Source organism: Staurois parvus, unplaced genomic scaffold (genome assembly GCF_062004578.1).
Source record: "Staurois parvus isolate SC_StPar_1 unplaced genomic scaffold, SC_StPar_1.0 ptg001221l, whole genome shotgun sequence".
Lineage (NCBI taxonomy): Eukaryota > Metazoa > Chordata > Amphibia > Anura > Ranidae > Staurois > Staurois parvus.
Window position 1 is genome coordinate 893,654 of NW_028319017.1, and position 127,184 is coordinate 1,020,837.

General features: G+C 45.6%; 4 protein-coding genes across 4 annotated transcripts in view; 3 read left to right on the forward strand and 1 right to left on the reverse strand.

Annotated features, from left to right (window-relative positions):
- LOC149438069 (uncharacterized) overlaps positions 1 to 2,296 on the forward strand; it is a 17,811-nt gene extending 15,515 nt beyond the window's left edge. The window contains exons 4-5 of the mRNA XM_089660289.1: positions 172 to 692; positions 2,276 to 2,296. Of these exons, the coding sequence (XP_089516415.1) occupies positions 172 to 692; positions 2,276 to 2,296 (542 nt within the window). The remainder of the gene's footprint in view (positions 1 to 171; positions 693 to 2,275) is intronic.
- Positions 2,297 to 7,246: 4,950 nt separating this feature from the next.
- On the forward strand, positions 7,247 to 41,643 carry LOC149438070 (uncharacterized). Its single transcript, XM_089660284.1, has 6 exons — positions 7,247 to 7,302; positions 8,661 to 8,809; positions 25,929 to 29,573; positions 36,176 to 36,291; positions 37,157 to 37,270; positions 39,841 to 41,643. The coding sequence occupies exons 1-6, from the start codon at positions 7,277 to 7,279 to the stop codon at positions 39,865 to 39,867; spliced, it is 4,077 nt and encodes a 1,358-aa protein (XP_089516410.1). The 5' UTR covers positions 7,247 to 7,276; the 3' UTR covers positions 39,868 to 41,643.
- Positions 14,088 to 20,964, forward strand: LOC149438071 (uncharacterized). Its single transcript, XM_089660297.1, has 2 exons — positions 14,088 to 15,297; positions 20,904 to 20,964. Exon 1 carries the CDS (start codon positions 14,088 to 14,090, stop codon positions 15,183 to 15,185), a length of 1,098 nt encoding a protein of 365 aa, XP_089516423.1. The 3' UTR covers positions 15,186 to 15,297; positions 20,904 to 20,964.
- Positions 41,644 to 54,010: 12,367 nt separating the features above from the next.
- Positions 54,011 to 112,545, reverse strand: LOC149438072 (uncharacterized). Its single transcript, XM_089660291.1, has 14 exons — positions 112,398 to 112,545; positions 108,095 to 108,561; positions 101,802 to 101,863; positions 95,477 to 95,625; positions 84,667 to 85,505; positions 82,063 to 82,124; positions 80,603 to 80,751; positions 76,143 to 78,442; positions 72,576 to 72,637; positions 71,299 to 71,447; positions 65,201 to 67,864; positions 59,258 to 59,373; positions 57,050 to 57,163; positions 54,011 to 55,319 (listed from the first exon to the last, which is right to left on the reverse strand). The coding sequence occupies exons 1-14, from the start codon at positions 112,543 to 112,545 to the stop codon at positions 55,293 to 55,295; spliced, it is 7,308 nt and encodes a 2,435-aa protein (XP_089516417.1). The 3' UTR covers positions 54,011 to 55,292.
- Between the last annotated feature and the right edge of the window lie 14,639 nt (positions 112,546 to 127,184).

Sequence of the window (127,184 nt, forward strand, 5' to 3'; positions counted from 1 at the left end):
ATGCAGGGTCCGGGGGGACCGGATATAGTGAATGCGGTGTCCGGGGTTTGGTAACACCTTAATCAATGTTCAATAATCAAAGAGAAGGAGGATAAAATTGCACTGGCAATATTTTTTTTTAACCAGGTTAATATATAACACAAAAAAAATGTTCCTTACATGTCATTGCAGTACCAACAACAACTGTGGAGACAACTACAACTGCCCCACCTACAACTACAACAGCACCAACTACAACTGCCCCACCTACAACTACAACAGCACCAACTACAACTGCCCCACCTACAACTACAACAGCACCAACTACAACTGCCCCACCTACAACTACAACAGCACCAACTACAACTGCCCCACCTACAACTACAACAGCGCCAACTACAACTGCCCCACCTACAACTACAACAGCACCAACTACAACTGTCCCACCTACAACTACAGAAGTACCAACTACAACTGCCCCACCTACAACTACAGCGGTACCAACTACAACTGCCCCACCTACAACTACAGAGGTACCAACTACAACTGCCCCACGTACAACTACCGCAGTACCAACTACAACTGCCCCACCTACAACTACAGAAGTACCAACTACAACTGCCCCACCTACAACTACAGAAGTACCAACTACAACTGCCCCACCTACAACTACAGCGGTACCAACTACAACTGCGCCACCTACAACTACAGCAGTACCAACTACAACTGCCCCACCTACAACTACAGAAGTACCAACTACAACTGCCCCACCTACAACTACAGCGGTACCAACTACAACTGCCCCACCTACAACTACAGCGGTACCAACTACAACTGCCCCACCTACAACTACAGAGGTACCAACTACAACTGCCCCACCTACAACTACAGCGGTACCAACTACAACTGCCCCACCTACAACTACAGCGGTACCAACTACAACTGCCCCACCTACAACTACAGCAGTACCAACTACAACTGCCCCACCTACAACTACAGCGGTACCAACTACAACTGTCCCACCTACAACTACAGAAGTACCAACTACAACTGCCCCACCTACAACTACAGAAGTACCAACTACAACTGCCTCACCTACAACTACAGCGGTACCAACTACAACTGCCCCACCTACAACTACAGAAGTACCAACTACAACTGCCTCACCTACAACTACAGCGGTACCAACTACAACTGTCCCACCTACAACTACAACTATGCCCCAAACTGAGAAAACCTATTTTTACTTTTTCACTATACATATGGATCTGGACTTCATACCACAATATAGAAATCCTTCATCTCAGGAATTCCAGAAACTTACAGAAAGAGTTCAGTTATATGTAAGTATAAGAACATCTGTTATTGGCCTAAAAATTATCGGGAATTTCTCGCCATTCATGAATTTAATCTTGTAGACAGTTTACAGGGAACCTATAATGGTATCGGGTCATGACTGATGGACATGCAGAATATGGAGGCTAATACTTACCCCTAATCCATAAAAACCACCACCACCCTTCAACCTCCCCCACCTAAATAACCACGCGACTCTCTTTTTGGTGTAAAACCGGCCATAGCAGCCATTTATTTAACATAACACTTCTTACAGTACACTCAAATAATAACTGACAGTAATGACCCCAATCGGGTCCAAGGTCTTCGAAGGCACCGTTACATCAAAAACTCGGCTGTATCTGACACCCAATGAAAAGGCCCCAGCCGCTACTACACTGCCTCAGGGACAATACTACAGTTACGTAGTCCCAGATACAGCCAATGAACTCCCACATTACCAACGTGACCTTATAATTGGGAAGGAACACCCATACCACCCATACAGAGTCCACAGCGCCTCCCTACATCAGAGTCTGCAGAGCCACCCCCTTTCATCAGAGTCAACAGAGCGCCCCCTTTATATCAGTATCTGCAGAGCCCCCCTTATATCAAAGTCAGCAGAACTCCCTTATATCAGAGTCTGCAGAGCACCCCCCTTACATCAGAGTCCACGGAGCACCCTTACATCGGAGTCCACAGAATTTCACTGCAAGGGGGAGATCTGTGCACTCTAATGTAAAGGGTAACTCTGTCTCTGCTCACCAAAGCCCCCCTTCCTTTTATCAGAGTTCACAAAGCAGTGCTTACATCTTAGACCCCCTTGGGGGGGGGGATTTGGGTTGTGGTCACAGACTTCTGAAAATGCCAATTCTTTGGCTGTCATGTTATGTATTTGCTTCACAAGTTTAAATGACTTAAAATGCAGAGATAGTTTTCTGACTTCACTTTGCTGTTTTAGGTCAGTCACTCAAAATATTGAAGTCAAAGACAACCAATCACCTAGGTCAGTGGTGGGCAACCTTTTTTTTCAACTGAGCCAAATCTCGCCAAAACCACGATTGAAATTTATTTTGAGAGCCACATTTTTAAAACTGAAAATACATAGGATGGTACACTGTTTTTAGTTTCAATAAGTTTTTATAGTAATTCATCCCCCATAGTAATTCATCCCCCATATAGTAATTCATCCCCCATATAGTAATTCATCCCCCATAGTAATTCATCCCCCATATAGTAATTCATCCCCCATATAGTAATTCATCCCCCATAGTAATTCATCCCCCATATAGTAATTCATCCCCCATATAGTAATTCATCCCCCATATAGTAATTCCTCCCCCATATAGTAATTCATCCCTCATATAGTAATTCATCCCCATATAGTAATTCCTCCCCCATATAGTAATTCATCCCCCATATAGTAATTCATCCCCCCTATAGTAATTCATCCCCCATATAGTAATTCATCCCCCATATAGTAATTCATCCCCCATAGTAATTCATCCCCCATAAAAATTCATCCCCCATATAGTAATTCATCCCCCATAGTAATTCATCCCCCATAGTAATTAATCCCCATATAGTAATTCATCCCCCATAGTAATTCATCCCCCATATAGTAATTCATCCCCCATATAGTAATTCATCCCCCATAGTAATTCATCCCCCATATAGTAATTCATCCCCCATAGTAATTCATCCCCCATAGTAATTCATCCCCCATAGTAATTCATCCCTCATATAGTAATTCATCCCCATAGTAATTCATCCCCCATAGTAATTAATCCCCCATATAGTAATTCATCCCCCATAGTAATTCATCCCCCATATAGTAATTCATCCCCCATATAGTAATTCATCCCCCATATAGTAATTCATCCCCCATAGTAATTCATCCCTCATATAGTAATTCATCCCCATAGTAATTCATCCCCCATATAGTAATTCATCCCCCATATTAATTCATCCCCCATATAGTAATTCATTCCCATAGTAATTCATCCCCCATATAGTAATTCATCCCCCATATAGTAATTCATCCCCCATATTAATTCATCCCCCATATAGTAATTCATTCCCATAGTAATTCATCCCCCATATAGTAATTCATCCCTCATATAGTAATTCATCCCCATAGTAATTCATCCCCCATATAGTAATTCATTCCCCATAGTAATTCATCCCTCATATAGTAATTCATCCCCCATATAGTAATTCATCCCCCATATAGTAATTCATCCCCCATATAGTAATTCATCCACCATAGTAATTCATCCCCCATATAGTAATTCATACCCCATAGTACTTCATCCCCCATATAGTAATTCATCCCCCATAGTAATTCATCCCCCATATAGTAATTCATTCCCCATATAGTAATTCATCCTCCATAGTAATTCATCCCCCATATAGTAATTCATCCCCCATAGTAATTCATCCCCCATATAGTAATTCATCCCCATAGTAATTCATCCCCCATATAGTAATTCATCCCCCATATTAATTCATCCCCCATATTAAGTCCCCAAGTCCCCCCTGTGTCAATTCACTTACCTTTGCTCCGCGCGTTCCTCTCGCCGTGTTCCCCGCGCCGTTCCGGTCTTCAGGGCGGACTGTGAGAGGAGCCTAGCTCCCCTCACGTTCGTCACGCTGCCCCGCCTACACACATCCTGACAGCCAATCACTAGCTATCAGGATGTGAGTGGCAGCGAGACTGGCCAATCATTGCTGGGCTAGCTGCAGAGTCCTCGGCCGCCCGAGAGGAGGGAGGGGAGCGGGCACCCAGCACACAGAAGAGCCGCATTAAAATGTGTAAAGAGCCGCATGTGGCTCGCGAGCCGCGGCTTGCCGACCCCTGACCTAGGAGGATAGCAATAGAAGCCATATTTGTACCTTCAAAGTGGATGACTAGTCAAAAATGTTAGCTTTTTTGCATGGAGTGAAGGAGGTTTGGACCCCCCGCCAGTTTATTTTAGCTTCGGCAGAGACATTTCGCCTCATTTCCTGGTGACAATGGTTCTCACAAATGGGAAGTGAGGGAAAATCTACAAAAGGGACATAGACAGATGTAACAATCTGACACGGGTTCTAGCCTCCCCAAACTTTTATTCCTGATCAGGGGCGGACTGACCATTTGGGAACTCAGGCACCGCCCGAGGGCCCAGGGTCAGTAGGGGGCCCCATGAGATGCCCCTGGTACCTTTTTCATAGGCTTTTTTGAGTTTCGGCAAGGACACAGGGGCCCCATGATCCCCTATTGCCCGGGGGCCCCATGATTTGTCAGTCCGCCCCGTTCCTGATTTTGTGGATTTTGCAGACTTTCCCTCACTGTCACAGGAAGCGAGAAGAAATCTCCTTATTACTTTGGGTCAGGGATTTTTTTCTCAGAGAATAGGTGCAGGAACGCCCCTTCTGAGTCACTTCTTGACTCCGCCCCTTTCCAACTTCCGAGCACTGTCCTTTGTCTCCACCCCATTCCCACCTCCCAGTACCGCCCCTTTTAGAGAATACAGAGCCAGGTATCATTTTGTGGTGCTGTCATTTCTATGGAATTTGTTAATGATAACAAGAAAAGCAATAAAGTAGATCCCCCTGCATACAGCAGCAATAGATCCTCCTCCAACAACAATGGACCCCCACAGCAAAATACCACCCCAGCAACAATAGATCTCCCCAGCAACAATGGACCCCTGCAAAAAAATACCACCCCCAGCAACAATAGATCTCCCCAGCAACAATGCACCCCCACAGCAAAATACCACCCCAGCAACAATAGACCCCAGAAACAACAGCAGCAGCCAGCATCAATAGACTCACCATCAGTTAACAACAATAGACACCTCCCTCAGCAGTAGATTTCTTCCAGAAACAATTGACCCCTTCCCAGAAACAATAGACCACCATGCAAAAAATAGATCCTCTCCAGTGACAATAGATCCTCTAGGACCAAGCAATAATAGATCCTCTCTCAGCAGTAGATCCCTTCCAGCAACGATAGATCTTCCCAGCAGCAATAGACCCCAGAAACAGCAACATATCCCCCTGCAGCCAGCATCAATAGACGCACCAGCAGCCAGCAACAACAGACCCCTCCCTCAGCAGTACATTCCATCCAGAAACAACTGACCTCTTCCCAGAAACAATAGACCATCATACAAAAAATACATCCACTCCAGTGACAATAGATCCCCCAGGACCAAGAAATAATAGATCCCTCCCTCAGCAGTAGATCCCTTCCAGCAACAATAGATCTCCCCAGCAACATGGGACCCCCACAACAAAATACCACCCCAGCAACAATAAACCCCAGAAACAACAACACATCCCCCAGCAGCCAGCATAAATAGACTCAAAAGCAGCCAGCAACAATAGACCCCTCCCTCAGCAGTAGATCCCTCCAGAAACAATTGACCCCTTTCCAGAAACAATAGACAGCCATGCAGAAAATAGATTCACTTCAATGACAATATATGCCCCAGGACTAAGCAATAATAGATCCTTCCCTCAGCAGTAGATCCCTTCCAGAAACAATAGATCTCCCCAGCAACAGTGGACCCCTGCAACAAAACACCTCCCCAGCAACAATAGAACCCAGAAACCTCCAGATCTCTTCCAGAAACAATTGACCCCTTCCCAGAAACAACAGACAGCCATGCAAAAAAATAGATCCTCTCCAGTGACAATAAATCCCCCAGTAGCCAGCAATAATAGATCCATCCCTCAGCAGTAGATCATTTCCAGCAACAATAGATCTCCATCAACAAAATACCACCCTAGCAACAATAGACCCCAGAAACAACAACAGATACCCCAGCAGCCAGCATCAATAGACTCACCATGAACCAGTAACAATAGACCCCTCACTCAGCAGTAGATCCCTTCCAGCAACAATTGACCCCTTCCCAGAAACAATAGACAGCCATGCAAAAAATAGATCCTCTCTAGCAACAATAGATCCCCCAGTAGCCATTGATAAAAGATCCCTCCCTCAGCAGTAGATCCCTTCCAGCAGCAATAGTTCTCCCTAGAGACAATAGACTGCCATACAAAAATATACCCCCCCCCCCCTGTGATAACAGATCCTCTAGCAGCCAGCAACAGTAGATCCTCCAGTACACTCCGGCACCCCTTGCCAGTACATACATTTAGTGCTGGAGGTGCCAAAATTACATTCCCCCTCGTTCCCGCTGAACCCCCCCCCCCCCCCTTCCGCACTGTATAATGATAACAATGTAACAGAGGTTCTACTCCTCCCACATTCTTCAAGAAAAAAAAACTATGTTGACTTATAATTGCAATTAAATTTTCATTAGTGAAATCCTCAAACTGAATACGAGACTTTTAAATGTTTACATGATAAATGAAGTGTAATTCTAGCTATGAAGAGTAGTTCTAGATATGAAGTGTAATTCTAGATATGAAGTGTAATTCTAGATCTGAAGAGTAGTTCTAGATATGAAGTGTAATTCTAGATATGAAGTGTAATTCCAGATCTGAAGAGTAGTTCTAGATATGAAGTGTAATTCTAGATATGAAGTGCAATTCTAGATATGAAGTGTAATTCTAGACATGAAGAGTAGTTCTAGATATGAAGAGTAATTCTAGATATGAAGAGTAGTTCTAGATATGAAGAGTAATTCTAGATATGAAGTGTAATTCTAGACATGAAGAGTAGTTCTATTTATGAAGTGTAATTCTAGATATGAAGAGTAATTCTAGATATTAAACGTAGTTCTAGATATGAAGCGTAGTTCTAGATATGAAGTGTAATTCTAGATATGAAGAGTAGTTCTAGACATGAAGAGTAGTTCTAGATATGAAGAGTAGTTCTAGACATGGAGTGTAATTCTAGATGTGAAGAGTAGTTCTAGATATGAAGTGTAATTCTAGCTATGAAGAGTAATTCTATATATTCTCCTTGCAGGCGCTCGAATTCATTCGGATAACCCTCCGTGACTGTATGAGAGTCATTGTGTATAGTTACAGGTAAGTTAACCCAATGTTATTACATGAGGGAGGGGGTGGTGTACAGGGGTCTGGGTAAGGTTCCCCCCCTAACTTTCACAGGACAACAATCAAAGCACCAATTGGAGAGTGGCCGTCACTGGGGAATGTCTACTGAGAGAAAAAAAATAAAAAAAATCATACTTCTGTGTAATGGTTTTCTACAGAGCAGCCCCAATTCTCCTCTTCTGGGGTCCCCCGCTAGTGCTTCTTGCTCCTCCTCACTTTCGAGTGCTCCCATAGCATGAGTGCCCCCAGAGCAAGTCGCTTGCTCTGGGGGCACTCATGGGGGCTCAATCCTGAAATCGGTTCTGTATGCCCTTTGACACACATAGCACGGGTGGGTGGGCTGACCCATCCCTGATCTCTCCTCACAGGCTCTGACAGCAGCAGGAACTAATAGCTACCACTGCTGCCTTCATGTCCAGTGAGGAGAGAGAGAGTAGAGAGAGTCACTGCTCTCAGGCTAGATTGAGATTGGGCTCAGGTAAGTATAAGGGGGGAGGGGTTGGGGGCGGGAGCAAACACAAGTTTTTCACCTTAACCTCTTGACAAATATGCGGCCTCACTGAACTGGGCTTTATGCCATGGGGGGGGGGGGCACATATTTGCGTACCTCCCTTTGCGCTGACCTTTAAAAACATCTGCATCACTCACTGCCACACCCAGAGAGGAATGCAGCAGATTTTAGGACCCAATCACATTACTAAAATTGCGCCTGCAGTCAGTTGCGCTTCCGTGCATTTTTATGCATGTGTGCAAATCCAATATCAATTGCATTTTATAGAGATGGAGATCCATGTCAATCACAATGAGCGTCACCCTTCGACTTACGGGAAAAAAATATTCAACATGATGCAATCTCAGCGACTGTTCGCCCGCAAATGACAACTCCGATGGATGACAGCTGGGTATAAAAAAAGGGTCACAGCCAGGGGCGGACTGACCAGTTGGAAACTCGGGCACTGCCCGAGGGTCCGGGGTCAGTAGGGGGCCCCATGAGATAACCCTGGTACCTTTTTCATAGGCTTTTTTGAGTTTGGGCAAGGACACAGGGGCCCCATGATCCCCTATTGCCCGGGGGCCCCATGAGTTGTCAGTCCGCCCCTGGTCACAGCTTTGGCCAAATACAGACATGATCATATTTGGTCAATGACGTCTCGGGGATGTGAAGTGGAAGAGAGTTTAGCTGACTTTGAAGAAGATCGATGTACACGGTATTCGTTCAGCCATTGTACATAGTACTGGGTTTATAGAGAGAGGAGTATGTCTGTGTGAGCGGCAGATCTGACCAGGAAGAAGGCAGCAAAATTTTATATATTTTTGTGTTTCCTCTACAGGCCAGGTTCCACCATCACCAACACTTCAGCAGAATTCCCGGCTGCCAATCATAGTGACACAATAGTACAAAGGGTTTTTGACATGGAGGCGCGAGAGAATGGCACCATGGGGGACATCCCCCTCATTTCTGATAACACAACTGCTCCAGGTAGGTGAAACCATAAAGGAATTTTCATTGAATAAAAGTTTATGAGCAGCAGGGAATAAAGACCATGATACAAAATACCCAGAATTCCACATGTCTCAATGGCAAAGTCCCTCCAAGTCAAGATTCTTCCCTATGTGTTGCAGTAACGTACAGTAAGAGGCATGTTTTACATGTAACTCCACAATACATTGTAATGCATGATCAATGGTGTAGTGCTATGGCCTCCAAACTACGGCATGGGGCCCGAATGTGGCCCTTTGCTTTCCTTTTGTCAGGTCCTTCAGGCACTATTTGTTCCAGTGACACCAACGATGGGACACGATTCCTCCCACTGACACCAATAACGAGGCACTATTCCTCCCACTAACACCAGTGATGGGGCACTATTCCTCCCACTGACACCAGTGATGGGGCACTATTCCTCCCACTGACACCAATGATAAGGCACGATTCCTTCCACTGACACCAATGATGAGGCACTATTCCTCCCACTGACACCAATAACAAGGCACTATTCCTCCCACTGACACCAGTGATGGGGCACTATTCCTCCCACTGACACCAATAACGAGGCACTATTCCTCCCACTGATACCAGTGATGGGGCACTATTCCTCCCACTGACACCAATGATAAGGCACGATTCCTTCCACTGACACCAATGATGAGGCACTATTCCTCCCACTGACACCAATAACAAGGCACTATTCCTCCCACTGACACCAGTGATGGGGCACTATTCCTCCCACTGACACCAATAACGAGGCACTATTCCTCCCACTGATACCAGTGATGGGGCACTATTCCTCCCACTGACACCAGTGATAAGGCACGATTCCTTCCACTGACACCAATGATGAGGCACTATTCCTCCCACTGACACCAATAACGAGGCACTATTCCTCCCACTAACACCAGTGATGGGGCACTATTCCTCCCACTGACACCAATGATAAGGCACTATTCCTCCCACTGACACCAATGATAAGGCACTATTCCTCCCACTGACACTAATAACGAGGCACTATTCCTCCCACTAACACCAGTGATGGGGCACTATTCCTCCCACTGACACCAGTGATGGGGCACTATTCCTCCCACTGACACCAATGATAAGGCACGATTCCTTCCACTGACACCAATGATGAGGCACTATTCCTCCCACTGACACCAATAACAAGGCACTATTCCTCCCACTGACACCAGTGATGGGGCACTATTCCTCCCACTGACACCAATAACGAGGCACTATTCCTCCCACTGACACCAATGATAAGGCACGATTCCTTCCACTGACACCAATGATGAGGCACTATTCCTCCCACTGACACCAATAACGAGGCACTATTCCTCCCACTAACACCAGTGATGGGGCACTATTCCTCCCACTGACACCAGTGATGGGGCACTATTCCTCCCACTGACACCAATGATAAGGCACGATTCCTTCCACTGACACCAATGATGAGGCACTATTCCTCCCACTGACACCAATAACGAGGCACTATTCCTCCCACTGACACCAGTGATGGGGCACGATTCCATGTGATACAAGCTCCCTAAAAGCTGTAACCAGGGGCGGACTGACCATTTGGAAACTCGGGCACTGCCTGAGGGCCCGGGGTCAGTAGGGGGCCCCATGAGATGCCCCTGGTACCTTTTTCATAGGCTTTTTTGAGTTTGGGCAAGGACACAGGGGCCCCATGATCCCCTATTGCCCGGGGGCCCCCTGAGTTGTCAGTCCGCCCCTGGCTGTAACTATAAAACATGACTACTTGTTAATGAAGGCCTCGAGTAAAATGAGACAAATCATTCAAACGTCCCAAATGGGGTTCAGATGCTGAAGCTGCACGGCCACAAGAATATCCCCCTATTTGTATGAGCAGAAAACTTGTCGCAGTTCATTTTATATGTCTTAGTAATGTGATCTAAACAAAGAAGAACACGCTAATGTAGGGAAGGCAAATCTCTTCACCCTCTCTTATTGTAACTGAAATTCCTGAATATTGTACATTCATGCTAAAAGACACCGACTGATCCCTCGGGGGAAACTCATATTGGTAGGATACTTAAAGTGTTACTAAACCCACAACAGTACAGGGTCCGGGGAGAGCGGATATAGTGAATGCAGGGTCCGGGGAGACTAGATATAGTGAATGCGGGGTCCGGGGAGACTAGATATAGTGAATGCGGGGTCCGGGGAGACTAGATATAGTGAATGCGGGGTCCGGGGAGACTAGATATAGTGAATGCAGGGTCCGGGGAGAGCGGATATAGTGAATGCAGGGACCAGGGAGACTAGATATAGTGAATGCGGGGTCCGGGGAGACTAGATATAGTGAATGCGGGGTCCGGGGAGACTAGATATAGTGAATGCAGGGTCCGGGGAGAGCGGATATAGTGAATGCAGGGTCCGGGGAGAGCGGATATAGTGAATGCAGGGTCTGGGGAGAGCGGATATAGTGAATGCAGGGTCCGGGGAGACTAGATATAGTGAATGCAGGGTCCGGGGAGAGCGGATATAGTGAATGCAGGGTCCGGGGAGACTAGATATAGTGAATGCAGGGTCCGGGGAGAGCGGATATAGTGAATGCAGGGTCCGGGGAGACTAGATATAGTGAATGCAGGGTCCGGGGAGAGCGGATATAGTGAATGCAGGGTACGGGGAGACTAGATATAGTGAATGCAGGGTCTGGGGAGAGCGGATATAGTGAATGCGGGGTCCGGGGAGAGCGGATATAGTGAATGCAGGGTCCGGGGAGAGCGGATATAGTGAATGCGGGGTCCGGGGAGAGCGGATATAGTGAATGCAGGGTCCAGGGAGAGCTGATATAGTGAATGCAGGGTCTGGGGAGAGCAGATATAGTGAATGCGGGGTCCGGGGAGAGCAGATATAGTGAATGCTGGGTCCGGGGAGAGCGGATATAGTGAATGCGGGGTCCGGGGAGAGCAGATATAGAGAATGCAGGGTCCGGGGAGACTAGATATAGTGAATGCAGGGTCCGGGGAGACCAGATATAGTGAATGCGGGGTCCGGGGAGAGCGGATATAGTGAATGCAGGGTCCGGGGAGAGCGGATATAGTGAATGCAGGGTCCGGGGAGACCAGATATAGTGAATGCAGAGTCTGGGGAGAGCGGATATAGTGAATGCAGGGTCTGGGGAGAGCGGATATAGTGAATGCAGGGTCCGGGGAGAGCGGATATAGTGAATGCAGGGTCCGGGGAGAGCGGATATAGTGAATGCAGAGTCTGGGGAGAGCGGATATAGTGAATGCAGGGTCCCGGGAGACTAGATATAGTGAATGCAGGGTCTGGGGAGAGCGGATATAGTGAATGCAGGGTCCGGGGAGAGCGGATATAGTGAATGCGGGGTCCGGGGAGAGCGGATATAGTGAATGCAGGGTCCGGGGAGACTAGATATAGTGAATGCAGGGTCCGGGGAGAGCGGATATAGTGAATGCGGGGTCCGGGGAGAGCGGATATAGTGAATGCAGGGTCCGGGGAGAGCGGATATAGTGAATGCGGGGTCCGGGGAGACCAGATATAGTGAATGTGGGGTCCGGGGAGAGCGGATATAGTGAATGCAGGGTCCAGGGAGAGCGGATATAGTGAATGCAGGGTCCAGGGAGAGCGGATATAGTGAATGCAGGGTCCGGGGAGACCAGATATAGTGAATGCAGGGTCCGGGGAGACCAGATATAGTGAATGCAGGGTCCGGGGAGACCAGATATAGTGAATGCAGGGTCCGGGGAGAGCGGATATAGTGAATGCAGGGTCCGGGGAGAGCAGATATAGTGAATGCGGGGTCTGGGGAGAGCAGATATAGTGAATGCGGGGTCCGGGGAGAGCAGATATAGTGAATGCAGGGTCCGGGGAGAGCGGATATAGTGAATGCAGGGTCCGGGGAGAGCGGATATAGTGAATGCGGGGTCCGGGGAGAGCAGATATAGTGAATGCAGGATCCGGGGAGACTAGATATAGTGAATGCCGGGTCCGGGGAGACCAGATATAGTGAATGCGGGGTCTGGGGAGAGCGGATATAGTGAATGCAGGGTCCGGGGAGAGCGGATATAGTGAATGCAGGGTCTGGGGAGAGCGGATATAGTGAATGCAGGGTCCGGGGAGACCAGATATAGTGAATGCAGGGTCCGGGGAGAGCGGATATAGTGAATGCAGGGTCCGTGTAGACCGGATATAGTGAATGCAGGGTCCGGGAGAACAGATATAGTGAATGCAGGGTCCGGGGAGACTAGATATAGTGAATGCAGGGTCCGGGGAGACCGGATATAGTGAATGCAGGGTCCGGGGAGAGCAGATATAGTGAATGCAGGGTCCGGGGAGAGCGGATATAGTGAATGCAGGGTTCGGGGAGACCAGATATAGTGAATGCAGGGTCCAAGGAGACCAGATATAGTGAATGCAGGGTCCGGGGAGAGCGGATATAGTGAATGCAGGGTCCGGGGAGAGCAGATATAGTGAATGCAGTGTCCGGGGAGAGCGGATATAGTGAATACAGGGTTCGGGGAGAGCGGATATAGTGAATGCAGGGCCCGGGGAGACCAGATATAGTGAATGCAGGGTCCAGGGAGACCAGATATAGTGAATGCAGGGTCCGGGGAGAGCGGATATAGTGAATGCAGGGTCCGGGGAGAGCGGATATAGTGAATGCGGGGTCCGGGGAGACCAGATAAAGTGAATGCAGGGTCTGGGAAAGCGGATATAGTGAATGCAGGATCTGGGGAAAGCGGATATAGTGAATGCAGGGTCCGGGGAGACCAGATATAGTGAATGCAGGGTCTGGGGAGACCAGATATAGTGAATGCAGGGTCTAGGGAGAGCGGATATAGTGAATGCAGGGTCTGGGGAGACCAGATATAGTGAATGCAGGGTCCAGGGAAAGCGGATATAGTGAATGCAGGGTCTGGGGAGACCAGATATAGTGAATGCAGGGTCCAGGGAGAGCAGATATAGTGAATGCAGGGTCCAGGGAGAGCGGATATAGTGAATGCAGGGTCCAGGGAAAGCGGATATAGTGAATGCAGGGTCCGGGGGGACCGGATATAGTAAATGCAGGGTCCGGGGGGACCGGATATAGTGAATACAGGGTCCGGGGGGACCGGATATAGTGAATGCAGGGTCCGGGGGGACCGGATATAGTGAATGCGGGGTCCGGGGTTTGGTAACACCTTAATCAATGTTCAATAACCAAAAAGAAGGAGGATAAAATTGCACTGGCAATATTGTTTTTTTAACCAGGTTAATATACAACACAAAAAAAATGTTCCTTACATGTCATTGCAGTACCAACTACAACTGTGGAGACAACTACAACTGCCCCACCTACAACTACAACAGCACCAACTACAACTGTCCCACCTACAACTACAACAGCACCAACTACAACTGCCCCACCTACAACTACAACAGCACCAACTACAACTGCCCCACCTACAACTACAGCGGTACCAACTACAACTGCCCCATATACAACTACAGAGGTACCAACTACAACTGCCCCACCTACAACTACAGAAGTACCAACTACAACTGTCCCACCTACAACTACAGCGGTACCAACTACAACTGCCCCACCTACAACTACAGCGGTACCAACTACAACTGCCCCACCTACAACTACAGCGGTACCAACTACAACTGCCCCATCTACAACTACAGAAGTACCAACTACAACTGCCCCACCTACAACTACAGCGGTACCAACTACAACTGCCCCACCTACAACTACAGCGGTACCAACTACAACTGCCCCACCTACAACTACAGCGGTACCAACTACAACTGCCCCACCTACAACTACAGAGGTACCAACTACAACTGCCCCACCTACAACTACAGCGGTACCAACTACAACTGCCCCACTTACAACTACAGCGGTACCAACTACAACTGCCCCACCTACAACTACAGCAGTACCAACTACAACTGCCCCACCTACAACTACAGCGGTACCAACTACAACTGCCCCACCTACAACTACAGAAGTACCAACTACAACTGCCTCACCTACAACTACAGCGGTACCAACTACAACTGCCCCACCTACAACTACAGCGGTACCTACTACAACTGCCCCACCTACAACTACAGCAGTACCAACTACAACTGCCCCACCTACAACTACAGCGGTACCAACTACAACTGCCCCACCTACAACTACAGAGGTACCAACTACAACTGCCCCACCTACAACTACAGAAGTACCAACTACAACTGCCTCACCTACAACTACAGCGGTACCAACTACAACTGCCCCACCTACAACTACAGAGGTACCAACTACAACTGCCCCACCTACAACTACAGAAGTACCAACTACAACTGTCCCACCTACAACTACAACTATGCCCCAAACTGAGAAAACCTATTTTTACTTTTTCACTATACATATGGATCTGGACTTCATACCACAATATAGAAATCCTTCATCTCAGGAATTCCAGAAACTTACAGAAAGAGTTCAGTTATATGTAAGTATAAGAACATCTGTTATTGGCCTAAAAATTATCGGGAATTTCTCGCCATTCATGAATTTAATCTTGTAGACAGTTTACAGGGAACCTATAATGGTATCGGGTCATGACTGATGGACATGCAGAATATGGAGGCTAATACTTACCCCTATTCCATAAAAACCACCACCACCCTTCAACCTCCCCCACCTAAATAACCACGTGACTCTCTTTTTGGTGTAAAACCGGCCATAGCAGCCATTTATTTAACATAACACTTCTTACAGTACACTCAAATAATAACTGACAGTAATGACCCCAACCGGGTCCAAGGTCTTCGAAGGCACCGTTACATCAAAAACTCGGCTGTATCTGACACCCAATGAAAAGGCCCCCAGCCGCTACTACACTGCCTCAGGGACAATACTACAGTTACGTAGTCCCAGATACAGCCAATGAACTCCCACATTACCAACGTGACCTTATAATTGGGAAGGAACACCCATACCACCCATACAGAGTCCACAGCGCCTCCCTACATCAGAGTCTGCAGAGCCACCCCCTTTCATCAGAGTCAACAGAGCGCCCCCTTTATATCAGTATCTGCAGAGCCCCCCTTATATCAGAGTCCACAGAGCCCCCCTTACATCGGAGTCCACAGAATTTCACTGCAAGGGGGAGATCGGTGCACTCTAATGTAAAGGGTAACTCTGTCTCTGCTCACCAAAGCCCCCCCTTCCTTTCATCAGAGTTCACAAAGCACTGCTTACATCTTAGACCCCCTTGGGGGGGGGATTTGGGTTGTGGTCACAGACTTCTGAAAATGCCAGTTCTTTGGCTGTCATGTTATGTATTTGCTTCACAAGTTTAAATGACTCAAAATGCAGAGATAGTTTTCTGACTTCACTTTGCTGTTTTAGGTCAGTCACTCAAAATATTGAAGTCAAAGACAACCAATCACCTAGGTCAGTGGTGGGCAACCTTTTTTTTCAACTGAGCCAATTCTCGCCAAAACCACGATTGAAATTTATTTTGAGAGCCACATTTTTAAAACTGAAAATACATAGGATGGTACACTGTTTTTAGTTTCAATAAGTTTTTATAGTAATTCATCCCCCATAGTAATTCATCCCCCATACAGTAATTCATCCCCCAAATAGTAATTCATCCCCCATATAGTAATTCATCCCCCATATAGTAATTCATCCCCCATAGTAATTCATCCCCCATATAGTAATTCATCCCCCATAGTAATTCATCCCCCATATAGTAATTCATCCCCCATATAGTAATTCATCCCCCATAGTAATTCCTCCCCCATATAGTAATTCATCCCCCATATAGTAATTCATTTCCCATATTAATTCATCCCCCATATAGTAATTCATCCCCCATAGTAATTCATCCCCCATAGTAATTCATCCCCCATATAGTAATTCATCCCCCAAATAGTAATTCATCCCCCATATAGTAATTCATCCCCCATATAGTAATTCATCCCCCATAGTAATTCATCCCCCATATAGTAATTCATCCCCCATAGTAATTCATCCCCCATATAGTAATTCATCCCCCATATAGTAATTCATCCCCCATAGTAATTCCTCCCCCATATAGTAATTCATCCCCCATATAGTAATTCATTTCCCATATTAATTCATCCCCCCTATAGTAATTCATCCCCCATAGTAATTCATCCCCCATAGTAATTCATCCCCCATATAGTAATTCATCCCCCATAGTAATTCATCCCCCATATAGTAATTCATCCCCCATATAGTAATTCATCCCCCATAGTAATTCATCCCCCATATAGTAATTCATCCCCCATAGTAATTCATCCCCCATATAGTAATTCATCCCCCATAGTAATTCATCCCCCATAGTAATTCATCCCCCATATAGTAATTCATCCCCCATATAGTAATTCATCCCCCATAGTAATTCATCCCCCATATAGTAATTCATCCCCCATATTAATTCATCCCCCATATTAAGTCCCCAAGTCCCCCCTGTGTCAATTCACTTACCTTTGCTCCGCGCGTTCCTCTCGCTGTGTTCCCGCGCCGTTCCGGTCTTCAGGGCGGACTGTGAGAGGAGCCTAGCTCCCCTCACGTTCGTCACGCTGCCCCGCCTACACACATCCTGACAGCCAATCACTAGCTATAAGGATGTGAGTGGCAGCGAGACTGGCCAATCATTGCTGGGCTAGCTGCAGAGTCCTCGGCCGCCCGAGAGGAGGGAGGGGAGCGGGCACCCAGCACACAGAAGAGCCGAATTAAAATGTGTAAAGAGCCGCATGTGGCTCGCGAGCCGCGGCTTGCCGACCACTGACCTAGGAGGATAGCAATAGAAGCCATATTTGTACCTTCAAAGTGGATGACTAGTCAAAAATGTTAGCTTTTTTGCATGGAGTGAAGGAGGTTTGGACCCCCCGCCAGTTTATTTTAGCTTCGGCAGAGACATTTCGCCTCATTTCCTGGTGACAATGGTTCTCACAAATGGGAAGTGAGGGAAAATCTACAAAAGGGACATAGACAGATGTAACAATCTGACACGGGTTCTAGCCTCCCCCAACTTTTATTCCTGATCAGGGGCGGACTGACCATTTGGAAACTCAGGCACCGCCCGAGGGCCCAGGGTCAGTAGGGGGCCCCATGAGATGCCCCTGGTACCTTTTTCATAGGCTTTTTTGAGTTTTGGCAAGGACACAGGGGCCCCATGATCCCCTATTGCCCGGGGGCCCCATGATTTGTCAGTCCGCCCCGTTCCTGATTTTGTGGATTTTGCAGACTTTCCCTCACTGTCACAGGAAGCGAGAAGAAATCTCCTTATTACTTTGGGTCAGGGATTTTTTTCTCAGAGAATAGGTGCAGGAACGCCCCCTTCTGAGTCACTTCTTGACTCCGCCCCTTGCCAACTTCCGAGCACTGTCCTTTGTCTCCACCCCATTCCCACCTCCCAGTACCGCCCCTTTTAGAGAATACAGAGCCAGGTATCATTTTGTGGTGCTGTCATTTCTATGGAATTTGTTAATGATAACAAGAAAAGCAATAAAGTAGATCCCCCTGCATACAGCAGCAATAGATCCTCCTCCAACAACAATGGACCCCCACAGCAAAATACCACCCCAGCAACAATAGAACTCCCCAGCAACAATGGACCCCTGCAAAAAAATACCACCCCCGCAACAATAGATCCTCCTCCAACAACAATGCACCCCCACAGCAAAATACCACCCCAGCAGCAATAGACCCCAGAAACAACAGCAGCAGCCAGCATCAATAGACTCACCATCAGTTAACAACAATAGACACCTCCCTCAGCAGTAGATTTCTTCCAGAAACAATTGACCCCTTCCCAGAAACAATAGACCACCATGCAAAAAATAGATCCTCTCCAGTGACAATAGATCCTCTAGGACCAAGCAATAATAGATCCTCTCTCAGCAGTAGATCCCTTCCAGCAACGATAGATCTTCCCAGCAGCAATAGACCCCAGAAACAGCAACATATCCCCCTGCAGCCAGCATCAATAGACGCACCAGCAGCCAGCAACAACAGACCCCTCCCTCAGCAGTACATTCCATCCAGAAACAACTGACCTCTTCCCAGAAACAATAGACCATCATACAAAAAATACATCCACTCCAGTGACAATAGATCCCCCAGGACCAAGAAATAATAGATCCCTCCCTCAGCAGTAGATCCCTTCCAGCAACAATAGATCTCCCCAGCAACATGGGACCCCCACAACAAAATACCACCCCAGCAACAATAAACCCCAGAAACAACAACACATCCCCCAGCAGCCAGCATAAATAGACTCAAAAGCAGCCAGCAACAATAGACCCCTCCCTCAGCAGTAGATCCCTCCAGAAACAATTGACCCCTTTCCAGAAACAATAGACAGCCATGCAGAAAATAGATTCACTTCAATGACAATATATGCCCCAGGACTAAGCAATAATAGATCCTTCCCTCAGCAGTAGATCCCTTCCAGAAACAATAGATCTCCCCAGCAACAGTGGACCCCTGCAACAAAACACCTCCCCAGCAACAATAGAACCCAGAAACCTCCAGATCTCTTCCAGAAACAATTGACCCCTTCCCAGAAACAACAGACAGCCATGCAAAAAAATAGATCCTCTCCAGTGACAATAAATCCCCCAGTAGCCAGCAATAATAGATCCATCCCTCAGCAGTAGATCATTTCCAGCAACAATAGATCTCCATCAACAAAATACCACCCTAGCAACAATAGACCCCAGAAACAACAACAGATACCCCAGCAGCCAGCATCAATAGACTCACCATGAACCAGTAACAATAGACCCCTCACTCAGCAGTAGATCCCTTCCAGCAACAATTGACCCCTTCCCAGAAACAATAGACAGCCATGCAAAAAATAGATCCTCTCTAGCAACAATAGATCCCCCAGTAGCCATTGATAAAATATCCCTCCCTCAGCAGTAGATCCCTTCCAGCAGCAATAGTTCTCCCTAGAGACAATAGACTGCCATACAAAAATATATCCCCCCCCAGTGATAACAGATCCCCTAGCAGCCAGCAACAGTAGATCCTCCAGTACACTCCGGCACCCCTTGCCAGTACATACATTCAGTGCTGGAGGTGCCAAAATTACATTCCCCCTCGTTCCCGCTGAACCCCCCCCCCCCCTTCCGCACTGTATAATGATAACAATGTAACAGAGGGTCTACTCCTCCCACACTCTTCAAGAAAAAAAAACTATGTTGACTTATAATTGCAATTAAATTCTCATTAATGAAATCCTCAAACTAAATACGAGACTTTTAAATGTTTACATGACAAATGAAGAGTAATTCTAAATATGAAGAGTAGTTCTAGATATGAAGTGTAATTCTAGATATGAAGTGTAATTCTAGACATGAAGAGTAGTTCTAGATATGAAGTGTAATTCTAGATATGAAGTGTAATTCTAGACATGAAGAGTAGTTCTAGATATGAAGAGTAATTCTAGATATGAAGTGTAATTCTAGACATGAAGTGTAATTCTAGCTATGAAGAGTAATTCTAGATATGAAGTGTAATTCTAGATATGAAGAGTAGTTCTAGATATGAAGAGTAATTCTAGATATGAAGTGTAATTCTAGACATGAAGAGTAGTTCTAGATATGAAGAGTAATTCTAGATATGAAGTGTAATTCTAGATCTGAAGAGTAGTTCTAGATATGAAGTGTAATTCTAGATCTGAAGAGTAGTTCTAGATATGAAGTGTAATTCTAGACATGAAGAATAATTCTAGACATGAAGAGTAGTTCTAGATATGAAGTGTAATTCTAGATATGAAGAGTAATTCTAGACATGAAGAGTAGTTCTAGATATGAAGAGTAATTCTAGATATGAAGCGTAATTCTAGATATGAAGTGTAATTCTAGACATGAAGAGTAGTTCTAGATATGAAGTGTAATTCTAGATATGAAGAGTAGTTCTAGATATGAAGAGTAGTTCTAGACATGGAGTGTAATTCTAGATGTGAAGAGTAGTACTAGATATGAAGTGTAATTCTAGACATGAAGAGTAATTCTAGATGTGAAGAGTAATTCTAGATATGAAGTGTAATTCTAGATATTCTCCTTGCAGGCGCTCGAATTCATTCGGATAACCCTCCGTGACTGTATGAGAGTCATTGTGTATAGCTACAGGTAAGTTAACCCAATGTTATTACATGAGGGAGGGGGTGGTGTACAGGGGTCTGGGTAAGGTCCCCCCTAACTTTCACAGGGCAACAATCAAAGCACCAATTGGAGAGTGGCCGTCACCGGGGAATGTCTACTGAGAGACTCCTCACTTTCGAGTGCTCCCATAGCATGAGTGCCCCCAGAGCAAGTCGCTTGCTCTGGGGGCACTCATGGGGGCTCAATCCTGAACCGGGCTCTGTATGCCCATTGACACACATAGCACGGGTGGGTGGGCTGACCCATCCCTGATCTCTCCTCACAGGCTCTGACAGCAGCAGTAACCAATAGCTACCACTGCTGCCTTCATGTCCAGTGAGGAGAGAGAGAGTAGAGAGAGTCACTGCTCTCAGGCTAGATTGAGATTGGGCTCAGGTAAGTATAAGGGGGGAGGGGTTGGGGGCGGGAGCAAACACAAGTTTTTCACCCTAACGCCTTGACACGTACACAAATATGCGGCCTCACTGCACTGGGCTTTATGCCATGGGGGGGGGGGGCATATTTGCGTACCTCCCTTTGTGCTGACCTTTAAAAACATCTGCATCACTCACTGCCACACCCAGAGAGGAATGCAGCAGATTTTAGGAACCAATCACATTACAACGCACTAAAATTGCGCCTGCAGTCAGTTGCGCTTCCGTGCATTTTTATGCATGTGTGCAAATCCAATATCAATTGCATTTTATAGAGATGGAGATCCATGTCAATCACAATGAGCGTCACCCTTCGACTTACGGGAAATAAATATTCAACATGATGCAATCAGCGACTGTTCGCCCGCAAATGACAACTCTGATGGATGACAGCTGGGTATAAAAAAAGGGTCACAGCTTTGGCCAAATACGGACATGATCATATTTGGTCAATGACGTCTCGGGGATGTGAAGTGGAAGAGAGTTTAGCTGACTTTGAAGAAGATCGATGTACACGGTATTCGTTCAGCCATTGTACATAGTACTGGGTTTATAGAGAGAGGAGTATGTCTGTGTGAGCGGCAGATCTGACCAGGAAGAAGGCAGCAAAATTTTATATATTTTTGTGTTTCCTCTACAGGCCAGGTTCCACCATCACCAACACTTCAGCAGAATTCCCGGCTGCCAATCATAGTGACGCAATAGTACAAAGGGTTTTTGACATGGAGGCGCGAGAGAATGGCACCATGGGGGACATCCCCCTCATTTCTGATAACACAACTACTCAGGTAGGTGAAACCATAAAGGAATTTTCATTGAATAAAAGTTTATGAGCAGCAGGGAATAAAGACCATGATACAAAATACCCAGAATTCCACATGTCTCAATGGCAAAGTCCCTCCAAGTCGAGATTCTTCCCTATGTGTTGCAGTACGTACAGTAAGAGGCATGTTTTACATGTAACTCCACAATACATTGTAATGCATGATCAATGGTGTAGTGCTATGGCCTCCAAACTGCGGCATGGGGGCCGAATGTGGCCCTTTGCTTTCCTTTTGTCAGGTCCTTCAGGCACTATTCCTTCCACTGACACCAATGATGAGGCACTATTCCTCCCACTGACACCAATAACAAGGCACTATTCCACCCACTGACACCAGTGATGGGGCACTATTCCTCCCACTGACACCAGTGATGGGGCACTATTCCTCCCACTGACATCAATGATAAGGCACTATTCCTCCCACTGACACCAATAACGAGGCACTATTCCTCCCGCTGACACCAGCGATGGGGCACTATTCCTCCACTGACACCAGCATTGGGGCACTATTCCTCCCACTGACACCAAAGACAGGGCACTAATAATTCTCCTATTATCAAAGATGGAACATTGTATACTTCCACTGATACCAGTACATTTCCACTCCCAATGGCCACGTCTGCCCCCCCCCCCTCCTTAAAGTCTGGACCACAATATACTGGCCCTATGTTTAGAAAGTATGGAGACCCTGGTGTAGTAGATGAGGGGGCCATTCATTTAAATAACAACCCAATGCACCTTGCACACTGACCCCCAACTCGTATATTGAAAAAACAAATGTTTTTTCTTAAGGTGGGCTGCTCATTACAGGCTCCTTTACTAAATCCTCAGGACCTTGTCTGGCTCGGAAAAGGAAATGAAAATGTCCCTCCTGGATACATCAACTTTTTTGGTTGTAGAATAGTAGCAGGGGTCACCTCATGTATGTTGCAGTACACCACAAAATACAGAGGGGAAAAATTTTGTGCATTTAAAAAAAGAGACATGTCCAGTTTTAGTTGAGTTGGCACCCCAAGGCTGAAAATCAGCTCAGTCCCAATGACAACCAGCCCTATGACTATGAGAACCAACCTCGGGAATCCTCTTTATTACAAACCCATAGGAACAAAAATGATCCAATACACAAAAAGACACTTGACGAGTTTCTGCCCTTTTGGGCCTTAGTTGTAGCAGACTACAAAAGATAACAGCACTCTAAATAACCTCTCACTGGATTTACTTGGAGGACGGGGTCAAGAGTTATCCCTTTCATTGGAAACATAAATCTTCAATTGAAAGGTTTAACTCTTGACCCTAGAGTGCTGTTATCCTTTTGTAGTTTGCTACGACTAAGGCCAGTAATGGCAGAAACACGTCAGCATCTTTGTACAAATGGGATCCTTTTTGTCCCTATGGTTTTGTAATAAAGAAGATTTTATAGGCACTGAATGCCTGGGTGCTGACTTTCTTCTATTTGGATATATGTTTCAACAGCGAGTCCGGCTGTAGTCTCGGCACAGATGCAACCCCTATATTTTATATAAAGTCTATAGGTTGTAGAACCATGCCTTTGTATAATGGCCAACATCAATAACCACCAGACTACAAGACCTGCTACAACAGATGGGTCTTCCAATACAAAGACTAAACCAGACACAACCAGAACAAGTCCAATGGCCAAATCTGGCAGAAACCAATACAGGACCACCTTAATGACGGGCACTTTAAAACATATTAAAAACATATTTAAATTGAAAATCAGATATGTAATACTGTATATTGCAGCTTTCTAGTCTGTAGATGTAGTGGCTGCATTCATTTTGTTTTAGGCTTTCAACTCAATACCCTCAAAGGGTCCAATATCTGGAGGACTACGGATTAAGCAAATTGCCCGCCTCTAGACTCATTGGTCACCAATACAGAAAGTGTACTGCCTCTTCTTTACAAGTGATCCTTTGGTGGAATTGCCATCGTAAGAATCCAGAGATACATCTTCTCATTATTGCATTAAACATCAGACCCCCTAAGAAGAAGCAGTTTTTACCCAGAATGCACACAATTTTGGTGCATGTGATAGGAGCTCCTCAAGGATTTAACCCTAAAAAATGTCCACTTGTTAACAAAGAACTAAAATAATGAGACCACCAAAATAAGGTTTAGATGCTGAAGCTGCACTGCCACAGGTTTATCCACCTGATTTACAAGAGAATATAAATGATTGCAGTTTATTTTATACATAATTTTTTAGGTTATATAAACAAAAGAACATGAACATTTCTGGTAATTTTTTTTCTTGGGGCAAATTATTATTATTATTATACAGTATTTATATAGCGCCAACAGTTTGCTCAGCGCTGTACATTACAATGGGAGACAATACATGAGACAGTACAGTAACAATACATGTGATACACGAGGGGATCAAGGGCCCTGCTCCTTGGAGCTTACAATCTAGGAGGGAGGGGATGGTGGTACAGGAGGAGATAGCTGTGGGGGATGGAGTGGTAGGAAGAGTGGAGGAGGTCAGCAATTAGCAGAGGGCGTAGTAGGCTTCCCTGAAGAGGTGGGTTTTCAGGTTGCGCCTGAAGGAGAGGAGAGTAGGTGATAGTCTGATGGATTGGGGTAGGGAGTTCCAGAGGATGGGTGACGCCCTGGAGAAGTCCTGGAGGCGGGCATGGGAGGAGGAGACCAGGGAACTAGAGAGAAGGAGGTCTTGTGAGGAGCGGAGAGTGCATGTTGGGTGGTATTTGGATATTAGGTCAGTGATGTAGTTTGGGGCTGTATGATGGACGGCTTTGTACGTCAGTGTTAGGATTTTGAATTTGATCCGTTGGGCAATCGGAAGCCAGTGGAGGGATTGGCAGAGGGGGATGGCGGAAACGGAGCGGTTGGAAAGGTGAATGAGTCTGGCTGCCGTATTCAGGATGGACTGAAGTGGGGATAGTCTGTGGCGCTGCAGGCCAGTGAGGAGGGAGTTGCAGTATGATGAGGGAGTGGATGAGTTGCTTAGTGGTTTCTGAGGTTAGGAACGTGCGGATTTTGGCGATGTTGCGGAGGTGGAGTCTACACGAGTTTGTTAAAGATTGGACTTGGGGCAGGAAGGATAGATTGGAATCAAGTATGACCCCAAGTACTCTTGCTTGTGGGGCGGGCCTGATGGTGGCATTGTTGGACATGATGGAGAAGTCATTGGGGGGTGGTGTGCGGGCTGGGGGGAAGACGAGGAGCTCGGTTTTGGAGAGGTTCAGTTTAAGGAAGTGGAGTGACATCCAGTCTGATATGTCGTTCAGTAGGCTTGTAATTCGGGCAGACACTGAGGGGGTGAGGCGAGGGGTGGAGATATAGATTTGCGTGTAGTCGGCATAGAGGTGATAGTTGAAGCCATGAGAGTGTATGAGTTGGCCAAGGGAGGAGGTGTAGATGGAGAAGAGAAGGGGCCCGAGGACAGAGCCTTGAGGGACCTCAACAGAGAGGGGAAGTGAGGGGTCTTCACCTTCTCTCTTTTTTGTAAGCTGTTTTCTTCAAACATGTCTAAAAAAATCATGATTCATTATACCTTTAAAGATGAAAAGGTTACATAACTCAAAGATGTTACAAGACGCTGATCCCTTGGGAAACCTACAGTATATCGGTAGGATGTTTAATCAATGTTCAATAACCAAAGAGGCTGGTAAAACAGTAACATTACAAAAATGTTAATTTCATGTCATTGCAGAACCAACTACAACTACACCAGGTACAACTCCAGAAGCCACTACAACACCTGGATCCAGTACAACTCCAGGAACCAGAACAACACCTGGATCCAGTAACACTCCAGGAGCCAGTACAACACCTGAATCCAGTACAACCACAGGAGCCAGTACAACACCTGAATCCAGTACAACTCCAGGAGCCAGTACAACACCTGAATCCAGTACAACTCCAGGAGCCAGTACAACACCTGAATCCAGTACAACTCCAGGAACCAGTACAACACCTCGATCCAGTACCACTCCAGGAGCCAGTACAACACCTGGATCCAGTACAATTCCAGAAGCCAGTACAACGCCAGGAACCAGTACAACACCTGAATCCAGTACCACTCCAGGAGCCAGTACAACACCTGGATCCAGTGCCACTCCAGAAGCCATCACAACACCTGGATCAAGCACAACTCCAGGAGCCAGCACAACACCTGGATCAAGCACAACTCCAGGCATGAGTACAACACCTGGATCCAGTACCACCCCAGGATCCAGCACAACACCTGAATCAAGCACAATTCCAGGCATGAGTACAACACCTGGATCCAGTACCACTCCAGGAGCAAGCACAACACCTGGATCCAAAACCACTCCAGAAGCCATCACTTCACCTGAATCAAGCACAACTCCAGGCATGAGTACAACACCAGGATCCAGCACAACACCTGGATCAAGCACAACTCCAGGTATGAGTACAACACCTGGATCCAGTACCACTCCAGGAGCAAGCACAACACCTGGATCCAAAACCACTCCAGAAGCCATCACATCACCTGAATCAAGCACAACTCCAGGCAAGAGTACAACACCTGGACCAAGCACAACTCCAGGCGTGAGTACAACACCTGGATCCAGTACCACCCCAGGAGCTAGCACAACACCTGGATCAAGCACAACTCCAGGAATGAGTACAACACCTGGATCCAGTACCACTCCAGGAGCTAGTACAACACCTGGATCAAGCACAACTCCCGGCATGAGTACAACACCTGGATCCATTACCACCCCAGGAGCCAGCACAACACCTGGATCAAGCACAACTCCAGGAATGAGTACAACACCTGGATCCAGTACCACTCCAGGAGCTAGTACAACACCTGGATCAAGCACAACTCCAGGCATGAGTACAACACCTGGATCCAGTACAACACCTGGATCAAGCACAACTCCAGGCATGAGTACAACACCTGGATCCAGTACCACTCCAGGAGCAAGCACAACACCTGGATCCAGAACCACTCCAGAAGCCATCACATCACCTGAATCAAGCACAACTCCAGGCATGAGTACAACACCTGGATCCATTACCACCCCAGGAGCCAGCACAACACCTGGATCCAGTACAACACCTGGACCAAGCATGACTCCAGGCATGAGTACAACGCCTGGATCCATTACCACCCCAGGAGCCAGCACAACACCTGGATCCAGTACCACCCCAGGAGCCAGTACAACACCTGAATCAAGCACAACTCCAGGCATGACTACAACACCTGGATCCAGTACCACTCCAGGAGCCAGTACAACACCTGGATCCAGTGCCACTCCAGAAGCCATCACATGCATGAGTTCCACACCTGGATGCATGCGTACAACACCTGGATCCAGTACCACTCCAGAAGCCATCACAACACCTGAATCAAGCACAACTCCAGGCATGACTACAACACCTGGATCCAGTACCACTCCAGGAGCCAGCACAACACCTGAATCAAGCACAACTCCAGGAATGAGTACAACACCTGAATCCAGTACAACTCCAGGAGCTAGTACAACACCTGGATCAAGCACAACTCCAGGCATGAGTACAACACCTGGATCCAGTACAACACCTGGATCAAGCACAACTCCAGGCATGAGTACAACACCTGGATCCATTACCACCCCAGGAGCCAGCACAACACCTGGATCCAGTACAACACCTGGACCAAGCATGACTCCAGGCATGAGTACAACACCTGGATCCATTACCACCCCAGGAACCAGCACAACACCTGGATCCAGTACCACCCCAGGAGCCAGTACAACACCTGAATCAAGCACAACTCCAGGCATGACTACAACACCTGGATCCAGTACCACTCCAGGAGCCAGTACAACACCTGGATCCAGTGCCACTCCAGAAGCCATCACATGCATGAGTTCAACACCTGGATGCATGCGTACAACACCTGGATCCAGTACCACTCCAGAAGCCATCACAACACCTGAATCAAGCACAACTCCAGGCATGAGTACAACACCTGGATCCAGTACCACTCCAGGAGCAAGCACAACACCTGGATCCAGAACCACTCCAGAAGTCATCACATCACCTGAATCAAGCACAACTCCAGGCATGAGTACAATACCTGGATCCAGTACAACACCTGGACCAAGCACAGCTCCAGGCATGAGTACAGCACCTGGATCCAGTACAACACCTGGACCAAGCACAACTCCAGGCATGAGTACAGCACCTGGATCCAGTACCACTCCAGGAGCCAGTACAACACCTAGATCCAGTGCCACTCCAGAAGCCATCACAACACCTGAATCAAGCACAACTCCAGGCATGAGTACAACACCTGGATCCAATACAACACCTAGATCAAGCACAACTCCAGGCATGAGTACAACACCTGGATCCAGTACCACCCCAGGAACCAGCACAACACCTGGATCAAGCACAACTCCAGGCATGAGTACAATACCTGGATCCAGTACAACACCTGGACCAAGCACAGCTCCAGGCATGGGTACAGCACCTGGATCCAGTACAACACCTGGACCAAGCACAACTCCAGGCATGAGTACAGCACCTGGATCCAGTACCACCCCAGGAGCCAGCACAAAACCTGGATCAAGCACAACTCCAGGAATGAGTACAACACCTGGATCCAGTACCACTCCAGGAGCCAGTACAACACCTAGATCCAGTGCCACTCCAGAAGCCATCACAACACCTGAATCAAGCACAACTCCAGGCATGAGTACAACACCTGGATCCAGTACAACACCTGGATCAAGCACAACTCCAGGCATGAGTACAATACCTGGATCCAGTACCACCCCAGGAACCAGCACAACACCTGGATCAAGCACAACTCCAGGCATGAGTACAACACCTGGATCCAGTACCACTCCAGGAGCAAGCACAACACCTGGATCGAGCACAATTCCAGGAGCCAATACAACACCTGGATCCAGTACCACTCCAGGAGCCAGTACAACACCTGGACCAAGCACAACTCCAGGAGCCAGTACAACACCTGGATTCAGTGCCACTCCAGGAGCCAGCACAACACCTGGATCAAGCACATCTCCAGGAGCCAGCACAACACCTGGATCAAGCACATCTCCAGGAGCCAGCAGAACACCTGGATCAAGCACATCTCCAGGAGCCAGTACAGCACCTGGATTAAGTACCAGTTCACCATCCAGTACACCACCTGGATCCCGCACAACTCCAATAGGCACTACACCCCCAGAAGGAAGCAAAACAACTGCACCTAGCACATCTCCTGGAAGCACTAAAACACCACTTTTAGCAAGCACAACATCTGTACCTCAAAGAACTACAGGAGCCGGTTCAAATGTAGCCAGTACAACATCTGCAATCAGTGCTGCACAAGGTACTTCATGGTTTCCCTACACCTTCAATTACAACATGAAGGGTGATAGAATTTGTAGTCAGCATTGCACTGTATTATGTCACAGAGAAAGGCATAGTAAGTTATAACCAAATGCAGACCTTGGATTTGCCCCTTCCCTTCATTGGAGCACCTCCCCTCCCCCGCCCCCCCAACAGTGAAAAAAACTGCATATACACCTTCCTCTGGCAAGAAAAACCTAAATGCTGCAGCAGCGCCACCTAATGACGTGTTTCTACTCTCTGCAGTATTTTCCTGTGAGCCCAGGGCAAGGGGCGGAGCTTTGACACCCTGAGCTCAAAGGAAGTGGGTTGAATTAGTTAAAAAGGAAGGAATGGATTGGTGAGTCTGCAGTGGACAGCAGTAGATGAAAGGAAACAGCACCAAGCTGGTGTAGCTGCCAGAGTCGCTTTTTCATTTTTATCTCATGCTAGAAGATTAAGGCCCCATGTACACGGGACACTTCTGAACCACGGAAAACGTAGATTAAAAAACGTCTGTTTAGCCGAGTTTGCATACCGCATTTATGTGCGTTTATGAGCGTTTGCATTTAGAAGCGTTTTTTTAAGATAACCTCAGGAGACCTTCCAAAATGCCAAGAAAGCACTGAAAAACAGTAAATAATTAACTATTTTAGACATTTTGTGAAGCAGAAGCAGAGAGAGCAGAAGCAGAGAGAGCAGTATGTGTTGAGATTAGCTGTCTTTTTTTTTTGTGGCGTTTGGATGTTCTGGCTCATTTCTGTGCAGAAATTATTGCAGCATTGTCTAACATACTTTTTTTCTTCATGCAAAGCCTCAAAGTGTGGTGTACCGGGTCCATTTGAGTACCGGGAAAACGCTTTACATGCATTTTTCATGATGATAAAAGGCTCTGGACAGCATCTGGAAATTCAAGAGTTAAATAAAAATTAAAAACCGCAAATGCCTATAAACGCGGTTAGCCACGTTTAGCTGCGTTTACAAGCGTTTTGCGTTTGAAACGCTGATGAAATCTACTCTGAATGCAAGTTTGGTGCATTCAAAAAAGACTGTAAACTCAACTGACTGTAAATGACGATGTGTACACGGACATAGGAAAACATTAGGGGGAGTTCAGGGGCTGCTGAAAAAAACGCTGAACAGCTCCTCAACGTCGGTTTATCAGCTGCAGTGTACAATGGGGCCTAAATGTTTTTTGTCTTTGCTCAATTAGGAATTGGGCTTTAACCACCTCCCTCCGGCCCATGTTTATAAACGGCCTCCCCGCTCCCTGCGTGTGTGCGCTCCCTGGGAGCGCGTAGCACCAAGATCCGGTGCCTGCCGTGTCTCTGGACACAATGGAACACCAGTCATTGTATGGGACCTCTGTGTGAGGTAAGCAAGATGTCACTTCTGACATCATTGCTTACTACGTGTGAAATCTGTGAATGATCACAGAGGTCACATGGTACAGGGCTATTGACAACAGCCTTGTACCATGTGACAAGCTGTGACCAATCACAGCTCACTCAGTATTTCTCAATGGCTGCAAGAATGCAGCCAGAAAGAGGCAGAAATGATTGCTTTTACAGCTTTTATGGGTGTAAAAGCAATCAGTGTAAAAAAAAAAAAAATCTCCATCACCCCCCACAAGTAGTAACAGGTGTCACCATGGTGACTCTGTACTGCTAGGGTGACAGTATGTACAAAAAAAACAGAAATAATAATCTAAAAAAATAAAATAAAAAATGTAAAAAAAAAATTGAAAAAATTATAATTTTTGGTCATAAACTAATTTGGGCTATTTTTTTTTTTTACGAAAAAGATAACTGAATACATTTTGGCCAAGATTTATAAAGAAAGGTTATTTATTTGCAAAATTTTATAAGAAAAACACTTTTTTTTCAAAATTTTTGGACTTTTTCATTTATATAGCAAAAAAAATTAAAATCCCAGTGGTGAATAAATACCACCAAAATAAAGTTTTATCTGTCTCAAAAAAACTGCATATGGGTACAGTGTTGCATGACCGCGCACTTGTCATTCAAAGTGTGGTAGCGCTGAAAGCTGAAAATTGGCCTGGACTGGAAGGGGGGAAAGTGTCCGGACTGGAAGGGGGGAAAGTGTCCGGACTGGAAGGGTGGAAAGTGTCCGGACTGGAAGGGGGGGAAAGTGTCCGGACTGGAAGGGGGGAAAGTGTCCGGACTGGAAGGGGGGGAAAGTGTCCGGACTGGAAGGGGGGAAAGTGTCCGGACTGGAAGGGGGGGAAAGTGTCCGGACTGGAAGGGGGGGAAAGTGTCCGGCCTGGAAGGGGGGGAAAGTGTCCGGACTGGAAGGGGGTGAAAGTGTCCGGACTGGAAGGGGGGGAAAGTGTCCGGACTGGAAGGGGGGAAAGTGTCCGGACTGGAAGGGGGGGAAAGTGTCCGGACTGGAAGGGGGGGGAAAGTGTCCGGACTGGAAGGGGGGAAAGTGTCTGGACTGGAAGGGGGGGAAAGTGTCCGGACTGGAAGGGGGTGAAAGTGTCCGGACTGGAAGGGGGGAAAGTGTCCGGACTGGAAGGGGGGGAAAGTGTCCGGACTGGAAGGGGGGAATGTGTCCGGACTGGAAGGGGGGGAAAGTGTCCGGACTGGAAGGGGGTGAAAGTGTCCGGACTGGAAGGGGGGGAAAGTGTCCGGACTGGAAGGGGGTGAAAGTGTCCGGACTGGATGGGGGTGAAAGTGTCCAGACTGGAAGGGGGGGAAAGTGTCCGGACTGGAAGGGGGTGAAAGTGTCCGGACTGGAAGGGGGGGAAAGTGTCCGGACTGGAAGGGGGGGAAAGTGTCCGGACTGGAAGGGGGTGAAAGTGTCCAGACTGGAAGGGGTTAATATACTGTTCCACCTTAAAGTGACCCATGCTATTCTTTTTTTGCTCTCCCATCTATTAGTATCTATATACAATAATATATATAGGGGCTGGTTGTAAGCGCTTTAGCGATCCGCCCCCCCCCCCCCCCACGTCGCAGCTCTCTAACAAACCCCGGCTGTGAAAAATTCTGTGTAAAAATCAATCATTTAGGACAAAATCAACAAGAAATAGGATCTATTTAGTGAGAAACGAAGCGCCTTCTCTTTACATACAAAGAAGTGATATATATATATACTGCGTCACACAAACAGCGAATCTTCAATGCAATACAATATAAAGAATTACTCAACCATGTAGCGTGCCAACAAAAATAAAACATAAAATGTGAGCTGCCCCTTGGATGGACAATCACTTGTGACCATATAATAAAATACGGTATGGCGCTAAACATACATATCAGGTGAACAATATTCCAACTGTCAGAGAAACATGTAAAAACCTAAAAAGTGATATAAATTAACCCCTCGCCCTCCTGAGGATTCCCCCCCCCCCCCCCCTTGATCAGGCCATGTTTTTGTGTTATGGCGCTGCGTAAAGTAACTAAAGTAAGCTGACAATTGCGTGGTCATGCAACGCTGCACCCAAATGAAATTTACTTTCCTTCTTCCCCATGAATTGAGCTTTCTTTTGGTGGTATTTGATTGCCTGCGCTATAAAAAAAACCCGACAATTTTGAGAAAAAAAAAACAATATTTGTTTTTACTTTTTGCTATTAAACATGTCCAGTAAAAAACTTTAAAAATCAAATTTCGTCATAAATTTAGGCCAAAATGTATTCTGCTCTGTGTCTGCTAAAAAAAAAAAAACAATTTGTGTAAATCAATTGGTTTACATGAAAGTAATATTGGTATATATACTAGGATTTTTTTAAATTTTTACTAGTAAAAATTAGCGACTTATGGCGGGACTGCGGTGGTGGACATTCTAAGGGGGGGGACTGACTCGGTGTCACTGACATCCCCAGTGACACCAATACAGTGATCAATGCTAATAAAAAGCACTGGCACTGTACTAATGGCACTGGGCAGGAAGGGGTTTTTAACATCTGGGGCGATCAAAGGGTTAACTGTGTGCTGTTTTACTATGAGGCTGTGTCTGTGTGCTTCACTGTAAGCACACTGCTTTGCATGGCTGTGCTGTGCAGGGCCATGCAAAGCAGTGTACGCAAACTGAAATGGATGAGAATTGTTTTATTTACAAACAGTTCTCCTCCCCGTCGGAGATGCTCAGCAATCACCAGGCGCCAGCGAGTAATTACCAGCCGGGACCCTGTGATTGACAACTGAGCCGCGAATGGTGGCATGGGTAGGACGCCCTCTACCCTCTATGGAAATGCAAAATCATGTATATATATATATATGTGATTTTGCGCACCCCTGCCACCCTGTAGCAGTATATCTGCTGTAGGGCGGCACGAATGTGGTTAATGAGTCAAGAACAAAAACAAAAAAACAAAAGTCCCACACCAGATTGTAGATCGAAAAACAATGGTGCATAATCTTCTGGTGCCAAATAAATTGCTCCATGCAGATCCTTTGTGCTCCATCACCATGAGACAATATATTGCGCTCACCAACCATCCATGACCAATGAAATTCGATGTCTTTTTTTAATTTAATTTGAATTTCGGCCATGATTTCGTTTCGTTATTTTGGATTCGTTTAAACTCGTGACTATTGTAGTTTGGAAATTTGAATACATAATAATCTCCGAATAATGAAAAATTCATCTGTGTTTCAATTTGAAATGAAACACACCGCACATGTCTAGTGTAGTGTATGGTCAGCTTTATATGTACACAGGCTGCAGATTGGATATCCGAATGTAAGGCCATTTTTTTTTTTACACAGAACTTCACAGCTGCTATGTCAGGGTTGGTAGAAAACTGGGACGAGAGAGAGAGAGAGAGAGAGGGGGGGGGGAGAGAGATGGGGGGGTGGAGATGGAAGAGAGAGGGGGGGAGGGGGGAGAGATAGAGAGAGAGCGATAGAGGGGGGGGGAGATAGAGAAGAGAGATAGAGAGAGAAGAGAGAGAGAGAGAGAGAGAGAGAGAGATAGAAGAGGGAGAGAGAGAAGAGAGATAGAGGAGAGAAGGAAGAGAGAGAGAAGAGAGAGGGGGTAGATAGAGGAGAGAGAGGGGGAGATAGATAGAGAGGGGAAGAGAGAGAGAGAAAGAGGGGGGGTAGATAGAGGAGAGAAGGGGGGGTAGATAGAGAGAGAGCGATAGAAAGGGGGGGGGAGAGGGGGAGATAGAGAAGAGAGACAGAGAGAAGAGAGATAGAGGAGAGAAGGAAGAGAGGGGGGGGGGTAGATAGAGGAGAGAGGGGGTAGATAGAGAGGGAGAGAGGGAGATGAGGGGGGGGGAGATAGAGAGAGAGAGAGAGGGGGGGGTAGAGAAGAGAGATATATAGAGAGAATAGAGAGATATATAGAAGAGGGAGAGAGAGAAGAGAGATAGAGGAGAGAAGGAAGAGAGAGAGAGGGAGGAGAGAGAGGGGGGTAGATAGAGGAGAGAGGGGGGAGATAGATAGAGAGGGGAAGAGAGAGAGAGGGGGGAGAGTGGGGGGGAGAGAGAGAGATGGATAGAGTAGGGGGGAAGAGAGAGAGGAGGAGAGAGAGGGAGAGGGGGGGGGAGAGGGAGAAAGAGGGAGAAAGGGAGGGCGAGAGAAGAGGGGGGAGAGAGGGGGGGCGAGTGAGAGGGGGGAGGGGGGCGAGTGAGAGGGGGGGAGAGAGAGAGAAGAGAGAGGCGGGGGAGAGAGGGGGGGGGAAGAGATAGAGAGAGATATGGGAGAGAGAGAGAAAGAGAGACAGAGAGGGGGGTAGATAGAGGAGAGAGAGGGGAGATAGATAGAGAGGGAGAGGGAGGGGGGTGGTAGAGAAGAGAGAGAGGGGGGGAGATAGAAGAGGGGGAGAGAGAAGAGAGATAGAGAAGCGAAGGAAGAGAGGGAGAGGAGAGGGGGGGGGGTAGATAGAGGAGAGAGGGGGGAGATAGATAGAGAGGGGAAGAGAGAGGGGGGGGGGAGAGGGGGAAGAGAGAGAGAGATGGATAGAGAGAGAGGGGGGGAAGAGAGATGAGAAAGGGAGAGAGGAGGAGAGAGAGGGAGAGGGGGGGGGGAGAGGGAAGAGAGAGAGGGAGAAAGAGGGAGAAAGGGAGGGAGAGAGAAGAGGGGGGAGCGAGTGAGAGGGGGGGAGAGAGGGGGGCGAGTGAGAGGGGGGAGAGGGGGGGAGAGAGAAGAGAGAGGCGGAGGAGAGAGGGGGGGAAGATATAGAGAGAGATATGGGAGAGAGAGGGGGGGAGAAGAGAGAGAGAGACTCTAGGGACTCTAAGGGACTCTTAGACGAGATAGCAAGAGAAGCGGCATGGGTCACTTTAGAAAACAAAGGGTATGTTTGTAAAGGAATGGATAGGCTTTTGTCAGCCTGTTGACTTGGGCAGAAATTGAGGTCCCTCAGACCTTGAAATCCAGAGGCGTTGATCTAAAGACTATCACAGGGACGTCCAGGCACCACGCGGTTCCCGTACTTCAGAACATTCCAGTGCTGGATTTCCATCACTGGGTCTTGTATGCACCCAACTATTGGCATCCCAAGTAACCCCCTTTGTTAGGATCACCCCCTGCCCTTACCTTAGAGAGGTTTTAGACTTGGTTAGGTTCAAAATATCTCTGTTCAACTCTTTACACAACTTTTTTGTTTTTTATATTTTTTTTTCCATCCAGCTCAAAATGTTGGAAGTGACACCTCTGGCGTCTCCGGACAGATCCCTGGATATGGCATTGCTCTCATTGTGTTGGCGGCTGTTGCGGTGGTTGCTATTCTAGCGGGCGGATTCCTGGTAAGTGTCAATATTCTGGTAGGACATATTCATACAGTGCGTAGTTATGTACTCTGATGGGCCGAACATCCCCCTGTTTCACTAAGTTCTGTGTCCGTGTGCTTCACTATAATCACACTGCTTTGGATGGCTGTGCTGTGCAGGGTGTAGGAGCTGACAGGGAGGCGAACTGTTTTGTTTACAAACAGTTCTCCTCCTCGTCGGAGATGCTCGACAATAATCGGGCGCCAGCGAGTAATCACCGGCCGGGATCCAGTGATTGACAGCCGCAGCCATGAACGGCGGTGTGATTTTGCGCACCTGCGCCGCCCTGTAGCAGTATTTCTGCTATAGGGTGGTGGAGAAGCCGTTAAAAAAGTCCCTGATCCTTTTAAAAAAAACTCACCAGCAGGGGCGGACTGACAACTCATGGGGCCCCTGGGCAATAGGGGATCATGGGGCCCCTGTGTCCTTGCCCAAACTCAAAAAAGCCTATGAAAAAGGTACCAGGGGCATCTCATGGGGCCCTCTACTGACCCCGGGCCCTCGGGCAGTGCTCGAGTTTCCATATGGTCAGTCCGCCCGTACTCACCGGGTGAACCTGTGAACCTGTCCCTTAGCAAACCATGTTAAATGGACTGCTGTGCGTTTCCGCAAAACACTGCAGAAAACGCTTGGGTGTGAACCTGGGGTAACTGAACAAGCTGAAGGTAGAAGCTGATTGGCTCCCATGCTCAGCTGCACCAGATTTTGCCCTCTCCAGTGTTAGTAAATCAACCCCATAATGTCTTTTATAGGATTATGTTGCCACTTTTTATTAGTTTGTTGTTTATCGCTCCATACCATTCGTTTTGTGTGCTCACCCTCTTCCCTTCGTATTCCACAGGTGGCCAGATTTGGAACTTTTAATAACATGATTTCAAGAGGGATCCCGTCCTATAGCTTTCCGGAGAGTGGAATGAGGGTGCGAAGTTACGAAATGACAGTACCAACATCCAGGGTAAGACTCATTTGATCCTGAAATTGAAAATGTGCCCTTCCTGGGCGGGCAATGAAATGACAGGTCAAGGTGTATGGACTGTGATTGGTCCAGTCCATGTGTGGGGGGCGCTGTCTGAGGACACAGGAATTCTATAGAAACATTTCCAGTGAAGGATGCTGCTAATACTACAGCATACAAAGACATTGTAGACTCTTCCATCCATGTGGTGACTATGGAAAGAAGCAGGGATTTATTTTCTCAAAAAATAGGTGCAGGACCCCCCATCTGACTTCCTTGTCTCCGCCCCCTTACCCACCTCCGAGCACTTTCACTTGGTTCCACCCCCTACCCAGCTCCCAGTCCCGCCTCTTTTAAAGAAGTACCATTTTGTGGTGCTAAATAATTTGTATGGAATTTGTTAATGATAACAAGAAAAGCAGAAAAATAGATCTCTGCAGATGGCAACATTAGACCCCACCAGCAACAATAGATTCCTCCAGCCACAAAAATACCACCCCAGCAACAATAGACCCCCCAGCAGCTACAACAGATCTCAAAGCAGCCAGCATCAATAGACCCCCCAGCAGCTACAACAGATCTCCCAGCAGCCATAATCAATAGACCCCCCAGCAGCTACAACAGATCTCCAAGAAGCCAGAAACAATAGACCCCCCGGCAGCTACAACAGATCTCCAAGAAGCCAGCAACAATAGACCCCCCGGCAGCTACAACAGATCTCCCAGCATCCATCATCAATAGCCCCCCCCAGCAGCTACAACAGATCTCCAAGAAGCCAGCAACAATAGACCCCACGGCAGCTACAAAAGATCTCCCAGCAGTCAGAATAAATAGTCCCCCAGCAGCTACAACATATCTCCCAGCAGCCAGCATCAATAGACCCCCTAGCAGCTTCAAAAGATCTCCCAGCAGCCAGCATCAATAGATACCCAGCAGCTACAACAGATCTCCCAGAAGCCAGCAACAATAGACCCCCCGGCAGCTTAAACAGATCTCCCAGCAGCCAGCATCAATAGACCCCCCAGCAGCTACAACAGAGCTCCCAGCAGCCAGAATCAATAGACCCCCCAGCAGCTACAACAGATCTCCAAGAAGCCAGCAACAATAGACCCCCCGGCAGCTACAACAGATCTCCCAGCAGCCAGCATCAATAGACCCCCCAGCAGCTACAACAGAGCTCCCAGCAGCCAGAATCAATAGACCCCCCAGCAGCTACAACAGAGCTCCCAGCAGCCAGAATCAATAGACCCCCCAGCAGCTACAACAGATCTCCAAGAAGCCAGCAACAATAGACCCCCCGGCAGCTACAACAGATCTCCAAGAAGCCAGCAACAATATACCCCCCCGGCAGCTACAACAGATCTCCCAGCAGGTGGCATCAATAGACTCTTCAGCAGCTACAACAGATCTCCCAGCAGCCAGAATCAATAGACCCCCCAGCTGCTACAACAGATCTCCCAACAGCCAGAATAAATAGACCCCAGCAGCTACAACAGATCTACCAGCAGCCAGCATCAATAGACCCCCCAGCTGCTACAACAGATCTCCCAGCAGCCAGAATAAATAGACCCCAGCAGCTACAACAGATCTCCCAGCAGACAGCATCAATAGACCCCCCAGCTGCTACAACAGATCTCCCAGCAGCCAGCATCAATAGACCCCCCAGCAGCTACAACAGATCTCCTAGCAGCCAGCATCAGTAGACCCCCCAGCAGCTACAACAGATCTCCCAGAAGCCAACATCAATAGACTATCCAGCAGCCAGCAACAACAGCTGGAGGGCTGCCAGTTTGACACCCCTGCTCTAAGGGCCGGTTCACACTCCATGCGTTTCAGTTGCTTTTTTTTCTGCATCCAAAACGCACAGAAAGTAGGTGATACGGTTGTCAGTGTCATAGTTCACATCAGTGCTTGCAGTTCCAGTGCATTACAGTTGCAGAAAAAAAAGTAGAACAGGCTGCATTTTTTCTGAACAGAACTGGTAAAAAGCATCAACGCACTGGAATGCACCAAAACACACTGGAATGCACCAAAACACACTGGAATGCACCAAAACGTGCTGGAATGCACATGTCCCTATTTACATTGAAAAAAAAGAGGGGAAAACTGAACTGGAATGCATCAAAAAAGCACCAGAATGCACCAAAACGCATCACAAAACCCACTGTCCCAATTTAAATTGAAGAAAAAGCATCAAAAATGCATCAAAAAGCATCAGAAACGCGCATGCGGAAACGCATCCGGAACTCATCTGAACTAGGTTTCTATAGTGTGAAACGGCCCTTAGACTTTTATTTTCATTTGATGCCGATCTGTTTTTGCAGGTGACCTCTGTGCTGGTATCAGGGGCGCACTGACCATTTGCAAACTCGGGCACTGCCCGAGGGCCCGGGGTCAGTAGGGGGCCCCATGAGATGCCCCTGGTACCTTTTTCATAGGATTTTTTGAGTTTGGGCAAGGGCACAGGGGCCCCATGATCCCCTATTGCCCGGGGGGCCCCATGAGTTGTCAGTCCGCCCCTGGTTGGTATTTATTTCCTCGTATTTATTAATATTTTCCTCTTTTCGCAGACTGGAAGATACACTCTTAGGTCTTAGACCGATCCGCTGGCCACGTCTGAATTCTCCGGAGAAATCTGAATGTTTGATCTGTATCCAGGGACACGTGCAATAAGAAACGATGATACTGTCATGCCCCGCCTCTGCGGGGATCGCTGATCATGATGTCACGTTGCGGATCTGTTTCCAATACTCGATCCCCGGATCTGGAACCTTGGACACGCAGTATTTATTAGGCAGAAAAATGCATCGAATTTCACTTCTCAGGTCATATTATTGTATATTAGTATTGGCCACGAAACCCACGCATGCGCAGTCGGCTCTCTTTCACTCTCACAGCACGCCGAGATGCGAGCGAGAGCAGACTGCGCATGCGTGGGTAAGGCTCCGTTCACACCTACGCAGTTTGCTTTTTGCAAGTACCTTTCGCAGTTAATTTTACGCTTTTTTAATGCGTTTTGCCCTTTTTATAGCAGACAGCAAAAAAAAAAAAAAAAAATGTTTTTTCAAAATTATCGAGTACATAATAAAAATTTTAAAAAAACAGCGGTGATCAAATAACACCCAAAAAACAAAAATGCTTAAAAAAATGATAGAAATGTCATTTGGGTGCACCGTTGCACGACCGCTCAATTGCAAGTTCGAGTAACGCAGCGCTATTTAGCAAAACATGGCCTGGTCAGGACGGGGGTAAAAAATTTTTTTTTCAAAATTATCGGGTACATAATAAAAAAAAAAAAAAACAACAGTGATCAAATACCACCAAAAAAACAAAAATGCTTAAAAAATGATAGAAATCTGATTTGGGTGCACCGTTGCACGACCGCTCAATTGCAAATTTGAGTAACGCAGCACTATTTAGCAAAAAATAGCCTGGTCAGGACGGGGGTAAAAAATTTTTTTTTTTAAAAATTAAAAAAAAACAGGTGATCAAATACCACCAAAAAAACAAAAATGCTTAAAAAAAAGATAGAAATCTGATTTGGGTGCACCATTGCACGACCGCTCAATTGCCAATTTGAGTAATGCAGCACTAATTAGCAAAAAATGGTCAGGACGGGGGTAAAAATTTTTTTTCAAAATTATCGGGTACATAATAAAAATTTAAAAAACAGCGGTGATCAAATACCACACAAAAAAAAATGCTTAAAAAAAAAAAGAAATCTGATTTGGGTGCAGCGTTGCACGACCGCTCAATTGCCAGTTCGAGTAACGCAGCGCTATTTAGCAAAAAGTGGTCTGGTCAGGAAGGGGGGTAAAGTCTTCCGGAGCTCAAGTGGTTCATGTACTGAGGACACTGTATTACATACAATGTTGCAACTGCTATACTTTTCAGGGGCGGACTGACCACTTGGAAACTCGGGCAGTGCCCGAGGGCCCGGGGTCAGTAGGGGGCCCCATGAGATGCCCCTGGTACCTTTTTCATAGGCTTTTTTGAGTTTGGGCAAGGACACAGGGGCCCCATGATCCCCTATTGCCCGGGGGCCCCATGAGTTCTCAGTCCGCCCCTGCCTGGGGGCCCCATGAGTTGTCAGTCCGCCCCTGGCTGACCCTTCAAGGAACCGAATTTACTGTACCCAGCTATACCGACCAATGCAATCTAATGGGACGCGCTGCAGTTATAGGCACAATACTCACTGCAAAGCTCCTTAATGAACCTGCTAATTAACAAATGTGTTCTAATTTATTTTTTACAAGATGATTTGTATTTATTTATGATTCCTACTCTCTCTTTAATAAATGTGTTACACGTCAGGTCGCGGCATCTGATATTTATTCTGATTCATCTTATTTATAGCGATCTTAATAAACGAATGTCATGGCAGGTCTGCTGTTGTCGTTATTAACCCCTTCACGCCTATGAGTAAAACAAATGTTAACGCCTAAGCACAATTTGGCAACTTTGACATGTGTTAGTAAAACCCTCCAGATCATCACAACTACTTCGTACATCCATGTGGATTACACCACGTTTTTTTTTTCAGGACACATTTTTAATTTGGTGGTAAATGGTAATGGATATCTCCTGATTAAAGACTGGCCCAAAATAATAAAAAAAAAATAAAACTTACCTTTTCGTGGAGCGGGTCCGGTGTCACCCTGTATAGGTTGCATGATCCCCGCAGGATGGATCGGATCTGCGGATTGAGCATATTGGATCGGAGTCCGATCCATTATGTTCCAGATCCATAAATTCTCCAGCTCCTGACGATCGCAGCGATACCATAGATGTCTGTTATTTGTTGTTTGTCCCCGTAGTGTAGCCCAGAAACAATAGCGCACATTATACCGCAGTTTTTTCAGGACAAATTGGGCTTTCATTTGGTGGTAAATGGTAATGGATATCTCCTGATTTTTTTTTTTATTATCAAAGGAAAACTGGCCCAAAATAATAAAAAAAATCATTTTTTTCATTATCAAAGGAAAACGGGCCCAAAATAATAAAAAAAATCATTTTTTTTATTATTAAAGGAAAACAGGCCCAAAATAAAAAACATTTTTTTTATTATCAAAGGAAAACTGGCCCAAAATAAAAAAAAAATAATAATAATTTTTTTCTAATTAGCTGTGTGTTTCTTGTTACTACCACCACCTACCACCAAAGAACAACCCAAAATAAAAAAAATAATAAATTTTCCAGCACTTGACGATTGCAACGATACCATATATGTGGATGTTATTTGTTGTTTGTCCCCGTAGTGCAGCCCAGAAACAATAGCGCACATTATACCGCAGTTTTTTCAGGACAAATGTGGCTTTCATTTGGTGATAAATGGTGATGGATATCTCCAGATCTTTTTTTATTATCAAAGGAAAACTGGCCCAAAATATAAAAAAAAAAAATGATAATAATTTTTATTTATTTGTGTGTTTCTTGTTACTACCACCACCTACCACCAAAGAACAACCCAAAATAAATTCTCCAGCTTTTGACGATCGCAGCGATACCATATATGTCTGTTATTTGTCCCCGTAGTTCAGCCCAGAAACAATAGCGCACATTATACCGCGTTTTTTTCAGGACAAATTGGGCTTTCATTTGGTGGTAAATGATAATGGATATCTCCAGATTTTTTTTATTATCAAAGGAAAACTGGCTCAAAATAATAAATAAAAAACATTTTTTTAATTTATTTGTGTTTCTTGTTGCTACCACCACCTACCACCAAAAAACAACCCAAAATAAATTTTCCAGCTCTTGACGATCGCAGCGATACCATTGATGTGTATGTTGTTTGTTGTTTGCAGCCCAGAAACAATAGCGCACATTATACCGCATTTTTTTTTCAGGACAAATTGGGCTTTCATTTGGTGATAAATGGTAATGGATATCTCCTGATCTTTTTTTATTATCAAAGGAAAACTGGCCCAAAATATTAAAAAAAAAAAAAAATTATATTTTTTTTTATTTGTGTGTTTCTTGTTACTACCATAACCTACCACCCAAGAACAACCCAAAATAAACTCTCCAGCTCTTGTCGATCGCAGCGATACCATATATGTGGATGTTATTTGTTGTTTGTCCCCGTAGTGCAGCCCAGAAACAATAGCGCACATTATACCGCAGTTTTTTCAGGACAAATTGGGCTTTAATTTGGTGGTAAATGGTAATGGATATCTGCTGATTTTTTTTTTCTTATCAAAGGAAAACTGGCCCAAAATATAAAAAAAAAATAAAAAAAATAATATATTTTTTTTTTATTTGTATGTTTCTTGTTACTACCATAACCTACCACCAAAGAACAACCCAAAATAAATTCTCCAGCTCTTGAAAACCGCAGCGATACCATATATGTGTATGTTATTTGTTGTTTGTACCCGGAGTACAGCCCAGAAACAATAGCGCACATTATACCGCATTTTTTTTGGCTTTCATTTGGTGGTAAATGGTGATGGATATCTCCTGATTTTCTTTTATCAAAGGAAAACTGGCCCGAAATCTAAAAAAAAAAATGATAATAATTTTTATTTATTTGTGTGTTTCTTGTTACTACCACCACCTACCACCAAAGAACAACCCAAAATAAATTTTCCAGCTCTTGACGATCGTAGCGATACCATTGATGTGTATGTTGTTTGCAGCCCAGAAACAATAGCGCACATTATACCGCGTTTTTTTCAGGACAAATTGGGCTTTCATTTGGTGGTAAATGGTAATGGATATCTCCAGATTTTTTTTATTATCAAAGGAAAACTGTCCCAAAATAATAAATAAAAAACATTTTTTTTATTTAGCTGTGTGTTTCTTGTTACTACCATAACCGACCACTAAAGAACAACCCAAAATAAATTCTCCAGCTCTTGAGGATCGCAAGGATACCATCTATGTGTATGTTATTTGTTGTTTGTACCCGTAGTACAGCCCAGAAACAATAGCGCGCATTTTGGTAAATAAAGTGCAGCGCTGAAAAAGGATAAATGAATAAATAAATAAATAAATTTATTATTACTATACATTAATAGTGCGCATTTTGCTTTTGTCTTTTTTTTTAAATCCTAACCCTTGACCTTTGACCTTGACCTTAACCCACACACTAACCCTGGCACTGAACTACATCAAACCTTGATCTAGGTATTTTTTCTTTATTTTTTATTTTATTTTTAAATATTTATCTTTTTTTTTTACAAACTTTTTTTTTTCTCTTTATGCCACGAGTTAGAGGGATACAATGTATCTCTCTCCTCCGTTCACAGAGAGAGAAAAAAAACAAGGGGGCCGGGCAGTACAGTGACTGATCACCATGATAGCCAGTCAGAGGCGATCACAACGATCATGTGTCAGTGGGGAACCCCGCTGACAGCTGAAACATTAATGCAGGCCATAGACTGGGTGAAAACTGGCCTTTTTTTTTTTTTTAAACAAAAAATCGGTCGTTCAATAGGCCGACGTTACCACCATTGGTAACAAAAAATCGGCTGATTTTCGTCCCGTCTACGGTCGGCAAATATAATAGCGGAGTAATTACTTCTGTCCCGGCAGAGAGCTCCACTATTATATTTGACATGAAAAAGTCTTGTGGTTGCAACATTGTATCTATTTGTATCCGAATAAAACATCTGTATCAGAAATGGATACAAATAGATACAATGTTGCAACTGCTATACTTTTCAGGGGCGGACTGACCATTTGGAAACTCGGGCACTGCCCGAGGGCCCGGGGTCAGTAGGGGGCCCCATGAGATGCCCCTGGTACCTTTTTCATAGGCTTTTTTGAGTTTGGGCAAGGACCTAGGGGCCCCATGACCCCCATGAGTTGTCAGTCCGCCCCTGATACTTTTTTATGTCAAATATAATAGCGGAGCTCTCTGCAGGGACAGAAGTAATTACTCTGCAATTATATTTGCCGGCCGTAGACGGGAAAAAAATTGGCCGATTTTTTTTACCGTTGGTGGTAACGTCGGCTGATTGAACGAGCGATTTTTCAGGGTTTTTTTTAAACGTTTTTGATCCGTTTATTGCCTGCATTAATGTTTCAGCTGTCAGCGGGGTTCCCCACTGACAGCTGAATGTAAAATAATTCCCGTAAATTAAATATATAATTAAAAAAACGGCGTGGGGTCCCCCCTCCCATCCATACCAAGCCCTTCAAATCTGGTATGGATTAAGGGGTCACTCCATGCCCAAATTATTCTGATAAGCCCCCCTGCCCCAAAGCACCCCCCCCCATGTTGAGGGCATGTTACCTGGTATGGTTCAGGAGGGGGGGTGCTCGCTCTTCACCCCCCCTTTCCTGACCTGCCGGGCTGCATGCTCGGATAAGGATCTGGTATGGATTTTGGGGGGACCCCATGCTGTTTTTTTTTATTTCGGCATGGTGTTACCCCTTAATATCCATGCCAGACCCGAAGGGCTTGGTGTGGATGGGAGGGGGAACCCCACACTGTTTTTTTTTTTTACATTTTGGCATGGAGTTACCCCTTAAGATATATACCAGACCCGAAGGGCTTGGTGTGGATGGGAGGGGGGATCCCATGCTGTTTTTTTTTTAATTTCGGCATGGAGTTACCCTTTAATATCCATGCCAGACCTGAAGGGCTTGGTGTGGATGGGAGGGGGAACCCGACACTGTTTTTGTTTTTACATTTTGGCATGGAGTTACCCCTTAAGATATATACCAGACCCGAAGGGCTTGGTGTGGATGGGAGGGGGAACCCCACACTGGTTTTTTTTTTTACATTTTGGCATGGAGTTACCCCTTAAGATATATACCAGACCCGAAGGGCTTGGTGTGGATGGGAGGGGGGACCCCATGCTGTTTTTTATTTATTATGGTGCCGGTTTTTAAATGTAATTCTCCCTTTTTTTTCTTCACTATAGCTCAGAAATTCAGCTGTCGTTTTCTTGGCATTTATATATCCCTAAAGGAAACAATGTTTACTTTGATTTTATTAAAAGATACAAAGTTTTCTGTAACTTCGGGGAAAGTGACTTCTAAGCTTGTGAACTATAGTGAAGAAAAAAAAAAGGCTGGCATTTGCATTTGAAAATCAACGCCGACATACACTTTGTATTGCGAAAAACATTATTACCAATTGTGTAAACCGAGGCATTATTTTCCATGGATTTTCATTCGTAAACCGAAAATTACGTTAGCCGAGGCGTTGGTAAACCGAGGTACGCCTGTACTAGTATTGTAATCCTTTGTATTGGGATACATAGAACCAACATACATCTGAATTGGCAACATAGCACAACATTTGTGTCACATTGGAGATATCTGGCTGGTTACACTGACCTTGCCCAGGGATTTAGGGTGGATTCACACCACAGAAATACAGGCAGGTTAGTGTTCAACAGGTCTGTGGATTAGTGGTTAGCACTGCTGCCTTACAACACTAGGGTTGTTGGTTTGAATCCCAACCATGGCAATGAATTTGCATCTCTGTGTGGCTACCCTAACATACATGTGTTGGTGGCAGCATCTTTGCTTTCTGTCTAAATGATCCCTAGGATGTGAATTAAATGAGGCCTTGTCTGTTCAAACACCTTTATAGTTGCACTTAATGTGAATGTCAAACGATGGGAGGAGATAAGGGCCTGGACTAATGATTGATTGGATAATGCTGGTTTACACTCCGCCCCCTCTTAGGAAGGTTTGTCAAACCATGAGAAGAGAAAGCGAGAGAGAGAAAAGGATTAAAAAAAGAAATTAATAAAATAATAGCATGGAGTCGCCCCCCCCAAAATCCATAAAAAATCCTTATCCGAGCATGCAGATACCGCATGCCTTCAAAGATTTATTTCCTTTGTTGAATTGCCTGCTTGGCTCACACTAGATGCGATTTAAAATTGTGCTTTTTGTTGGCAATTTCACTGTGTTTTCTGTAGATTTACCAATGAGTTATTGCGTTTTCAATTGTGTTTTGCATTGCGATTTCTATTGTAGTCTATAGGTGAAATCGCTACAAAATGCTGAAAAAGTTAGACAAGGACTACTTTTAAAATTGTACTGCAGCAAATCGCTTACGTTAAGACACACATCCACATTCATTAGATCCGATATCAAGTACAATTTCAATTCCCAAATCGCACCTGAAACCGTGCACCCTGGATGTGACTTCGCATGCTTGCAAATCGCATGCCAAATTGCACCCGATGTGACTGGGGGCTAACACCACAGTCACATCTAATCGGATTTGGAAATTGGGCAACTTACAGTGAAGCCGCACGCAGGGGCGGACTGACCATTCGAGGGCCCGGGGTCAGTAGGGGGCCTCGTGAGATGCTCCTTGTACCTTTCATTGGCTTTTTAGGGTGTGGGCGAGGACACAATGGCCCTAAGATCCCCTATTGCCCGGGGGCCCCATGAGTTGTCAGTCCGCCCCTGGTCGCACGATTTCAAAATGAGATTGGATGTGAATGGAGCATATAGTGGACAATGGGGTGCAACTTGGCCTACGATTTGCAAGTCGCCTAGCATGCAAATCGCATGCCAAATTGCACCCGATGTGACTGGGGGCCACCCCGGTCACATCAAAGCGGATTTTGAAGTGGTGTGACTTACACTACGTTCACATCATGTGACTTACATATCTGACACAGATCTATCTGCAAATGGCATGAAAAGTAGTGTATTCATTACTTTAGAAACCAAGTTTGAACCACACCAATATGAACTCTCTAATAGCGGTTGCATTGAGTGTGACTTGGCATGTGATTTGCATGACATGCGACTTGAAAATCGTATGCCAAGTCGCACCCTATTGTCTGCTATTAGAGCGGTCACATGGGTGAGTTTCCGACACTGATTTCTAAAGTAGTACATGTACTACTTTTGTGGCGATTTGCATAGATATCTGTGCACAGGTACAGGAAAGAAGAAGGAAGAAAGAAGAGGAGGAGCAAGAGAGGAAGAAGGAGGAGGAGGAAGGAGGAGGAGGAAGAAGGAGGAAGGAGGAAGAGGGAGGAAGAAGAAGGAATAGGCAGAAGAGGAGGAAGAGGAGGAAGAAGAAGAATTCCAGTCCGCTATTATATTTTACATGAAAAGTCTTGTGGTTGAAACAATGTATCTATTTGTATCCGAATAAAAACATCTGTATCTAAAATGGATACAAATGGATACATTGGAGCTCTCTGCAAGGGACAGAAGTAAAAATGCCAGCCGTAGACGGGATGAAAATCGGCCGATTTTTTTTGCTGTTGGTGGTAACATCGGCCTATTGAAAGACCAATTTTTCTTTTTTTTTTTAAAAACAGCCTGTTTTCGACCCGTCTATGGCCTGCATAAGACCAGAAACTCATATACTAGGCCCAATTAACCTAACAGCATGTCTTTGGAGTGTTGGCAGAAACACACCCATGCAGAGAAAGCATGCAAACTGAGATGCAGACAGGTGCAGCCATGACTGGGATTAGAACCCATGACCCAAGTGCTGTCAATTCTGAGTTCTAACCACTAAGCCACTGTAGGAAACAGAGATTGAGCTGCAATGTAGAATAGTTACATTGTTTAAAAATAATGATAAATCGAGCATTGGTCAAATTATATAGAATGGTATTACACAAGATAAATATAAATCTAGGTATATATAAAGAAAATGCAGTGCTGTGTAATGTTACTATATTGCGGGCAGATATAAATAATAAATGAAACCAAAGCAAATGAATAAATCAATAAATAAATAAATCACAGTCCAGTAATGGTGCTCGCTGATTCCCAGTGCAAAAGTTAGAAATGCGCACTAACCAGAAATGTATTAATAATACGCATGTGTATATGATATCATGGAGATTCCCCTCTCTTTTCTGGTCTGGTGATGGGCAGGAGCTGAAGATAGTAGAGATGAAGCGCCCTCGTGTGGCGAAATGGAGGTCCAGCAGGTCACAGAAATCCTTACAGAAGTGTGTGAAGTGGAAAATTCCTCCTCTCAAAGGCTGGTGCAGGGATCAATCTGGGTCTGCAGAAGCTGAAAAGGCTCATCGCAGAAGACACAGGAAAGAACCCATAGTGTAGTAGGTTGATGAAAATGATTTTATTCAAGAAAAACAGGAGTGTTCAGGAAAAACTCTCAATGGTGCCAGGTTTAATCAAATGACTGACCCTTTAAGATTAAAGATGGTCGCCGGGCCTCCACGTGGCACCGGCGGCGTAGTGTCAATGGCGTCCTGGGCTCCCACTGATGCGTTTTGTGCGCACGCACTTCTTCAGAGGTAGAGCTCAGGTGGAGCCCAGGACGCCATTGACACTACGCGGTCGGTGCCACGTGGAGGCCCGGCGGTCATCTTTAATCTTAAAGGGTCACTTTACACACTTCTGTAAGGATTTCTGTGACCTGCTGGACCTCCATTTCACCACACGAGGGCGCTTCATCTCTACTATCTTCAGCTCCTGCCCATCACCAGACCAGGAAAGAGAGGGGAATCTCCATGATATCATATACACATGCGTATTATTAATACATTTCTGGTTAGTGCGCATTTCTAACTTTTGCACTGGAAATCAGCGAGCACCATTACTGGACTGTGATTTATTTATTTATTGATTTATTCATTCATTTATTCATTTGCTTTGGTTTCATTTATTATTTATATCTGCCCGCAATATAGTAACATTACACAGTGCTGCATTTTCTTTATATATATATTTTTGGGACTTTTATGTGTTTTCCTTGAATGTTCAGCTGCTGACCATTGGAGCGCTCACTGTATTTTTTATACTCTCATAAATCTAGGTATAGATATGAAGGTAGCAGCTAGCATTCAGGGTATTGGAAACAGTCCCAGAATACAAATATGTAAAAGTAATAGTGCAGCGCTATAAATGAACGTTATCAATCATAAACGCATGTAAAGTAATTGCAATAATGATGTAAACTGGTAAATGGTGCTAAAAAAAAGTTCATATAATCATTCCTGAATAATGGAATGTCCTTCGTGTGAGAGTACCAACTCAGAGAGTGCCTATGAATAGCACGTGTGGTTTATCCGTACAAACAACAAATAACATACACATACAGTTGTGTTCAAAATAATAGCAGTCAGACATCACTAACCGGATCAATCACTGTTTTTGGTAGAAATGATATTTCTTCATGGCAAATAATTTACTAGCAGGTGTAGCAGAGTAATAGAAATCCAACAGACCCAACAGTCATGACATGCATGCTGCTGATTCTGTGTCATTGAATCACTCATTGAAAGGGGCGTGTTCAAAATAATAGCAGTGTGGAGTTCTATTAGTGAGGTCATTCATTCTTTGAAAACAGGTGGCAATTATTGCCCTTATTTAAAGAAGGAAGGCAGCAAATGTTGGACATGCTGGTTACAGTGCATTTCTCTCTGAAATTCTGAGGAAAATGGGTCGTTCCAGACATTGTTCAGAAGAACAGCGTACCTTGATTAACAAGTTGATTGGAGAGGAGAAAACATATAAAGAAGTGCAGAAAATGATCGGCTGCTCAGCTAAAATTATTATTATTATTATTATATAGTATTTATAAAGCGCCAATGGTTCGCTCAGTGCTGTACATTACAAAGGGGGACAGAACATGTGACAGAACAATACCAATACAATGCGATACACGAGGGGATCGAGGGCCCTGCTCTTTCGAGCTTACAATCTAGGAGGGAGGGGATAGTGGTACAGGAGGAGATAGCTGTGGGGGATGGAGTGGTAGGAAGAGTGGAGGAGGTCGGCAGGTTAGCAGGGGGTTGGGTAAGCTTCCCTGAAGAGATGGATTTTCAGGGTGCGCCTAAAGGAGAGGAGAGTAGGTGATAATCTGATGGGTTGGGGCAGGGAGTTCCAGAGGATGGGTGACACCCTGGAGAAGTCCTGGAGGCGGGCATGGGAGGAGGAGACCAGGGAACTAGAGAGAAGGAGTTCTTGTGAGGAGCGGAGTGTGCGTGTTGGGTGGTACTTGGATAATAGGTCGGTGATGTAGTTTGGGGCAGTATGGTGGACAGCTTTGTACGTCAGTGTTAGGATTTTGAATTTGATCCGTTGCGCTATCGGAAGCCAGTGGAGGGATTGGCAGAGGGGGGTGGAGGAAATGGAGCAGTTGGAAAGGTGAATGAGTCTGGCAGCCGTATTCAGGATGGACTGAAGCGGGGATAGCCTGTGGTGAGGCAGGCCAGTGAGGAGGGAGTTGCAGTAGTCGAGTCGTGATATGATGAGGGAGTGGATGAGCTGTTTAGTGGTTTCTGGGGTTAGGAACGTGCGGATTTTGGCGATGTTGCGGAGGTGGAGTCTGCATGAGTTTGTTTGTGATTGGACTTGGGGCTGGAAGGATAAGTTGGAGTCCAGAATGACACCAAGTACTCTGGCCTGCGGGGCGGATTTGATGGTGGCATTGGCGTTGATCGCAAATGCTTTAAAATGGCAACCAAATCCTGAACGACGTGGAAGAAAACGAAAAACTACCATTCAAATGGATAGAATAGCCAAAATGGCGCAGACTCAGCCAACAATCAGCTCCAGGAAGATGAAAGAAGGTGTGACGTTCCCTGTGAGGACTGTTACAATTAGAAGACCCCTATGTGAAGCCAAGCTATCTGCAAGAAGTCCCCGCAAAGTCCCACTGTTGGAAAAAAGACGTGTGCTGAAGAGGTTACAATCTGCCAAAGAGCACATTGACTGGCCTAAAGAGAAATGGCGCAACATTTTGTGGACTGATGAAAGTAAGATTGTTCTTTTTGGGTCTAGTGGGCGGAGACAGTTTGTCAGACGACCCCCAAACACTGAATTCAAGCCACAGTACACTGTGAAGACAGTGAAGCATGGTGGTGCAAGCATCATGATATGGGGATGTTTCTCATACTACGGTGTTGGGCCTATTTATCGCATACCAGGGATCATGGATCGGTTTGAATACATCAGAATACTTGAAGAGGTCATGCTGCCTTATGCTGAATAGGAAATGCCCTTGAAATGGGTGTTCCAACAAGACAACGACCCCAAACACACCAGTAAACGTGCAACATCTTGGTTCCAGACCAACAAGATGGACGTTATGGAGTGGCCAGCCCAATCCCTGGATCTTAATCCAATAGAAAACTTGTGGGGTGACATCAAAAATGCCGTTTCTGAGGCAAAACCAAGAAATAGAGAAGAACTGTGGAATGTGGTCCAATCATCCTGGGCTGGAATACCTGATCACAGGGGCCAGAAGTTGGGGGACTCCATGCAACACAGATGTACAGCAGTTCTCAGAAACAGTGCGACTACAACCAAATATTCATGAAGTCATTCAAAGGAAAGCAAAATCTTCAAACATTTCTCAGTTTATATAGTGAATGTTTGAGTTTGTAAAGAAGAATACAAACACTGCCATTTTTTTTGAACCGTCTAATATTCACTTTTCTTCAATTTTTTTAGAGGAACAACACAAATGTGATGTATTTTTCTTCATGTTGTGATTTGGAATAGAATGTGTCGTGTTCCCAATGCATTTGTGTGGATGGAAATAAAAGCTATTAGAAGGATTTTCAGCTTTATCCACTTTTTTCAACACACTGCTATTATTTTGAACACAACTGTATATGGTATCGCTGCGATTGTCAAGAGCTGGAGAATTTATTTTGGGTTGTTCTTTGGTGGTAGGTTATGGTAGTAACAAGAAATACACAAATAAATTAAAAAAAAGATTTTTTTTATTATTTTGGGCCAGTTTTCCAAAAAAAATAATAATCAGGAGATATCCATTACCATTTACCACCAAATGAAAGCTCAATTTGTCCTGAAAAAAACTGCAGTATGTGCACTATTGTTTCTGGGCTGTACTCCGGGTACAGACAACAAATAACATACACATCTATGATATCGCTGAGATCGTCAGGAGCTGGAGAATTTACTTTGGGTTGTTCTTTGGTGGTAGGTTATGGTAGTAACAAGAAACACACAGCTAAATAAAAAAAAAAGTTTTTTTTTTTTTTACTATTTTGGGCCAGTTTTCAAAAAAAAAAAAAAAAATCTGGAGATATCCATTACCACTTGTCACCAAATTAAAGCCCAATTTGTCCTGAAAAAAATGCGGTATAATGTGCGCTATTGTTTCTGGGCTGCACTACGGGGACAAATAACAGACATCTATGGTATCGCTGCGATCGTCAAGAGCTGGAGAATTAATTTTGGGTTGTTCTTTGGTGGTAGGTTATGGTAGTAACAAGAAACACACAAATAAATAAAAAAAATATTTTCTTTTTATTATTTTGGGCCAGTTTTTAATCAGGAGATATCCATTACCATTTACCACCCAATGAAAGCCCAATTTATCCTGAAAAAACTGCGGTATAATGTGCGCTATTGTTTCTGGGCTGCACTACGGGGACAAATAACAGACATCTATGGTATCGCTGCGATCGTCAAGAGCTGGAGAATTTATGGATCTGGAACATAATGGATCAGACTCCGATCCATTATGCTCAATCCGCAGATCCGATCCATCCTGCGGGGATCATGCAACCTATACAGGGTGACACCGGACCCGCTCCACGAAAAGGTACGTTTTATTTTTTTTTATTTTTTTGGGCCAGTCTTTAATCAGGAGATATCCATTACCATTTACCACCAAATGAAAAATTTGTCCTGAAAAAAAAAAACGTGGTATAATCCACCTGGATGTATGAAGTAGTTGTGATGATCTGGACGGTTTTACTAACACGTCAACGTTGTAAAATTGTGCTTAGGCATTTAGATTTGTTTTACTCATAGGCGTGAAGGGGTTAATAACGACAACAGCAGACCTGCCATGACATTCGTTTATTAAGATCGCTATAAATAAGATGAATCAGAATAAATATCAGATTCCGCGACCTGACGTGTAACACATTTATTAAAGAGATGCGCAGTAGGAATCATAAATAAATACAAATCATCTTTTAAAAAATAAATTAGAACACATTTGTTAATTAGCAGGTTCATTAAGGAGCTTTGCAGTGAGTATTGTGCCTATAACTGCAGCGCGTCCCATTAGATTGCATTGGTCGGTATAGCTGGGTACAGTAAATTCGGTTCCTTGAAGGGTCAGCCAGGGGCGGACTGACAACTCATGGGGCCCCCAGGCAGGGGCGGACTGACAACTCATGGGGCCCCCGGGCAATAGGGGATCATGGGGCCCCTGTGTCCTTGCCCAAACTCAAAAAAGCCTATGAAAAAGGTACCAGGGGCATCTCATGGGGCCCCCTACTGACCCCGGGCCCTCGAGCAGTGCCCGAGTTTCCAAGTGGTCAGCTCGCCTTTAATGACATTTAAAGCGCTGAGCAAACTGTTGGCGCGATATAAATCCTCTATAATAATAATTTGCCAAGAACATCCCCATGTAATACAGTGTCCTCAGTATATGAACCATTTGAGCTCCGGAAGACTTTACCCCCCGTCCTGACCAGACCATTTTTTGCTAATTAGTGCTGCATTACTCGAACTGGCAATTGAGCGGTCGTGCAACGCTGTTGAGATTTCTGTCAATTTTTTTAAGCATTTTTGTTTTTTTTGTGGTATTTGATTGTTTTTTTAATTTTTTATTATGCATCCGATAATTTTGAAAAAAAAAAATGTTTTTTTTTGCTGTCTGCTATACAAAAAGGGCTGAACAAAATGCATTAAAAAAAGTGTGTAGAAAAATGCAAAATGAACTGCGAAAAGCACTTGCAAAATGGACAAACTGCGTACGTGTGAACGGAGCCTTACCCACGCATGCGCAGTCTGCTCTCGCTCACGGCTCGGCGTGCTGTGAGAGTGAAAGAGAGCCGACTGCACATGCGTGGGTTTCGTGGCCAATACTAATATACAATAATATGACCTGAGAAGTGAAATTCGGTGCATTTTTCTGCCTAATAAATACTGCGTGTCCAAGGTTCCAGATCCGGGGATCGAGTATTGGAAACAGATCCACAACATGACGTCATGATCAGCGATCCCCGCAGAGGCGGGGCATGACAGTATCATCGTTTCTTATTGCACGTGTCCCTGGATACAGATCAAACATTCAGATTTCTCCGGAGAATTCAGACTTGGCCAGCGGATCGGTCTAAGACCTAGGAGTGTATCTTCCAGTCTGAGAAAAGAGGAAAATATTAATAAATACGAGGAAATAAATACCAACCGGGGCGGACTGACAACTCATGGGGCCCCCGGGCAATAGGGGATCATGGGGCCCCTGCATCCTTGCCCAAACTCAAAAAAGCCTATGAAAAAGGTACCAGGGGCATCTCATGGGGCCCCCTACTGACCTCGGGCCCTCGGGCAGTGACCAAGTTTCCAAATGGTCAGTGCGCCCCTGATACCGGCACAGAGGTCACCTGCAAAAACAGATCGGCATCAAATGAAAATAAAAGTCTAAGGGCCGGTTCACACTATAGAAACGCAGTCCAGATGAGTTCCAAATGCGTTTCCGCATGCGCATTCTGATGCTTTTTGGTGCATTTTTTAATGCTTTTTCGATGCTTTTTCTTAAATTTAAATAGGGACATGTGCATTCCAGTGGGTTTTGTGATGCGTTTTGGTGCATTCTGGTGCTTTTTTGATGCATTCCAGTTCATTTTTCCCCCTCTCTTTTTCTTCAATGTAAATAGGGACATGTGCTTTCCAGCACATTTTGGTGCGTTTTTGATGCATTTTATCACGTTCCAGTGCAGTTCTGTGCAGAAAAAATGCAGCCTGTTCTACTTTTTCTTTCTGCAACCGTAACGCACTGGAACTGAAAGCACTGATGTGAACTATGACACTGACAACCATATCACCTACTTTCTGTGCGTTTTGGATGCAGATAAAAAGCAACTGAAATGCATTTCGTGTGAACCAGCCCTTAGAGCAGGGATGTCAAACTGGCGGCCCTCCAGCTGTTGTTGCTGGCTGCTTGATAGTCTATTGATGCTGGCTTCTGGGAGATCTGTTGTAGCTGCTTGGGGTCTATTGATGCTAACTGCTGGGAGATCTGTTGTCGCTGCTGGGGGGGGGTCTATTGATGCCACCTGCTGGGAGATCTGTTGTAGCTGCTGGGGGTCTATTTCTGGCTGATGGGAGATCTGTTGTAGCTGCTGGGAGGTCTATTGATGCTGGCTGCTGGGAGATCTGTTGTAGCTGCTGGGGGTCCATTGGTTCTGGCTGCTGGGAGATCTGTTGTAGCTGCTGGGGGTTTATTGTTTCTGGCTGCTGGGAGATCTGTTGTAGCAGCTGGGGGGTCTGTTGATGCAGGCTGCTGGGAGATCTGTTGCAGCTGATGGGGGTCTATTGTTGCTGGCTGCTGGGAGATCTGTTGTAGCTGCTGGGAGTCTATTGTTGCTAGGGTTTTTTTTGTGGCTGGAGGAATCTTCTGTTGCTGGTGGGGTCTAATGTTGCCGTCTGCGGAGATCTATTTTTCTGCTTTTCTTGTTATCATTAACAAATTCCACACAAATTATTTAGCACCACAAAATGGTACTTCTCTAAAAGAGGCGGGACTGGGAGCTGGGTAGGGGGTGGAACCAAATGAAAGTGCTCGGAGGTGGGTAAGGGGGCGTAGACAAGGGACTCTTGGGATGGGGGGGTCCTGCACCTATTTTTTGAGAAAATAAATCCCTGCTTCTTTCCATAGTCACCACATGGATGGAAGAGTCTACAATGTCTTTGTATGCTGTAGTATTAGCAGCATCCTTCACTGGAAATGTTTCTATAGAATTCCTGTGTCCTCAGACAGCGCCCCCTACACATGGACTGGACCTATCACAGTCCATACACCTTGCCCTGTCATTTCATTGCCCGCCCAGGAAGGGCACATTTTCAATTTCAGGATCAAATGAGTCTTACCCTGGATGTTGGTACTGTCATTTCGTAACTTCGCACCCTCATTCCACTCTCTGGAAAGCTATAGGACGGGATCTCTCTTGAAATCATGGTATTAAAAGATCCAAATCTGGCCACCTGTGGAATAAAAAGGGAAGAGGGTGAGCACACAAAACGAATGGTATGGAGTGATAAACAACAAACTAATAAAAAGTGGCAACATAATCCTATAAAAGACATTATGGGGTTGATTTACTAACACTGGAGAGGGCAAAATCTGGTGCAGCTGCGCATTGGGAGCCAATCAGCTTCTACCTTCAGCTTGTTCAGTTACCCCAGGTTCACACCCAAGCGTTTTGCAGAAACGCAGTACAGTCCATTTAACATGGTTTCCTATGGGACAGGTTCACATCTTCGTGTTTTCACCCGGTGAGTTTTTTGGAAAAAGGTGCTTTGGGGGGGGGGGGGGGGGAGCCCCCCTGCCCCAATGCTCACCCTCCATGTTGAGGGCATGTGGCTTGGTATAGTTCAGGGTGGGGCACTTGCTAGTCCCTCCCCTTTTCTAACCTGCCAGGCTGCATACTCACATAAGGGTTTAGTATGGATTTTGGGGGGATCCCCATGCCATTTTTTTAATGTTGGTGTGGTGGTTCCTCTCAAAACCCATATCAGACTTGAATGGCTTGGTATGAATGGGGGGGCCCACTCCATTTATCGTGTTTTGTGCTCTATAAGACGCACCTAGGTTTTAGAGGAGGAAAACAAGAAAAAAAAATATTCTGAACCAATGGACTGCAGACACAGTACAGGAGATGACCAGAGACTGCGGACACAGTACAGGAGATGACCAGAGACTGCGGACACAGTACAGGAGATGGACCAGAGACTGCGGACACAGTACAGGAGGTGACCAGAGACTGCGGACACAGTACAGGAGGTGACCAGAGACTGCGGACGTAGTACAGGAGATGACCAGAGACTGCGGACAGCACAGGGATGACCAGAGACTGCGGACATAGTACAGGAGATGACCAGAGACTGCGGACATAGTACAGGAGATGACCAGAGACTGCAAACATAGTACAGATGACCAGAGACTGCGGACACAGTACAGGAGATGACCAGAGACTGCGGACATAGTACAGGAGATGACCAGAGACTGCAAACATAGTACAGATGACCAGAGACTGCGGACATAGTACAGGAGATGACCAGAGACTGCAGACATAGTACAGGAGATGACCAGAGACTGCGGACATAGTACAGGAGATGACCAGAGACTGCGGACATAGTACAGGAGATGACCAGAGACTGCGGACATAGTACAGGAGATGACCAGAGACTGCGGACACAGTACAGGAGATGACCAGAGACTGCAGACATAGTACAGGAGATGACCAGAGACTGCAGACATAGTACAGGAGATGATCAGAGACTGCGGACACGGTACAGGAGATGACCAGAGACTGCGGACATAGTACAGATGACCAGAGACTGCGGACAGTACAGGAGATGACCAGAGTCTGCGGACCTTTGGGGAGGGAGGGGGAGCGGGTACCTGAAGTTGTCCTTTCTTTAGTGTGGGCACGCTGGCTTCTTCCCGCTCCGGCTTCTGTGACAGCCGGGTGCCCACTGCGCATGCGCGAGAAGCGCTGCGCTTTGTGAAAGGCCCAGTGCATTCTGGGACCTGTCATGTGTCCCAGAAGTCGCCGAACCATTCACAAAGCGCAGCGCTTCTCGCACATGCGCAGTGGGCACCCGGCTGTCACAGAAGTCGGCGCGGGAAGACTACAGCGCTGGACAGAGGAACAGGTGAGGTCCTGCAGGAGAGAAGAGCTGAGCGGCCGGCCCGGTATTCTTACATGGTGGCGGCGGCGGAAATACCAGACCGGCCGCTCCATATTCGCTCCATAAGAGGCACTGACATTTTCCCCCCTTTTTTGGGGGGAAAAAAGTGCGTCTTATGGAGTGAAAAATACGGTAAAAAAATAGTTACCAGGCAATGCCGGAAATTCTTTTTACATTCAGCTGACAGATGTGTGGGATATCTTACCACATACTCGGATGTGCTAAGATACCGCTTAGTGAATTGTCCCCCTGGGTTCCAAGTTCGCAGTCGAACTTTCGCTAGGTTTAATATTCGATCGTGAACCGGGCAGGGGGATGTTTGGCCCATCAGAGTACATAACTACGCACTGTATGAATATGTCCTACCAGAATATTAACACTTACCAGAAATCCACCCGCTAGAATAGCAACCACCGCAACAGCCGCCAACACAATGAGAGCAATGCCATATCCAGGGATATATCCGGAGACGCCAGAGGTGTCACTTCCAACATTTTGAGCTGGATGGAAAAAAAATATAAAGTTGTGTAAAGAGTTGAACAGAGATATTTTGAACCTAACCAAGTCTAAAACCTCTCTAAGGTAAGGGCAGGGGGTGATCCTAACAAAGGGGGTTACTTGGGATGCCAATAGTTGGGTGCCTACAAGACCCAGTGATGGAAATCCAGCACTGGAATGTTCTGAAGTACGGGAACCGCGTGGTGCCTGGACGTCCCTGTGATAGTCTTTAGATCAACACCTCTGGATCAAGTTCTCTGGATTTCAAGGTCTGAGGGACCTCAATTTCTGCCCAAGTCAACAGGCTGACAAAAGCCTATCCATTCCTTTACAAACATACCCTTTGTTCTCTAAAGTGACCCATGCCGCTTCTCTTGCTATCTTGTTCTAGAGTCCCTTAGAGTCCCTAGAGTCTCTCTCTCTCTTTTTTCTCTCTTCCCTCTCTCCCCCCTCTCTCTCTTCTCTCCTCTCTCTTCCCATATCTCTCTCTCCCCTCTCTCTCTTTTTCTCTCTTCCCTCTCCCCCCCTCTCTCTCCCCCCCCCTCTCTTCTCTCCTCTCTCTCCATCTCTCTCTCTTCTTTCCCTCTCTCTCGCTTCCCCCTCTATATCCCTGCCCTCTCTCTTCTCTCCTCTCTCTCCATCTCTCTCTCCCCTCTCTCTCTTCTTTCCCTTTCTCTCGCTTCCCACTCTATATCTCTGCCCTCTCTCTTCTCTCCTCTCTCTCTCCATCTCTCTCTCTCCCCCCCTCTATTCTCTCTTCCCCCTCTCTCTCTTCCCCATCTCTTCCACCCTCTCTCTCTCTCCATCTCTCTCCCTCTCCTCTCTCCCCCCCCCTCTCTCCCCTCTCTTTTGTCCCTCTCTCTCTCCCTCCCCCCCTTCCCCCCTCTCGTCCCAGTTTTCTACCAACCCTTACATAGCAGCTGTGAAGTTCTGTGTAAAAAAAAAAATGGCCTTACATTCGGATATCCAATCTGCAGCCTGTGTACATATAAAGCTGACCATACACTACACTAGACATGTGCGGTGTGTTTCATTTTGAATTGAAACGCAGATGAATTTTTCATTATTCGGAGATTCTGATGTATTCGAATTTCCAAATGATAATGGTCACGAGTTTAAACGAACGAAATGAAATCATGGCCTTAATTCAAATTTTAAAAAAAGACATCGAATTTCATTGGTCATGGATGGTTGGTGAGCACAATATATTGTCTCATGGTGGTGGAGCACAAAGGATCTGCGTGGAGCAATTTATTTGGCACCAGAAGATTATCCACCATTGTTTTGTGATCTACAATCTGGTGTGGGACTTTTGTTTTTTGTTTTTGTTCTTGACTCATTAACCACATTCGTGCCGCCCTACAGCAGATATACTGCTACAGGGCGGCAGGGGTGTGCAAAATCACACACACACATATATATATATATATATATATATATATATATATATATATATATATATAAATATACATACATACATGATTTTGCATTTCCATAGAGGGCATCCTACCCATGCCACTATTCGCGGCGTGGCTGTCAATCACCAGGTCCTAGCTGGTGATTACTTGCGCCCAGTGATTGCCAAGAATCTCCGTCAGGGGGGTGAACTGTTTGTAAACAATAAAGATCTCTCCCCTGTCAGCTCCTGCACACTACTTTGCATGGCTGTGAATAGCACAGCCATGCAAAACAGTGTGCTTACAGTGAAGCACACACACAACCCTCATACAGTAGTAAAACAGCACACAGTTAACCCTTTGATCGCCCCACATGTTAAAAACCCCTTCCTGCCCAGTGCCATTAGTACAGTGTCAATGCTTTTTATTAGCACTGATCACTGTATTGGTGTCACTGGGGATGTCAGTGACACCAAGTCAGTTCCCCCCCAGTGTCAGAATGCTAGTAAAAAAAAAAAAAAAAAAATCCTAGTATATATACCGCCATTTGTAGACGCTATTACTTTCACGTACACCAATTTACACAAATAGTTTTTTGGGGTTTTTTTTTAGCAAAGACATGTCACAGAATACATTTTGGCCTAAATTTATGACACAATTTGACTTTTTAAATTTTTTTACTAGACATGTTTAATAGCAAAAAGTCAAAATATGTTGTTTTTTTTCCTCAAAATTGTCGGCCTTTTTTTATAGCGCAAAAAAATAAAAATCGCACAGGCAATCAAATACCACCAAAAGAAAGCCCAATTCGTGGGGAAAAAAGGACGAAAATTTCATTTGGGTGCAGCGTTGCATGACCGCGCAATTGTCAGTTAAAGAAACGCAGTGCAGTAACGCAAACAAATGACCTGGTCAGGGAGGGGGGAAAATCCTCAGGTGGGCGAGGGGTTAATTTATATCACTTTTTAGGTCTTTACATGTTTCTCTGACAGTTGGAATATTGTTCACCTGATATGTATGTTTAGCACCATACCGTATTTTATTATATGGTCACAAGTGATTGTCCATCCAAGGGGCAGCTCACATTTTATGTTTTATTTTGTTGGCACGCTAAGTGGTTGAGTAATTCTTTATATTGTATTGCATTGAAGATTCGCTGTTTGTGTGACGCAGTATATATATATATATCACTTCTTGTATGTAAAGAGAAGGCGCTTCGTTTCTCACTAAATAGATCCTATTTCTTGTTGATTTTGTCCTAAATGATTGATTTTTACACAGAATTTTTTCACAGCCGGGGTTTGTTAGAGAGCTGCGACGTGGGGGGGGGTGGATCGCTAAAGCGCTTACAACCAGCCCCTATATATATTATTGTATATAGATACTAATAGATGGGAGAGCAAAGAAAGAACAGCATGGGTCACTTTAAAGTGGAACAGTATATTAACCCCTTCCAGTCCGGACACTTTCACCCCCTTCCAGTCCGGACACTTTCCCCCCCTTCCAGTCTGGACACTTTCCCCCATTCCAGTCCGGACACTTTCCCCCCCTTCCAGTCCGGACACTTTCCCCCCCTTCCAGTCTGGACACTTTCCCCCATTCCTGTCCGGACACTTTCCCCCCTTCCAGTCCGGACACTTTCCCCCCCCTTCCAGTCCGGACACTTTCCCTCCCTTCCAGTCCGGACACTTTCCCCCCCTTCCAGTCCGGACACTTCCCCCCCCTTCCAGTCCGGACACTTTCACCCCCTTCCACTCCGGACACTTTCCCCCCCTTCCAGTCCGGACACTTTCACCCCCTTCCAGTCTGGACACTTCCCCCCCCTTCCAGTCCGGACACTTTCCCCCCCTTCAAGTCCGGACACTTTCCCCCTCTTCCAGTCCGGACACTTTCCCCCCTTCCAGTCCGGACACTTTCCCCCCCCTTCCAGTCCGGACACTTTCCCCCCCTTCCAGTCCGGACACTTTCCCCCCCTTCCAGTCCGGACACTCCCCCCCCCTTCCAGTCCGGACACTTTCACCCCCTTCCAGTCCGGACACTTCCCCCCCCTTCCAGTCCGGACACTTTCCCCCCCTTCCACTCCGGACACTTTCACCCCCTTCCAGTCCGGACACTTTCCCCCCCTTCCAGTCCGGACGCTTTCCCCCCCTTCAAGTCCGGACACTTTCCCTCCCTTCCAGTCCGGATACTTTCCCCCCTTCCAGTCCGGACACTTTCCCCCCCTTCCAGTCCGGACACTTTCACCCCCTTCCAGTCCGGACGCTTTCACCCCCTTCCTGTCCGGACACTTTCACCCCCTTCCAGTCCGGACGCTTTCACCCCCTTCCTGTCCGGACGCTTTCACCCTCTTCCTGTCCAGGCCAATTTTCAGCTTTCAGCGCTGTCACACTTTGAATGACAATTGCGCGGTCATGCAACACTGTACCCATATGAATTTTTTAGCATTTTTTTTAGACAGATAAAGCTTTATTTTGGTGGTATTTATTCGCCACTGGGATTTGTTTTTTTGCTCTATAAGTGAAAAAGTCCCAAAATTTTGAAAAAAAGTGTTTTTCTTATAACATTTTGCAAATAAATAATCTTTCTTTATATCTTGGCCAAAATTTATTCAGTAATCTTTTTCGTAAGAAAAAAAACCCAAATTAGTTTATAACCATATATTATAATTTTTCAAAATTTTTTTTTACATTTTTAGTTTATTTTTTTATATTATTATTTATGGTTTTTTTTTTTTTTTTTACAAACTGTCACCCTAGCAGTTTATCACCATAGTGACACTGTACTACTTGCGGGGGGTGATGAAGATTTTTTTTTTTACACTGATTGCTTTTACACCCATAAAGGATGTAAAAGCAATCATTTATCCTTCTCTCTGGCTGCATTCTTGCAGCCATTGAGAAATACTATGTGAGCTGTGATTGGTCACAGCTTGTCACATGGTACAAGGCTGTTGAGAATAGCCTTGTACCATGTGACCTCTGTGATCATTCACAGATTTCACACGTAGTAAGCAATGATGTCAGAAGTGACATCTTGCTTACTACTCTTCATGTGATCACTGGTTGGCCAATCAGTGATCACATGATTGGGACCTCACACAGAGGTCTTGTACAATGATCGGTGTTACACTGTGTCCAGAGGACATAGCGGGCACCAGATCGTGCTGTTGCGCGCTCTCAGGGAGCGCGCACAAGCAGGGAGCAGGAAGACTGTTTATAAACGGCCACCCGACCCTGCACTGCTTGTAGCCCAATTCCAGGCTGAGCAAAAAAAAAAAAAAACATTAAGGGCTCATGTACACTGCAGCTGATAAACTGACATTTAGGAGCTTTTCTGCGTTTTTCTCAGCAGCCCCTGAACTCTCCCTAATGTTTTCCTATGTCCGTGTACACATCATCATTTACAGGCAGTTGAGTTTACAGTCTTTTTTTTGAATGCACCAAACTTGCGTTCAGAAGTAGATTTTATCAGCGTTTCAAACGCGAAACTCTTGTAAACGCGGCTAAACACGGCTAGTCACGTTTATAGGCATTTGGGGTTTAACTTTTATTTAACTCTTCCATTTCCAGATGCTATCCAGAACCTTTTCGCATCATGAAAAATGCATGGAAAGCAGTTTCCCGGTACTCAAATGGACCCGGTACACCATACTTTGAGGTTTTGCATGAAAAAAAATATGTTAGACGCGGCTGCAATAATTTCTGCACAGAAATGAGCCGGAACATCCAGACACCACAAAAAAAAAGACAGCTAATCTCAACACATACTGCTCTCTCTGCTTCTGCTCTCTCTAGTTCTCTCAAAATGTCTGAAATAGTTAATTATTTACTGTTTTCAGTGCTTTCTTGGCATTTTGGAAGGTCTCCTGAGGTTATCTTAATGCAAACACACATAAACATGGTATGCAAACTCGGCTAAACAGACGTTTTTTAATCTACGTTTTCCGTGGTTCAGAAGTGTCCCGTGTATATGGGGCCTTAATCTTCTAGCATGAGATAAAAATTAAAAAGCGACTCTGGCAGCTACACCAGCTTGGTGCTGTTTCCTTTCATCTACTGCTGTCCACTGCAGACTCACCAATCCATTCCTTCCTTTTTAACTAATTCAACCCACTTCCTGTGAGCTCAGGGTGTCAAAGCTCCGCCCCTTGCCCTGGGCTCACAGGAAAATACTGCAGAGAGTAGAAACACGTCATTAGGTGGCGCTGCTGCAGCATTTAGGTTTTTCTAGCCAGAGGAAGGTGTATATGCAGTTTTTTTCACTGTTGGGGGGGCAGGGGAGGTGCTCCAATGAAGGGAAGGGGCAAATCCAAGGTCTGCATTTGGTTATAACTTACTATGCCTTTCTCTGTGACATAATACAGTGCAATGCTGACTACAAATTCTATCACCCTTCATGTTGTAATTGAAGGTGTAGGGAAACCATGAAGTACCTTGTGCAGCACTGATTGCAGATGTTGTACTGGCTACATTTGAACCGGCTCCTGTAGTTCTTTGAGGTACAGATGTTGTGCTTGCTAAAAGTGGTGTTTTAGTGCTTCCAGGAGATGTGCTAGGTGCAGTTGTTTTGCTTCCTTCTGGGGGTGTAGTGCCTATTGGAGTTGTACGGGATCCAGGTGCTGTACTGCCTCCAGGAGTTGGGCTTGATCTAGGTGCTGTACTGGCTCCAGGAGTTGTGTTTGATCCAGGTGGTGTACTGGCTCCAGGAGTTGTGCTTGATCCAGGTGCTGTACTGGCTCCAGGAGTTGTGCTTGATCCAGGTGCTGTACTGGCTCCTGGAGTTGGGCTTGATCCAGGTGCTGTACTGGCTCCAGGAGTTGTGCTTGATCCAGGTGCTGTACTGGCTCCAGGAGTTGTGCTTGATCCAGGTGGTGTACTGGCTCCAGGAGTTGTGCTTGATCCAGGTGGTGTACTGGCTCCAGGAGTTGTGCTTGATCCAGGTGGTGTACTGGCTCCAGGAGTTGTGCTTGATCCAGGTGCTGTACTGGCTCCAGGAGTTGTGTTTGATCCAGGTGATGTAGTGGCTCCAGGAGTTGTGTTTGACCCAGGTGGTGTACTGGCTCCAGGAGTTGTGCTTGATCCAGGTGGTGTACTGGCTCCAGGAGTTGTGCTTGATCCAGGTGCTGTACTGGCTCCAGGAGTTGTGCTTGATCCAGGTGCTGTACTGGCTCCAGGAGTTGTGCTTGATCCAGGTGGTGTACTGGTTCCAGGAGTTGTGCTTGATCCAGGTGCTGTACTGGCTCCAGGAGTTGTGCTTGATCCAGGTGCTGTACTGGCTCCAGGAGTTGTGCTTGATCCAGGTGCTGTACTGGCTCCAGGAGTTGTGCTTGATCCAGGTGCTGTACTGGCTCCAGGAGTTGTGCTTGATCCAGGTGCTGTACTGGCTCCTGGAGTTGTGCTTGATCCAGGTGCTGTACTGGCTCCTGGAGTTGTGCTTGATCCAGGTGCTGTACTGGCTCCAGGAGTTGTGTTTGATCCAGGTGCTGTACTGGCTCCAGGAGTTGTGCTTGATCCAGGTGGTGTACTGGCTCCAGGAGTTGTGCTTGATCCAGGTGGTGTACTGGCTCCAGGAGTTGTGCTTGATCCAGGTGCTGTACTGGCTCCAGGAGTTGTGCTTGATCCAGGTGGTGTACTGGCTCCAGGAGTTGTGCTTGATCCAGGTGGTGTACTGGCTCCAGGAGTTGTGCTTGATCCAGGTGCTGTACTGGCTCCAGGAGTTGTGCTTGATCCAGGTGCTGTACTGGCTCCAGGAGTTGTGCTTGATCCTGGTGCTGTACTGGCTCCAGGAGTTGCTGTACTGGCTCCAGGAGTTGTGCTTGATCCAGGTGCTGTACTGGCTCCAGGAGTTGTGCTTGATCCAGGTGCTGTACTGGCTCCTGGAGTTGTGCTTGATCCAGGTGCTGTACTGGCTCCAGGAGTTGTGCTTGATCCAGGTGCTGTACTGGCTCCAGGAGTTGTGCTTGATCCAGGTGCTGTACTGGCTCCAGGAGTTGTGCTTGATCCAGGTGGTGTACTGGCTCCAGGAGTTGTGCTTGATCCAGGTGGTGTACTGGCTCCAGGAGTTGTGCTTGATCCAGGTGCTGTACTGGCTCCAGGAGTTGTGTTTGATCCAGGTGCTGTACTGGCTCCAGGAGTTGTGCTTGATCCAGGTGCTGTACTGGCTCCAGGAGTTGTGTTTGATCCAGGTGCTGTACTGGCTCCAGGAGTTGTGCTTGATCCAGGTGCTGTACTGGCTCCAGGAGTTGTGCTTGATCCAGGTGGTGTACTGGCTCCAGGAGTTGTGATTGATCCAGGTGCTGTACTGGCTCCAGGAGTTGTGCTTGATCGAGGTGCTGTACTGGCTCCTGGAGTTGTGCTTGATCCAGGTGCTGTACTGGCTCCTGGAGTTGTGCTTGATCCAGGTGCTGTACTGGCTCCAGGAGTTGTGCTTGATCCAGGTGTTGTACTGGCTCGTGAACTGGTACTTGATCCAGGTGCTGTACTGGCTCCAGGAGTTGTGCTTGATCCAGGTGCTGTACTGGCTCCAGGAGTTGTGCTTGATCCAGGTGCTGTACTGGCTCCAGGAGTTGTGCTTGATCCAGGTGCTGTACTGGCTCCAGGAGTTGTGCTTGATCCAGGTGCTGTACTGGCTCCAGGAGTTGTGCTTGATCCAGGTGCTGTACTGGCTCCAGGAGTTGTGCTTGATCCAGGTGCTGTACTGGCTCCAGGAGTTGTGCTTGATCCAGGTGGTGTACTGGCTCCAGGAGTTGTGCTTGATCTAGATGTTATTGCGGCTCCTGGAGTGGTACTGGATCCAGGAGTTGTACTCATTCCTGGAGTTTTGCTTGATCCAGGTGTTGTACTGGCTTGTGGACTGATACTGAATCCAGGTGCTGTTCTGGCTCCTGTAATTGTGCTCGATCCTGGTGTTGTGCTGGCTCCTGGAGTGGTACTGGATCTAGGTGTTGTACTCATGCCTGGAGTTGTATGGGATCCAGGTGTTGTACTGGCTCCTGGAGTGGTACTGGATCCAGGGGTTGTACTGGCTTCTGGAGTTGTAGCTGGTGTAGCTGTACTAAGTGTTACTGAAGTTGTAGAAGCTGTAGTTGTAGTTGGTTCTGCAATGACATGAAAGGAACATTTTTTTAATGTTACTGTTTTACCAGCCTCTTTGGTTATTGAACATTGATTAAACACCCTACCGATATACTGTAGGTTTCCTAAGGGATCAGCGTCTTTTATCATCTTTGAGTTCTGTAACCTTTTCATCTTTAAAGGTAGAATGAATGAAGATTTCTTTATCAATGATTGAGGAATACCACTTACAAAGAACAGAGGGGTGAAGAGATTTGCCCCACGAAAAACATTTACCAGAAATGTTCATGTTCTTTGTTTAAATAACCCAAATATTATGTATAAAATAAACTGCAATCATTTTTATTCTCTTGTAAATCAGGTGGATAAACCTGTGGCAGTGCAGCTTCAGCATCTAAACCCTATTTGGGTGGTCTCATTTTTTTTTTAGTTCTTTGTTAACAAGTGGACATTTTTTAGGGTTAAAGCCTTTAGGGAGCTCCTATCACATGCATCAAAATTGTGTGCATTCTGGGTAAAAACTGCTTCTTCTTAAGGGGTCTGATGTTTAACCCCTTCCCGCCGATGCCTCCCGGCCCTTTAAGAGATTCAGACGCCGGGAGGCGGGGCGGTTGGGCTTGGTTTAGGAATCATGTGACCGCCGTGATGACACGTCACGGCGGTCACATGATCGGGAAAGGTCCCGTTCGAAAGAGCAGACCGGGACCTTTCCATGAGTACCACACATGTGTGCTGGGAGCACGCAGGGCGCGCGCTCTCAGCACATATGTATTTAGTTACATGGACGCAAATGTGCGGCCCCTCGGCGTCTAGGCCCAGACGCCGGGAGGCTGCACATTTGTGTGCGGCCGGCGCAAAGGGGTTAATGCAATAAAGAAATGCCCGCAGCGATAAAAGAAGAAAAGAATTAGCGCAGGGCAGGCATGACTAGGCCCAGAGTGGGAAGGAAGACGTGTAAGGGGTTAATGATTGTATTAGGGTTGGTAAAGGATAGCTGGGGGATCTGGTTGGTAGAGGAGAGTGTAGGTGGGGTCTTCTGCACTTTAGGGTGGGGTGTCCTGGGGAGGGGCGTCAGTTGGGAGCTGGACGTAGGAGAGAGAGCTTCCCTCCCGCCCTCCCTGTTTGGTGAGTGTTGTGTTCCTCCTGGGGGGGTTATTTCGGTTCCTGGGCGGTGGTTGGTCTTTGGAGGCGGTTCTTATCTTGGAGGTACAAAAATGGTGTGGGACCCATCGTTGGTATGGTGTGCCCGGAAACATTCCAGTTAACCGAGGTTTAACTGGAAGGTGGTGGTGCTGCACTGCGGACGGTATGGTTGTCTCCGAGCTGGTTGGTTGCGGCTGGAGGCCTAGTGGAATATGGTTGTCCGCAGGTGCATTTCGGATCGTTTTGGGGGGGCCTTCAAAGACCAACGACAACTCTTTATGTTTTCTGTTATAAGGAATGGTTGATGTGTTTAAACTTGATTTGTTAATAAAAGGCCGTGTTGGCCATTGTACTCCAAAATTGGTGTTGTGCTTTCTGTAAGTATAGTAAGTAAAGGGGATTGGTAGGGAAGGGAAATGGTGGTGTAGTGGGGTCTGGATGAACCTATCTCGGGTGCACTAGTCATGAGAAGATGTATCTCTGGATTCTTACGACGGCAATTCCACCAAAGGATCACTTGTAAAGAAGAGGCAGTACACTTTCTGTTTTGGTGACCAATGAGTCTAGAGGCGGGCACTTTGCTAATCCGTAGTCCTCCAACTATTGGACCCTTTGAGTGTATTGAGTTGAAAGCCTAAAACAAAATGAATGCAGCCACTACATCTACAGACTAGAAAGCTGCAATATATTACATATCTGATTTTGAATTTAAATATGTTTTAAAGTGCCCGTCATTAAGGTGGTTCTGTATTGGGTTCTGCCGGATTTGGCCGTTGGACTTGTTCTGGTTGTGTCTGGTTTAGTCTTTGTACTGGAAGACCCATCTGTTGTAGCAGGTCTTGTAGTTTTTACTCTGGTGGTTATTGATGTTGGCCATTATACAAAGGCATGGTTCTACAACCTATAGACTTTATATAAAATATAGGGGTTACATCTGTGCCGAGACTACAGCCGGACTCGCTGTTGAAACATATATCCAAGTGGAGAAAAGTCGGCACCCAGGCATTCAGTGCCTATAAAATCTTCTTTATTACAAAACCATAGGGACAAAAAGGATCCCATTTGTATAAAGATGCTGACGTGTTTCTGCCATTACTGGCCTTATTCGTAGCAAACTACAAAAGGATAACAGCACTCTAGGGTCAACAGTTAAACCTTTCAATGGAAGATTTATGTTTCCAATGAAAGGGATAACTCTTGACCCCGTCCTCCTAGTAAATCAAGTGAGAGGTTATTTAGAGTGCTGTTATCCTTTTGTAGTCTGCTACAACTAAGGTCCAAAAGGGCAGAAACTCGTCAGTGTCTTTTTGTGTATTGAATCAGTTTTGTTCCTTTGGGTTTGTAATAGAGGATTCCTGAGGTTGGTTCTCATAGTCATAGGGCTGGTTGTCATTGGGACGGTGCTGATTTTCTGCCTTGGGACGCCAACTCAACTAAAACTGGACATGTCTCTTTTTTAAATGCACAAAATGGTTCCCCTCTGTATTTTGTGGTGTACTGCAACATACATGAGGTGACCCCTGCTACTATTCTACAACCAAAAAAAGTTGATGTATCCAGGAGGGAAATTTTTCATTTCCTTTTCCGAGCCAGACCAGGTCCTGAGGATTTAGTAAAGGAGCCTGTAATGAGCAGCCCACCTTAAGCAAAAAACATTTCGTTTTTTCAATATACGAGTTGGGGGTCAGTGTGCAAGGTGCATTGGGTTGTTATTTAAAATGAATGCCCCCCTCATGTACTACACCAGGGGTCCCCATACTTTCTAAACATAGGGCCAGTTTATTGTGGTCCAGACTTTAAGGAGGGGGGAGGGGCAGACCGTGGCCATTGGGAGTGGAAAATGTACTGGTATCAGTGGGAATATACAACGTTCCATCTTTGATATTAGGGAAATTATTAGTGCCCCATCATTGGTGTCAGTAGCAGGAAAAGTGCCTGATCATTGGTGTCAGTGGGAGGAATAGTGCCTCATCATTGGTGTCAGTGGAAGGAATCGTACCCCATCGTTGGTGTCAGTGGAAGAAATAGTGCCTGAAGGACCAGACAAAGGCAAGCAAAGGGCCACATTCGGCCCCCATGGCGCAATTTGGAGGCCATAGCACTACACCATTGATCATGCATTACAATGTATTGTGGAGTTACATGTAAAACATGCCTCTTACTGTACGTTACTGCAACACATAGGGAAGAATCTCGACTTGGAGGGACTTTGCCATTGAGACATGTGGAATTCTGGGTATTTTGTATCATGGTCTTTATTCCCTGCTGCTCATAAACTTTTATTCAATGAATATTCCTTTATGGTTTCACCTACCTGGAGTTGTTGTGTTATCAAAAATGAGAGGGATGCCCCCCAGGGTGCCATTGTCTAGCCCATTCGTGTCAAAAACCCTTTGTACTGCCTCGTCACTATGATTGTTAGTTGGGAATTCTGCTGAAGTGTTGGTGATGGTGGAACCTGGCCTGTAGAGGAAACACAAAAATATATAAAATTTTGCTGCCTTCTTCCTGGTCAGATCTGCCGCTCACACAGACATACTCCTCTCTCTATAAACCCAGTACTATGTACAATGGCTGAACGAATACCGTGTACATCGATCTTCTTCAAAGTGAGCTAAACTCTCTTCCACTTCACATCCCCGAGACGTCATTGACCAAATATGATCATGTCCGTGTTTGGCCAAAGCTCTGACCCTTTTTTTATACCCAGCTGTCATCCATCGGAGTTGTCATTTGCGGGCGAACAGTCGCTGAGATTGCATCATGTTGAATATTTTTTTTCCCATAAGTCGAAGGGTGACGCTCATTGTGATTGACATGGATCTCCATCTCTATAAAATGCAATTGATATTGGATTGGCGCACATGCATAAAAATGCACGGAAGCGCAACTGACTGCAGGCGCAATTTTAGTGCGTTGTAATGTGATTGGGTCCTAAAATCTGCTGCATTCCTCTCTGGGTGTGGCAGTGAGTGATGCAGACGTTTTTAAAGGTCAGCACAAAGGGAGGTACGCAAATATGTGCCCCCCCCCCACGGCATAAAGCCCAGTGCAGTGAGGCCGCATATTTGTGTAGGTGTCAAGGGGTTAGGGTGAAAAACTTGTATTTGCTCCCGCCCCCAACCCCTCCCCCTTATACTTACCTGAGCCCAATCTCAATCTAGCCTGAGAGCAGTGACTCTCTCTACTCTCTCTCTCCTCACTGGACATGAAGGCAGCAGTGGTAGCTATTGGTTCCTGCTGCTGTCAGAGCCTGTGAGGAGAGATCAGGGATGGGTCAGCCCACCCACCCGCACTATGTGTGTCAATGGGCATACAGAGCCCGGTTCAGGATTGAGCCCCCATGAGTGCCCACAGAGCAAGCGACTTGCTCTGGGGGCACTCATGCTATGGGAGCACTCAAAAGTGGGGAGGAGCAAGGAGCACTAGCGGGGGACCCCAGAAGAGGAGAATTGGGACTCCTCTGTAGAAAACCATTACACAGAACAAGTAAGTATGATTTTGTCCTGTGAGCTGAAACTTAGGGGGGTGGGCTTCCCAGACCCCTGTACACCACCCCCTCCCTCATGTAATAACATTGGGTTAACTCACCTGTAGCTATACACAATGACTCTCATACAGTCACGGAAGGTTATCCGAATTAATATGAGCGCCTGCAAGGAGAATATCTAGAATTACTCTTCATATCTAGAATTACTCTTCATATCTAGAATTACTCTTCATATCTAGAATTATACTTCATATCTAGAATTACTCTTCATATCTAGAATTACTCTTCAGGTCTAGAATTACACTTCATGTCTAGAATTACTCTTCATATCTAGAATTACTCTTCATATCTAAAATTACACTTCATATCTAGAATTACTCTTCATATCTAGAATTACTCTTCATATCTAGAATAGCACTTCATGTCTAGAATTACTCTTCATATCTAGAATTACACTTCATATCTAGAATTACACTTCATATCTAGAATTACTCTTCATATATAGAATTACTCTTCATGTCTAGAATTACTCTTCATTTGTCATGTCCACATTTAAAAGCCTCGTATTTAGTTTGAGCATTTCATTGATGAAAATTTAATTGCAATTATTAGTTATAGTTTTTTTTTCCATGAAGAGTGTGGGAGGAGTAGAACCTCTGTTACATTGTTACCATTATACAGCGGGGGGGGGGGGGGGGGTTCAGCAGGAACGAGGGGGAATGCAGTTCCAGCACCTCCAGCACTGAATGTATTTACTGGCAAGGGGTGCCGGAGTGTACTGGAGGATCTACTGTTGCTGGCTGCTAAGGGATCTGTTATCACTGGGGGGGGGGGTAATATTTTTGTTTGGCAGTATTTTGTTGCTAGGGAGATCTATTGCTGCTGGAAGGGATATACTGCTGAGGGAGGGATCTTTTATCGATGGCTACTGGGGGATCTATTGTCACTGGAGAGGATCTATTTTTTGCTTGGCTGTCTATTGTTTCTGGGAAGGGGTGAATTGTTGCTGGAAGGGATCTAGTGCTGAGGGAGGGGTCTATTGTTACTGGCTCATGGTGAGTCTATTGATGCTGGCTGCTGGGGGAGATGTTGCAGTTTCTGGGGTCCATTGTTGCTGGGGAGATCTATTATTGCTGGAAGGGATCCACTGCTACTGGGAAGGATCTATAAGTCTTAGTCCTGGGGGATATATTGTCATTGAAGTGGATCTATTTTTTGCATGGCGGTGTATTGTTTCTGGGAAGGGGTTAATTGATTCTGGAGGGGATCTACTGATGAGTGAGGGGTCTATTGTTAATGGCTGCTTTTGAGTCTATTGATGCTGGCTGCTGGGGGATCTGCTGTTGTTTCTGGGGTTTTGTGTTGCTGGGGTGGAATTTTGTTGTGGGGGTCCCATGTTGCTGGGGAAATCTATTGTTGCTGGAAGGGATCTACTGCTGAGGTAAGGATCTATTATTGCTTGGTCCTTAAGGATTTATTGTCACTGGAGTGGATGTATTTTTTGTATGGTGGTCTATTGTTTCTGGGAAGAGGTCAGTTGTTTCTGGATGGAATGTACTGCTGAGGGAGGGGTCTATTGATGTTGGCTGCTGGTGAGTCTACTGATGCTGGCTGCAGGGGGATCTGTTGCTGTTTCTGGGGTCTATTGTTGCTGGGGAGATCTATTGTTGCTGGAAGGGATCTACTGCCGAGAGAGGGATCTATTATTGTTTGGTCCTGGAGGATATATTGTCACTGGAGAGAATCTATTTTTTGCATGGCGATCTATTGTTTCTGGGAAGGGGTCAATTGTTTCTGGAAGAGATCTACTGCTGAGGGAGGCGTCTATTGATGCTGGCTGCTGAGGGAGCTCTTGTTGTTTCTGGTATTTTGTTGCGAGGGTCCATTGTTGCTGGGGAGATCTATTGTTGCTGGAAGCAACCTGTGGACTCTGTAAGGTGGGGGCTCTGCAAGCTCTGACGTAAGACGGGGGTGTTGCATACTCTGAAGTAAGGGGGGCTCTGCGGACTCTGAAGAGGGAGGTTCTGTGGACTCTGATGCAAGAGGGAGGCTCTACGAACTCTTATGTAAGAGGGAGGCTCTATGAACTCTGATATAAGAGGGAGGCTCTGTGGACTCTGATGTAAGAGGGAGGCTCTGCGGACTCTGATGTAAGAGTGGGGCGTTGCAAACTCTGATGTAAGGGGGGGCTCTGCCGACTCCGATGTAAGGAGACGGTTCTGATATAAGAGGGGGGCGCTGCGGAGTCTAATGTAAAGGGGGCTGTGTGGACTCTGATGTAAGGGAGGCACTGCAGACTCTGATGTAAGGGGGTCTCTGAGAGCCCTGATTAAAAGGGAATGCTAGGAACTATGATGTCTGAGGATCTGGTTACCAAGGACCCCCTTATATCAGAGTTACCCTTTACACCAGAGTCTACAGTGTTCCCCTCCATTACATTAAAGTTCCCTAAATCAGAGTCCCCTGAGTTCTCCCTTACATCAAAGTCTGCAGAGTCCCCCCTTACAGTGTAAGGGATCTCTGCAAGTTCAGATGTAAAGGGGATCTCTGTGAGTTCAGATGTAAAGGGGATCTCTGCGAGTTCAGATGTAAAGGGGATCTCTGCGAGTCCAGATGTAAAGGGGAAACATATCTGGATTCAGATGTAAGGGGGGACATTATGAATAAATCCATATGATTAGAAATGTTATTTAATAAAATAATATATGTATACTAAGATAATACATTGTAGTGCAACGCTAAAGTGTTCAGGTTTGGCTTGAAGAAAAGGTGGCAACACTACCAAAGACGGAAGACAGGGGGCCTGCCGCAGGGTCTCACTGCAAGACCATAACAAAAGGCCCCGGGATCGATGAAAAGGGCCCCAGGTTCGGAGGGAAGGGCCCCGGCACCAGAGATCAGGGGGGCCCTTCATGGTTTCTTGCACTGGGGCCTTGAAGGTTCTAGTTACGCCTTCTTTTTGATACTGATTTTTTTTTCAGCCAGCAATTGACTTTCATGCAAAAGTGGTCCGAGTGGCTCTAGAACCGCCCCATAACTTTTAAGGGACTTTGGAAATAATAATTCTGGAATCAACAAGGATTTTGTCACTTCCGGGTCCACAGCTCTCATTCCCTGGCTACTGTAGCCAAGAAAGCAGCTAAGCAACTTGATTAGCTGCAGTGGAAGGCAGGGGAGACATTGGGGGTTTAACAGACCCCTGATGTCCCCATAAAGAGGTACATAGGGGTCTCGTTAGCTTCCTCATGATAGCACTCAAATTAAACGAAAAAAAAACTAAAAAGTGTTAAAAAAATTATTATAAGAATAAAAGAAAAAAAACAGCACCCCTAACACCCCAGTGCTCACCTGAATGCAAACACACGCATAGAGCACACACATGTATGTAGACGAGAATTGCGCCACACATGTGTGTATCACCACGAATGTCAGAGTGAGAACAATAATTCTACAGTCATAACTCGCAGGGCGCGGCTTGCAGTTCATTTTTAGAACACGTGGGCTACCCTCCATTTATTTGTTAAATAGTTACTGTAGATCTGATGTAAAATAATGGAAATGACTCGGTACCATTATAGTTCCCTTTACACCGTCTACAAGATTACATTTATGAATGACAATTAAATCCCGATAATATTTAGGTCAATAACAGATGTTCTTATACTTACATATTCCACAACTATTTTAGTAAGTTCCTGGTATTTTGGGGATGAAGGATCCCTATACTGTTCTATGAATGTCTTATTCATTTTTATAGAGAAACGGTACATGGTGGTTCCTGGTGTAGCAGTCGGGGGCTCAGGGGCTGCTGTAGTTGTAGTCAGTGCTGTCATCGTTGTAGCTGGTAAAGTTGTAGTCTGAGCTGCTGTAGTTTTTGTTTCTGCAGTTCTAGTTGGTGATGTAATTCCTGAAGTGGTACTGGATCCAGGTGTTGTACTGGTTCCTGTAGATGTACTGGATCCAGGTGTTGTACTGGCTCCTGGAGTGTTACTGGATCCAGGTGTTGTACTGGTTCCTGTAGATGTACTGGATCCAGGTGTTGTACTGGATCCAGGTGTTGTACTGGCTCCTGGAGTGGTACTGGATCCAGGTGTTGTACTAGCTCCTGTAGATGTACTGGATCCAGGTGTTGTACTGGCTTCTGGAGTGGTACTGGATCCAGGTGTTGTACTGGCTCCTGGAGTGGTACTGGATCCAGGTGTTGTACTGGCTCCTGGAGTTGTGCTTGATCCAGGTGTTGTGCTGGCTCCTGGAGAGGTACCAGATCCAGGTGTTGTACTCATGCCTGGAGTTGTGCTTGATACAGGTGTTGTGCTGGCCCCTGGAGTGGTACTGGATCCAGGTGTTGTACTCATGCCTGGAGTTGTGCTTGATTCAGGTGTTGTGATGGCTTCTGGAGTCGCACTGGATCCAGGTGTTGTACTGGCTCCTGGAGTGGTACTGGATCCAGGTGTTGTACTCATGCCTGGAGTTGTGCTTGATCCAGGTGTTGTGCTTGCTCCTGGAGTGGTACTGGATTCAGGTGTTGTACTCATGTCTGGAATTGTGCTTGATTCAGGTGTTGTCATGGCTTCTGGAGTGGCACTGGATCCAGATGTTGTACTGGCCCCTGGAGTGGTACTGAATCCAGGTGTTGTACTGGCTCCTGGAGTGGTATTGGATCTAGGTGTTGTAGTCATGCCTGGAGTTGTGCTTGATCCAGGTGTGGTGCTGGCTCCTGGAGTGGTACTGGATCCAGGTGTTGTACTCATGCCTGGTGTTGTGCTTGATTCAGGTGTTGTGATGGATTCTGGAGTGGTACTGGATCCAGGTGTTGTACTGGCTCCTGGAGTTGTGCTTGATCCAGATGTTGTGCTGGCCCCTGGCGAGGTACCAGATCCAGGTGTTGTACTCATGCCTGGAGTTGTGCTTGATACAGGTGTTGTGCTGGCCCCTGGAGTGGTACTGGATCCAGGTGTTGTACTCATGCCTGGAGTTGTGCTTGATTCAGGTGTTGTGATGGCTTCTGGAGTGGCACTGGATCCAGGTGTTGTACTGGCTCCTGGAGTGGTACTGGATCCAGGTGTTGTACTCATGCCTGGAGTTGTGCTTGATCCAGGTGTGGTGCTGGCTCCTGGAGTGGTACTGGATCCAGGTGTTGTAGTCATGCCTGGAGTTGTGCTTGATTCAGGTGTTGTGATGGCTTCTGGAGTGGTACTGGATCCAGGTGTTGTACTCATGCATGCAGGTGTTGTACTCATGCATGTGATGGCTTCTGGAGTGGCACTGGATCCAGGTGTTGTACTGGCTTCTGGAGTGGCACTGGATCCAGGTGTTGTACTGGCTCCTGGAGTGGTACTGAATCCAGGTGTTGTACTGGCTCCTGGAGTGGTACTGGATCCAGGTGTTGTACTCATTCCTGGAGTTGTGCTTGATCCAGGTGTGGTGCTGGCTCCTGGAGTGGTACTGGATCCAGGTGTTGTACTCATTCCTGGAGTTGTGCTTGATCCAGGTGTGGTGCTGGCTCCTGGAGTGGTACTGGATCCAGGTGTTGTAGTCATGCCTGGAGTTGTGCTTGATCCAGGTGTGGTGCTGGCTCCTGGAGTGGTACTGGATCCAGGTGTTGTAGTCATGCCTGGAGTTGTGCTTGATTCAGGTGTTGTGATGGCTTCTGGAGTGGTACTGGATCCAGGTGTTGTACTCATGCATGCAGGTGTTGTACTCATGCATGTGATGGCTTCTGGAGTGGCACTGGATCCAGGTGTTGTACTGGCTCCTGGAGTGGTACTGGATCCAGGTGTTGTAATCATGCCTGGAGTTGTGCTTGATTCAGGTGTTGTACTGGCTCCTGGAGTGGTACTGGATCCAGGTGTTGTACTGGCTCCTGGGGTGGTACTGGATCCAGGGGTTGTACTGGCTTCTGGAGTTGTAGCTGGTGTAGCTGTACTAAGTGTTACTGAAGTTGTAGAAGCTGTAGTTGTAGTTGGTTCTGCAATGACATGAAAGGAACATTTTTTTAATGTTACTGTTTTACCAGCCTCTTTGGTTATTGAACATTGATTAAACATCCTACCGATATACTGTAGGTTTCCCAAGGGATCAGCGTCTTGTAACATCTTTGAATTATGTAACCTTTTCATCTTTAAAAGGTAGAATGAATGAAGATTTTTTTAGAAATGTTTGAGGAATACCACTTACAAAGAACAGAGGGGGTGAAGAGATTTGCCTCAAGAAAAAAAATTACCAGAAATGTTCATGTTCTTTGTTTAAATAACCTAAATATTATGTATAAAATAAACTGCAATCATTTTTATTCTCTTGTAAATAAGGTGGATAAACCTGTGGCAGTGCAGCTTCAGCATCTAAACCCTATTTGGGTGGTCTCATTTTTTTAGTTCTTTCTGTATTGGTGACCAATGAGTCTAGAGGCAGGCAATTTGCTAATCCGTAGTCCTCCAGCTATTGGACCCTTTGAGTGTATTGAGTTGAAAGCCTAAAACAAAATGAATGCAGCCACTGCATCTACAGACTAGAAAGCTGCAATATGTTACATATCTGATTTTGAATTTAAATATGTTTTAAAGTGCCCGTCATTAAGGTGGTTCTGTATTGGGTTCTGCCGGATTTGCCCGTTGGACTTGTTCTGGTTGTGTCTGGTTTAGTCTTTGTACTGGAAGACCCATCTGTTGTAGCAGGTCTTGTAGTCTTTACTCTGGTGGTTATTGATGTTGGCCATTATACAAAGGCATGGTTCTACAACCTATAGACTTTATATAAAATACAGGGGTTACATCTGTGCCGAGACTACAGCCGGACTCGCTGTTGAAACATACATCCAAGTAGAGAAAAGTCGGCACCCAGGCATTCAGTGCCTATAAAATCTTCTTTATTACAACACCATAGGGACAAAAAGGATTCCATTTGTATAGAGATGTTGACGTGTTTCTGCCATTATTAGTCATAGCAAACTACAAAAGGATAACAGCACTCTAGGGTCAAGAGTTAAACCTTTCAATTGAAGATTTATGTGTCCAATGAAAGGGATAACTCTTGACCCCGTCCTCCTAGTAAATCCAGTGAGAGGTTATTTAGAGTGCTGTTATCTTTTTGTAGTCTGCTACAACTAAGGCCCTAAAGGGCAGAAACTGGTCAGTGTCTTTTTGTGTATTGGATCATTTTTCTTCCTATGGGTTTGTAATAAAGAGTATTCCTGAGGTTGGTTCTCATAGTCATAGGGCTGGTTGTCATTGGGACTGAGCTGATTTTCAGCCTCGGGATGCCAAGTCAACTAAAACTGGACATGTCTCTTTTTTTAAATGCACAAAATGGTTCCCCTCTGTATTTTGTGGTGTACTGCAACATACATGAGGTGACCCCTGCTACTATTCTACAACCAAAAAAAGTTGATGTATCCAGGAGGGAAATTTTTCATTTCCTTTTCCGAGCCGGACCAGGGGTCTCCATACTTTCTAAACACAGGGCCAGTTTATTGTGATTCAGACTTTAAGGAGGGGGGGGGGGCAGACCGTGGCCATTGGGAGTGGAAAATGTACTGGCATCAGTGGGAATATACAATGTTCCATCTTTGATATTAGCGGAATTATTAGTGTCCTGTCTTTGGTGTCAGTGGGAGGAATAGTGCCCCAACGCTGGTGTCAGTGGGAGGAATAGTGCCTCATCATTGGTGTCAGTGGGAGGAATTGTGCCCCATCATTGGTGTCAGTGGAAGGAATTGTGCCCCATCATTGGTGTCAGTGGAAGGAATTGTGCCCCATCGTTGGTGTCAGTGGGAGGAATAGTGCCCCATCATTGGTGTCAGTGGAAGGAATTGTGCCCCATCGTTGGTGTCACTGGAAGAAATAGTGCCTCAAGGACCTGACAAAGGCAAGCAAAGGGCCACATTCAGCCCCCATGCCGCAGTTTGGAGGCCATATCACTACACCATTGAGCATACATTACAATGTATTGTGGAGTTACATGTAAAACATGCCTCTTACTGTACATTACTGCAACACATAGGGAAGAATCTCGACTTGGAGGGACTTTGCCATTGAGACATGTGGAATTCTGGGTATTTTGTATCATGGTCTTTATTCCTTGCTGCTCATAAACTTTTATTCAATGAATATTCCTTTATGGTTTCACCTACCTGGAGTTGTTGTGTTATCAAAAATGAGGGGGATGCCCCCCATGGTGCCATTCTCTCGCGCTCTCATGTCAAAAACCCTTTGTACTATTGTGTCACTATGATTGGCAGCCGGGAATTCTGCTGAAGTGTTGGTGATGGTGGAACCCGGCCTGTAGAGGAAACACAAAAATATATAAAATTTTGCTGCCTTCTTCCTGGTCAGATCTGCCGCTCACACAGACATACTCCTCTCTCTATAAACCCAGTACTATGTACAATGGCTGAACGAATACCGTGTACATCGATCTTCTTCAAAGTCAGCTAAACTCTCTTCCACTTCACATCCCCGAGACGTCATTGACCAAATATGATCATGTCCGTGTTTGGCCAAAGCTGTGACCAGGGGCGGACTGACAACTCATGGGGCCCCTGGGCAATAGGGGATCATGGGGCCCCTGTGTCCTTGCTCAAACTCAAAAAAGCCTATGAAAAAGGTACCAGGGGTATCTCATGGGGCCCCCTACTGACCCCGGACCCTCGGGCAGTGCCCGAGTTTCCAAATGGTCAGTCCGCCCCTGGCTGTGACCCTTTTTTTATACCCAGCTGTCATCCATCGGAGTTGTCATTTGCGGGCGAACAGTCGCTGGGATTGCATCATGTTGAATATTTTTTTTCCCGGAAGTCGAAGGGTGACGCTCATTGTGATTGACATGGATCTCCATCTCTATAAAATGCAATTGATATTGGATTTGCACACATGCATAAAAATGCACGGAAGCGCAACTGACTGCAGGCGCAAATTTAGTGCGTTGTAATGTGATTGGGTCCTAAAATCTGCTGCATTCCTCTCTGGGTGTGGCAGTGAGTGATGCAGACGTTTTTAAAGGTCAGCACAAAGGGAGGTACGCAAATATGTGCCCCCCCCCCACGGCATAAAGCCCAGTGCAGTGAGGCCGCATATTTGTGTAGGCATCAAGGGGTTAAGGTGAAAAACTTGTGTTTGCTCCCGCCCCCAACCCCTCCCCCCTTATACTTACCTGAGCCCAATCTCAATCTAGCCTGAGAGCAGTGACTCTCTCTACTCTCTCTCTCCTCACTGGACATGAAGGCAGCAGTGGTAGCTATTGGTTCCTGCTGCTGTCAGAGCCTGTGAGGAGAGATCAGGGATGGGTCAGCCCACCCACCTGCGCTATGTGTGTCAATGGGCATACAGAGCCGATTTCAGGATTGAGCCCCATGAGTGCCCCCAGAGCAAGCGACTTGCTCTGGGGGCACTCATGCTATGGGAGCACTCAGAGGTGGGGAGGAGAAAGGAGCACTAGCGGGGGACCCCAGAAGAGGAGAATTGGGGCTGCTCTGTAGAAAACCATTACACAGAACAAGTAAAAATGATTTTTTCCTGTGAGCTGAAACTTAGGGGGGCCTTCCAAGACCCCTGTACACCACCCCCTCCCTCATGTAATAACATTGGGTTAACTTACCTGTAGCTATACACAATGACTCTGATACAGTCACGGAAGGTTAATCGAATTAATATGAGCGCCTGCAAGGAGAATATCTAGAATTACTCTTCATATCTAGAATTACTCTTCATATCTAGAATTACTCTTCATGTCTAGAATTACACTTCATGTCTAGAATTACTCTTCATGTCTAGAATTACTCTTCATATCTAGAATTACTCTTCATGTCTAGAATTACTCTTCATATCTAGAATTACTCTTCATTTGTCCACATTTAAAAGTCTCGTATTTAGTTTGAGGATTTCATTAATGAAAATTTAATTGCAATTACTAAGTCAACATAGTTTTTTTTTTTCTTGAAGAGTGTGGGAGGAGTAGACCCTCTGTTACATTGTTACCATTATACAGCGGGGGGGGGGGGGTCAGCGGGAACGAGGGGGAATACAGTTTCAGCACCTCCAGCACTGAATGTATGTACTGGCAAGGGGTGCCGGAGTGTACTGGAAGATCTACTGTTGCTGGCTGCTAGGGGATCTGTTATCACTGGGGGGGATATATTTTTGTATGGCAGTATTTTGTCGCTAGGGAGATCTATTGCTGCTGGAAGGGATCTACTGCTGAGGGAGGGATCTTTTATCGATGGCTACTGGGGGATCTATTGTCACTGGAGAGGATCTATTTTTTGCATGGCTTTCTATTGTTTCTGGGAAGGGGTGAATTGTTGCTGGAAGGGATCTAGTGCTGAGGGAGGGGTCTATTGTTACTGGCTCATGGTGAGTCTATTGATGCTGGCTGCTGGGGGAGATGTTGTGGTTTCTGAGGTCTGTTGTTGCTGGGGAGGTGCTTTGTTGCAGGGGTCCATTGTTGCTGGGGAGATCTATTGTTGCTGGAAGGGATCTACTGCAGATGGAGGGATCTATTATTGCTTATTTTTATAAGCAATAATACTCTTACTCTGATGTAAGAGTGGGGCGTTGCAAACTCTGATGTAAGGGGGGGCTCTGCCGACTCTGATGTAAGAGGGAGACGGTTCTAATATAAGAGGGGGGTCGCTGCGGAGTCTAATGTAAGGGGGGCTGTGTGGACTCTGATGTAATGGAGGCACTGCAGACTCTGATGTAAGGGGGGCTCTGAGAACCCTGATTAAAGGGGAATGCTGGGAACTATGAAGTCTGTTGAGGCTCTGGTTACCAAGGACCCCCTTTTATCAGAGTTACCCTTTACACCAGAGTCTGCAGTGTTCCCCTCCATTACATTAAAGCTCCTTAAATCAGAGTCCCCAGAGTTCTCCCTTACATCAAAGTCTGCAGAGTCCCCCCTTACAGTGTAAGGGATCTCTGCGAGTTCAGATGTAAAGGGGATCTCTGCGAGTTCAGATGTAAATGGAATCTCTGCGAGTCCAGATGTAAAGGGGAAACATATCTGGATTCAGATGTAAAGGGGATCTCTGTGAGTCCAGATGTAAAGGGGATCTCTGCGAGTCCAGATGTAAAGGGGAAACATATCTGGATTCAGATGTAAAGGGGATCTCTGCGAGTCTAGATGTAAAGGGGATCTCTGCGAGTCCAGATGTAAAGGGGAAACATATCTGGATTCAGATGTAAGGGGGGACATTATGAATAAATCCATATGATTAGAAATGTTATTTAATAAAATAATATATGTATACTAAGATAATACATTGTAGTGCAACGCTAAAGTGTTCAGGTTTGGCTTGAAGAAAAGGTGGCAACACTACCAAAGACGGAAGACAGGGGGCCTGCCGCAGGGTCTCACTGCAAGACCATAACAAAAGGCTCCGGGATCGATGAAAAGGGCCCCAGGTTTGGAGGGAAGGGCCCCGGCACCAGAGATCAGGGGGGGCCTTCATGGTTTCTTGCACTTGGGCCTTGAAGGTTCTAGTTACGCCTTCTTTTTGATACTGATTTTTTTTTCAGCCAGCAATTGACTTTCATGCAAAAGTGCTCTCTAGAACCGCCCCATAACTTTTACGGGACTTTGGAAATAATAATTCTGGAATCAACAAGGATTTTGTCACTTCCGGGTCCACAGCTCTCATTCCCTGGCTACTGTAGCCAAGTAAGCAGCTAATCAACTTGATTAGCTGCAGTGGAAGGCAGGGGAGACATTGGGGGATTAATAGATCCCTGATGTCCCCATAAAGAGGTACATAGGGGTCTTGTTAGCTTCCTCATGATAGCACTCAAATTAAATAAAAAAAAAAAACTAAAAAGTGTTAAAAAAAATTATTATAAGAATAAAAGAAAAAAAAAACAGCACCCCTAACACCCCAGTGCTCACCTGAATGCAAACACACGCATAGAGCACACACATGTATGTAGACGAGAATTGCGCCACACATGTGAAGTATCACCACGAATGTCAGAGTGAGAACAATAATTCTACAGTCATAACTCGCAGGGCGCGGCTTGCAGTTCATTTTTAGAACACGTGGGCTACCCTCCATTTATTTGTTAAATAGTTACTGTAGATCTGATGTAAAATAATGGAAATGACTCGGTACCATTATAGTTCCCTTTACACCGTCTACAAGATTACATTCATGAATGACAATTAAATCCCCATAATATTTAGGTCAATAACAGATGTTCTTATACTTACATATTCCACAACTATTTTAGTAAGTTCCTGGTATTCTCGGGATGAAGGAATCCTATACGGATCTATGAATGTCTTATTCATTTTTATAGAGAAATAGTACATGGTGGTTCCTGGTGTAGCAGTCGGGGGCTCAGGGGCTGCTGTAGTTGTAGTCAGTGCTGTCATCGTTGTAGCTGGTAAAGTTGTAGTCTGAGCTGCTGTAGTTTTTGTTTCTGCAGTTCTAGTTGATGATGTAATTCCTGAAGTGGTACTGGATCCAGGTGTTGTACTGGCTCCGAGACTTGTACTGGATCCAGGTGTTGTACTGGCTCCTGGAGTTGTACTGGCTCCTGGAGTTGTACTGGCGCCTGGAGTTGTACTGGTGCCTGGAGTTGTACTGGCTCCAGGTGTTGTACTGGCTCCGGGAGTTGTACTGGTTCCAGGTGTTGTACTGGCTCCGGGACTTGTACTGGATCCAGGTGTTGTACTGGCTCCTGGAGTTGTACTGGCTCCTGGAGTTGTACTGGCGCCTGGAGTTGTACTGGTGCCTGGAGTTGTACTGGCTCCAGGTGTTGTACTGGCTCCGGGAGTTGTACTGGTTCCAGGTGTTGTACTGGCTCCGGGACTTGTACTGGATCCAGGTGTTGTACTGGCTCCTGGAGTTGTACTGGCTCCAGGTGTTGTACTGGCTTCTGGAGTTGTACTGGATTCAGGTATTGTACTGGCTTCTGGAGTTGTACTGGATTCAGGTGTTGTACTGGCTCCTGGAGTTGTACTGGATCCAGGAGTTGTACTGGCTCCTGGAGTTGTACTGGATCCAGGTTGGGCAGTTGTAGTTGTCTCTACAGTTGTTGTTGGTACTGCAACGACATGTAAGGAACATTTTTTTTGTGTGTTATATGTTAAGTTGGTTAAAAAAAACTATTGCCAGTGCAATTTTATCTTCCTTCTCTTTGGTTGTTGAACACTGATTAAAGTGTTACTAAACCCCGGACCCTGCATTCACTATATCCGGTCTCCCGGACCCTACATTCACTATATCCGGTCTCCCCGCATCCTGCATTCACTATATCCGGTCTCCCCGGACCCCGCATTCACTATATCCGCTCTCCCTGGACCCTGCATTCACTATATCTGGTCTCCCCAGACCCTGCATTCACTATATCTGGTCTCCCCAGACCCTGCATTCACTATATCTGGTCTCCCCAGACCCCGCATTCACTATATCTTCTCTCCCCAGACCCCGCATTCACTATATCCGCTCTCCCTGGACCCCGCATTCACTATATCTGGTCTCCCCGGACCCCGCATTCACTATATCTTCTCTCCCCAGACCCCGCATTCACTATATCCGCTCTCCCCGGGCTCTTCATTTACTATATCCGCTCTCCCCGGACCCTGCATTCACTATATCTGGTCTCCCCGGACCCTGCATTCACTATATCTGGTCTCCCCGGACCCTGTATTCACTATATCTGGTCTCCCCGGACCCTGCATTCACTATATCTGGTCTCCCCGGACCCTGCATTCACTATATCTGGTCTCCCCGGACCCTGCATTCACTATATCTGGTCTCTCGGACCCTGCATTCACTATATCCGCTCTCCCCGGACCCTGCAGTCACTATATCCGCTCTCCCCGGACCCTGCAGTCACTTAATCTGCTCTCCCCGGACCCTGCATTCACTTAATCTGCTCTCCCCGGACCCTGCATTCACTATATCTGCTCTCCCCGGACCCTGCATTCACTATATCCGCTCTCCCAGGACCCTGCAGTCACTTAATCTGCTCTCCCTGGACCCTGCATTCACTTAATCTGCTCTCCCCGGACCCTGCATTCACTATATCTGCTGTCTCCGGACCCAGCATTCACTATATCTGGTCTCCCTGGACCCTGCATTCACTATATCCACTCTCCTCGGACCCTGCATTCACTATATCTGGTCTCCCCGGACCCTGCATTCACTATATCTGCTCTCCCCGGACCCTGCATTCACTATATTCCCTCTCCCCGGACCCTGCATTCACTATATCTGCTGTCTCCGGACCCCGCATTCACTATATCTGCTCTCCCCGGACCCTGCATTCACTATATCCGCTCTCCCCGGACCCTGCATTCACTATATCCGCTCTTCCCGGACCCCGCATTCACTATATCTGGTCTCCCCGAACCCGGCATTCACTATATCTGCTCTCCCCGGACCCTGCATTCACTATATCTGCTCTCCCCGGACCCGGCATTCACTATATCTGCTCTCCCAGGACCCTGCATTCACTATATCTGCTCTCCCCAGACCCGGCATTCACTATATCTAGTCTCCCCGGACCCTGTACTGTTGTGGGTTTAGTAACACTTTAAGTATCCTACCAATATGAGTTTCCCCCAAGGGATCAGTCGGTGTCTTTTAGCATGAATGTACAATATTCAGGAATTTCAGTTACAATAAGAGAGGGTGAAGAGATTTGCCTTCCCTACATTAGCGTGTTCTTCTTTGTTTAGATCACATTACTAAGACATATAAAATGAACTGCGACAAGTTTTCTGCTCATACAAATAAGGGGGATATTCTTGTGGCCGTGCAGCTTCAGCATCTGAACCCCATTTGGGACGTTTGAATGATTTGTCTCATTTTACTCGAGGCCTTCATTAACAAGTAGTCATGCTTTAGGGTTACAGCTTTTAGGGAGCTTGTATCACATGCGGCAAAATGAGGTGCATTCTGGGTAAAAACGGTTTCTTTTTAAGGGGTCCGATGTTTCTTTGCAACAATGAGAAGATGCATTTCTGGAGTCGTAAAAATGGCAATGCCACCATCAGAGCCGGGACAAGAGGTGGGCAGGAGGGGCAGCTGTCCTGGGCAGTAAACCCATTCTATGGCATGTATTAACAGTGGGGGGGGGAGGGGTGAAGTTCCACATCCTTGCCCTGGGTAATAGATGAACATGTCCCAGTACTGCTCACCATTTTTACATTTTTACACAACACTCCGCCTACAATAGAAGAGGCGATATACTTTTAGTTTTCATGGCTCATGTTTTTAACTGCCACCAATTTGCTAATTCCAACTTCTGCAGCCATTGGACCCTCTGAATGTATTAAATTGAAAGCCTAAAAAAAAAATAATACGGCCACCTCTATGGACTGGTAAGCTGTAATATGGTACAATTTAGATTTTTGAATTCAGATTCTTTACCATTCCTGTTGTTATGGTGGTTTTGCATATATTTGTGCTAGATATGACATTTGGACTTGTTCCGGATGTGTCTGATTAACCACCTAAGGACCTCCAACCAGCAATTTACTGCGGACAGGGGACCTGTACTGGCACATCGTTGTACCTGTACGTAGCTGACTTTCTCCGGGCACAGGGTGCGTCCAGCCGCTCTCCTGCCCGATGACTCCCACTGTGATTAGACACAACGGGATTTTGTCAGCAGGTCCCAGCCATTGATTCATGGCCAGAACCCGCTCATCTTTATAGTACATCCTGGGACACAAAGCCAACATATTAATCCTTACTCATAGGGATGTCCCAAAGCACTGCTCATGGGGGGAGGGAGACACAGCCATCACCGACAGGCCAAAAATGAATCTGCACAGCAGCCTATAACACACTGCGACCAAAGGCGGCCTCCTCAGTGGGCCTTACAACAATCTGATAAAATCTTGTAAAGGTGCGAATCAATGACCAGGTTATGGCCTTTTAGAAAAAGTACACAGGTGGTGCAAACACCTAGCGCATTATCCAAGGTTTATTAAAAAGTATAACTCTTGGGTTACAGCTCTGAGGAAAGGGACACTTCCCCGAAATGTGTCAGCAGGCCGACCACACCACCATTCGGACACTCTGCCATCATTTCGGCCATCTCTGTGGCCTTACAGGCTTTATATGCGCTAAGTTTGTGAGTATGTTTTTGTCTTTTTATGCTTTTTAATAAACCTTGGATAATGCTCTAGGTGTTTGCGCCACCTGTGTGCGTTCTTCCAGTTCGTTTATCTGAGGAGGGCTGCATCTCCGGGACTTTATCTATAGGTCATTCACACACCTGATTCCCTGGCCTCTCCCTGGTATTGACCCCTTCGAGGCGGTGGAGCATTAGTACTTTGTCCTATATGGCCTTTTAGACCTCAGCCATTGAAGCCTGATGGTGGACCACCCTGGAAGCATTACACTGCAGAAGCCCTACTTTTCTTTTTTTTTTTTTTTTAATTTAAATATTTATTAGTTTTTCATATTATTACAAAAAATTCCATAAAAAGGGACACAATACTTATAAATAATCAATACATTTCTACTTTGCCCCTTCTAGTTACCTCTTTTCTTACCCTCCCCTCCCAACCCATTTCGACCCCCCTTCCCCCTCCCTTCCCACTGCAAGATCTCTAGTCTCTCGAGGCCCAATAACTTTAAATAACTTCCTAGTTTAAGTTTTTCTATATTTCTCTTTCAATCCTGATTTTTCCCATTTTCCCCATCGCGAATAGTATGTTTCCAACCTGTCTTCCTGCATATAGTAGGTTTTTTCCATTCTACTAATCTGGTTTACCCTATTGATCCAATCCTCCTCCATCGGCACCTCTGTCTTCCTCCAAAACTTGGGTATCAACCCTTTTGCAGCACTTAAGTAGTACCATACACCTGATTCTTTATATTTATTTACTGTTGTCACAGCATTGTGTAGGAGACACATGGTTGGGTCTAACCCTATGTCCTTTCCAGTTATTTTTTCTATTAATTTAACTATTGTCTTCCAGAAAACCTGAATTTTTGGACATTCCCACCATATGTGAAACACCGTGCCCTCCTCCCCACATCCTCTCCAACACATTTTTGAATTCTCCCCACTCATCTTGTGCTCAGTGCTCGGAGTAATATGCCATCGTGTCAGACATTTATAGTTAATCTCAACGTCTCTCATACTAACACTCTCGTGTACCAATCTAAATATCTTATTCTGTTGATCCTCATCTATCACCACCTCCATATCTCTTTCCCAATTTATTATAAAAATTAACTTTGTGTCTGTTTCTAGTTCTGTGAGTATTCTATACATTTTTGTAACACCGTGTTTCCCATCTCTGCGTGTTTCTAATAGCCTTTCAAACATATTCCACTCCTTTTTTAATCTCAAGGGTTTTGGGAGATTTCCAATAAAACATTTTAATTGATGATATTTCCACTCATCTATTCTAGTAAACATATCTCCCCCCCTCTCTTTTAATTCTTTAAATGTTCTCAATTCCCCCTCTACCAAAACGTCTCTCAATTGGATATCTTCCTTTTTAAACCATCTCCCTGATATCTCATCCTTTCCTGGAGGGAAATACTCTGTGTTTGCAAGAGGCATTAATATCGAATTAAAATCCCATTTCATGTGTTTATGTAAATTATCCCATATCCTTAAAACATTTAAAGTGTAAGTGCTTGTGCTTTCTTTAATTCTTCTATAATGTGCTGGGACCCATATCATCTTACTCAAACTAATTCCACTCAATTCATTTTCTATTTTTACCCAACTTTTTCCCTTATGGTTAAATGTCCAATCATAGATTCTTGCTAAAATTACTGCTTTATAATATCTCTTGACGTCAGGGAGTCCCATTCCCCCTTTCTCTTTGGTCCTACTTAGTGTTTCGTATGATATTCTTGGTTTTTTATTCCTCCATATATATTTTGTTAACATTCTTCTCATTATCTTAAAAAACGCCTCTGGGAGTTTAATTGGGACCATTTGAAATCTATAGAGTATTTTAGGTATAATTACCATTTTAACTAGGTTTATACGTCCTAACCATGATGGATTTCCTCCTTCTAATCTTTTTAATTCTTCCTTAGTATCATTTATCAGAGAAATATAGTTTAATCTATACAGTTGTTTATATGAGGTGGCTAGTTTTATTCCTAGATATTTTATATCTTTTTCTCTCCATATAAAGGGGAATTCTTTTTGTAATTTTTCTTTTTCGCTCTTTGGTATATTGATGTTCAGAATCTCTGTTTTTGTTGGATTAATTTTTAGGTTTGATAATTCACCATATTCCTTCAAGGTCTTCATTATACTTGGTAGTGTTATTCGGGGATTACCTACATAAAACAATAGGTCGTCCGCAAAGGCCGCTACTTTGTGTTCTATATTTTCTATCTGGATTCCCTTTACCGCTCCACTATTCCTTATCATTGACAACAGGGGTTCCAATGTCAAAACGTACAACAAGGGGGACAATGGGCATCCTTGTCTTGTTCCATTGGACATCCCAATGGATTCCGACCTCTCCCCATTTACCGTGATAATTGCGGTGGGCTCCCTATATAATTTACCTATCCACTCACGCATTCTCTCTCCAATCCCAAACACTTCCAAGTTGTCCATCATAAAGCCCCAGTCCACTCTATCAAACGCCTTTTCGGCATCAATTGACAATAGCACCACCGGGGCTTTCCCTTTTCTACTTTTCTGAATGAGCATTAGAGTTCTCAACCCGTTATCTCTACCCTCTCTCCCCGGGACAAAGCCCACCTGATCTCCGTGGATCCATTCAGGCATTAGATCTTTCAGCCTGTTAGCTAGAACCTTTGCATACAACTTAGTATCCGTGTTCAATAATGAAATTGGTCTGTAGCTAGAGCACTGAGAAGGATCTTTTCCCTCCTTGTGAATAAGAACGACATGGGCCTGAAGGGATTCCCTCCTCCCCTCCATCCCCCCTCCCAAGTCATTCATATACTTCTTCAACTTCGGTAACAGTAATTCACTAAATTTTTTATAGTACTTAACTGTATAACCATCCGGGCCTGGACTTTTCCCACCCCCTGTACTTCTTAATGCTGCTTCTATTTCTTCCTGGGAAATTTCCGCATCCAAGGAGCTCAACTGGGCTTCACTAAGCTTTGTTAATCCCGCATTTTTTAAATATATCATCCTTTTTTCGTTAATACCTTCTCTAATTTCTTTTGGGGAACCTTGGGGACTAATGTTATACAAGTTTCTATAATAGTCCGTAAATACTTTAATAATCTCTTTAGTTGAGTGGACCATCTCCCCCTTAGGACTTTTTATCTTTTCTATATAATTCCTGTTTTTCTTTTTATTCAGGGCTCTCATTAAGTATTTTCCTGGTCTATCTCCCCATCTATATCTTTCACTTAATACTTTGTTATATACTCTTCTCCTCTCCTCATCCATCAATCTCTCTAGCTCATCTTTTTTATCCATTAACTTCTGTCTTGTTTCTCTTGTTATTTTCTTCTTTTGTATCTGCTCCAAATCCAAGATTTCTTTTAGGAGCCCACTAACCCTCTCTCTTCTTTCTCTTTTCTTCCTTGCTCCCATCGCTATCAGGAATCCTCTTATGTATACCTTGTGGCTTTCCCATACTGTGGCCGTCGATACTTCCTCTGTCTCATTCTCCTTAAAATATACCTTGATCTCTTCCCCTATCTTCTGAGCTATTTCCTCATCCATGAGAAGGGCCTCGTTCAACCTCCATCCTAAACCTCCCGTCCACCGTCTTCCCCATCCCATTTTCATGATGACAGGGGCATGGTCCGAGAATGTGCTCATCTCTATTTCTATTTTAACCAGCAGTTCTATGAGTTGATGTTCTATTAAAATATAATCCAATCTCGAGTATGTCTCATGTGCATTAGAGAAGAAGGTATAGTCTCTGTCATTTATATGCATTATTCTCCAAATGTCCACCAGTTGATACTCGTGGATCACTTTTTTCAAAGCTCTCAGAGACCTTCCACCTTCTCTCTGCACAGGGGAGGTTGCGTCCTTTTGTGGATCCATACAGAGATTTAAATCTCCTGCTACTATCAAACGCCCTTTTTTGAAGTCTATCAGTTTTTTCAACAGGCCCTTCAAATAGATCCCTGGCTTTTTGTTGGGGCAATATATATTGGCTAACGTACACTCGATTCCCTGTAGTTTACCTTTCAAAAATAGGAATCTCCCCTCCGGATCGGTCTTTCTATCCTCCAGTTCAAATCTCATATTCTTTGCCAACCCTATTGCCACCCCTTTTGCTCTTTTAATTGGAGAATCGGCGTAATACCATGTTGGATAATATTTGTATTTTAATTTCACGTTTGATTCTATCTCAAAATGTGTTTCCTGTAAGAATACCACCGACGTTGCCCTATGGTGTAGTTCCTTAAACAACTTAAATCTTTTCCCAGGACAGTTCAGCCCATTCACATTATATGTTATAAACTGTATTTCTTCCATCCTTCTTAATTCTGTCTATCTTTCCTCTAATACATCTCCTCCCATTAGGCCCTACTATCTTGCAGCGTATTAACCCAACCTCCCCTCCCCCCTCTCCCTCCCACCCATCCCCCCTCTCCCACCCCCATCCCCCACCCCTCCCCCCCCAACCCCACCTATCACCCTCTAGTTTTTTTCCCCTACCCGTTTTTAGGCTTAAAAACTGCCTACTAATCATTTGTGGGTGTAATCCCACCATTGATTTAAAATTTTGGGGATAAAACTCCGCCCATGGCCGGCTCACCTCTCCTCCGCCCTCCCCAGCTCCCCTCTCTCTATCCACTAGACACAGAGAAAAATCTTCACTCCCCACATTAACCGGAACTCCAGGGGAGCTACCACACCAACAGAAGTGGGACCGGGGGGGGGGGGGCGCGAGAGGGGGAGAAAGAGAGAGAAGAAAAAAAAAAACACCCTTCTTAACTTTATCTATAGGTCATTCACACACCTGATTCCCTGGCCTCTCCCTGGTATTGACCCCTTCGAGGCGGTGGAGCATTAGTACTTTGTCCTATATGGCCTTTTAGACCTCAGCCATTGAAGCCTGATGGTGGACCACCCTGGAAGCATTACACTGCAGAAGCCCTACTTTTCAAGCCATATGTTTGAGGGAAAAAGAAGCTGATGAATCCTACAGGAACAATGGTCAACTTGGTAGCCGTCTGACCCCTCCTTGGTCCTTCTGGAAGGACAAAAAGTGAATCTGACTGTCGAAATGTCAATTTTATTACATTTTGATAACCTGCCCACATCTAACTTCTGGAGGTTCTTGCCTTCCAGTGAGGCCAGAAAAAAAAGTAGACTAAACAATGTCCTGGTTAAGAGGAAAAGATGAAACCACCCTCAGCAAAAACAGTTGAGGTAGAAAAAATCATCTTGTAGTGGTGGAGTGCCAGTAATAGCAATCAAGAACACAACTTTCTGAGTCAAAAGAACTAACAAAAAGGCCCAGCATCTGCTCAAATGGTGGTCTCCGTAAAACCTGACAGCAACAAACTGATATCCCATGGGGACTGCATGAAGGAACCATATGTGTAACACATTGAACAAAAGCACACACTAAGGAATGAGAAGCAATTGGCCTATGAAATAGGGCTGCCAAGGACAAAATCTGGTCCTTGATAGTGCTCAAGGTCTGTCTCAAATCAGCTGCATACTGGAGGAAAGCCAAGATCCAACTTTCAAAATATTTGCAAGGATGAAAGTTCCTCACCTCACACCAGTCTACATACGATTTCCAGGTTTTATGGTGAATTGTCATAAAAGTAGTCACCCTGGCTACTTCTTAGTAGGTTGGGAATTACTGTATCAGACACCCCCCCCCTCCCTTTATCCTTCAAAACTCCGTTACAGCCAGAGGCTGTAAAAAAGGATGGAAGATAACAGCTTGTGCCAGGAAATCTGGCTGAGCCTCAAGATTCCAAGGATTGTCCACTGAGATGATCACAATGTCTGAATGCCATGTTCTCCTGGGCCAAGCAGGTGCAATCAGAATCACCAGTGTTCCCTCCATCTGAAATTTGTTAAGGTACTTGAGGAACAGTATAGGCTGAACATCACTGTTTGGCTTTGGAAAGGTTAAATTCTTGAAACCTTTTGTTCTCCAGAATTGGCATGATCACTATCTGAGACAGAAGTTGACCGAGAGCCTGCAACCGCAATAATCTTTTTTGGGACTTAATAGAAACATATGAAAGCATAAAAAACAGAGGGGGAAATTCTCAGAATTCCAGCTTGTATCTGTGAGCGATCATACAACAGACCCAATCTTCTCCCCCTGCCCCACTTCCACAAATGTCCTCCCCTCCAAGCCAGTGGGGGTGCCCACTTTATTGAGATGAAGAATTAGGATCCCCCTTGTCCGGCTTAGAGGACCAATATTTCTATGAAACCGTCCACAGTCTTCGCCCTGGAGATTGTAGCCTGCAAGTGACAAAAGGACTGTCTCGTGGCTACAGGAGTAACAATAGAAGGAACAGTTGCCCTTTAAGATGAGCGCTTGCCCTTCTTCAAAAATGGTTAAAAAAAGTTTCCTTCTGAAAACTTATGGATATACTTATCCAAATTTATCTGAAATATATGTTCCACCTGAAAGAGAAACCCCACCGACAGACTTCCATGCTATTTACGTCACTAGAGTCTGCTTCCACTCTTGAAGAGCTGCTCCAGTGCACAGCGTGCTCCCATGTCACCTGGTCTTCCTTCCCTCCACTGGATGCCCAAGATCCTTTTCTCCTGGAGGTCATACCATTGCAGAGCGCCCTACGACCACCGGTAATACAGATGAGTTGGGGGTCAGTTTGCAAGGTGCACCGGTGTGTGATTTACAATGAATTGCCCCCCATCAATCGTGCATTACCATGTATTGTGGAGACAAATGTAAAATTTCCCTTTTACTGGCCGTTACTGCAACACACAAGGGTGACGCTTCAATCAGGGGGATTCAGCCTTTCATACCTGGGGGCTTCTTGTTACGCTCCCATATTTTGTAGGATAATGGTTTCTATTGGATGCCACTCATCCACTTTATCTAATGAATATTCCATTATGGTTTCACCTACCTGGAGTTGTTGTGTTTGGCACAATGAGCGGGATGTCCCCCAGGGTGTGATTATATTGCGCATACTCGTCAAAGTTCGACTGTACTTGTGAATCGGTATGATTGTTAGCCGGGTATTCAGCTGAAGTGTCGGCGATGGTGGAACCCGGGCTATAAAGAAAACACACAGAAATATCTCAGCTTTGCTGCCTTTTTTCCTGGGCAGATCGGTCTCCACACAGACATATCCAGGTGATTTACTAAAACTGGAGAGAGAGAAATCTGCTGCAGCTCTGCATAGAAACCAATCAGCTTCCAGGTTTTTGTCGAAGCTTAAAGTGGATATAAAGCCTTAGGCTCCTTTCACACGGGCGTTCCGGATGAAAAACGGACATCCATGTATTTCTATGGACTATTTCTATGATCATCCGTTTACATCCCTTTTTTTGAACAGAAGTAAACCCTATTTTTCTTCTGTTAAAAAAAAAAAACAGAACGGACGAAAAATGGATGTAAACAGATGAAAAAGGATGTAAACAGACCAAAAAAGGATGTAAATTGATTAAACCGGAAGTAAACAGATGAAAAATGGATGTAAATGGATGTGAATGGATGATAAATGGATGTAAGTGGATGAAAATGGATGAAAACGGCTGAAAATTGGATGAAAACTGAAGTAAATGGATGTAAACGGATGAAAAACTGATGTAAACGGATGAAAACAGATGTAAAGAGACCAAAAAAGGATGTAAATGGATTAAACCAGACGTAAACAGATGAAAAACGGATGTAGATGGATATAAATGGATGTGAACGGATGAAAAATGGATGTAAGTGGATGACAATGAATGAAAACGGCTGTAAATGGATAAAAACTGATGTAAATGGATGTAAACAGTTGAAAAAAGAATAAAAAAAAAAACAGATGTAAACGGATGAAAAACAGATGTAAACTGATATGTTTTATTCTAATGAAAAAACGTGACTGAACTGATGAAAAAAACGGAACGCCCGTGTGAAAGGACCCTTAAAGTTTTTCACCTTAGCGCACTCTATGGATTAAGGTGAAACAACTTCTGTGCTGTGTTGCTGTATCCAGGACCTCTGTTAGCAACCACGGGGCCCCATACAACCAAACTGACAGTGCCCCCTCCTACCCCCAAAAAAAACACAGTTTACTAGGATTCAGTTATGAATGAACACAGTGAGTGACTGGTACTGATAACTCATTGTTTTCATTTAGGAAAGGAAGGGTCTGGTAAACGTGACATATTTACTGGACACTTACTCCGCTCTTCATCCTGAAGGATCCTATTGTGTGTTTGTAGCTGCCGGTGGGAAGGAGAGGAGGGAAGCTGGCAGCACTGTGGGGGTAGGGGGCACACAGGGGGGCCTGGGCAGCAGGGGGAAATGTATGATGCTCAGGGAGGGTGATGGGTGCATTTATTGGAACTGATCCCTGTCACAGTCGCCCGATCGCCACCACCAACATGCGACAATCGCACGACCGCAACCAACAATAATACGTCACGCCCACGGCATCAGACCCCAGACCTTCTCACCAAACTCGTGACCAAAGGACCGGCCGATCTAAAATCGCGTTGTGACGTGCGTAACAATGCCACACTCAGCTGCGCCCTGCACAACGATTGTCCAGCTAATGGAACGCAATCGACGCACCGGCAGCCTGAATGCGCTTGTTACTGGATCAGGTTAATTACGCAACTAACCCTTCACTGCCACCACCCCTTTTTGTACAGAGAAAGGGGAAACTCTCTTTATCAAATATACACTGTAATGGTTGAAAAGTCGCCTGTCCAATACGGTCACTGCAGGCCGATTGGGCAGAGGATTAAACAAACACAGTAGCGTCGCTTCAAAAGGCAGGAATTCGTGAATTGCAAGTAAGCGCTTAGAAACAGTTTAACACTTTCAGAAAGAAAGATTTATTACTGAAAGTGTCAAACAGGTGCAATAAAATAGTAAATCGCAGGGTAAGTGAGCGCTTAAGGTAAAATGATAAATAAATAGAGAAAATAGCAGCTGAACACCAAAAAGGCACCATATAAACCTCCAAAATAATCAAAATAAAGCAAGGTGCAGCGCTAAAATGTTGTGTTTAGGACATATAGACATCTTTATGCCAAAATACAGTAGAATAAAACAGCATAATGAAACAATATTAAGGTGCAAGTAAAAGTGTCACCTAATGGTGACTATAGGTGATTGGACACTAGACCAAAATACAGTCTATAGCGTGAGCAGAAAAGATCCCAAATGATCTTCAAAAAATCTAATGGCTGGATCCGTGGATGAGGTGATAGATATATAAGGATTGCGCACTCACCAGATACGCAATCTCAATGCGCATTTAAAGCAGATAATCTCAGGACATCAAGGATCCTTATATGGGTCTGGTCAGATCTGGTCAAATGCCCCTCACTGCTTGATAGTGTTGCCACGTTTGGAAATAGCCACTCTGCAGATGTAAATGGCTCCCACCGGAGCTCAAAGAACAAAAGGAGGCCAGATAGTGTGATATCCTTATGGCAAGGAGTGTTTATTCCCAAAAAAACAGTACAGGTAGGAGCAAGAAAGATACTGACCCATATATGTGCAAATGCAAATGGCCGCCGGGGCCCTCGTGGCGTCGGTCGGCGTGATGTCACACCGCTGTAGCCGCACCCTTTAGGTGAGTGCGCAATCCTTATATATCTATCACCTCATCCACGGATCCAGCCATTGGATTTTTTGAAGATCATTTGGGATCTTTTCTGCTCACGCTATAGACTGTATTTTGGTCTAGTGTCCAATCACCTATAGTCACCATTAGGTGACACTTTTACTTGCACCTTAATATTGTTTCATTATGCTGTTTTATTCTACTGTATTTTTGCATTGCTTTATTTTGATAGGTGCAATAAAATACTTACAAAGAAAATGTAACTAGATATACAGTGGGCCAAAAAAGTATTTAGTCAGCCACCAATGGTGCAAGTTCTCCCACTTACAAAGATGAGAGAGGCCTGTAATTGGCATCATAGGGAGACCTCAACTATGAGAGACAAAATGAGAAAACAAATCCAGACAATCACATTGGCTGATCTGGAAAGAATTTATTAGCAAATTATGGTGGAAAATAAGTATTTGGTAATATGAAAAGTTCATGTCAATACTTTGTTATATATCCTTTGTTGGCAATGACAGAGGTCAGACGTTTCCTGGAAGTCTTCACAAGGTTGGCACACACTGTTGCTGGTATGTTGGCCCATCCTCCATGCAGATCTCCTCTAGAGCAGTGATGTTTTGGGGCTGTCGCTGGGCAACACGGACTTTCAACTCCCTCCAAAGGTTTTCTATGGGGTTGAGATCTGGAGACTGGCTAGGCCACTCCAGGACCTTGAAATGCTTCTTACGAAGCCACTCCTTCATTGCCCGGGCGGTATGTTTGGGATCATTGTCATTTTGGAAGACCCAGCCACGTTTCATCTTCAATGCCCTTGCTGATGGAAGGAGGTTTGTACTCAAAATCTCACGATACGTGGCCCCATTCATTCTGTCCTGTACATGGGTCAGTCATCCTGGTCCCTTTGCGGAGAAACAGCCCCAAAGCATGATGTTGCCACCCCCATGCTTCACAGTAGGAATGGTGTTCTTTGGATGCAACTCAGCATTCTCTCTCCTCCAAACACGACAAGTTGTGTTTCTACCAAACAGTTCTATTTTGGTTTCATCTGACCATATGACATTCTCCCAATCCTCTTCTGGATCATCCAAATGCTCTCTAGCAAACTTCAGACGGGCCCCGACATGTACTGGCTTAAGCAGGGGGACACGTCTGGCACTGCAGGATCTGAGTCCCTGGCGGCGTAGTGTGTTACTGATGGTAGCCTTTATTACATTGGTCCCAGCTCTCTGCAGGTCATTCACTAGGTCCCCCCGTGTGGTCCTGGCATTTTTGCTCACCGTTCTTGTGATCATTTTGACCCCACGGGGTGAGATCTTGCGTGGAGCCCCAGATTGAGGGAGATTATCAGTGGTCTTGTATGTCTTCCATTTTCTAATTATTGCTCCCTCAGTTGATTTGTTCACACCAAGCTGCTTGCCTATTGCAGATTCAGTCTTCCCAGCCTGGTGCAGGTCTACAATTCTGGTGTCCTTCGACGGCTCTTTGGTCTTCACCATAGTGGAGTTTGGAGTGTGACTGTTTGAGGTTGTGGACAGGTGTCTTTTATACTGATAACAAGTTCAAACAGGTGCCATTGATACAGGTAATGAGTGCAGGACAGAGGAGCCTCTTAAAGAAGAAGGTCCAGGTCTGTGAGAGCCAGAAATCTTGCTTGTTTGTAGGTGACCAAATACTTATTTTCCACCATAATTTGCAAATAAATTCTTTCCAAATCAGCCAATGTGATTGTCTGGATTTGTTTTCTCATTTTGTCTCTCATAGTTGAGGTCTCCCTATGATGCCAATTACAGGCCTCTCTCATCTTGGTGGGAGAACTTGCACAATTGGTGGCTGACTAAATACTTTTTTGCCCCACTGTATATATATATATATATATAAAAACAGCATATCACAGCCAAGAGATAACAGGAAGAAGTTAAAAGGTTAAGTTACTTGCCATGTTAAGCCTTAAGGTAAGCAGATCCAAGTTGCAGAGCCTGTCTTTTAAAGTCCCCCTGCAGGAGGGGGGGGGGTGGCTCTGAATACTGGCCAATACCCTGTTTTGGGCGGGCGGAGGGGCTCTGCATTAAAACTGACAGCTTCATAATCCATGAAATGAAACATAGGTGACAGCTGACCTGAGGAATGTTCATTTAACTTCTGTCACCTGGCTGGTAGGGTTTCATGAGGTTACAATCTCTTTCAATTCCTGGGAGAAGCTGCCTTACCTGTTGTATGATGGGTGAGCCTACACAGGGTCTGGGGTCAGAGCTTCCCAATTCTCTGAGGAACACTGGCCTTATCATGACTTAGGTGAGGAAGGCTACACTTTCGCAGACTGCTTGGCATCGAACTGAGGATGCCTTAACCTGCTGTTGACCCATAACCAGCCCACCATGTGTCACTGTGCCTCTCAGGAAGGGAGGGGGAAGGAGAATAAAGGATTGAGGAGAACGTCTAATAAAAAAGGGGAACTCCCCTGTATGGTTCTCTCTGCAGCAGCTGAAAGCCATCGAGAGGGAGAGAGAAGAAGCCGGCTTTCAGCTGCTGCAGAGAGAGACCTACAGAAGATCAGTTCCAGTAATTGCCCCCCCCCGCCGCACCCATTACCCTCCCTGCCCATATTGGACTCACCCAACTGCCTGGGCCCCCTGCTGTCCAGTAGGACTGGTTGTCCCCCCCCATCTACGACCCTGGCTGTATCCCCCCCAGCACCCTCTTATACTTACCTGAGCCCAATCCGATCCATCGATGTGCCCGAGAGCAGCGACTCTCACTACTGCCTCCCTCCTCTCTGAGCGGATTGATGGCAGCAGGAGTCATTGGCTCCCGCTGATGGCAATCAAATGCTGTGTTGAGCCAGCAGGGTGGGGGCTGAGCCACTTGCTCTGTGTCACCGGCAGACTATTATATATTATTTTTAATAATAATAATAATAATAATAAATACTTAGGGGTTTATTTACTAAAGGCAAATAGACTGTGCACTTTGCAAGTGCAGTTGCTCCAGAGCTTAGTAAATGCGCAGAAGTTCTGCTGACTTCCATCATCCAATCATGTGCAAGCAGAAATGCTGGGTTTTTTTCTTTACATATGATTGGGTATTCTTGGCAAAGGGGAGCTTCACCTCATTTACTAAACTCTGGAGCAACTGCACTTGCAAAGTGCACAGTCTATTTGCCTTTAGTAAAGCAACCCCCATGTGTGTGTGAAGTGCTCGGTTGATATGCCGCAGTAATGGACGCCTCAGTCTGCCGGGGATTCAATTGTTGTCCTGTGAGCTGGACGTTAGGAAGGTCTTACCCAGACCCCTGCGCACCCCCCTCCCCTATACTGCACCCCCTCCCCTATACTTCATCCCCCTCCCCTATACTACCCCCCTCTCCCCTATACTGCACCCCCCTCCCCTATACTGCACACCACCACCCTGTACTGTACACAACCCCACCTATACTGCACACCCCTTCCCTATACTGCACCCCCCCTCCCCTATACTGCCCCCCCTCCCCTATACTGCACACCCCCTCCCCCGTACTGCACCCCCCTCTCCTATACTGCACACCCCTTCCCTATACTGCACCCCCCTCCCCTATACTGCACACCCCTCCCCTATACTGCAGACCCCCTCCTCCATACTGCACCCCCCCCCCTCCCCTATAGAATACATTGGGATGACTTACCGGAAGCGAAGTACATGGACAGCCATACAGTCGGGGTTCGTTACTCGGATGATTATGAGAGCCTGCCGGGAGAATGTCCATCATTAGTATTCTGGATCCGTCACGTCTACATTTACAGGATTAATATTCATCTGAGAATTTCATTCCAAGTATAAGTCAGGACAAAGATTTGTTTTATGAAGAGAATGTGGAAGGATTAGTACAGAGGATTCCACACTTCCTAACCAAAGGGTCTTCAGACTGTAGGGGGGCCGGACTGTGGCCAGCGGGAGTAGAAAATATCCTGGATTCAGTGGAAACAAACAATGCCTCGGACTTTGTGGAAGGAATGGTGCTCCATCATCGGTGTCAGTGGGAGGAATAGTGCCCCATCATTGGTGTCAGTGGGAGGAATAGTGCCCCATCATTGGTATCAGTGGGGGAAATAGTGCCCCATCATTGGTGTCAGTGGGGGGAATAGTGCCCCATCATTGGTATCAGTGGGAGGGATAGTGCCCCATCATTGGTGTCAGTGGGAGGAATAGTGCCCCATCATTGGTGTCAGTGGGAGGAATAGTGCCCCATCATTGGTATCAGTGGGAGGAATAGTGCCCCATCATTGGTGTCAGTGGGAGGAATAGTGCCCCATCATTGGTGTCAGTGGGAGGAATAGTGTACTATCATTGGTGTCAGTGGGGGGCATAGTGCCCCATCATTGGTATCAGTGGGAGAAATAGTGGCCCATCATTGGTGTCAGTGGGAGGAATAGTGCCCCATCATTGGTATCAGTGGGAGGAATAGTGCCCCATCATTGGTATCAGTGGGAGGAATAGTGCCCCATCATTGACGTCAGGGGGAGGAATTATGCCAAACCTTCCCCACTCCATCCAAAAATTAAGAAAAAAAGGTTTTGGCTGGACGTACACTTTAATGGACATTGGTACTAAGACAAATGACGCTTCAATTCTACAACTCCTAGGTCAGGGGACTCCAAACTGTGGCCCGGGCGCCGGATGTGGCCCTTTACTTGCCGTTGTCTGGCCCATGGGGCACCAACTGACACCAATGATGGAGCACCATTCCTCCTACTGACACCATCAATGGGGGGGTAGTCTTCTCATGGATATCAATAATGGGGCACCATTCCTCTCATTGAAACCAATGATGGGGCACAGATGCCAGGGTACTTCCACTGGCCACAGTCAAGGGGGGGGGGCCCTAAAGTCTGAAGGACAGTACACTGGCCCTTTGTTTGCAGAGTTTGGAGACCCCTGTCCTGGGTGATTGGCTGTCTCTGACCTCAATATTTTAGTGACTGTCCTAGAATTGAACAGTGATGTCAGAACTCCTCCTCTGCATTATTTGTGTCTGGTTGCAACTTAAAATATTGAAGCAAACGTTTGAACGTGACAGCCAAAGAACTGGCATTTTCAGAAGTCAGCAGCAACCAGGACCCTCATCTCTCCCTATGAACTATTTTTTTTTTTTAAAGGAAAAAAAATTATAATTTTTATTTGTCATTTTATTTTAAATAATTACATAGAAACATAGAAAAGTGAAGGCAGAAAAATACTGAGTGGTCCATCGAGCCTGCCCATTTTTTTTTTTTTTTTTTTGGGGGGGGTTGTTTGTTTGTGTTTGTCTTTTTTTGCTTTTTTTGTTTGTTTGTTTGTTTTTCGGGGGTTTTTTTGTTTGGTTTTTTTTTATAATTTTTTGTTTGTTTTTTTTTTAAATCATTTTTTTTGTTTGTTTTTTTTAAATCATTTTTTTCGTTTGTTGTTTTTTGGTTAATTTTTGAGTATAAATCTATGCTTGTCCCAAACATGTTTGCAGCTATTTACTGGTGACCGGCTCACCACCTCTGCTGGAAGTTAATTCCGAGTATCAACTACTCTTTTAGTAAAATAGTCCTTTCTGAGATTAGTTTTGAACTTTCCTGCAGTTAGTTTCAGGTCCTGTCCCCGTGTTCTTCATTTTGATTTCGTGTTGGAAATCCTGCCCTCCTGAACCGTATTCACCCCCTTATCTTGATGATCCCTATTTTACTTATTTTAACACCATATTTATTTTAAATCTTTATTTTAATAAATTTTTTTTTTTTTTAGAGTTCATACACATTTATATAATGTTGCTATCGCCATCATTTCATAAATAAGTATTCAAAACCAGATACCTTTATAACATCGGTTTGCATCACACTTGTAGATTTTTTTATTTTTTTTTATTTACAGAGAAATTATAATTTTTATTTTGCTATTTTATTTTAGTCATTGTTTCTTAGCATTTAGACATTTACAAAATGATGATTTCTCTATTATTTTAGTATCGGCAAGTGCCGGCAACCTTTAAAAATCAGTTTGCAGTATAAAAGCCGTCCATCATACAGCCCCGAACTACATCACTGACCTAATATCCAAGTACCGCCCAACACGCACACTCCGCTCCTCACAAGACTTCCTTCTCTCTAGTTCCCTGGTCTCCTCCTCCCATGCCCGCCTCCAGGACTTCTCCAGGGTGTCACCCATCCTCTGGAACTCCCTGCCCCAACCCATCAGATTATCACCTACTCTCCTCTCCTTTAGGCGCACCCTGAAAACCCATCTCTTCAGGGAAGCCTACCCCACCCCCTGCTAACTTGCCAACCTCCTCCACTCTTCCTACCACTCCATCCCCCACAGCTATCTCCTCCTGTGCCACCACCCCCTCCCTCCTAGATTGTAAGCTCCAAGGAGCAGGGCCCTCGATCCCCTCATGTTTTGCATTGTATTGGTATTGTTCTGTCACATGTTCTGTCCCCCTTTGTAATGTACAGCGCTGAGCGAACTATTGGCGCTTTATAAATACTGTATAATAGTAATTGTGGATGGTCAGCTTGGCCTGCACGCTGGTTGACTGCCTCTATCTGACTGAAGTCCCAGATCAGTACTATCTGGGACTCCAAATAATCTCCAAACACGGAAAGGTTTCTTCACAGTAAGAGCTGTGAGAATGTGGAATAGACTCCCTCCAGAGTTGGTTGTGGCCAGCTCAATGGATTGCTGTAGGAAAGTCCTGGACTCTTTCTTGGATACACAGAATATAACTGGATATAACATTTATAGGTAAAGTTGATCCAGGTAATATCTGATTGCCTCTCGGGGGATCAGGAAGGAATTTGTTTTGGCGTTTTTGGTGCATTTTTGGTGCGTTTTACTGCGTTCCAGTACAGTTCTGTGCAGGAAAAATGCAGCCTGTTCTATTTTTTTTTCTGCATCCGGAACGCACTGGAACTGCAAGCACTGATGTGAACTATGACACTGACAACCAGATCACTGACTTTCTGTGCGTTTTGGATGCAGAAAAAAAGCAACTGAAACGCATAGAGTGTGAACCGGCCCTAAACATTAGTCATGTGACTATCCTTCCTGCAGCTCTCATACCCATTGCCTACCAAACTAGGTATGTAAGTCAACGGTCACACCACTGCGATTTAAAATTGCGTGATTTTGTGTGCGATTTCAGGTGCGATTTATTGCTACTTGCGAAAATTTTCAACAATTTCTTGCAATCTGCAGTGTGGTTTCCATTACATTCTATGGATGTGAAATCGCAACAAAACTGCAGAAAAAGTCATGCGAGAACTACTTCAGAAATCGCGCCGCAGCAAATCTCAAATGTTATGACCCTGAGATTCACATTCATTAGATGCGATTTCAATTCACAAATGGCATCTGAAATCACACTGGTATGACCGGGCACTGAGATTCACGTTCATTTGAAGCGCTTTCAGGTGCGGTTTCAGTACCCAAATCGCACCTCAAATCGCAGCGGTATGACCGGCACTGAGCGTCCCAGTAATCAAGGGATATAACAAGTTCATGGATGCTGTCATGGTTTGGTGTTGATTTTTCTATTCTATTGTCTTTTCTTCTATTCTATTATTTTCTTTTCTATTCTATTCTAATTTATTCTCTTCAAAATTTGAATTTCAGAAGACAGTAATATTCCACTGTATTTTTTTATTTTCTATTCTAATCTACTTCATTCTCTTCTGTTCTATTCTTTTATTGTTATATTTTAATTCTAACCTAATTAGATTTCTAATTAGAATTTCATCAGAATTTCATTTTGTTATTCAAATCTCTGAATAACCAAACATTTATCTGAATTTGGATTCAGAACGAAACGACCCACACATGTCTATATTACCCCACACATGTCTATATTACTCCACACGTGTCTATATTACCCCACACATGTCTATATTACCCCACACATGTCTATATTACCCCACACATGTCTATATTACTCCACACGTGTCTATATTACCCCACACGTGTCTATATCACCCCACACATGTCTATATCACCCCCACATGTCTATATTACCCCACACATGTCTATATCACCCACACATGTCTATATCACCCCCACATGTCTATATTACCCCACACATGTCTATATTACCCCACACATGTCTATATTACCCCACACACGTCTATATTACCCCACACATGTCTATATTACCCCCCACATGTCTATATCACCCCCACATGTCTATATCACCCCACACATGTCTATATTACCCCACACATGTCTATATTACTCCACACATGTCTATATCATCCCACACGTGTCTATATCACCCCACACATGTCTATATTACCCCACACATGTCTATATCACCCCACACATGTCTATATTACTCCACACATGTCTATATTACCCCACACGTGTCGATATTACCCCACACATGTCTATATTACCCACACATGTCTATATTACCCCACACATGTCTATATTACCCCCCACGTGTCTATATCACCCCACACATGTCTATATCACCCTACACGTGTCTATATCACCCCACACGTGTCTATATCACCCCACACGTGTCTATATCACCCCACACGTGTCTATATAGTGCCACACGTGTCTATATTACCCCACACATGTCTATATTACCCCACACGTGTCTATATTACCCCACACGTGTCTATATTACCCCACACGTGTCTATATCACCCCACACGTGTCTATATTACCCCACACGTGTCTAAATCACCCCACACGTGTCTATATCACCCCACACGTGTCTATATTACCCCACACGTGTCTAAATCACCCCACACGTGTCTATATCACCCCACAAATGTCTATGTTACCCCACACATGTCTATGTTACCCCACACGTGTCTATATTACCCCACACGTGTCTATATTACCTCACACGTGTCTATATTACCCCATAAGTGTCTATATTACCCCACATGTGTCTATATTACCCCTCAAATGTCTATATTACCCCACACATCTCTATATTACCCCTCACATGTCTATATCACCCCACACGTGTCTATATCACCCCACACGTGTCTATATCACCTCACACGTGTCTATATTACCCCACACGTGTCTATATTACCCCATAAGTGTCTATATTACCCCACATGTGTCTATATTACCCCTCAAATGTCTATATTACCCCACACATCTCTATATCACCCCTCACATGTCTATATAACACCCCACACGTGTCTATATCACCCCTCACATGTCTATATCACGCCACACGTGTCTATATCACCCCACACGTGTCTATATCACCCCACACGTGTCTAAATCACCCCTCACGTGTCTATATCACCCCACACGTGTCTATATTACCCACACATGTCTATATTACCCCACACGTGTCTATATTACCCCTCACGTGTCTATATTACCCCACACGTGTCTATATTACCCCACACGTGTCTATATCACCCCACACGTGTCTATATTACCCCACACATGTCTATATTACCCCACACGTGTCTATATTACCTCACACGAGTCTATATTACCCACACGTGTCTATATTACCCCACACGTGTCTATATTACCCCACACATGTCTATATCACCCCACACGTGTCTATATCACCCCACATGTGTATATATCACCCCACAAGTCTATATTACCCCACACATGTCTATATTACCCCACACATGTCTACATTACCCCACACATGTCTATATTACCCCACACATGTCTATATTACCCCACACGTGTCTATATAGTGCCACACATGTGAGGTATGGAGGCAGATGTTGAAGTGAGAGCAATACTTCTACATCCATCACTCACAGGATGTGAGTTGCGGCTCTTTCTTTTTAAAGCACACGGGCTTCCCCCAATTATGTTCTAAATAGTTACTGGAGACTTGCTGTGAAATTCATGGAAATGACCCGATACCATTATAGTTTCCCTGTAAACTGTCTACAAGATTAAATTCATGAATGGCGAGAAATTCCCGATAATATTTAGGCCAATAACAGATGTTCTTATACTTACAAAACGCTGAACTATTCCTGCAAGTTCCATGAATTCCTGAGATGAAGGATCTCTATACTTTGATGAGAATGGCAGTTCCATTCTTATAGTGAAAAAGTAAAAATAGGTTTTAATATTTGGGGGCGTAGTTGTTGTTGTAGTCAGTGCGGCTGTAGTTGTAGGCGGGGCAGTTGTAGTTGGTACTTCTGTAGTTGTAGGTGGGGCAGTTGTAGTTGGTACTTCTGTAGTTGTAGGTGGGGCAGTTGTAGTTGGTACTTCTGTAGTTGTAGGTGGGGCAGTTGTAGTTGGTACTTCTGTAGTTGTAGGTGGGGCAGTTGTAGTTGTTACTGTTGTAGTTGTAGGTGGGGCAGTTGTAGTTGGTACTTCTGTAGTTGTACTTGCTCCTGGAGTTGTAGCTGCTGTAGTTGTAGTCAGTGCTGATGATGTGGATGTTGCAGTTGTAGTTGTCTCCACAGTTGTTGTTGGTTCTGCAATGATATGTAAGGAACATTTTTTTTGTGTTATATATTAAGTTGGTTAAAAATACTATTACCAGTGCAATTGTATCCTCCGTCTATCATTACTGATTTTACCAAGTTCTTCAGGACTCTTTGGTTATTGAACACTGATTAAAGTGTTACTAAACTCAGGACCCCGCATTCACTATATCCGCTCTCCCCGGACCCTGCATTCACTATATCCACTCTCCCCGGACCCTGCATTCACTATATCCGCTCTCCCCGGACCCCGCATTCACTATATCCACTCTCCCCGGACCCTGCATTTACTATATCTGGTTTCCCCAGACCCTGCATTCACTATATCTGGTCTCCTCAGACCCTGCATTCACTATATCTGGTCTCCCCGGACCCCGCATTCACTATATCTGGTCTCCCCCGACCCTGCATTCACTATATCTGCTCTCCCAGGACCCTGCATTCACTATATCCGCTCACTATATCCGCTCTCCCAGGACCCTGCATTCACTATATCTGATCTCCCTGGACCCTGCAGTCACTATATCCGCTCTCCCCGGACCATGCATGCACTATATCTGGTCTCCCCGGACCCTGCATTCCCTATATCCGCTCCCCCTGGACCCTGCATTCACTATATCTGATCTCCCTGGACCCTGCAGTCACTATATCCGCTCTCCCCGGACCATGCATGCACTAGATCTGGTCTCCCCAGACCCTGCATTCACTATATCCGCTCTCCCCGGACCCTGCATTCACTATATCCGCTCCCCCTGGACCCTGCATTCACTATATCCGCTCCCCCTGGACCCTGCATTCACTATATGCGCTCCCCCTGGACCCTGCATTCACTATATCCGCTCTCCCCGGACCCTGCATTCACTATATCCGCTCCCCCCGGACCCTGCATTCACTATATCCGCTCCCCCTGGACCCTGCATTCACTATATCCGCTCCCCCTGGACCCTGCATTCACTATATCCGCTCTCCCCGGACCCTGCATTCACTATATCCGCTCTCCCCAGACCCCGCATTCACTATATCCGCTCTCCCTGGACCCTGCATTTACTGTATCTGGTCTCCCCGGACCCTGCATTCACTAAATCCGCTCTCCCTGGACCCGGCATTCACTATATCCGCTCTCCCCGGACCCTGCATTCACTATATCCGCTCTCCCCGGACCCTGCATTCACTATAACTGGTCTCCCCGGACCCTGCATTCACTATATCCGGTCTCTCCGGACCCTGCATTCACTATATCCGCTCTCCCCGGACCCCGCATTCACTATATCTGGTCTCTCCGGACCCTGCATTCACTATATCCGCTCTCCCCGGACCCTGCATTCACTATATCCGCTCTCCCCGGACCCTGCATTCACTATATCCGCTCTCCCCAGACCCTGCATTCACTATATCCGCTCTCCCCGGACCCTGCATTCACTATATCTGCTCTCCCCGGACCCCGCATTCACTATATCCGCTCTCCCCGGACCCTGCATTCACTATATCTGATCTCCCTGGACCCTGCAGTCACTATATCCGCTCTCCCCAGACCCCGCATTCACTATATCTGCTCTCCCCGGACCCTGCATTCACTATATCCGGTCTCTCCGGACCCCGCATTCACTATATCCGGTCTCTCCGGACCCTGCATTCACTATATCCGCTCTCCCCGGACCCAGTATTCACTATATCCGCTCTCCCTGGACCCTGCATTCACTATATCCTCTCTCCCCGGACCCTGCATTTACTATATCGGGTCTCCCCAGACCCTGCATTCACTATATCCGCTCTCCCTGGACCCTGAATTCACTATATCTGCTCTCCCCTGACCCCGCATTCACTATATCTGCTCTCCCCGGACCCCGCATTCACTATATCCGCTCTCCCCGGACCCTGCATTCACTATATCCGCTCTCCCAGGACCCCGCATTCACTATATCCGGTCTCCCCTGATCCCACATTCACTATATCTGGTCTCCCCTGACCCCGCATTCACTATATCTGGTCTCCCCAGACCCTGCATTCACTATATCCGCTCCCCCTGGACCCTGCATTCACTATATCCACTCTCCCCGGACCCTGCATTCACTATATCCGCTCTCCCCAGACCCTGCATTCACTATATCCGCTCTCCCTGGACCCTGCATTTACTGTATTTGGTCTCCCCGGACCCTGCATTCACTATATCCGCTCTCCCCGGATCCTGCATTCACTATATCCGCTCTCCCTGAACCCGGCATTCACTATATCCGCTCTCCCTGGACCCCGCATTCACTATATCCGCTCTCCCCGGACCCCGCATTCACTATATCCGCTCTCCCTGGACCCTGCATTCACTATATCCGCTCTCCCCGGACCCCGCATTCACTATATCCGCTCTCCCCGGACCCTGCATTTACTATATCGGGTCTCCCCAGACCCTGCATTCACTATATCCGCTCTCCCCGGACCCTGCATTCACTATATCCGCTCTCCCCGGACCCCGCATTCACTATATCCGCTCTCCCCGGACCCCGCATTCACTATATCCGCTCTCCCCGGACCCCGCATTCACTATATCCGCTCTCCCCGGACCCTGCATTCACTATAACTGGTCTCCCCGGACCCTGCATTCACTATATCCGGTCTCTCCGGACCCTGCATTCACTATATCCGCTCTCCCCGGACCCCGCATTCACTATATCCGGTCTCTCCGGACCCTGCATTCACTATATCCGCTCTCCCCGGACCCTGTATTCACTATATCCGCTCTCCCTGGACCCTGCATTCACTATATCCGCTCTCCCCGGACCCCGCATTCACTATATCCGCTCTCCTCGGACCCTGCATTCACTATATCTGATCTCCCCGGACCCTGCATTCACTATATCCGCTCTCCCCGGACCCCGCATTCACTATATCCGCTCTCCCCGGACCCTGCATTCACTATATTTGCTCTCCCACAGTACACACAGCATGAAAATGCAATTATTTTAGTAAATATAAACTGCGAAATACCTTTTCTCATCAGCAGTATATAGCAGTCTTGTGACTTCTATCAGTGTGCTACACAGCACTGGTTAAAGCTTGTAGGAGTTTTCTTCCTGCTCTAAAAAGATGCAGGACCCCTGACCTCTGTCTGACAGTATTGATTGGCCCTGTGCTGATCATATGCACTCTCCCAAGAAAAAAAAAAAGCCTCTCTAGCAATACACACTAAACTGCGCATGTACAGAGTGTCTTTACACCTTATGTCTTATCAGGAGATAAGAGGAAGACACTGGAAGAAGGGGAGGATCAGAGAAGACAGGCTCAAACAGCATTTTTAAACACTGCAGAGGATTAACCCCTTAGGTTCCAGGAGGGGCAGCTGTCCTGGGCAGTAAACCCATTCTATGGCATGCATTAATAGCGGAGGGGGGGGGGGGGGTGCAGTTCCACATCCTTGCCCTGGGTAATAGATGAACATGTCCCAGTACTGCTCACCACAGGATCATTTGTACACAGTACTCCGCCTACAATACAAGAGGCGATATACTTTTAGTTTTCATGGCTCATATTTTTAACTGCCACCAATTTGCTAATTCCAACTTCTGCAGCTATTGGACCCTCTGAATGTATTAAATTGAAAGCCTAAAAAAAAAAAAATAATGCGGCCACCTCTATGGACTGGTAAGCTGTAATAAGTTACAATTTAGATTTCTGAATTCAGATTCTTTACCGTTCCTGTTGTTATGGTGGTTTTGTATATATTTGTGCTAGATATGACATTTGGACTTGTTCCGGATGTGTCTGATTACCCACCTAAGGACCGCCAACCAGCAATTTACTGCGGACAGGGGACCTGTACTGGCACATCGTTGTACCTGTACGTCGCTGACTTTTTCCGGGCACAGGGTGCGTCCAGCCGCTCTCCTGCCCGACGACTCCCATTGTGATTAGACACAACGAGATTTTGTCAGCAGGCCCCAGCCATTGATTCATGGCCGGAACCCGCTCATCTTTATAGTACATCATGGGACACAAAGCCAACATAATATTCCTTACTCATAGGGACATTCCAAAGCACTGCTCATGGGGGGAGGGAGACACAGCCATCACCGACAGGCCAAAAATGTACCTTCACAGCAGCCTATAACACACTGCGACCAAAGGCGGCCTCCTCAGTGGGCCTTACAACAATCTGATAAAATCTTGTAAAGGTGCGAATCAATGACCAGGTTATGGCCTGTTAGAAAAAGTACACAGGTGGTGCAAACACCTAGCGCATTATCCAAGGTTTATTAAAAAGTACAACCCTTGGGTTACAGCTCTGAGGAAAGTGACACGTCCCCGAAATGTGTCAGCAGGCCGACCACACCACCATTCGGACACTCTGCCATCATTTTGGCCATCTCTCTGGTCTTACCGGCTTTATATGTGCTAAGTTTGTGAGTATGTTTTTGTCTTTTTATGCTTTTTAATAAACCATGGATGATACGCTAGGTGTTTAAGCTTTTTTTCCAGTTCGTTGATCTCCCCATCTGAGGAGGGCTTCATCTCCGGGACTTTATCCACAGGTCATTCACACACCTGATTATTGGTATTGACCCCTTTGAGGCAGAGGAGAGTTAGTACTTTGTCCTATATGGCCTTTTAGACCTCAGCCATTGAAGCCTGATGGTGGACCACCCTGGAAGCATTACACTGCAGAAGCCCTACTTTTCAAGCCATATGTTTGAGGGGAAAAAAAGCTGATGAATCCTACAGGAACAATTGTCAACTTGGTAGCCACCTGACCCCTCCTTGGTCCTTTTGGAAAGACAAAAAGTGAATCTGACTGCTGAAATGTCAGTTTCATTACATTTTTGATAACCTGCCCACATCTAACTTCTGGAGGTTCTTATCTTCCAGTGACTGAGGCCTGAAAAAAAAGTAGACTAAATAATGTCCTGGTTAAGAGGAAAAGATGAAACCACCCTCAGCAAAAACAACAGTTGAGGTGGAAAAAGCATCTTGTAGTGGTGGAGTGCCAGTAATAGCAATCAAGAGCACAACCTTCTGAGTCAAAAGAACTAACAAAAGGTCCAGCATCGGCTCAAATGGTGATCTCTGTAAAAATTGACAGCCAGAAACTGAGATCCCATGGGGACTGCATGGAGGAACCATATGTGTGACACATTGAACAAAAGCACACACTAAGGAATGAGAAGCAAGTGGCCTATATAAAGGGGCTGCCAAGGCCAAAATCTGCTCCTTGATTGTGCTCAAGGCCATTCTCAAATCAGCTCCATACTGGAGGAAAGCCAAGATCTGACCTTCAAAATATTTGCAAGGCTGAAAGTTCCTCACCTCACACCAGTCTACATATGATTTCCAGGTTTTATGGTAAATCATCATAGAAGTAGCCACCCTGGTTACTTCTTAGTAGGTTGAAAATGACTGTATCAGACACCCCCCCCCCCCCCCCTCTATCCTTCAAAACTCCATTACAGCCAGCGGCTGTAAAAAAGGATGGAAGATAACACCTTGTGCCAGGAAGTCTGGCTGAGCCTGAAGATTCTAAGGATTGTCCACTGAGATGATCACAATGTCTGAATGCCATGTTCTCCTGGGCCAAGCAGGTGCAATCAGAATCACCAGTGTTCCCTCCATCTGAAATTTGTTGAGGTACTTGGAGGAACAGTATAGGCTGAACATCACTGTTTGGCTTTGGAAAGGTTAAATTCTTGAAACCTTTTGTTCTCCAGAATTGGCATGATCACTATCTGAGACAGAAGTTTACCGAGAGCCTGCAACCGCAATAATCTTTTTTGGGGATTAATAAACATATGAAAGCATAAAAAACAGAGGGGGAAATTCTTAGAATTCCAGCTTGTATTTGTAAATCATACAACAGACCCAATCTTCTCCCCCTGCCACACTTCCACAAATGTCCTCCCCCCCCAGCCAGTGGGGGTGCCCTTTTTATTGAGATGGAATTTTAGGGTCCACCTTGTCTGGCTTATAGGACCAATATTTGTATGAAACTGTCTGAAGTCTTCGTCCTGGAGATCGAAGCCTGCAAGTGACAAAAGGACTATTTCATGGCTACAGGAGTAAAAATAGAAGGAACAGTTTCCCTTTAAGATGAACACTTATCCTCTTTCCAAAATGGTTAAAAAAAGTTTCCTTCTGAAAACTTATGGATATACTTATCCAAATTTAGCTCAAATATATGTTCCACCTGAATGAGAAACCCCACCGACAGCTTTTTGAGGGGTAATTCTGCAGGCCGGCATTTTGGCAAAATAATCCTACATATGTGTATGGACAAAGTCCTAAGTGCAAAATAAATGGAATCCTTAAAAACTTCCCCAGCATAAAAAAAGAGCCCGCGGGGCCGGTGCCTACTCTACCTATTTGGTAATCTGACCCTGCCAGAATCTCCTCGTCAGGTATTACTGAGCAGGGTTTTGTGTATGCAGGGTCCAGTGCTGAGCAGCTGCATTACAGGCAATCTCATCATCCTCTTCAGGTTCCAGAGAATGAGAGCTTTACATTTGGATCTGGTGATATTGTGCAGAGAGCTGACCATCACTGGCCATCACCTTCAGACACTAGAAACTTGAGGTACATCCTGTATGGAAGGGATTATATAGTGGATAACTTTTTTTTGCCAGTGTCCAATCACCTCTAGGTCAGCAGTAACCAACCAGTGGTCCATGGACCACTGATGGTCCACAAAAGAATTTTGGTGATCTCCAGGGGTTTCTGCTGCAAAATCAACATTGTGGTGGATGTGTACCACCCAATGTTGTTTCCAGTGTTGTTCTCAAATCTCACTGACAGTGAATACTGAACTCAGAGGAAGGCCCTGGGAGTAGTGCAGAGAGCGGGAGGTGAAGAAGCGGCTTCCAATGCCAGCGCTGATCACAGGCTGTAGAAGGAGCACGGAGCTTGAGAAGATGGCTGGATAAGGAGGTAAGATCTAATGATGAGTCTGTGTAAGGCAGGAGTGTGATGCAGAGTGAGGAAGGGGGGGGAGGGCAGAGGGGTGCAGAGAGCCGGAGCATTGTGTGTAGAAGGCAGCAGTGTGATCCAATGGAGGGGGGTTAGAGAGCCGGAGCATTGTGTGTATAAAGCAGCAGTGTGATCCAGAGGGAGGGGGGTTAGAGAGCCGGAGCATTGTGTGTAGAGGGCAGCAGTGTGATCCAGAGGGAGGGGGTTATAGAGAGCCGGAGCATTGTGTGTATAAAGCAGCAGTGTGATCCAGAGGGAGGGGGGTTAGAGAGCCGGAGCATTGTGTGTATGAGGCATGTAAAATCATGTTAGTGGTCCACAGGAGTCAAAATTGTGAGTTTAGCAATCCGTGAGGTCTGAAAGGTTGGTGACCACAGCTCTAGGTGGTGGATAACCCAATGAGTAAGGAACATTATGGAGGCTCTGTGTCCTACGATGCAATACAGGTGAGTTGAATGCAGCAGTTTATTGAGTAGTAAAAGTTAAAAGCTCTTACAAGATAGCAGTCAGGTAAAAGCCTCATCAGGTATAATGCCAGGGAGACACACTGAGCCGACTAGCAGTAGTGAATGTGGTGGAACGCACAGGCAAGATGGCTGCCGTTTTTCCAAGAGAGGCGTGGAACACACTGTGCAGTGGAATAACGTCCTTACAGGATGTCTCCAACTTACAAGCTGACCTCAATGTTCTGTGTAATTGGGCAACTATGGGGCAAATGAGGTTTAATATTAATAAATGTAAGGATCTGCACTTGGGGGCTAAGAATATGCATGCATCATGCATACGGGGGAGTCAATGGTGGAGAAGGATCTGGGGGAGAGTCAATGGTGGAGAAGGATCTGGGGGGGGGGGTCAATGGTGGAGAAGGATCTGGGGGGGTCAATGGTGGAGAAGGATCTGGGGGTTCTGGTAAATCACAAGATTAATAATGGCAGCAATGCCAAGCTGTGGGTTCTAAAGCGAACATTGGGGAACTGGAGAAAGTACAGAGAAGGGCAACCAAACTGATACGAGGCATGGAGGAGATCAGCTATGAGGAAAGATTAGAGGAACTGAATGTATTCTCTACTGAGAAGAGGAGATTAAGGGGGGATATGATCTCCATGTATAATACATAAGGGGGATATGATCTCCATGTATAATACATAAGGGGGATATGATCTCCATGTATAATACATAAGGGGGGGATATGATCTCCATGTATAATACATAAGGGAGGATACGATCTCCATGTATAATACATAAGGGAGGATATGATCTCCATGTATAATACATAAGGGGGGATATGATCTCCATGTATAATACATAAGGGGGGATATGATCTCCATGTATAATACATAAGGGAGGATATGATCTCCATGTATAATACATAAGGGGGGATATGATCTACATGTATAATACATAAGGGGGGATATGATCTCCATGTATAATACATAAGGGGGATATGATCTCCATGTATAATACATAAGGGGGGATATGATCACCATGTATAATACATAAGGGGGATATGATCTCCATGTATAATACATAAGGGGGGATATGATCTCCATGTATAATACATAAGGGGGGATATGATCTCCATGTATAATACATAAGGGGGGATATGATCTCCATGTATAATACATAAGGGGGGGATATGATCTCCATGTATAATACATAAGGGGGGATATGATCACCATGTATAATACATAAGGGGGGGATATAATCCCCATGTATAATACATAAGGGGGGGTATGATCACCATGTAAAATACATAAGGGGGGATATGATCTCCATGTATAATACATAAGGGGGGATATGATCTCGACGTATAATACATAAGGGGGATATGATCTCCATGTATAATACATAAGGGGGATATGATCTCCATGTATAATACATAAGGGGGGCTATGATCTCCACGTATAATACATAAGGGGGATATGATCTCCACGTATAATACATAAGGGGGGATATGATCTCCATGTATAATACATAAGGGGGGGATATGATCTCCATGTATAATACATAAGGGGGGATATGATCACCATGTATAATACATAAGGGGGGATATGATCACCATGTATAATACATAAGGGGGGATATGATCACCATGTATAATACATAAGGGGGGATATGATCTCCATGTATAATACATAAGGGGGGATATGATCACCATGTATAATACATAAGGGGGGATATGATCTCCATGTATAATACATAAGGGGGGGATATGATCACCATGTATAATACATAAGGGGGTATATGATCTCCATGTATAATACATAAGGGGGGATATGATCTCTATGTATAATACATAGGGGGGTTATGATCTCCATGTATAATACATAAGGGGGGATGGGGGTTATGATCTCCATGTATAATACATAAGGGGGGATATGATCTCCATGTATAATACATAAGGGGGATATGATCACCATGTATAATACATAAGGGGGGATATGATCTCCATGTATAATACATAAGGGGGGGGTATGATCACCATGTATAATACATAAGGGGGGATATGATCTCCATGTATAATACATAAGGGGGGATATGATCTCCATGTATAATACATAAGGGGGATATGATCTCCATGTATAATACATAAGGGGGGATATGATCTCCATGTATAATACATAAGGGGGGATATGATCTCCATGTATAATACATAAGGGGGAATATGATCTCCATGTATAATACATAAGGGGGAATATGATCTCCATGTATAATACATAAGGGGGGATATGATCTCCATGTATAATACATAAGGGGGGATATGATCTCCATGTATAATACATAAGGGGGGATATGATCTCCATATATAATACATAAGGGGGGGATATGATCTCCATGTATAATACATAAGGGGGGATATGAGCTCCATGTATAATACATAAGGAGGGATATGATCTCCATGTATAATACATAAGGGGGGATATGATCTCCATGTATAATACATAAGGGGGGATATGATCTCCATGTATAATACATAAGGGGGGATGTGATCACCGTGTATAATACATAAGGGGGGATATGCTCTCCATGTATAATACATAAGGGGGGGATATGATCTCCATGTATAATACATAAGGGGGGATATGATCTCCATGTATAATACATAAGGAGGGATATGATCTCCATGTATAATACATAAGGGGGGATATGATCTCCACGTATAATACATAAGGGGGATATGATCTCCATGTATAATACATAAGGGGGATATGATCTCCATGTATAATACATAAGGGGGGATATGATCTCCATGTATGATACATAAGGGGATATTATCTCCATGTATAATACATAAGGGGGATATGATCTCCATGTATAATACATAAGGGGGGATATGATCTCCATGTATAATACATAAGGGGGGATATGATCTCCATGTATAATACATAAGGGGGGATATGATCTCCATGTATAATACATAAGGGGGGATATGATCTCCATGTATAATACATAAGGGGGATATGATCTCCATGTATGATACATAAGGGGATATTATCTCCATGTATAATACATAAGGGGGGATATGATCTCCATGTATGATACATAAGGGGGGATATGATCTCCATGTATAATACATAAGGGGGATATGATCTCCATGTACAATACATAAGGGGGGATATGATCTCCATGTATAATACATAAGGGGGGATATGATCACCATGTATAATACATAAGGGGGGATATGATCTCCATGTATGATACATAAGGGGGGATATGATCTCCATGTATAATACATAAGGGGGGATATGATCTCCATGTATAATACATAAGGGGGGATATGATCACCATGTATAATACATAAGGGGGGATATGATCTCCATGTATAATACATAAGGGGGGGGGATATGATCTCCATGTATAATACATAAGGGGGGATATGATCTCCATGTACAATACATAAGGGGGGATATGATCTCCATGTATAATACATAAGGGGGGATATGATCACCATGTATAATACATAAGGGGGGATATGATCTCCATGTATAATACATAAGGGGGGGGGATATGATCTCCATGTATAATACATAAGGGGGTGATATGATCTCCATGTATAATACATCAGTGGTTCATATAGTGAACTCGGTGTAGTCATTCACCCTGAGGTCATCACGGAGGACAAGGGGGCGATCTTTACATCTGGAAGAAAAGAAATGTAATCTCCAAACACGGAAAGGTTTCTTCACAGTAAGAGCTGTGAGAATGTGGAATAGACTCCCTCAAGAGCTGGTTGTGGCCAGCTCAGTGGATTGCTGGAGGAAAGTCCTGGATTCTTTCTTGGATACACAGAATATAACTGGATATAACATTTATAGGGAAAGTTGATCCAGAGAATATCCGATTGCCTCTCGGGGGATCAGGAAGGAATTCTTTCCTCTGCAGGAGCAGATTGGATCGTGCTTTGCTGGTTTTTTTGCCTTCCTCTGGATCAACTGTGGGTGTAGCATTATAACTTTTTTTTTCTATGGTTGAACTGGATGGACTTTTGTCTTTTTCAGCCAGACTAACTATGTAACTTTATCTAATAAATATTCCATTATGGTTTCACCTACCTGGAGTTGTTGTGTTTGGTAAAATGAGCGGGATGTCCCCCAGGGTGCGATTATATCGCGCATACTCGTCAAAGGTTGACTGTACTTGTGAATCGGTATGATTGTTAGCCGGGTATTCAGCTGCAGTGTCGGCGATGGTGCCGATGGTGGAACCCGGACTATAAAGAAAACACACAGAAATATCTCAGCTTTGCTGCCTTTTTTCCTGGGCAGATCGGTCTCCACACAGACATATCGGGGTGATTTACTAAAACTGGAGAGAGAGAAATCTGCTGCAGCTCTGCATAGAAACCAATCAGCTTCCAGGTTTTTGTCAAAGCTTAAAGTGGATCTAAAGTCTTAGGCCTCATTCACACGGCGTTCCGGATGTCTGTTTTTCATCTCTCCGTTTATGGATGAAAATCGGACATCCGTGTATTTCTATGGCCTAGTGGATGATCATCCGTTTACATCTGTTAATGTTCATTTTTTTGAATGGCAGAAAGTCCTATTTTCTTCTGTAAAAAAAAAAGCAGAATGGATAAAAAATGGATGTAAACAGACAAAAAAAGGATGTAAATTGATTAAAATGGATGTAAACAGATGAAAAACAGATGTAAACGCATGTGAACAGATGTAAACGGATGAAAAACGGATGAAAATGTATGAAAAACTGATGTAAATGGATGTAAACGGATGAAAAACAGATGTAAGTGGATGACAATGGATGGAAATGGCTGTAAATGGATGAAAACTGACATAAATGGATGTAAACGGATGAAAAGAGAATAAAAGAAACGGATGTAAATGGATGAAAAACGGATCTGTTTTTTTCTTTGAAAAACATGACTGAACTGATGAAAAAAACGGAACACCCGTGTGAAAGTTTTTCACCTTAATGCATTCTATGGATAAAGGTGAAAAAACTTCTGTGCTGCTGTATCCAGGACCGCTGTTAGCAACCACGGGGCCCCATACAACCAACCTGACAGGGCCCCCTTCCCCCCCAAAAAATACAGTTTACTATGCTTCGGTTATGAATGAACACAGTGAGTGACTGATACTGATCACTCATTGTGTTCATTTAGGATAGGAAGGGGCTGGTAAACGTGACATATTTACTGGACACTTACTCCGCTTTTCATCCTGAAGGATCCTATTGTGTGTTTGCAGCTGCTGGTGGAAAGGAGAGGAGGGAAGCCGGAAGCACTGCGGGGGTGGGGGGCACGTAGGGGGGCCTGGGCAGCAGGGGGAAATGTATGGTGCACAGGGAGGGTGATGGGTGCATTTACTGGAACCGATCCCCTGTATGGTTCTCTCTGCAGCAGCTGAAAGCCATCAAGAGGGAGAGAGAAGAAGCCGGCTTTCAGCTGCTGCAGAGAGATCCATACAGAGGATCGGTTTCAGTAATTGGCCCCCCCCCCCGCCTCACCCATTTCCCTCCCTGCCCATATTGGACTCACCCAGCTGCCTGTGCCCCCCTGCTGTCCTGGCCAGTAGGACTGGTGGTACCCCCCTATCTACGACCCTGGCTGTATCCCCCCCAGCACCCCCTTATTCTTACTTGAGCCCAATCCGATCCATCGATGTGCCCGAGAGCAGCGACTCTCACTACTGCCTCCCTCCTCTCTGAGCGGATTGATGGCAGCAGGAGCCATTGGCCACTCGCTCTGCGTCACCGGCAGACTATTATATAATAATAAATACTTAGGGGTTGATTTACTAAAGGCCAATAGACTGTGCACTTTGCAAGTGCAGGTGCTCCAGAGCTTAATAAATGAGCAGACGTTCTGCTGACTTCCATCATCCAATCATGTTGAAACAAAAATGCTGTTTTTATTTCCCCTTACATGTGATTGGGTATTCTTGGCAAAGGGGAGCTGCACCTCATTTACTAAACTCGGGAGCAACTGCACTTGCAAAGTGCACAGTCTATTTGCCTTTAGTAAAGCAACCCCCATGTGTGTGTGAAGTGCTCGGTGAATATGCCGCAGTGATGGACGCCTCAGTCTGCCGGGGATTCAATTGTTGTCCTGTGAGCTGGACACAGACCCCTGAACACCCCCCCATACTGTACACCCCCCTCCCCTATACTGCACACACACACCCTCCCCTATATTGCATCCCCCCTCCCCAATACTGAACACTACCCGCCCCTATACTGCACACACCCCCTCCCATTTACTGCACCACCCCTATACTGCACCTCCCACTCCTATACTGCACCCCTCCTCTCCTATACTGCACACCACCACCCTCCCCTATACTGTACCCCCCCTCCCCAATACTGAACACCACCCTCCCCTATACTGCACCCCTCCTATACTGCACCCCACCCCTGGTATACTGCACACACCCCCTCCCATATACTGCACCACCCCTATACTGCACCTCCCACTCCTATACTGCACCCCTCCTCTCCTATACTGCACACCACCACCCTCCCCTATACTGTACCCCCCCCCTCCCCAATACTGAACACCACCCCCCATACTGCACCCCCCTCCCCTATACTGCACCCCTCCTATACTGCACCCCACCCCTGGTATACTGCACACCACCACCCTCCCCTATACTGTACCCCCCCCCCCTCCCCAATACTGAACACCACCCCCCATACTGCACCCCCCTCCCCTATACTGCACCCCTCCCATATACTGCACACCCCTCCTCTCCTATACTGCACCCCCCCTCCCCTATACTGAACCCCCTTCCCTATAATGCCCCCCCTCCCCTATACTGCACCCCCCTCCCCTATACTGCACCCCCCCTCCCCTATACTGCACCACCCTCCCCTATACTGCACCCCACCTATACTGAACCCCCCTCCCCTATACTGCACCCCCCTCCCCTATAGATTACATTGGGGTGACTTACTGGAAGCGAAGTACACGGACAGCCATACAGTCGGGGTTCGTTACTCGGATGATTATGAGAACCTGCCGGGAGAATGTCCATCATTAGTATTATGGATCCGTCACGTCTACATTTACAGGATTAATATTCATCTGAGAATTTCATTCCAAGTATAAGTCAGGACAAAGATTTGTTTTATTAAGAGAATGTGGAAGGATTAGAACAGAGGATTCCACACTTCCTAACCAAAGGGCCTTCAGACTGTAGGGGGGCCGGACTGTGGCCAGCGGGAGTAGAAAATATCCTGGATTCAGTGGAAACAAACAATGCCTCGGACTTTGTGGAAGGAATGGTGCCCCATCATTGGTGTCAGTGGGAGGAATAGTGTCCCATCCTTGGGGTCAGTGGGAGGAATGGTGCCCCATCATTGGTGTCAGTGGGAGGAATAGTGTCCCATCATTGGTGTCAGTGGGAGGAATAGTGTCCCATCATTGGTGTCAGTGGGAGGAATAGTGTCCCATCATTGGTGTCAGTGGGAGGAATAGTGTCCCATCATTGGTGTCAGTGGGAGGAATAGTGCCCCATCAATGGTGTCAGTGGGAGGAATAGTGCCCCATCATTGGGGTCAGTGGGAGGAATAGTGTCCCATCATTGGTGTCAATGGAAGGAATAGTGTCCCATCATTGGTGTCAGTGGGAGGAATAGTGTCCCATCATTGGTGCCAGTGGGAGGAATAGTGCCCCATCATTGGTGTCAGTGGGAGGAATAGTGTCCCATCATTGGTGTCAGTGGAAGGAATAGTGCCCCATTATTGGTGTCAGTGGGAGGAATAGTGCCCTATCATTGGTGTCAGTGAGAGGAATAGTGTCCCATCATTGGTGCCAGTGGGAGGAATAGTGTCCCATCATTGGTATCAGTGGGAGGAATAGTGTTCCATCATTGGTGTCAGTGGGAGGAATAGTGGCCCATCATTGGTGTCAGTGGGAGGAATAGTGACGAAATTAAGAATGAAACGGCCCACACACGTCTATATTACCCCACACGTGTCTATATTACCCCACACGTGTCTATATTACCCCACACATGTCTATATTACCCCACACGTGTCTATATTACCCCACACATGTGAGGTATGAAGGCAGATGTTGAAGTGAGAGCAATACTTCTACATCCATCACTCACAGGATGCGAGTTGCGGCTCTTTCTTTTTAAAGCACACGGGCTTCCCCCAATTATGTTCTAAATAGTTACTGGAGACTTGCTGTGAAATTCATGGAAATGACCCGATACCATTATAGGTTCCCTGTAAACTGTCTACAAGATTAAATTCATGAATGGCCAGCGGGAGTAGAAAATATCCTGGATTCAGTGGAAACAAACAATGCCTCGGACTTTGTGGAAGGAATGGTGCCCCATCATTGGTGTCAGTGGGAGGAATAGTGTCCCATCCTTGGGGTCAGTGGGAGGAATGGTGCCCCATCATTGGTGTCAGTGGGAGGAATAGTGTCCCATCATTGGTGTCAGTGGGAGGAATAGTGTCCCATCATTGGTGTCAGTGGGAGGAATAGTGTCCCATCATTGGTGTCAGTGGGAGGAATAGTGTCCCATCATTGGTGTCAGTGGGAGGAATAGTGCCCCATCAATGGTGTCAGTGGGAGGAATAGTGCCCCATCATTGGGGTCAGTGGGAGGAATAGTGTCCCATCATTGGTGTCAATGGAAGGAATAGTGTCCCATCATTGGTGTCAGTGGGAGGAATAGTGTCCCATCATTGGTGCCAGTGGGAGGAATAGTGCCCCATCATTGGTGTCAGTGGGAGGAATAGTGTCCCATCATTGGTGTCAGTGGAAGGAATAGTGCCCCATTATTGGTGTCAGTGGGAGGAATAGTGCCCCATCATTGGTGTCAGTGAGAGGAATAGTGTCCCATCATTGGTGCCAGTGGGAGGAATAGTGTCCTATCATTGGTGTCAGTGGGAGGAATAGTGCCCCATCATTGGTGTCAGTGGGAGGAATAGTGCCCCATCATTGGTGTCAGTGGGAGGAATAGTGCCCCATCATTGATGTCAGTGGGAGGAATAGTGCCCCATGATTGGTGTCAGTAGAAGGAATAGTGCCCCATCATTGGTGTCAGTGGGAGGAATAGTATCCCATCATTGGTGTCAGTGGGAGGAATAGTGTCCCATCATTGGTGTCAGTGGGGGGAATAGTGCCTCATCATTGGTGTCAGTGGGAGGAATAGTACCCCATCATTGGTGTCAGTGGGAGGAATAGTGTCCTATCATTGGTGTCAGTGGGAGGAATAGTGCCCCATCATTGCTGTCAGTGGGAGGAATAGTGCCCTATCATTGGTATCAGTGGGAGGAATAGTGCTCCATCATTGGTATCAGTGGGAGGAATAGTGTCCCATCATTGGTATCAGTGGGAGGAATAGTGTTCCATCATTGGTGTCAGTGGGAGGAATAGTGGCCCATCATTGGTGTCAGTGGGAGGAATAGTGACGAAATTAAGAATGAAACGGCCCACACACGTCTATATTACCCCACACGTGTCTATATTACCCCACACGTGTCTATATTACCCCACACATGTCTATATTACCCCACACGTGTCTATATTACCCCACACATGTGAGGTATGAAGGCAGATGTTGAAGTGAGAGCAATACTTCTACATCCATCACTCACAGGATGCGAGTTGCGGCTCTTTCTTTTTAAAGCACACGGGCTTCCCCCAATTATGTTCTAAATAGTTACTGGAGACTTGCTGTGAAATTCATGGAAATGACCCGATACCATTATAGGTTCCCTGTAAACTGTCTACAAGATTAAATTCATGAATGGCGAGAAATTCCCGATAATATTTAGGCCAATAACAGATGTTCTTATACTTACATAATACTGAATTTTTCCTACAAGTTCCTTGTATTCCTCAGATAAAGGATCCCAATATTCTGGTATGAAGTCCAGATTCATATGTATAGTGAAAAAGCAAGTATAGGTTTTTTCAGTATGGGGCTTAGGTGATGTCGTTGTTGGTGTTGTAGTTGGTACTGCTGTAGTTGTAGGTGGGGAAGTTGTAGTTGGTACTTCTGTAGTTGTAGGTGGGGCAGTTGTAGTTGGTACTTCTGTAGTTGTAGGTGGGGCAGTTGTAGTTGGTACTTCTGTAGTTGTAGGTGGGGCAGTTGTAGTTGGTACTGTTGTAGTTGTAGGTGGGGCAGTTGTAGTTGGTACTTCTGTAGTTGTAGGTGGGACAGTTGTAGTTGTTACTGTTGTAGTTGTAGGTGGGGCAGTTGTAGTTGGTACTTCTGTAGTCGTACTTGCTCCTGGAGTTGTAGTTGCTGTAGTTGTAGTAAGTGCTGATGATGTGGATGTTGCAGTTGTAGTTGTCTCCACAGTTGTTGGTTCTGCAATGACATGTATGGAACATTATGTATAACATGTTGTCTAATTCAGAGCTGTGTGCTCAAACAGCAGAGGGGATAAGGGGGCATGCCCGAAACTGTAGTCAAGACTTCTGCTTTAAAGGCATTGAATCTTTGTGCTGAGAAAAGTCTGGAACATTCTATAGTCAGTGTAGTACAGTACTGGCTTACAATAACACCAACAAAGAAGAATATAAAAGGTGGAGCAAGCAAGACCACCAAGGAATAAGAATAATCAGTGGCTGGAGGAGATCTGGATGACGGTGGCTCTGGTGTGGTATCCAGTACGGCCTATTAGACAAGGTGGCTCCTGAGGGATATGTGTTATATACAACAAAGTGTGCTGGCCCTTGTGGTCATTGCAAGGAGGTGAGGGGACACTCAGGCCACTTAAGGATTGTGACACCAGTGGCACTCTCACGTATATGAAGATTTGTACACTTGTGTTTGAAGTGGACTGTGTAGGAACTCACTATTACCACCTATTGAGTGTGCTACACTTACACTGTTTTGTGTTCTTGCTCTGGAACCACTGTATGTTCACTGAGTTATTCACTGGTACCCCCATTGGGGCGATATATGGGGAGTGATTTTATGTGCATTTACCTGTCTGTTTGATTATTTGGTATCATCAAGATTTATATATATATTTATATACTGTTTTTTTTACGGCCTAGCGCTACACCAAACAGATTTTTATTTTATTTTAGGTGTAATCCTGGACTCCAATCTGTCCTTTCAGCCCCAGGTCCAATCGCTGACAAACTCATGTAGACTTTACCTCCGCAACATCTCCAAAATACAACCGTTCCTAACCCCGGAAACCACTAAGTAACTCAGTCACTCAATTATTATATCATGC

Excerpts from the sequence above, each read along its gene's own strand:
- LOC149438070 (XM_089660284.1), top strand. The coding sequence starts at position 7,277 with ATGAGAGTCATTGTGTATAGTTACAG. Across the intron at positions 7,303-8,660 it reads GTCATTGTGTATAGTTACAG|GCCAGGTTCCACCATCACCA; the intron begins GTAAGTTAACCC and ends TTTCCTCTACAG. Across the intron at positions 37,271-39,840 it reads TGACAGTACCAACATCCAGG|ACTGGAAGATACACTCTTAG; the intron begins GTAAGACTCATT and ends CTCTTTTCGCAG.
- LOC149438072 (XM_089660291.1), bottom strand. The coding sequence starts at position 112,545 with ATGTACTATAAAGATGAGCGGGTTCCGGCCATGAATCAATGGCTGGGG. Across the intron at positions 82,125-84,666 it reads CTAAAATAGTTGTGGAATAT|GCGCTCATATTAATTCGATT; the intron begins GTAAGTATAAGA and ends TTCTCCTTGCAG. Across the intron at positions 55,320-57,049 it reads TGACAGTACCAACATCCAGG|ACTGGAAGATACACTCCTAG; the intron begins GTAAGACTCATT and ends CTCTTTTCTCAG.
- LOC149438071 (XM_089660297.1), top strand. The coding sequence starts at position 14,088 with ATGTTCCTTACATGTCATTGCAGTACCAACTACAACTGTGGAGACAAC.